Source organism: Lacerta agilis, chromosome 2 (genome assembly GCF_009819535.1).
Source record: "Lacerta agilis isolate rLacAgi1 chromosome 2, rLacAgi1.pri, whole genome shotgun sequence".
NCBI classification, from domain to species: domain Eukaryota; kingdom Metazoa; phylum Chordata; class Lepidosauria; order Squamata; family Lacertidae; genus Lacerta; species Lacerta agilis.
In genome coordinates this window covers 11,399,727-11,543,295 of record NC_046313.1, presented here as the reverse complement: position 1 = coordinate 11,543,295, position 143,569 = coordinate 11,399,727, and the positions used below count along the sequence as shown (strand labels likewise).

At 47.4% G+C, this 143,569-nt stretch overlaps 1 protein-coding gene across 2 annotated transcripts; it reads left to right on the top strand.

Moving 5' to 3' along the window:
* The first annotated feature begins 76,343 nt into the window (after positions 1-76,343).
* Positions 76,344-143,330, top strand: RARG (retinoic acid receptor gamma). 2 transcript variants are annotated; one of them, XM_033138590.1, is made up of 8 exons: positions 76,344-76,660; positions 129,422-129,570; positions 131,810-131,951; positions 136,055-136,215; positions 139,219-139,395; positions 140,239-140,443; positions 141,087-141,245; positions 143,080-143,330. In XM_033138590.1, exons 1-8 carry the CDS (start codon positions 76,486-76,488, stop codon positions 143,274-143,276), a joined length of 1,365 nt encoding a protein of 454 aa, XP_032994481.1. In that variant the 5' UTR covers positions 76,344-76,485; the 3' UTR covers positions 143,277-143,330. The 2 variants fall into 2 exon arrangements, with proteins under 2 accessions (XP_032994481.1, XP_032994482.1); XM_033138591.1 differs by lacking the exon at positions 76,344-76,660 and adding an exon at positions 102,331-102,730.
* Positions 143,331-143,569: the final 239 nt, after the last annotated feature.

Here is a 143,569-nt window from a genome sequence, read left to right as displayed (position 1 = left end):
ATGTTTCCAGACCTCTCCTTGACTGCGGCCGCAGTGCCATTTCTTCCCCTCTTATCTCTCTCTCTTTGTGTCCCTGGAACTATGATCGTATCCAATCAGGGATCACGTTGTGAACATGAGGATGCCAGAATACTGCATAGCCAATCCGATTTGTTGATATCCGCAAATCCTCTTGGCTAATGTGCCAGGACCATTTCTTCCCTCTTTCTTCTTGTTCCTGGGACGCCATCCAATCAGGGATCACGTTGCTGTGAATATAATCGTTAAAAAAAACTACACTACATTTGTTAATTAGCTGACCATTGTTTCTGTTGTCACCTGCACTGCCTTGTTCATTGGCGCTGTAAATATTTCTGTTAATTGCCACTTGTATCTTAGCACGTTATTTGCCTCTGAGCTCACCCTTCTACTTTCCCCCCATTGCATATAAGCGATTAACTAATTCCAGATTGCACCTCAAGCATCTGATGAAGTGTAATGTGGTCCATGAAAGCTTATGCCAGCTTTTAAGGTGCTGCAAGACTCTTCGTTGTTTAGCTTCATTAATGTTGCAGCAGCTGGTGTTTCTGGGGCGTAAGAAGAGCCTGGTCTGCCGGATCATGCCAATGGCCCATCTAATCCAGCATTTTGCTTCCACAGTGGGCAACCTCAAGGAAGCTCGCAAGCGGAACTAGGTGACAACAGTTCTCTCCCACTGTTACACCTCTAAAGGCACAGAAGTATGGGCAACCATCAGGGACAACCCATCCTGTTTCGCCGCCTGAGGCAAAACAAGAAGCTGCCCCCCCCCGCAAAGCCTCTCTTACCTGGGTCATGTGACGGTGCCCACAATGCAGCGACAATGACGGCAAGTTCCCACGAGATCTCAGGAGGGTTCAGTGAGATCTTGCCGGAAGCCACTGCTGCTGACGCCACTGCTTCTTTACCAGCAGTGGAGGCAGCAAGGTGGGCAGGGCACCCATGGGAGGTGACGTCTCATGGGTGGCATGGGCATCAATTCTATGGGGCTGAGGACAACCAAGTTTGCGGGGATGGGGCCTCCCTGTGGTGGTGGAGGACCTTGTCAGGTCTTGCAGCCCTCCTCGCGAAGCGCATGGCATCACACGAGTGATGTCACATGCAAGCGACAAGCCCCCCCCCCACATGTCACTTGGAACTCGGAGCCTCTGATAGGTAGGCTGACCCTGGCTATCACATGATCTTATCGGGTGTGCCAAGTTGCAAGCGGGGAGGCATACCCTATACATTGAAGCTCCTCTATTTAGCGGGAGACTTGGTAACCTCCCTCCCTCATTTTGTCTCTTCCCTTCCATGCCATCTGTGTGGTGCAGGAGTACATACTAAAACAGATAACTGAGGGACTAGATGATAAGTTGTGTGCCATCTTTTCCTCCCAACTTCTCCTGCACACTCTTGCTTCCCCCCTTCGAAATTCATTACCCACCCCAACGGTTCTAAAATACAGCAATATTTCAGAGACAGCGCTAGCAAAGGATGCATCTTGACTGTCAATATTTTGAAGGAAGGATTCGAGTGCGTAGTGGGAGATTTTAATTTGCATAATTAAAGTGGTTTGAAAGTGCTCTCTGCCATTTAAACCACATTCCTCTCCCCCAATGAATCCTGGGAACTGTTTGTGTGAAGGCTTCTGGGAATTGTAGTCCTGTAATGGTAAACTACAGTTCCCAGTATTCTTACGGGGTGGGTGGGATGTGCTTTAAATGCATGGAGATGAATACATGGGGTGGAGGTGTACAGGGTTGCCCTAGTGCAAAATAATAATAATAATAATAATAATAATAATAATAATAATAATAATAATATCCACTTTTAAGAAGGAACACACTTTTGCAGTAAGGAAAGTGACAGGGAAATGCATTGAAAGGTGTGGATGAATAGATGACTAATGGGAAGATGCATAAACACCCTGCAAATCAATCAGGGTGAGTGGTCATTGTCAGTGCCATATAACCTCCATGCAAGCCAAACAGAATGAATGCTCAATAAAGACTGGGTCCAATCGAAAGATTTTTCCAAGCAAATTAGGATGAATGCTGCATAAACAGATCATCCGGAGGAGCTCAAAGTGGAGTCAGACATCAGGCATGAGAGTGAAACACGCCAGCCCCCCCCCCCATGGGGACAGGAGAGTTGCAGAATATTTTGGCGCTTGCTGCCAGGCAATGAAATAATCTGTCCTCATCAGGAAACTATGTCCTTTTACAAATGTGTCTGCCTCTGCCCACCCAGCTACTTGCCATTTAGCAGTGGAGAAGGGACTGCTGCTGTGAACAAGGCCTTCCACATAGGATCATTCCACCACCCCCCCTTTCAGAAGCAGTGGCAGCAGCTTCCCTCTGAGAGCTAGCCTCACGTTAGCTCAGATCCTGCAGCGATCACATCACATATGTGTACAGTAATGGAAAAGGGAGCCTTACTGCTGCAGCGAGGCTGAGTAAAAAGCCTATTTGATGCTTTTTGTTTTTTAAAAAAAGAATCTGCACTCCCAACACTGGAAGGACGGGATGTGATATGGGCCTTTGGTGAAAAACACAAACGTATCAGGAAGACAATTTTCTGAAAGCGCAGAGCAGCACTGTAGGAAAGAGGAGGAGAGTGCTCTCGTGCTTGGGTCCTGCGTGTGGTTTCTCCCACAGGCAACTGGTTTGCCATTGTGAGAAGAAGAAGAAGAAGAAGAAGAAGAAGAAGAAGAAGAAGAAGAAGAGTTTGGATTTGATATCCCGCTTTTCACTACCCGAAGGAGTCTCAAAGCGGCTAACATTCTCCTTTCCCTTCCTCCCCCACAACAAACACTCTGTGAGGTGAGTGGGGCTGAGGGACTTCAGAGAAGTGTGACTAGCCCAAGGTCACCCAGCAGCTGCATGTGGAGGAGAGGAGACGCGAACCCGGTTCACCAGATGACGAGTCTACCGCTCTTAACCACTACACCACACTGGCTGGAATAGAAACACCATTGACTTGATCCAACAGACTCTTCTAATGTTCTTACTATATTGAAGAAGTGCCGGTATTCACCCTGGAATAGACAGCTTCCAGCTAAGCACAAAAAGAGAAAACGTGATATGTGTGACGGATTTTTTAAAAAATGGTTTTAACGAACAGAACATGGCCAAACCTGAAAAATCAGCTCCTTGTCTCGTTTATTCCTAGAGGGGTGTAAAACTATAGAAAGGCCACTGGTGCTCTTACCAGTGCATGCTGGGGAGGTGATAGGTTCAACCTCTTACAAAAGAAAAGCAGATGGGTGCCCTTGTATGGCTGGGATGAGGAAGAAGCCCATGAGGAAGATGGTGTGTATGGGCAATTCTGCAGAACTACAGATAAACCTCTGGGTGTTGTAATTCAGGTTTCTTCTTCCTAATAATTTCTCCTTTTTTTGGTGCATTGGAGCAAATAGGAGCCCCCCTGGGTTGTGAAGAAATGTGTGGGCAATGTCTGGTGAAACATCTCAGAATCTAGATCAAATCTCTGAAGGTTTCCAACTGTCAAAAGAAAAGTTTAGCCTTTCAGTGGCCTGTCATCTGCAGCTTTTTGCTCCATGGCAGAAGAATAAGGCGGCAATCCTAAATGCCCCGTTGAAGTTACTGGGACTTACCGATACTTCTGAGTAGACATGCATCGGATTTCAATGTAAATCATGCGAAAGAGCAGCCATGTTCAGATTTCTTTACCTGCAATATATACAGGCCGCAGAATGTAGCTGTTCTTGTCGCAGAATTTGGCTTACTGGGTTGCATTGTTTGGTGTGTGTTTTTCAGTCCACATCAGAGGTAACCCCTAAACCACACTTCACCCCCACCAAAGGCAAATCTGTCACAAAGGTCTCCACTCATAAAACTATCTAGCTGCTCAGAAGGAATTAAGTTTATTGTCCCATGACACTCATTTGGAAATCATTCCAGAACTTTGTTCCATTGGTTAGAACCCCACTTCTCATTTTCAGTCTGAATTTATTCAGAGCCCATGTTTAACGTGTATCGATGCAGAACGGTAAACCAGAACTTGACGGTTTCATGCGGGACCTGTCACAAGATCATTTAATGCGAGATATCCCTTTATATGCTGCTGCTTAACCATCCTTTTGTCATCAGTTATTTGATGCAGGTGGCGCTGTGGTCTAAACCACAGAGCCTAGGGCTTGCCGATCGGAAGGTTGGTGGTTCGAATCCCTACAACGGAGTGAGCTCCCGTTGCTCGGTCCCTGCTCCTGCCCACCTAGCAGTTCGAAAGCATGTCAAAGTGCAAGTATATAAATAGGTACCACTCCGGAGGGAAGGTAAACTGTGTTTCTGAAGCGGCTTAGTCATGCTGGCCACATGACCCGGAAGCTGTACGCCGGCTCCCTCAGCCAGTAAAGCGAGATGAGCACCGCAACCCCAGAGTCGTCCGCGGCTGGACCTAATGGTCAGGGGTCCCTTTACCTTTACCTATTTGAATTTTGGGGAAAGGGTTTTCTCTCTCTCCTTTTGTGTATTGTTTACAAAAATAATGGGATGGGACAGTTTAAGCATTATTTAGGACTGACAAAACACTTTACATAATCGGTGACGGGGTCGGGAAGGACATGGTAGTCCTTGCAGTCCTATGGTAAGCCTTTAATAAGACTCGTGCTACAATTGCACTATATACTTAAAGCACCATGATACCACTTCAAACAGTCATGGCGTCCCGCAAAGAATCCTGGGAGCTATGGTTTGTTAAAGCTGCTGAGAGTTGTTAGGAGGCAGAGTCACAATTCCCAGAGTGGTGAAACAATCAGCCCCTCTTTGCAGGGAACTCTGGGAATTGTAGCTCTGGGAGGGGAAGTGACCCATTCGCCCTAATGGACCCCCCCCCCCGGGAGAGGGTTTCCCCAGTGCATTAAAAAATAGCAAGGGGTCAGAATGGCCACTTTCTTCCCTCAGCCCTTCCTCTGCCCGCCATGCCCATCAGGATTGCATACATTTCCTTCTCTCAAGCAACCAGGGATCCTCAGCAGCAAAGGGCAGTGACCAGGGTCCTGCTGGTGTATTGAAGGGGGTCTGATGCCTACCTACTCTGCTGCAATGTTCAGTGGCAAGCGCAACTCTTCCCTATCTCTGTGCTGCCAGAGTAATCTTGCAGTGGGACTGGAGGGAGACTCTTCTGAACCCAGCCCCCCTCCCACAGTCGATTAGTTGCCAAGAGCAATAAAGGGTTCTCCCCCATCTTCTGCTACCATGTGGGTAAAGGTAAAGGGACCCCTGATCATTAGGCCCAGTCGCGGACGACTCTGGGGTTGTGGCGCTCATCCCGCTTTAGTGGCTGAGGAAGCCGGCATACAGCTTCCAGGTCATGTGGCCATCATGACTAAGCCGCTTCTGGCGAACCAGAGCAGCGCACGGAAACGCCGTTTACCTTCCCGCCGGAGCGGTACCTATTTATCTACTTGCACTTTGACCTGCTTTCAAACTGCTATGTTGGCAGGAGCAGGGACTGAGCAACGGAAGCTCACCCCATCGCGGGGATTCGAACTGCCAACCTTCTGATCGGAAAGCCCTAGGCTCTGTGGTTTAGACCACAGTGCCACCCGCGTCCCTTCACCATGTGGGTAGAGAAGGGCAAATTTCTCTCAGTTTCTCCACCTTCCAACCTTAAGTTTGGTTCTCCACATTTCCACATCAGTTTCTGGTGATGATGATGATGATGGTGATTTTAAAACCTGAACATTCATTTTAGTGCAAATTTCTAATAATGTCCACATTTTGCAGGCCATTTTGCCTAATATACATATTTTAGCAGAGGAATCCTCCAAGGTTTAATGTCATTTTGCATGTTCATTTCACTAACATATGGAGTTCCATGCACATTTTGCCTTACCCATGTGCTTTTGTTGGTGCACAGTACACAGCTGGAGAACTGCAATGCAAAATTCAGAGACGTGCAAGTTTCTAACGACGGCTGCCTGCTTGTTCGCATATTGTTTCGAACAGTGTGAATTAGGCACGTTTGCCTTTAAGTGCAAACTGAATCAAAATTTTCTCCCCCATCCCTCCTTGTGGATCCCCCTCCCCCCTCCCCATGCCCCCACCCCGGTTTCCATCCACCGGAATCAGCCAGCTGCCATGCACAGCACAGATCAGTCTCTTGACGTGCTGGATCGATGGGGCTCATTTGGCCTTGCCACTTACGCCCTTAATCTCCCAGTCATTTTTGTGGCCCTTCCCTGAACTCCTTCCAGTATTTCCTCATTTTTCTTGAAAAGTAGCTGGAATGCCTGGCTCATTTCACCTATCGCATTTGTATCCCCAACCTTCGTCCCGGGGAGCTAAGTAAGAGCCATGGCTTAATCTTGCAACAGCAGCCCTTGCGGTGCTGGCGAGGAGGAGAGGGAGAGTTGCTTGCCATACGCGCGAAGTTTGGATTCCCACATTCAAGCCCAACCCTCTGGTGTTTGGGGTGGGGGTAGGATGCACAGGGCAGACTTTCTCTTTGTTCCGCTGCCATTACACTCTCGGTCTATCAAGTCTGCATAGGATTGTGAGAAACTGCTTTGTACCAAGTTAGACCTTTGGTTCCTCTTGCTCAGCACTGTCTCCATGTTGGCAGGCAGTGGCCTTCCAGGGTTTTAGACCAGGGGTAGGCAACCTAAGGCCCGGGGGCCTGATGCGGCCCAATTGTCTTCTCAATCTGGCCTGTGGACGATCTGGGAATCAGCATGTTTTTAAATGAGTAGAATGTTTCCTTTTATTTAAAACGCATCTCTGGGTTATTTGTGGGGCCTGCCTGGTGTTTTTTCATGAGTAGAATGTGTGCTTTTATTTAAAATGCATCTCTGGGTTATTTGTGGGGCCTGCCTGGTGTTTTTACATGAGTAGAATGTGTCCTTTTATTTAAAACGCATCTCTGGGTTATTTGTGGGGCCTGCCTGGTGTTTTTTCATGAGTAGAATGTGTCCTTTTATTTAAAACGCATCTCTGGGTTATTTGTGGGGCCTGCCTGGTGTTTTTACATGAGTAGAATGTGTGCTTTTATTTAAAATGCATCTCTGGGTCATTTGTGGGGCATAGGAATTCGTTCATTCCCGCCCCCCCAAAAAATATAGTCCGGCTCACCACATGGTCTGAGGGACGGTGGACCGGCCCATGGCTGAAAAAGGTTGCTGACCCCTGTTTTAGATGGAGAGTCTTTCCCTAGCCCCACCTGGAGATGCTGGTAATTGAACTTGAGGCTTCCTGCATGGAAAGGAGGTGGTCTGACACTCAGCTATGGCAGTTTCTTGTCAAACAGCTGTTTGCAGGCTGGGAAGTGCACTGTTCACATGGCACGAGGATAATTCTCCCTTGCACCCCATCACAATTACAGTGGTGCCCCGCTAGACGAATGCCTCGCTAGACGAAAAACTCGCTAGATGTAGGCATTCGTCTAGCGCAGGCATAGGCAACCTTCGGCTCTCCAGATGTTTTGGACTACAATTCCCATCATCCCTGACCACTGGTCCTGTTAGCTAGGGATCATGGGAGTTGTAGGCCAAAACATCTGGAGAGCCGAAGGTTGCCTATGCCTGGTCTAGCGGAAGGCTGCCTCGCTAGACGAAAAATTCTGTGGGGCTGCCTCACAAGACGAAAACTTTTCGTCTTTTTTTTTCGTTTAGCGAAAGCGCGGCTGTCATTGCCGCTTTGCTAGACGAAAAACCCGCTAGACGAAAATTTTCGCAGGACAAATTATTTTCGTCTAGCGGGGCACCACTGTATACTCCCCACCCAGTGTAAGAAACTGAGATATGAAAGCTAGGAGCTAAATGGCACCTTAAACCTAGGTTATGGGCGCAACAACGGAATGTCTAGTTGCGCTTTTTAAATACAAAGAATACAAAGCTGAAAATGAATGAACTACAGCTAAAATATTATGTTCATTTTTCACATGGTCTAGCCCTTCCCCTGGCTCCCCCCCCCCAAAAAAAATATTCTTAAGTGGGTCGGGTCTCTTCTCCAGGGAGAGTAGCTAGAAGTGGGAAAGCAGAAAAAGGACCTCCTTTCCTTCCACTCTGCAGTTTTAATATGAAATCATCTTAGGCGCAGTACTGCTCCCAGAGCTCAGAAACTGCTCACGCTCATGAAATTCCCTGTCGCAAAATGCGCCTAGCACAATGGGAGTTTCAAACACTGTCCCCAACCCAAGGCAGGACATTCTGTTAGTATGCAGTGGGGTAGATTTGGTAGCAAGGGGACACCCGGGGAAGCGCTGAAGACCCACAAGGGTTGCATGTAGGGTGTGGATTGGCCACGTGTGTTCGAGGCACTGTACTGCTCATGGACTGCAAGAAGATCAAACCTATCCATTCTTAAAGAAATCAGCCCTGAGTGCTCACTAGAAGGACAGATCTTGAAGTTGAGGCTCCAGTACTTTGGCCACCTCATGAGAAGAGAAGACTCCCTGGAAAAGACCCTGATGTTGGGAAAGATGGAGGGCACAAGGAGAAGGGGACGACAGAGGATGAGATGGTTGGACAGTGTTCTCGAAGCGACTAGCATGAGTTTGGGCAAACTGCGAGAGGCAGTGAAGGATAGGCATGCCTGGCGTGCTCTGGTCCATGGGGTCATGAAGAGTCGGATACGACTGAACAACTGAACAACAACAACTGCTCTGGCTCCCTCTGGAAACAGTTGGGGGGGCACGTTCTTTTTGTTGTGTGTTCTTGATTATATGTGTTGGTACATGCCCTCCAACATTCCTTAGATGAAAATAGGGACATTTCTCCCTCCCTCACAACTGACCCTCCTCAACCCCTCTCTTTTTGTCTCCACCTGCACCCCATAGAGCATTTCCAGTCAGAAGAAGGGTGAGTGCCACCACCTCTACACCAATGGGACACAACACACACACCCTCCACTGTCCTGAGAAAACCTCTTAATCCCGATTTGATTTGATTTTTAAGGTAGATATACAGGTGAAACTCGAAAAATTAGAATATCGTGGAAAGGTTCATTTCTTTCAGTAATTCAACTTAAAAGGTGAAACTAATATATAAGATAGACTCATGACATGCAAAGCGAGATATGTCAAGCCTTTATTTGTTATAATTGTGATGATTATGGCGTACAGCTGATAAGAACCCCAAATTCACAATTTCAACTTTGGGGTTTTCATCAGCTGTGCGCCATAATCATCACAATTATAACAAACAAAGGCTTGACATATCTCGCTTTGCATGTCATGAGTCTATCTCGTATATTAAACTCCAGTAGCTAATGAAAACAAATGCTTACATAAGTGGACTTTTCCACGATATTCTAATTTTTCGAGTTTCACCTGTACAAATAGAAAAGCACACACAAATAAATAAATTTTAGAAAGGGGCAAGATTAGTCACAGATGCACAAAGCATTTTTGAAATAATTAGCCCCCCCCCCCCGATTCTTTGCACTCTGCTTCGCTCCCCCTTTCTTCCCGCTCAGGGCAGCCCTGCCCTCTGCCTGCCCCAGTGAGCCAGTGCAAAAACGCAGGCCCTGGGTAGCCACAGCATCTTCTCCTCCTCCTCGCCTGCTCTCCAGAAGCCACTACAAGATGCCCAAGGGAGGGGGCCAGCAGCAGGAGCAGCATCCATGGAGAGGCCATGGAGAAGCAACGGGGTGCTCCCTCTCAGCTGCCACTGCTGCAATTGCCCAGGACAAGCACTGGCTCATCCTCCTCCCTGAGCTTGGCACTGACAGCGCTGCTATTTGGGGGGGGGGGAAATAGGGACATTTCGGAATCAAATCAGAAGCCAGGATGGCTTTCGTAATTCCGGCACTGCCCATGTAATCCCAATCCCAAAGAAGGGCAGTGCCAAAGAATGCTCCAACTACCGCACAATTGCGCTCATTTCACACGCTAGCAAGGTTATGCTTAAAATTCTACAAGGCAGGCTTAAGCAGTATGTGGACCGAGAACTCCCAGAAGTGCAAGCTGGATTTCGAACGGGCAGAGGAACCAGAGACCAAATTGCAAACATGCGCTGGATTATGGAGAAAGCTAGAGAGTTCCAGAAAAACATCTACTTCTGCTTCATTGATTACACAAAAGCATTTGACTGTGTCGACCACAGCAAACTATGGCAAGTTCTTAAAGAAAGGGAGTGCCAGATCAGCTCATTTGTCTCCTGAGAAATCTCTATGTGGGACAAGAAGCTACAGTTAGAACTGGATATGGAACAACTGATTGGTTCAGAATTGGGAAAGGAGTACGACAAGGCTGTATATTGTCTCCCTGCTTATTTAACTTATATGCAGAATTCATCATGCGAAAGGCTGGACTGGATGAATCCCAAGCCAGAATTAAGATTGCCGGAAGAAATATCAACAACCTCAGATATGATGATGACACAACCTTGATGGCAGAAAGTGAGGAGGAATTAAAGAACCTTTGAATGAGGGTGAAAGAGGAGAGCGCAAAATATGGTCTGAAGCTCAACATCAAAAAAACTAAGATCATGGCCACTGCTCCCATCACCTCCTAGCAAATAGAAGGGGAAGAAATGGAGGCAGTGAGAGATTTTACTTTCTTGGGCTCCATGATCACTGCAGATGGTGACAGCAGTCACGAAATTAGAAGACGCCTGCTTCTTGGGAGAAAAGCAATGACAAACCTAGACAGCATCTTAAAAAGCAGAGACATCACCTTGCCGACAAAAATCTGTATAGTTAAAGCTATGGTTTTCCCAGTAATAATGTATGGAAGTGAGAGCTGGACCATAAAGAAGACTGATCACTGAAGAACTGATGCTTTTGAATTATGGTGCTGGAGGAGACTCTTGAGAGTCCCATGGACTTCAAAAAGATCAAACTTATCCATCCTTAAAGAAATCAGCCCCGAGTGCTCACTGGAAGGACAGATCCTGAAGTTGAGGCTCCAGTACTTTGGCCACCTCATGAGAAGAGAAGACTCCGTAGAAAAGACCCTGATGTTGGGAAAGATGGAGGGCACAAGGAGAAGGGGACCACAGAGGATGAGATGGTTGGACAGTGTTCTCGAAGCTACTAACATGAGTTTGGCCAAACTGCGAGAGGCAGTGAAGGATAGGCGTGCCTGGCGTGCTCTGGTCCATGGGGTCATGAAGAGTCGGACACGACTGAACGACTGAACAACAACAACCATGTATAATTGGGTCACTTGGAGGGTATAGATGGTATCGGGGGCAGTTATGCGCAATCAAGCTTTCAGTGCTGTTTGTACCTGCAGATGTTTGGGGTGAGCGTACTGCTTCCTTTCCAATCCGTGCATGTTCTGTAACTTCCTGCTGGAATCCTGTTGCTTTTTACACCACAAATGTTTGGGGGGTTTTTTGGTTGTTGTTGTTGCAAAAGTTCCCCACCATATGGCAATAATGCGGTAACATTGGGTAAGCATCATAGGACGACAAATAATGTGGAATGCTGCAGTATAACCCCCCCCCCCCACACACAGTACTTTTATTGCACAAACGGCATGTTGCAGAATATGCCTCCGAAAGAACAACAGCATACAGACCCAGTCTGGACGAGAGTTTTGATCCCTACACCATGGTGGTGTAGTTAATAAAGTTCAGTGGGACAACCTGGGTCCAATCTCCACGCAATCCTTAATCTCACCATGTGATTTTCTGACGGCTGCATCTTAGCCTCGGCTATGTCATAGGATGGTTGTGAGGAAAACATGAGGCAAATTGCTGTATTGGACACACTGAGCTCCTTGGAAGGACCTCCTTCTGTAGCAGGGCTGGGCTGGGCAGCCTTAAGGTCTGTGGGCTGCCTCTGTTCCTTGAACGCTTTGTTCTGTGGCCTGAAAGTGCTTGTTAAAATCCCAGCATTCGTTTTAGTGCGGATAAAAAAAGGAACTTTCTTGCCCCTGATGGGAACCAAAGGAGATGAAAAACAACCTAAAGGGTTAGAAACGAAAAGGATAATATTATACAATTCTGCAGCGCAAATTTGGAATGTGGTGTTGGGTGCAGAATTTGGCATTCTAAATGCTCACATGATTAGAAAGCAATAGGTACCTCCACACTGGAGTTTAATGTGCATCAGGGGCTATTTGTGCCTCAGGTTTTTTGCTAGTATCCACATGATCTCCTCCACATCTAAATGGAAGTCTGTACTTTTCCTCCCAGTAAATTTGGACTTTCCACATTAGCAGATAATCCAATAAGGGGAAATAATATGACATAAAAGGGCTCCAATTCTGACTGTGGTTGCATTGAACTGTACCCTCCACCCGGGGTAGATGGACATTGTTGAGGTGTGCAACGACATGACATTCTTGCCACACATCCTGTTTCTATTTTTTCTTCATCATCTGTTTTCCAGCAGCAACCATGCCTAATTCCACCAACTCATGAAGGTAGCTGTTTTGGTTAAAATACAGAACAGCTGCACTGAAAAATATAGGGTAGTATTCAACAATATTTTCCTCAGAGTAGACCTACTGCAATTAAGGAACATGAGAATGGTCCCTTAATTTCTACGGGTTTACTCGTCACCTTGCCGACAAAGGTCCGTATAGTTAAAGCTATGGTTTTCCCAGTAGTAATGTATGGAAGTGAGAGCTGGACCATAAAGAAGACTGATCGCCGAAGAATTGATGCTTTTGAATTATGGTGCTGGAGGAGACTCTTGAGAGTCCCATGGACTGCAAGAAGATCAAACTTATCCATCCTCAAAGAAATCAGCCCCGAGTGCTCACTGGAAGGGCAGATCCTGAAGTTGAGGCTCCAATACTTTGGCCACCTCATGAGAAGAGAAGACTCCCTAGAAAAGACCCTGATGTTGGGAAAGATGGAGGGCACAAGGAGAAGGGGACGACAGAGGATGAGATGGTTGGACAGTGTTCTTGAAGCGACTGGCATGAGTTTGGCCAAACTGCGGGAGGCATTGAAAGATAGGCGTGCCTGGCGTGCTGTGGTCCATGGGGTCACGAAGAGTCGGACATGACTGAATGACTGAACAACAACACTTAGTTGAATAAAGTAAAGGACCCCTGGATGATTAAGTCCAAAGGCGACTATGGGGTTGTGGCATTCATTTCGCTTTCAGGCTGAGGGAGCCAGTGTTTGTCCGCAGACAGCTTTCCGGGTCATGACTAAACTGCTTCTGGCTCAAAGGAACACTGACAGAAACCAGAGTGCACGGAAGTGCTGTTTACCTTCCTGCTGCAGCAGTACCTATTTATCTACTTGCACTGGCATGCTTTTGAAGTGCTAGGTTGGCAGGAGCTGGGACAGAGCAATGGGAGTTCACCCCGTTGCGGGGATTCAAACCGCCGACCTTCCAATCGGCAAGCCCAAGAGGCCCAGTGGTTTAGACCACAGTGCCACCCTTGTCCCTACATGAATACACATAGGCAGAGATGCAATTTAGAGAGGTCAAGGGTGCCCAAGTCCTGCCTATCTAATTCTGTTCTGGGGTCCATGAATTAGAATTATATAGCCATGGGCATTGGAAGGATCACCTTCTGCCGGTCAGGAGAGCTTGGGGTGGGTAGTGTGTGGGATCAGACTTGGCCAGGAGCCTGGCAGGCCTCCTGCTGTCAGGCGGATGATTTACATCATGAATGCCCTTTTTGTTCCGGCGGCATTTCCCCTCGGGCGCGGCGCTGCGTCCTGGAGAAGAAGCCCATGTTGACGATAGCTTGTCCTGATGGGGCTCATGTGGACTCCCATTGTATAGCTGTCTCTTGCCCTTAACCCTTTGCTCAGAAGAAGAGATGTGGCCAATTAAGAAAAGGGGGGGGGGAGAGATGGAAGCAGGCCTTCTGTGCAGGGTATAAGCCAGGAACACATGCATACCCTGCCACCCACAGATTTGTCTTTCATAGTACGTAGCAGGCCTGTCACCAAAACACAGCAAGGGAATAGAACCAAGGGGACTCGCAGTTCACATACCATGCAGTCAAGGATCCCAAAACTGAGCCTCATCTTGCTAGAACAGGAATTGCCACAGATCAACCTGGAATCTACCAGGTGCCTTGTACACCTTGTGTGAGTCCAAATGCAGTTGGTTATTCCAAAGTCTGTGTGAAGAGGAAAAGCAAAGGAGGAAAACACCAAATATGCTGCAGAAATTTTGTTGTTGCTGCTGCATACCCTCCAACAATTATCTGACGAAAATAGGGACATCCTATTCAACAACCACCACAACAACAATTTTATTATTTCTACCTCGGCCAACTGACTGAGTGCTTCCAACATATATAAAAACATGGCTAAACATTAAACAAACAAACAAACAAATTTCCCTATACCGAGCTGCCTACAGATGTCTTCTAAAGGTTGTATAGTTACTTACCTTCTTGGCTTGGGGGGTCACATAACTCCATACCCTCCAACATTTCTCTGATTTAAATAGGGACGTCTTAAGGAAAAGCGGGACATTCTGGGACCAAATCAGAAACTGTGAAGGCTTCTGTAAATCTGGGACTGTCCCTGGAAAAGAGGAACACATGAAGGGTCTGTTGTTGTTATCAGTGCTATTTTTCTAGAAAAAGAGGTGCCAGAACTCACCATGAACGCCTCCCTCGTTTTCTTAGAATAATAATGGTGCTTACTTCAGAGGTGCTGGAACTGAGTTCGGGGGGGGGGGGGAGCCCTGATTGTTCTTGTTGTTGTTGTTAGGTTTACTGCATGTATTTTGAGATTCTTGCCCTTTATCAATGGGATTTATTTTTAGTAGTCCTTTCACAAGAAACAGATTATTTCCTTTGGGGGGGGTCTGCTATTTTTTGTCCTGCACAAATAAGTCATCTTTAATAATATATCTATATCTATATCTACTATACCAGTGGTTCTTATCCTTTTTGGAGTTCATGGACCTCTTGGAGAATCTGTTGAAAACTATGGACCCTGCCCCAGAAAAATGCACATACATACAACTTTTTGCAGGGCATTTATTTTATTGTACTGGGTGGAGGGGATGCACCCTGTTCATGTACTCCCTGAAGCTCATCCCCGGACTGCTGCCCCCCCCCCCGGAGTACATGGGCCACATGTTAACAACCCCTGTTCTATACACAGCATGCTTATATACCGGTAATATGTACACACACATGCCATGCACATACAGGCCAGGAGTTAGGTTGCAGTCTGCACATCCTCAGATGACTTTTCTGAACCACATCACACTTTCTAGGCCGAGTCCTTGACTGAAGTTAACCCCTGTTTCCCATCCTACAGATCCTGGTACCTTCCAGGTGTTTATTTACTTAACTTCTGTGTGATGTTACCAAGCGTCCATAGCATTATCTAGTTGCGATTCTTCCAATGCCCCGTAAGGCAGAGAGCCACTGGCCATGCTGGCTGGGGCTAATGGGAGTTGGAGGCCACTAGCATCTCGGAGGGCAACAGGTTCCCCAGCCCAGGCCTAGATGGAGAAGTGAAGTGAAATAATTCTCCAATCACACATAAGTTTAGAACGAAGGCAGGCCTTCTTGAAGCTACAGTTTGCCTGTAACAAGCAATCCCTCAACCACAATGGTTTCTTTTTGTGTGTGTGGTGGCGGCGATCAATAATTTCAAAGGTATCGGTGTGCTCAGGCAAGCTTGCCCGGAAGCCCAAACCCCAATTGCACGGGCTGTGTGGTTGCTCGTAGGTGAGGAAAATGCACTCTGTATGTACTCAAGAGATAACGTTCCGTTTGCATCTTTGATCTGGCTCGAGAAACAGATTCTGTCAATCTGCCTTGGCTCAAGTTATGTTGAAAGAAGACCCCCCCTCCTTCCCCTCCCCCCCCCAATTCTATTCCTCTCCCCCTTGAGGACTGGAGTACCCTTTGTCAGTGGGAAACCTGCCTGTGAAAATCGAGAAATAACAGAATAATTGAAGGATGGGGAAGAATAGAAGCTTGGCATACATATTATTCTACCAAGCGGAGCAGGGTGTGTAAGCGCACGGAACGAGGGGCTCTCTGTGTGCGTTCAGGGAAAATGTGTTTGGTTACACAGCATGCCGGGAGGCGTGTGCTGCAAATCTGACACAAAGGCCTGTGTGCGTACGCGGAGGAGAACAACTGTGTGTAAAAACGGCATATTTAAACAAGGTCTCGCTGTGCAAAACGCTTTGCCTGCCTTCAGCATGTTGGTGGTTGTGGGCACCCCTGTGGAGCAGGTCGCTATCATCACCCCCTCTTGCGGAGACAGGGAGTGTGGAGGTTGGCAGATGGGTCGGACGCTTGCCAATGGCTCCTCAGTGAGATCATGGCTGAACTGAGATATATGAAGCCAGGCCCGAGCTGGGTGTTTTCTTTAGTGCCATAACTAGTCATGTGTATGTGTTTGGCAGGTTACGTTTCTATGCTCCCTGCCCCTCTTGAAACCTGCAAGTTGAGAAGGATTGTGAACCTTCAGAGCATAACCTCTGACATTTCTCTGATGAAAATGGAGACATCCTAAGGAAATGCAGGACATTCTAGGATCAAGTCTGAAACCAGGACGGCTTCTGTAAATCTGGGGCTGTCCCTGGAAAATAGGGACACTTGGAGGGTCTGTTAGGGGTCCTGCTACTGAAATTTCCACTGCTCATTTTTTACTTGTTTAAAAAACAACTCCAGTCTGTTTCTGTCCATTGTTATGCACCCCTGCTTTTCTCCTTCCCCATCAGCTGATTTCAGCCCCTGAATGTGCTTCGCTGTGTTAGGCTGCATGAATAGGGCCAGTGGAAATGCCTAGCTTGCAGCCCTCAGTGAGCCTCTTGGCAAGAAAATGCAATTTAACATTATTTTTATAGTTGTCTGGGGTATTTTAAAAATAATAATATTCTTATTTCGTTAAATGTACACACCACTCGGTTGTTGTTTTTTGTTTTGTTTTTTTAAAAACCCCTCAAAGAAGGTAAAACAATAAAATTATCAATTAGAAGACATGAAAACAATAATTTAAGACTTTTGAAAAGTTAAAATAACGATAAACAGATTAAAACACACATCAATTTTAGAAATACCTGGGTAGGCTTGTCTTGTTGTAGGATAAATGATTACTATTTTGTGTTCAAGGCAAGTGATCTTACCACCCCACCCTAGTTGCTCTAGAAATCCGATCTTCCAACATGCATGTTTCTTCATTCTCTTTTCAGTTAAGCAAGATGGGTGTGGCCTAGGGAAAGGGGTATGGTCTGGGAAGGAGGCGTGGTTGGAGAAAGTACCGCAGACCAGATTTGAAGGTCTGGAGGGCCACATCTGCCCCCCCCCCAAGTCTGTGATTCTCCACTCCTGTGTTACAGATTCTTCCTCCTCCTCTTCTTCTTCTAACATTATATTGTGCCCCCCAAAGGGCATGGCACACATCACAAAGGTCAAAAGGACAGTTCCCTGCCCCAAGGAGCTTACAATCGAAAATCCACCCCACCCCAAGGGGGGAGACTACAGATGTTAAAGAGAGAATGATGAACACAGTGGCTAAACCGGGAAATATTATGTGTCTGAGTTGCCTACACCAAAGTGTGTTTATGTGGACTCAGCGGTTGCTACAAAGGTTGTGTGGTGGCAAAGGTAGTTTTTGAGGTGGAACTTAATAGAAGTGAAAGAAGTTTCATCCCACAGGCACTCTTGGAGGCAGCTGCAAACAGAGAGGAAGCGCAGAGTTGTCTGAAGAGGTAGGAGGCTTGCTGGCAACTGAGGGAAAGAAATGGTGCTAGAGGAGCAAAGGTTGACCCCAGAGGTTTTGGTGGGTTCAGTAGACCAAAAAGGTTACCTTGGGTCTGGATGGCCTGAGTTCAGGTTCTGCCTCTGCCGTGTACAGTCACTCTCTTTTACAAGGAGGGTTTGTGAGATCAGGAAGATCACCCGCTTATCTCCGGTGTCATCAAGAGCATTTGGTTTATGCAGAGTGTAAGCTTCTGAAATATCTCTCACCTCTTAGCTTCCTTTCTGGAGAGGTTTAGCATAGGAAACTTTAGTGCAGGTCTGTTGTGAAATTTACGGGAGCTGGGCCAGGAAATCCTAGGGACTGGTGCCTTTTTATATATGTGCACTTACTTATAATGTTTATATCCTGTCTGTCTTCCAAGGCGTGCACAGCAGCGAAGAAAATAGTTCTCTCCCTCATTTTATCCCCACGATCCTGTGAGGTAGGTTAGGCTAGGAAACAGAAGGGAGAGCTTCATGACTGAACAGGGATTTGAACCCGGGTCTCCCAGGCACTCTAAGCACCACACCACACCGACGGTCAGTATGGCTGTCTGCTTTTGGTTGAGGAAGCCTCCGTCCGAAAAAAAAAACATAAAGAGAGCTATTTGTGTGCGTTGGGCTTGTTTTGTGGGGTTGTGTTCGTATGCCTGGGCTTCCTGTGTGCAATTGTGTACCACGCATGTGCTTTGTGCATGTGTATGTGTGTTGTTGGGTGTGACTCTCTGAGCAAACTGCATGTACTGCTTGAGTGCTGTGCCTCCCCATCTTGAATGGATTAGGCATCAGTGACGCCAGCTGAGCCCAACCCGGCCCCACACTTCCCTTGGCTGGCTGGAGTGGGAGGGGGGGGGAGGAGAGGGAAGGAGGAGGGGAGGTGGAAATCAGGGGTGCAGTGCCTGAAGATTTTGCTGGCAGCCTTCCACTGTAAAAACATCAGCTGCTCCAGCCTCTCGCCTCGATGTCCCACACCAACCCATCCCCCCCTTTTTTCGCCAAAGAGCAGTGCCCAGTTCTGCAAAGGCAGGGCCTGGAGCTGGGTGAAGCAGTGCCGCCTCTCGCAGCCTTCTCTCTGTGGTTTCGCCACTTCTTTGAGTTTTCTGGAATTAAGAGCCAGCAAAAAGGCACAAACCTCCCCCCCGCCACACTCCCGAGAGAGTGTTGTGCAGATTGAAGGCAGCTTTCTTCGGAGTTGCCAATTTAACTGGTTTTAAGCAGGGTGTTCTATCTGATTATCCATTTACTGTATCTGGGTAGAGTCTTCTGGGTCATTCCCTGGAGACCCGAGGTGAACTCCCTGCCCGGTGCCACTGGGCCAGGAAGATGCTCCTGTACCTGGACCAGGAGAAGTAAAACGAGATGCTTTTAACAGCCACTGAAAGAGTTGTGTGCTCTCTGTTGTTGGCTCACCATGATAAATCAGAAGGCCAGCCCTCCCCCTTCCCACTCTTAAAAACTCTCAGTTGCATGAGAACTTTTTCTTCTTTCTTTTCCTGGAAAATCAAAATGCTTTCCTTCCCCCTTCTTGCAAGGAGGCATGATTCAAACGCTTTACTATTTGTCAAGAATACATTCTCCTCGACGTTGGCACTTTGCAGGACAGCGTAACAAACATGATGGGTCCCTGCCCTGAGGAGCTGCCAGCTGAAATGCTGGCAAACAGAGGAGGAGGAGAAGCAGAAGAAGAAGGGAAAAGAGGGACTCACGAGCAGCAGGGGATTAGTTCAGGGTCGCCCAACTGCAGTGCAAAGGATGAGCATATTGTTCAATGGTCAAGTGGGAGCCAGAGGATCTGTCGCCTGCCCGCACCTGTCCCTCCCTTTGCTTCTTTTGCTTGCCTCTCCTCCATCCTGCAATACTGCAAAAAATGCTCATTATTTCAGGCAGAAGAATGAGCAGGCGCAGACCCGGACTGGGGCAAGAATGCTCCTTCTCCGGTTTACGGTCTGGCAACCTGTTCTAAGCTCTGTTCTACATGTTACAGTGAACACATCTCTTTTCCTTCCTCCCCTCCCTAATCTCTGGCAATGCTCAAAGGCACAGAACATGATGTCATTTTCACTTGCCAGTTCCCTGCCCCCCCCCAATGGCAGCCAGAGAAGTGGGGTAGGGGAAGGGGAAATATTGACATCACGTCACACATCTTTAAGGGAGCTGGTGGGCTGGTTCTTTGAGGGAGCTGGTGGGCTGGTTCTTTGCAATGCGTGGCTTGGACCTCAGGCTTCACTTCCAGTTGACATGAAGCCTAAGGGGTGGAGCAGAGTGAGAGGGGCAAGGAGAACCCATGATAGCTGTTGTGTGGGGCAGAGAGGACCCCGGAGCTTACGAGTCCATCCCCCAGCTTTCTTCTCATGTACTGGTCAGTGGACATCAAAACTTTGCATATACCGGTACCTGGCACACTAGTTTTAATGCTGCTGTTTAATCCTGTGGGTGGCTGCAATGTAGATAATTCTTCCTATGTTTGTGTGTCCAATTTGACTTGACCAACTCCTGGTCCCTTATAGTCCTGTGAGTCTATGAAACGTACATTGAATTCATTCTTTCCTCTTTTTTTCCTGGGCGAGACATCACTCCATCTCTCCTTCCCTTCCTTCCCAGGATCAGGATCAGGAGACATACTTTGGGAGCCTAATCTCTGTGCTAAAGCAATAGGAACGTGTTGCAGGGAGATGGACTCTGCGGCATCCTGTTCGGTGACTAATTTTGACCTTGGAATCCTATGCAGGCTATTTTCTATAGGTGCAATCCATTTCTATAGGTGCAACACAGTTCTAAGACAACTTTGCATGGGCGTGCCGTTTCAGTGTGTGAGTGTTGGGCATGGACATGGGAGACCAGATTCATATCCCTGCTCAGCCATGAAAATTGTGGGTGACCTTAAGCAGCTCTCTATCAGTCAGCCCATTCTCCCCCAAAGGGGAGTTGTGAGACAAAATTTGGATGCTTCTCTGAGCAGCTTGTAGAAAGGCTGGGATAAAATAAATGTGGCATGTATGTCCAACAAAAAATGGTGCTTGCACATTTTTCAGGGTTTTCCTGGGGACTGAAGAGGTCTAGAAGCTTGCTGTTTTGTTTTTGAAACAATAGCCCAGATTTTGCTGAAGTTGGTGAGTTCTTTTTTTAGACATGATGCTTCGCGCTGAGCAGGGTGCCTGAGGCCCTGCAAATTGCCAGAGCTCCTGATTCAAAGTAAGTCCATGGTAAGGGGAAGAGGGATGGTACCTAATCATTGTCCTCTGTTCCAGATTGGGCTGGTGGCCAATTTAATTGCTGACATAACAACAGACTGGTTGCTGACATACAACAAGTCTAGGTCACCACATACACCCAGCACCATTGATGTGCACACATGGCAAGCAGACGCAAAAAAAGATGCAGGTTGTACCCAGTGACCCATAGCATTGCACAGAAGCGCACCCGGTACAACCTACTTGCAACAAGACCTGTACCTGCAGTGGCTGTGCAAAGAGAGTAATGCTCATGGACACATAATCTAGCACAGATATATTAACGCCAAGCCATTCACTGAACTGCAATGCATGGTATTGCGTGTGCCTGTATTGAAAAGGACCAAACGCTTCTGCATTTGTCTCCCTTCACCCTGCAAACAACTCCTTTGAAGACTTTCGTGTTGAACCTGCCTTGCATACTTGCAATTCTGCTTGGGTGGAGATGTTACGCTAGTACACTTCAGGCTGGCTTTAGAAGGCGAAAGGAATTGTGAAACATGGGGCTTCTCCACACATTTCCTCTGCTTTTTTCCCAGGCATGGTCTGCTCTTTAAAGCTCTGTGTCCAAGTATCCCCCCTTTTTTTTTGCTCTGGAGTTTCCCCCATAAAACCCTGCTCTTTAAAGTCGAATCAGAGCAAATGGCAAACCACAGAAAACCCTTTTGCGCCATTAGAGCGCCAAAGAGCAGGTTTTCATGGGGAAAGCACCGGGAGAGGGGTGGGAATGCTTGGACATGGAGTTTTAAAGTGCAGACCTATGCCTGGAGTGAGCGGAAGAAAGGTATGTGGGGATAAGCCCACAGTCCGGCTCTACTTCAACCCTTCACAGAGCTGGTGATAAGCAATCTGAGGCATAATGTAGCTCTTCTGGCAGCTGTAGATGGTTGGGAGATGGCCCAATGGAAAGTTCGTGGGTTGAGAAGGAGTGTCTCCCACAGAAATGAGGAAACCAGGAAGTTCTCCCTGCAGTCCAGCCTCTAGGCTTGGGAAGGGACCCGAAGTTCCGCAACATCAGATTACTTGAGCATCCCACAGAGAGAAGACAAGCTCTGTTGCCTGCTCAAACTAGAGCATATTTTTGTTTTCACAGTAAATTGGCCTGAACTTCACGGTTCTGTCACGGCCTGGGACTGAAACATTTCATGTGCCTGTTATGGTCATAGTTTGGTCTCTTTAATCCTGCTGTGTTGGGGTCATATGGGGACAAATAGGCAGGCAGGGTGGGCATGCTGGACTCCCACCTTGGAGACATTCAGCAGCAACCAGATCGGAACTTCACCCTGCCTCCCTTTCTTCTTGGACTGTTTTTTTTTTTATTCACCATGACATTCTGGGGTCCATTTTGAGATTCGAGAAGTGGCCGGCGGGTACAGTACCAGAAGTACACAGAAAATGTGGTTTGAATGGGCCTACATTGTGCTCAACCATATGCTGAAGTACTTGTGGGATTGCTCCAGTGGGACAATCTGTCCAAAGTTCTCCTGTTTGCAGAATGAGAGTAGCATGAGCAGGCTTGATAGGATGAAGACCAGGAACAATGTCATGGCCAGACTGGTAGCACAGCAACCAAGGCCAGCTGCTTTGCAAAGGGTCGAAGTCAGGCAGTCACTGAGAGCAACACAGGGATCAAAAAGGGGTGAACCAGTAGCCCAGCTAAGATCCAAGTGCTAGATCGGAATCATTGGGAAGTAAACAGGGGAGAGCTTAGGAAATCGAACAGCAATGCATAGAGAACAGACTGGTGTCAGGACGAGGAGGACAGGAGAGTCTTCTTGTTGGAACAGGCACTCTCTCTAGCTGATAAGCTATTTGGGGGTGGGGGAGAGGCAACCAGTTCAGCCAGGATTGCTCAAGCCCATCGGATCAGGTTGGAGGCTGCCTCCATTCTGACATCCAGCCATCAGCTGAAGGCAGCTGCGCTCTCTACTCTTCCCATGTCAGGGGTGGGGAGCCTCGGACCCTCAGGGGACAAACAGCTCCTTTTTTCTGGCCCTTCAGGACTCTTTCCAGGCCATACCACGTTCCCTTCTGCACCCTCCTTGAGTGCCTTTGCCCAGGTGGAATTTGTCATTGAATTCTGGTGATGCCTTTTGCTTGCTTGTGCGGAGGAGAGAGAGCAACATTTGTTGCTCTGCCCACTTTTGCTTCTGGTCCCGTCCACCACAGGCATGTACCCCTGGACAGTTGCCCAGAAGAGAATGTGGTCCTTAGGTTTAAATAGGTTCCACACCCCGGCCCTACATTGAACCTGGGGTTGAGCAACACTGAGTCCGAAAGTTCAAGTCCAGAGCCCCCTGTACCCCTAGCTCACACAGGGTTGTGGCTCATGCTTTGTGTTTTGGGTAATATAGGGTAGAAACAATTGCAAAGTACAGTGGTACCTCTGGTTACATACTTAATTCGTTCCGGAGCTCCGTTCTTAACCTGAAACTGTTCTTAACCTGAAGCACCACTTTAGCTAATGGGGCCTCCCGCTGCCGCTGCTCCGCCAGAGCACGATTTCTGTTCTTATCCTGAAGTGTTATTTCTGAGTTAGCGGAGTATGTAACCTGAAGCATATGTAACCCGAGGTACCACTGTAATTTTTAAAAACATAAGTAAGTAGCAGTAACACGCTTACTTTTCTTCTTCCAGGTTGATTTCTTAGGGTGTGTATGTACAGTAGAACCCCGGGTTACGCACGCGATCCATTCCGGGTCGCCGTGCGTAACTCAAACGCACATAAAAAAACCTGGAAGTCGCGCGATCTGAGCGCTTCTGTGCATGTGCGAAATGCACAGAAGCGTTCTGCGCATCTGGCGGTCGTGTGCGCTCACGCACGCTCTGGAAAACACTTCCGGGGGGCAGGAGTGTGTATCCCGAACATACGCAACACGGAGCGTACGCAACATGAGGTATGACTGTATTACCATTTACTCTGGCCCCATGGCTGGCTTTGAATCTGTGTACATGTGGTGTTACCCACAATGCAGAGCTATCCTGCTGTTTCTTGAGAAGTACTACTGTCAAACCAGCTTCCACTCGAGAGGAAAATTTCACCCACATTCACATCACAGTTAAGCTGAAGTGTGCACATTCGAGACGGCCATTCCATAGCTGTCAACACTCCCTGCTGTTCCCCACTGCTATAATAAGGGAATTTCCCACAAAAAGGGAAAGGTTGACAGCTCTGCATTGCACATGCTTGGACGATAGCACATGCGCAGCTGACAGCTTTGCAAATAGGAGTTTGATGGAAGGTTGCAGGGGTGAGAACACCAGACAGGTAAAGCACATTGGGTGAGGACATCCCTGTCCCCTCTTTGGTGTGCACAACAACTGGCAGATGTGGGAGGTGGAGGGGACAACCTCTACTTCACTGAGTTTTAAGCCACTAATATGCACATAGCCCATTTCTCTCCTTATGCATGTGAGGCCAAAAGAGTCACCAGTGCTTATGAGCTGCTGAGCATACAGGGCATTACTCCCCAACTGTAGTCTCTCATATCATATCCAGTCATGATTGGAAGCTGTGTTGTTCACAAAGAGAAGAGACTTGCATGCTCCCTTGCCAGGACCAATAGATGGCTACTCCTGCCCCAAAAGTTGGTGCGAGTTTAGCACAGAGGCAAAGGTGGTGAGGAGCGGTGGCTTTGTGGCGTTGGTGATTCCTGGCAAATTGCACCGTGCAAGTGGTGGATGACATAAATAATAGCCATCCCAGCAAACCATAATCTCAGGTTGCTTGGCCTTCAACTTGATGTACAGTTGATATGGCACAGTAGTTTCCAAACTTTCTACCTTGAGGGAAGGGCTTGAACAGCTTGTGAAAGGATAGCTCAGTTGGTTAGAGCATGGTGCTGATAACACCAAGGTTGCAGGTTCAATCCCCATATGGGACAGCTGCATATTCCTGCATTGCACTGGCAATGGATGGTCTTTAGGGTCTCTTCCAACTCTGTGATATCTATAATAATAATAATAAATTTTTATTTATACCCCGCACCTTCCCAGCCAAAAACCGGGCTCAGGGCGGCTAACACTAATTAAAATCACAGCAAAAAACATAAAAACAATCAATTTAAAATACAGATTAAAATACAAATTTAAAAATTCAAAATTAAAACTGCAGTCTCATTTCCAAATAGCCCACCAATAAAAGAATGAAGCATAACTATCAAACAGAAACCAACCCAAAGGCCAGGTGGAACAGCTCCGTCTTGCAGGCCCTGCGGAAAGATGCCAAATCCCGCAGGGCCCTGGTCTCTTGTGATAGACTGTTCCACCAAGTCGGTGCCAATACCGAGAAAGCCCTGGCCCTAGTTGAGGCCAACCTAGCATCTTTGTTGCTCGGGACCTCCAAAATATTATTATTTGAGGACCTTAAGGTCCTACACGGGACATACCAGGAGAGGCGATCTATGGTTCCAAGTTCCATTCCCCAGCACCTTCACCGAGATCTAGGAAAAACCCTGGTCTGGAATGTGGGAGAGTCCCCGCCATTGAGCTAAATAGGATGGGAGCCACGATCTGCAAGGCAGCTTCTTATATTCTAACCATTTCCACATTGGCTTGCAAGCTAAGGAAGAGGCTGCCAGGGATTGCGGAGTCTTCTAGGATACGTTCTACAGCACACACCCATTTTCATCCAGCTCACTGACTAGACCTCTTCCGACTTGCTGGGAATCACAGGCCGGAAAAGTGTTTTTGAGCTCAGGTTCTTCTTTGCAGGCTTTCCATGGACATCCAGATTGGCCACTGCCAGAGCAAGTTGCTTATGTTCTTATATCTTACCATCAACCCATGCAAACTGACATTGCATCATAAAGCAATCTTGCAGGGACAGACAGCACTGCTAGCTACAAGGACTCTGGGCACAGGTCCATGTGCATTTGCTAATTTATATGTATAGATGCCTCACCAGTACTGTTGTGGGCCCAGCTTCCCTGTAAGCAAGTCTTTTTGAAAAGGGAGGAGAAGGGGCAGGAGAACCTGGACCTGGGCTGCATACACACAGCACATCTGAGTCAGGAGGGGGGAATGAGAGAGAGAGAGAGAGAGAGAAGGTGATTCTCAACTCTTGGGAACCATAGTTTAAGGCGCTGGGAATGTTAGCTCTGTTGAGGATAAGATACAGTTGGGGATAAGCTCTTGGAGATAAACTACAGTTCCCAGGCTTATTTGGGGTGTGTGTGTGAAATGTGCTTTCAGTGTATGGTGTGTACACAGCCCTTGTGCAAAAGACCTGGGGCTCAGTTCCCCTGGATCACACTCAGACCCTTGACATTCCTCAGTACATGGGTAGGCAAGCTAAGGCCCGGGGGCCGGATCCGGCCCAATCGCCTTCTAAATCCGGCCCGCGGATGGTCCGGGAATCAGCGTGTTTTTACATGAGTAGAATGTGTCCTTTTATTTAAAATGCATCTCTGGGTTATTTGTGGGGCATAGGAATTCATTCATTCCCCCCCCCCTTCAGAGTATAGTCTGCCCCCCCCACAAGGTCTGAGGGATAGTGGACCGGCCCCCTGCTGAAAAAGTTTGCTGACCCCCGCCCCAGTAGATGCACATACAGGTTTGCAAGACAGACAGACAGAGAGATCACTAGCGGGCAGCAAGCAGTCATTTCTGATTTTCTCAGAGAAACTTCTGATAAACTTCCGAGGGACGTCATCTTTCCCTACCACACAGCTTAAAAACTGCACCTGGTAATGTTCGTGCCTTGGAGACTCTGAAGTGGCCCCAAACTCTCTCCGAAAAGCAGAGCACCAGCTTGTGGCAGCCGAAGTGCTAATCCAGAGTTGGTGGATTGGTCTCTCCTTCCTGCTTAAAAAAAAAAAAAAAAAAAGCACAAGGAAAACAAGTGTGTCTGGCTGTCTGTACCTCTGTAGGTGAGGTCCAGACTCAGGATGCATCCTTTCCTCCCTCTCTTGGTGAAGGAAAGCACTCCGCTCTGTGCCCCTGATGTCAAGTCCTTTTGACAAGCTGACAGACGCCTGGGCTCAGGGGGGAGCGGCAGCAGCAGCAGCAGCAGCAGCAAGAGGAGGAGAGAGAAAATATTTTCCGTGTCTTCGCCTGAAGTCATTCTGTGGTTTTTGAAAAAATGTGCTGTATATTTTCAGGGCTGTGTCACATGATCTGCTGGGGTTATGAATAGCCGAGTATAATGATTTCTTAGTGAACGTTAAAAAAAAAAAGAAAAGAGAGAGAGAGAGAGAGAGTGATTCTCAGCGAGAGGGAGGCTCACACTCGCTCAGGAACAGCAGGGAGAGAGACGGGACGTGGAGAGTTCCCCCGACTCCAGGTGTCTCTGCGTGTCGAGCCCACTCAGGCGACCAGGTGAGTGGGCAGCACGCGGGGCCTGGACAGAAGGCGTGAGAGGTCAGATGCCTAGTTGTGCATCTGGATTTACTTTACTCGCCACTGCGCCGGCTTTTTGTGTGTGTGTGTGTGTGGGGTGGGGTGGGGTGGGTGGGTAGACACGTATCTGCTGACTTTTTCTTTTTCACTTCCCGAGGCCTTGAAGTCTGCTGTTCGAAAAGAACTTTTCGCGTGGCGCTATGGGTGGGTGGGTGGGGGGATCGGGCTGTTGGAGCGCGCGCGCACGTGTGTACGGAGGGAGGGAGTGGAGAGGAGACCGGGTGTCTCTTGAGCGGACCGACCTTGGCGACTGCTCGGCGGCCCCACGTGCGAGGCAAGCGACTGCCGAGCGCCCGAATGGATTCGCGCGCGCGGAGTGGAGTGTGGCATTGGGGCAGTGCACGTGTGAGCGGGGCGGAGTGCGTGCAAGGACACCTCTGCGCGTGTGAGCTGGGTCCGCTTGGTGGCCTTCAGTGGTCGCTGTCATGTGATCCCGCTTAGGGCTTCGAGGGATGTCTTCTCCCAATGCTGGGGTTGTGCTTCTGACCTCTGATCGTGGGAAGGCGCCCTCAGCCACTGACACAGCTGTGCGGCAACTCAAGAGGGTGCAGGGTGGGCAAATCCCGGGCTGAGTTTTGCGCTCGCCGACGGAGAGGCGACGTTGCTCTTTTGAAGCTGCCTCCTTCTCTCCCCTGCTCCTTGAGCATCTCTGTTACTGCTCGAACCCACGTCGTCTGAAACTGGCAAGCATATGGAGCAGGGGGGGCAGGCGGAAGCGGGGGGCGCAGAGCCGCGTTGCCTTCGGCTGCCCACGGCGCTCCTGAGGGAGAGCTTGCTTCCCAGCAAGAACGGCAGGAGGTTCTTCTGAGGGAAGAAGGTTCCAGCTCTGTTTTGGCGGGGAAAGCGGGGCAGTGGGTGGAGCGGAAGGGCGATGGGTCTCCAGACGTCTGGGCCATCAGAGGAACACGGGGCTGATCGAAGGCTTGCTTCTGGAGACTCTTTGTGAAGTTCCGGGGTGCTTTGGATAATACGCCCCCTTCTTGCAACCCCTTCCCCCCAAAATAATAGCCACATGACTTACCAGTGCTCAGTTCTGTGGCCTTCCCAGGTAAGCAGTGCCGCCATCTTGGCACCCATTGCCGTTCAATTAATTCATTAATTAACCATTGCGGGGGGAGGGGGAGGGGGAGATGGTTCAGATCCCACAGTTGTCCCTTGACCAATTCCTGGTTTATGCCAAGAACAGGGAGAGAGGAAGGAAGCCTTCTTTCGACATCCATAAATCCATCCTGTAGCTGCCATGTCACAAAACGTCCTGTCCATTCATTTACCTTTTAATTCCCCAATTTTCCTCCCATACAGAGACCTCTCTTGACATCCACACATCCATCCATCTGTAGCCATTGCCCTAAACCCCAGTCTCTCCCTTGCTTTTGTTCTGTGTACAACTTGTTGTGTGTTCAACGAGCCCACCTCGTGTTGCCTGTTGGCTTGGACTTGACTGGTGATGGCAGTGACTAACATGTCTCTGTCACTGTTCTTGGTCTATTGAGTAGGCAATGACTCTTGTTACCTTGGTGAACTTCTCTAGGCACCAGCATAGCAATGGAGCTCATTCTAAGGCCCAGATGTGACCCTCAGTCAAGTACATGGTGACCTTATAGGATTCCAAAAATAGGCAGGTCAGGTTGTCTGTATGTGACCCCACACAGACCTTGGAATCTCTCCCTCCCTCCCTCCCTCTCTCTCTCTCTCTCCCTCTCTCTTGGTCTGTTCTTTTAGATTTACATATTAACTTATGTATGTGGCGCTTTTAGTGGGAAAATGGAACCCAGGTTTGGCAGTTTGGCTCTTTTAAGTGAGCACCCCCTAAAGGAAAATTTGGGGATTGCTCCATCACTCAACTTCATTTCCCATCCCATTTCTTCTTCCTCCCAAGCTTGCAATGCACCTGGGCATCTTCTGCTGTTTGGGGGGGGGGGGGAACTATTCTCCCCACTGTAAACATGGAGGAGGAAAGGCTGGCAGGTATGCAGCTAAATTGACGTATTGTTCAAGAAGAGCAAGGTTTAGATTCTCCAAATTGTGCAGATGGAAATATTGTATGGAAAGGAAAACTAATTCCCCTTCCCATCAGGTGTCTCCTTTGTCATAAAATGAGACTACCTTCTCCCTACTTATTAGCCTGGAGCAAAAATGGGCAAGAATTCACCTTGGCCTGGAGATGGGCTAGTAGTGTCTTCCAATCTCTAAAGAACTAGATTTGGGCTCACTTCCAAGGCCCAACAATGAGACATCTTAGCAATGATGGACTCTTCTTGAATTCCGACTGCGGTTGCTTTTGGTTCTGTGGAATGGAACACTTCCTTGACCTTAGTCATTAGCCAGAACGTTTGTCCAAAAATAAACCATTAAAGAGGTACAATTAAATTCAGGTTTGTAAATAGCTTCTTGACTGGTTGCCTGTGGTGAGTAGCAAACTGCGTCTAGGCGATCCATGCAGGGAAACATTACAGGTGTTGGGTTTTACTTGTTTTGTTTTACTTTGTGCTGTAAAGGACCCTGTGGCTGGGTGGGCTAGTAACTTCTGAGGATTTCATTTGCAAGGCTGATCTGACTGCAGATCTCGTTCTGTTCTTGATGTGCCTATTACTCTGTGGCCTACCATGGGAACAACTCACACAACAGGGCAATTTCTCCTACCTTTATGACATCACTTAGCTCAGGGCAGCATATTTGGTGCATTCCTGGCCATGTTATACTCACAGCAGCCTAGATTAGGCTGAGGGATACTGAAGGTAGTGAAATGAGCTTCATGGCTGAGTGCATCTTGGAACCCCGGTTTTCTATCTTGAGTCTTTCGCCTGATTTCGCCCCTTTCTAGTGTCTTCAGCTTGGCTGCAGGTGTGTCAGCACTGCTTTTCTTTTAAAGGGATTGATCACATGATGTGAAAACAGTGAGCAGGGGCTGCATATTGCCCCAACACACTTGTGTGTGGTTCTCATTAGAGTTTTATTTTATTTTATTTTAAAAGATATTTCTAGTCCTCATGACTATGCTGATGTTATCTCCCCCCCCCACTCCCGGCACTCCTTTTCCAAGCCTTATTTCTTTCCCCACTCCCCCTGCTCTAGTTCTGTCCCTCTGATTCAGGGGTGTGCAACCTGTGGCCCTCCAACCCTAGCCACCACTGGCCATGATCACGGAGTATGGGAATTGTAGTTCAGCAACATGTGGAAGGCCACCAGGTTCCCCACCATTCTGCTAAGGGTTGATAGCTACCATTTGCTTTCTTACGGTGGCTGTTGTTGTTGTTGTTTTGCCTGTGTTCCCGGAGACTCCTTTCCCTTGTCATCTGAATAATTTGGTGTGAGCGGAAGCTGCAATTTTGTTCAACCTGCTCTTTAGGTGTCCAGAGTTTTAGTGTCAACTCTGAGTCAAGACAGTGTTCCTTCCCTTTTCGTGTGTGTGTGTGTGTGTTCTGTGCTGTGATAAACAGCCAGAATTCAGTCCAGTAAAACTTATACAGAATGCAGAGGATTCTGGTAAATGTTGTAGAGCGAGGGTGGCTAACCTTGCCAATAGTCAGGGGTGGTGGGATTTAGAAGTCCACCAATGTTCAATGAGCCACAGGTTCCTCATCTGTTCTAGAGCATTGGAATTGAGACACACTGCTGGGTCTTGAGGTGATGTGAGATGAGGCACAAGCAGCATTGCCACCACAAAAATAAAATAAAATAAAATAAAATAAAATAAAATAAAATAAAATAAAGGAATGTGTCCCAAAATGCATGTTTGGGTCAAAAGTGGGTCCTGGGTTTGAAAGCACTGGAGACCAGCCCCCCCCACCCCCTGTTTGGGGTTTGTTTGTTTGTTTTTTGCCTTTTATTACAAAACAGAGAACACAGCACAAAGCAACACACACAAACACACACACTGCAACAGTAGCAGTTCCAAAGCAGCTTAAAAAAAACCTCGTCCACAATGTGAAAAAACCCTATTTTTGTTTTCTCATGTTTTGGTCAACACATTGTGGCTGAAGACCATGTTTGAAAACATGTACTGGAGCAGCGCCGGGGAACATGCAGCTCTCCAGATGTTGCTGGACTACAACTCCCATCATCTCTGACCGTTGGCCATGCTGGCTGGGGCTGATAGGAGTTGGAGTCCAACAACATCTGGAGGGCCGCAGGTTCTCCATTCCTGACCTAGAGTTCATACAGGGCATCATTCAGGTATCTTTGGCTTTGCTGTAGCCCCATATGAGCCACAGAACACAGTTCTGCCCCCTGCACATTCCAGGAGGAGATTGGTAATAGTGGGTGACCTGCCATTCAAGGACCCTTGTATGCCAACGCTGACCTTCTTGTTGAGAAATGTCTGGTGCACTTCCAAAGAACTGCGGGGTTTTCTGGAACACGTTTTGAAATCAACTCCTCTTGAAATAAGTGTCTAACAGCTGTAGCTTTGTCATGTGAACAAAGATGAGATGATGAAAAGAACGTGGAATGGAAATAGGGCTTCTTTAATTGTGACTCTTGGCTTGTAAAAGCCTGATGAGGCCCTCTGCACTAATAAAGTGCCCATACCCTGGCCAGAAGCCTTGATAGCAGGAGGTAGCAAGCCTTTCTTACCAGGGTGTGAACTCCGCTCCTTGGAAGGGTCTGTGAGCAGCAGGACTTCTTTTTTCTCTGCACGGGTCAGCAGAACGCCGGCTAGGGATTGCATTTCCAGAGGCTAGGTAAGGAATCAGGATTTCTGGATTTTGTCCAGCCTCCCCATGTGAGTCATGTGGGCCTCTTGTTTCTACACTTGCCCTATGGGGATAGCACTGACCTACTTCGCAAAGCTGGGTGTGATGCTTTGTCTTGGAGGTATGTTGAGATGTCTCTATTAAAGGCTATATAGAAGGGTAGCCGTGGGGTGGCTACCAGCTGGAGGCTGCCTGCATGCCATGCATTTAAAAGTACATGGTGTCCCCCCCCCCAAGAATCCTGGGAACCGTAGTTTGTACAGGGTGTTAGGAACTGTGGTAAACTGCAGTTCCCATGATGATTTGTGTTGGGGTGTGTGTGTTGCTTTAAATGGAGTGTATGTGTTCGTAGACCCAGGCTATGGCAAACCATGGCTCTCATGGGAAATAAATACCTTCTTCCAAAGGCTCATCACTTTTTAAAAAAATCTTATTGGGTACCATCACACTAGAATTGTGTGTATGCATTGTGTCAAAAAGCTTGCTGTGTATGCAAAGAATTGGACATCCCATAGATATAGATATAGATACTAGCTTTGATTCAGAATGAAAGATTTATACACCATTTGATTGTAATAAAAAGCCTTGAAGTGATATCTATATACGCACAAATTTCTAGCCCTTGAGGTTATAGAGTATGGAAATGTGTGAGCATCATCCAAGGAAGGTCCAAACTAGAGGAGCGGTGGTGGTCCAAAAGTAGGGCATTGTTGCTCCCTACAGTCCTCTGTCATTCCCTCCCATAATTTACTGTTCCCTCTCCTGGGCTTCTATTTGGACTATATGCAAAGTAAGCAATGCATGCAGATGTACTTAATTTGAATAATTCTGCTTGCTGAATTTGGATTTTCTTAGCTCAGGCAGCTCTGCCTATCCCTGTCCTTTCCTTGGACCCCTTTCCCTTGCTGCTCTTTTGGCTTAGCTTAAAAAAAAAAATATCTTAACAGCTTCTCATGCTGGCCTGAAAGGGGAGGAAAACAGCTAGTTAAAAAAAAGGCTGTTGGCCAAAATAAGGTTGATTGAGCTCTTCCCTTCCCAAGGTGCTGAATGGGGTAGCAAGCAGAATCCTTTCTCTTTTGATAGCATTCTAAGAGTGTTCACACCTTGGCTAGAGACTAATTAGGAAAGACTTAAGGACTCCCATTGGTGTGAGTCTGGTTTGAGAAACAACACACCAAACAAAGTACAGGACACGCATGTATTTTGGATAATGCTGTGTGAATTCAGGTTAAAAACCCACCACTGGAAATGCAGTTAAGTGCCCAGCAAACAGGAGTGTGGACACAGCCTAACTTAAGGTTCCCTCCTTTTTTCAGTAGAGGTGGCACATTAGAAGGATGAGTCTGGTTATTTGATCTGGTCTCTTAGATCCCCTTGCTCATAGATATCCAGTGTGACACCTGTTGGTGTGCATGTACCCACAGAAACCTTCCCTAGCACCCATAGTAGTCGCCCCTTGCTGAAATTAGGCTTGAAAGAGGCCTTCCACTGCCTTCAAGAGGAGGGAGGTCTTCCTGGAGCTTGCAGCTGTGGAGGGAAGGTTATCTCTTGCCTTCTGACTTGGACTTTGGAAAATAAAGATCAAAACCCTCCCCCCAATAACTTGAGAAAAAGCGGGGGGGGGACTTTTCCAAGCCTAATTCCTGGCGGAAGGGAGAGCATGTGCATCGTTGCTGCATGGTGCCCTCCACAGTTTCCCCTATCTGCAAATGAGTTGGCACCCCCTGCCCCACTGATTGAGAAGTTGGGGAGCCTAAAAGCAGTGAGATTCATGTGGATAGGAGCTTCCCAGAAGCATGACTTGCTTCCTAGAAAACAATGCAGCGAAGTGGTCTTTGCTGATCCACCCTGCCCCTTTTATGAACAAAAGCAGGGGCTGGTTGTGTCAGTAGGAAACTGGGGAGAATTTCATTGTCCTGGCACAAACGATTCACCATCCCTCTGTTGCTTCATAAATCCATTGTCTCTCTCACACCATTGACAAAGGAACCAAGGTCTAATGGAAGAAGCAGGAATGTGCTGTCCAAAGGTGCTGTCTGTGATTCTATAGGAATGCTTTGATGGTGTTTCCTGCTTGGCAGGGGGTTGGACTGGATGGCCCTTGTGGTCTCTTCCAACTCTATGATTCTATGGGTTAACATGTTCTTGCTATGCTCCCCAAGACTGTGGTGGGTTTGAGTTGACCACTAAGTGACGTACTCAATGTCTGCCTGCTTAGGTTTGAGTAATGGAAGTACCTGCCTTGCTAGGTTGGGATATAATCCTGAGATATGGAACCTGCTACCATGAATGTCACCCAGCTTGTGTTAGGGCATAGCAGAAGTTGGACCCTGAGACGCCCTGCTGAATGTTGAGAATAGTTCTGGTAAGCAGGGAAGTTATTAAATGGTGTGTTACACTACCCACAGTCCTTATCCCAGGGGTCGTTATTAAATCTGATCCACACCAACAATGCCTAGTCTTAACCTTGAAGGACAACTAGGCTGTGAGCTCATGAGCTGCAGGTCAGAAACAGAGAGAAAGGAAATGTTGGCTCAGCCCTTGAACACCCATCCGAAAAGATAAAAAAAAAACCATGTGGACCATAGCTGTCAACCTTCCTTTTTTGCATTGGGAAATGGCGCTGGAATAAGGGAATTTCCAGCAAAAAAAAGGGAAAGTTGACAGCTATGATGTGGACAATGGACTTTGGAAAATAAAGATGTGCTCCGTGTTGTGCTCATGGCCATAGCGCTGGAGTTCCCTGTTGCTTGCTTGCATGTGTGTATGTAGCATTCATGTGATGCAGCCCTAGGCTTAAGAAGCTGGAAGGGCACAGCTACCATGCACACACACAGTACAGCCCCTGTGTACATGAATCGTTTTGGCGGGACGTGGGGAGAAATGACCATAGTTTGTGTGGTACAGCCAAGGACATACTTTGGGTGGGTGGTGGGCAATGGCTTGGTGCAGAAAGAGGAAAAACTCTGTCATGTGGTATGTTGCAAGTTAGGACAAGCTGCAGATATTTGGGCTACTTTGTCAAGGGGAGGGTGGGATAAATGGAAAGCTCGAAAGAAAAAACAGGAAGCATGAGATCCAACACTTGTCAGGGAAGCGGACAGAGAAACAGAGCAGTTTTTAATCTCGGATTTAGGACCAGTGTCCATAATGCAGGCAGTTCTTTCTTTTTCAGTGAATGAGCTGGCCTCTTCTGTGTGTTTCATGAATGGGTCAAGCTTCTGTAAAGCAGTGAGACACACAGCACACCTTGAACAATATCCGAAGAGTGAACTGGTGCTGCTAGCTAGCTGCATCAACCTGGGACATGTGTCTTGTGGACAACTCAACATATACAAATCTGCCAGATGAAAAATCAAGTTGTGTTGCTTGTTGCGTGAACCTAATGTTCGTAAAAGTGCTTCCCGGTGCAGGAGTGTGCGAGGTGTTGTCAGCTATGCTGAATCTGCATACCTGATATCCTCAAGGAGCAGAGGAGGGCTGTGCTAACACCTATTCTGAATGCTGCTAATCCAAACAGACTAAGAAGATCAGCACAGGTGGCACAGTTCAAATAGGTGACTGTAGCATTAAACCCCTGTATTAAAAGCTATCTCTTCCTAGAGAGAGAGAGCTGCCTTTTGTACATAGCCTAAGGGCACTTCCACATGGGACTTGAGTATATTTATTGGACCGCAAGCTGCAGCTTGTGCTGATAGGGCTGTTAATTAAGGGCTGTGCAGTCCACATGGGGGACAGAGAAATTTGGATGCAACTCCCTTCTTTTTCCTGGTACCATGTTCCATTATAGTAGTTTAAAGCATGAAAAATTCTGAGGTGGGAAAATTTTTCATTCTAGGTCAGGCATAGGCAAATTCGGCCCTCCTGATATTTTGGGACTACAACTCCCATCACCCCTGGCCGCTGGTCCTGTTAGCCAGGGATGATGGGAGTTGTAGTTCCAAAACATCTGGAGGGCCGAGTTTGCCTATGCCTGTTCTAGGTGCACCCCGAAGCATCAAAGCAATCAGTGCTCTGAATCCTAACTTCTGCAGGTCATCTTTTTGACTTGTGTCAGTCCATTATTATCATAGGTTCCTGTTCTGCTGCCAGGTGCCTGCAGGGATGTTGTCCTAAGGAACTTGCAGACTACGTAGCCAAGAAGACCAGAAAAAGAAGCGGGGTGTGGGGTGGGGAAGCCAGATCTCAGGAGTCAATTGGCAGAAACCAACTTCTGATTTTGGGTTATACAGTATTTCTCTCCAGAGCTGAACCCTGAAAATGGAATGGTTCTCCAAGTTTAAAACAGCCGCTGGCTGCAAGGCAGTGTTGATTGGTTGGTGGTGCCCTATGATGTCAGCAAAAGACCTTGGAGCAGCTTTGCACCTGGGGGGGGGGGAGAATCTTTTTAAAATGTCATTGTGGGGAGAGAAGTTTGAACAGAAATGTATGAATCATCGTGCAACACTTTAAAAATAAATAAATAAACAAACAGTATGCTTGAAGCCACGCGGGTGGCGCCGTGGGTTAAACCACAGAGCCTAGGGCTTGCTGATCAGAAGGTCAGTGGTTCGAATCCCCACGACGGGGTGAGCTCCCGTTGCTCGGTCCCAGCTCCACCCCACCTAGCAGTTCGAAAGCACGTCAAAGTGCTAAAAAATTATTTTTAAAAAAGAAAAGAAAGCACGTCAAAGTGCAAGTAGACAAATAGTTACCGCTCCGGCGGGAAGGTAAACGGCGTTTCCGTATGCTGCTCTGGTTCGCCAGAAACGGCTTTGTCATGCTGGCCACATGACCCAGAAGATGTACACCGGCTCCCTCGGCCAGTAATGCGAGATGAGCGCCGCAACCCCAGAGTCGGACACGACTGGACCTAATGGTCAGGGTTCCCTTTACCCTTTACCATTATGCTTGAAGCATGAGTGGGGAAAGATGACTGGCTGAGCCGGCATTCAGTTTTCTGAATAGCACGTTAGTCATTTTGGTCACAAAGCCAATGAGGAAGCTGGCTTCACCCTGCACCTGAGCACTGTGTTGTGAGTTATATATACACATGTGTTATATCTGTCTTCATCCTCTCTGTGCTGGCTTTTTGTTGTTGCTGTGCCGCCCGAGTTACTCCTGCCGGTAAGTGTATGCTAGCAGTGGTCTGTGCTGGAATCATTGCAGTTGCTGTCGGTCGTGTGGATATCTGGCATGACAGGGATCGGGGTCTGTGCTACAAGTTTAGACAGCTTTGAAAGTGATGCAATCGTCATAGTCTGGCCCCAAAGAATTGCGGTTAGTGTCATTGTGTGAGGGTGTTAAGAAGTCTTTGCTTGAGATTCCTAGCGCTTTCTGCAAGAACTGCTGCTGTCGAGTCTCCTCGGCTGGGAGGCAGATTGGTCAAACGGGGATGGAAGTGGTTTAAAGCTATCTTGCAGACACGCCTCCAAAGCATCACGATCTCTGGTAGAAGCTTTTCTTAGAAAGGCTATTATTTTAGGCAGTTCTGCCGGTTCCTGTGTAAGGGAGTTTCTTCATGTGCACCCAGTGGCGGGCGGTCAAGAGGCATGGTTGTGGAGACAGTTCTTCACAGGCTCACCACCAGGGATGATAAGATGGCTGTGGCAGTTGCCCCCTGCTTACGTTGTTTGTGCCTCTGGTTATTGAAACGTTCCTGCTCGGTTGCATGAGTTGAGCACCGCAGTGTTATAGCCAGTGGGGGCAGAACAGTCATGTACATGAAGAAACCAAACATTGTGCCAAAGTGAGAGAATGCACAGTGTTTGAGAAGTTAGCTGTTGCCCTGAGATATGTACATATGTGTGTGTGTGTGTGTGTGTGAGGGCTGTGTGTGGGGGGGGGGGAGAGAGAGAGAGAGAGAGAGGATGTGCCCTGATTTGTACCTCTGGCAAGCATGCAGCATGTCTCAGTCTCCCCACCACCACCTAAATAAAGCGGTTTGGTTCTTTCCCTCCTCCATGTAGGCGATGGTTGTTCTAGAATCCAGCTGCGGCCCCACCTCTCTTCCCCTTGCGGCCCACACCCTTGCACAGTCTTGCCTGGTTTCCCACGCCAACTCTCACTCTTCTCTCCTTGGTGTCCTGGCCCTGACTCACCTCTCCACAACACCCCCAGGGCCCGTAAGCACAACACCTCTTGACAGGACGATGTGAATACTGCATTGTCAGTCTGTCCTAAAAGCAGCGGGGTGGGGTATGTGTGTGTGTCTGTGTGTGGGTGTTGGATTGGGTGTGGGCTTTGACATTTCTGGTTCGAATCCAGCCAAACAGGAGGTGGCGGTGGCAGGGAGTTTTGTGTGTTGGGTGGTTCCAAGGACAAGTGGGAGAGGGAGAGACGGGGGTGTTCCAAGATGGAGGGACTTGGAAAGTGGGCTGGCCAACGCGGAGTTCCCTCTGCCAGGATAAAAATTCGGGGAAGTGAGGGCAGGAGGCCGGTGGATGCAGCCAACCCCCTCTGAAGCGGTGCCATGCAAATCCTGACTTGGGGAATAATCAACAAAACAGCCTCGCCTCTCTTCAAGGCGTCGGGCACCCACCCTCCTGGCTGCTGAAGCCACCGGACTGGCACCTCCTGTTTCCGTGCCTGCTCTTGGACACATGCCTGAGGGAGGAGGAACAGCACTCACCCACCCATACCAGGTGAGCCAGTTCGTATCCCTGCTGGGCCTACCCGCCCTATGAAATCCCTTATTTGACCCCAGCGCAGGGGTGGAGCTTGCCACACCTGCGCACACCACAGCGTTCTGGGCTCGTGCCTGGTGTGAAAGGGAGCTGGTGTGGAAGCACAAGCTGAGCTTCTGTCTTTCCGGTGACTTTTGCCCTTGTGACATGTCTGTCTATCTATCTATCTATCTATCTATCTATCCTTTGAACAAGCGCTTGGTGTATCTGTCCTTATACAGCTAAAGGGTGACCTTCCCTAGTGCCATTCGTCATGATGTGGTTCCAGTTTGTAGGTGGGGGGGTCCTTGCAGAAGGGCTTTCCTTTTCACCCCAGTATCCACATGGTATAAGATAATGTGGACATGAAAAGGCAGCTAAGTAGGTGAGGACTCCAAGGAACGAAGCCCACAGGGATCCACACTATCCCCCTAACTGGGCAGGGGCTAGTTTGTGCAGTAGCAGCTGGCCACGGAGGGCAAAGGCCGAGAAGGACCCTCAGCAGAATTGGCACTAGGGTGGGGGCATGGGCAAACAGTGGAGGCAGGGGGAAGGCGCTTCCTGCCCTGCGCCGCAGCCCTGAGCTAGGGAACGCCAGTCTGTTTGTTTATTTGTTTCACTGCAACCCGCATAAACGTGGTCAAGTGCAAGTGAGATGTGATAAGTGTGGTGTGGTGTGTGTGCCTGCCTGTATAAGGGATTTAGACTAGGGGGAAGTCTAACTTTTAACTTTAAAAAGAGAAGACTCTCCCAAAGTCATGTCTGGCCCTCACTGCTCCTGACTGTTTAAGGGCCAGAATTCTGAATGCAGCAGCAGCAGCAGAGAAAGGACTTTTTCTGCGTCTCTTTCTGTGGCCGCTGTAGGGAGTTGAGGAAGAGGCAGGTGCTGAGCTAAGCAGCAGAGCACAGCAGCAAGATGAAGGGGTGCAAGAGCAGTTTTAATATGATCCCTTGGGCCTGTACTAGGACTCAGACCCCGATCACGTAGTGTGAAAGGGCCCCTGAACATGCGCAGAGTGCATCTTCCCAACTGCCAGGTTTCTTGAGACCAAAATGTGGGGTCAACGGGTGTGACACGAAGGTGGGCATGAACTCCAAGACCTCTTGCTTTGAGAAATCAAACCTTAACGTAGGTCTGGACATTGCCCGGTGCAAGAGTCTTGGCGGACATGAAAAAAGAGGAAAGGCTGAGCTAGCAATTTAAGCATGGGTGCTGGAAGGGAAGAGAGCTGCTGATGGCTTAACTAGCCACTGAATCTCTCGGGGTGGATGAGGAAGAAATGCCAGGCTGAAGAACTCCAGAATCTGATGCAGGGTAGGCTTGGGGCATTGTAAAGTTTTTGCCAACGTTGATGCCAGGATTTGCATGAGTAGCTCACGAGTGGCCCCCAAGTCCCTGAATGCTGCTGAATCCTATTGTGTTCCTATATTATTCCATGTGCCACAAGTCCAAGGCTTTATCTCCCAGCTTGTCACTCATCTATCCTGTTCGCCTTTCTTGCCTTCCTGTACAAAATGGGTTCATTGGAACTACGTGTGTGTGTGTGTGTGTGTGTGTGTGTGTGTGTGTGTTAAGCCAGATGCCTGTGCAGCGATTTCCCCTCCCCTCCCAATGCTAAGGGGATGAGGGGGTGCGAAGCGGGTGGGGTGTGTGTGGGGGGGGAATGCAAGGCTTGCTCAGACTTTCCTGCTCTGCCGTCTGCGAGACAGGCCTCAGCTTGCTAGCCATAAAAAAAGTGAGCTAATTCGGTCATGGAAAAAGGTTTGGGATTTTTTTTTCTGTCTCTCTCTTTTCTGGTGGAAATACCTTAAACATAAGTGTGATATTCAGGCAGTAAATGGGGGCTTTGTTCGCAAGCTGGAGCCAGGAGGCCAAGGGGAAGAAGTGCTGGAGCTAAATCCCCCCACCTCACTCCTCATCCCCCCCCTCTCAAATAAAGTATCTGAAATGGTAAAGTTTGATAATAAAGAGAGTGAGAGAGAGAGAGGGGGGCCTGGAAGGCTGCAGATGAAGGGGGCTGGGTGGGAACAACAAAGAAACATTTAAAACGAAAACAAAACAAAATCCAAAGTTTCTTCCTCCTCCTTGACTCCAAGGAGGCCCAGGGTTAGTTCTGGTCCTGTGGGCAAGTGCCCTATTTTACAGAGGAAGGTCCTTTATTCGAAGATGCCCTGTGGTCCAGCTCCTGTGTAAAGATCCGGAGAGCAAGGAGGGGCCTTTCAAGTGTCCCATCAGCAGTTAATTAGCACCTCTGCAGCAGACTGAGGAGGAGGTACACAGGTCACCACTATGAAATGCGCTATGAGATGCATTACTATTTCAATTATAGCCATGGCTATAATTTAATCTGCTCTGCACCAATACATATAAATTAACATACCTGCAAATTGGAGTCCTGTTGTTTCCTGAACACATTGCATTTCCTGTAAGTGGAAGCCCTATTGATGATGATGATCCATCTTTCATTTCCAGAAGACATACAGAGGCACTGTAGTTCTGGAACCTATTGCCCAACCCAAGGGCTTGCAGGAGAGAAAAGTCTGAACAATCACCCAACTTTGAGGTGGGGAGCTAGTATACGCCTTACCCTGGGCCTCACTATTTTCCAACTTCCCAGTTGAAAGAAAGGGCTGCTGTCCTTGTTGGGTTTTAAGACTATGGCAGTAGTTGTGTTGCTACTACCCGCGTTTAAGCATTTTTCCAAGGCAGCATTTCCCAGAGTTCCCTGGAAGCATGTGAGGGGTTCCTGAATGAGAAGATGAGTGAGGGTGAAGAAGCGTCCCTCTGACAACTTTGCTGCGGCTTCAAAGCAGAGCCTCCAGGGAGCTTTTGGCTAAGTTTTGAGAACAGCAGTGGGAAAACTCCAGCTTTGCAGATGAAGGCTAGGTGCAAAAGGGGGTTGCAAGGGCTGGCATTTAGCTGATAATCGGAGCTTGCAAAGCCCCATGCACAGTGCCATGAACAAAAACCAAGGCACCTGTGTCATGGGTGGGAGAGATAAACATGCGGCCTATGACCAGATCCCAGTCACCCAGTCCTCTTCTAAGAGGTCTCTCAGTTCAGGGTTGGTCTCCTGCAGGCCTCCTCAGTGCTCCTTTTGAATTTGATGTGTGCACCAGGATTCTTGACAGGAGTTTCCTTGGCAGATGTGGCTGCATGGCAAGCAAATCAAGGGGATTCCTAAAGAAAGAATGGAAACCGCCGCTCTTAAGAATAGTTCAAGTTCTTCACTCCTACATTTTTGATGCATGCGGAAGCGCACATGCGCTCATGAATGGCCAAAGGGGATGGATTGGAAAAAGGCACATGTTCTCTGTTTTACCCGAGCCTCCTTTTGTATGGTGGGCAAATTAACATCTTCATCCTGCAGGTAATGGGTCGGATCCATTGTAGCACTATGCACAAGGGTTTCTGCTTGCACAAAATTGGGTTCTCCTCTCTCCTGCCCCTCCTTCTGTTCTAGGGCTTCTCCCAACCCTCTGGAGCAGTTTTGTGGAGGGCATGGGGCACAGGCCGGCCGGGGCGGGGGGAGTCCAATTGCACAAACAGAAATCCTTCCGCTGATGGGACACGGTAGTTTAATATAGCCCAATATCTGCATATTCTTTCCTTTTCTTATTAATGTTTTTAATCCATTTTAAAACAGTTTTCACTAACTAAACAATACACCTTGTAAAGTATAAGGAAAGCAGGAAGGAATGAGGAGGTGTCGGCACAGGGTAAGATGAAAGAAATGTCTCCATTTTCTTCCATAACCATTCGTGACAGAGCAGGATGGGATTATATGAGTAGCCCAGTTAAACAAAATGTTCAAAATGATTAACTTTCTGGCTTTTAACTGGTTAATGTTGACAAAGGAAAATCTTGTCAATGGGTTCTTCAAATTGAAATAAAATGACATATTATCAAATCTCAGTGAAGATGCCCCTTTTGAAGACCTTGAAGGGTATATTTGTTTTTTTACTTTATAATTTTGTGGTGTTTACTTTGTAAACCACTTAATAGCATTTTTTTAACAGTAAGCAGTCTATAAATTGATGGATTAAGTTAAGTAATTAATAAAACAGAAAATGAACAAATGCGCCCCTTGTATTCTAGCTGCATTTGAGAGTTTAAAATATTCCTTGTTGCTGTAACACATCAAACTCGTGGCTAGAAGAGAAACAAGTTCAGGACTTATCAGCATTGGGGAATAAAAAGGTAAAGGGACCCCTGACCATTAGGTCCAATCGTGTCCGACTCTAGGGTTGCGGCACTCATCTCGCATTACTGGCCAAGGGAGCCAGTGTACATTTTCCGGGTCATGTGGCCAGCATGCCAAAGCTGCTTCTGGCGAACCAGAGCAGCGCACGGAAACCCCGTTTACCTTCCCACCGGAGCGGTACCTATTTATCTACTTGCACTTTGAAGTGCTTTTGAACTGCTAGGTGGGCAGGAGCTGGGACCGTGCAACGGGAGCTCACCCCGTGGCGGGGATTCGAACCGCTGACCTTCTGATCAGCAAGCCCTAGGCTCTGTGGTTTAACCCACAGCACCACCCGCGTCCCTTCATTGGGGAATACCAAGGTTTAAAAGGCATGCGCATTTTGAGTTCAGTGGAACACCAGTGGGCGTCAGCTGTTGTGATTATTATTTTGGTAGCCTTATTAGTTTCATCTGGACGGGAAAGGTAGCTACCAACTTGAGATATACAAACTATAAGAAAAAGCCACGTTCACATTTGTTGGTTTGTCAAATCAGATACAGTAGCGGGTAATTGGCCAGTGCGAAGTTGGGCATTTCGGGAGTGCCAAGGTTTTTATTTGTGGTCAGGCCTGTCGATTAACTGACACAGTGGTGATGCTAATGAACAGTAATCTGTCATTGTGTTCAGCGATTGTGATCTGCTATTGAGGCAGGCAATGTGGTGCCCTCCAGATATTGCTGGACTTCCAGTTCCCATTGGGCCCCAGAAAACATGGACAGTGGTCAGGTATGATTAGATTTGCTGTCCAATAACATCCACATTGGCTACGCTGCATTAGTTGGCTGTTGATCTGCTAACACTTGCAGCTCTTGGAACAAGTTCGCTTGTGTTGTATAAACCCAGAATGGTGCAGCATGGGTTGGTGCTGTACTGCCAAAATTCTGTAGATGTGGGGTAGCAGTTGCATCAGGAGTAGCATTGCTGGGCAGATGCCATCTGGGCACAGCCAGTGTTTGTTTGTTTGTTTGTTTGTTTGTTTGCTTGTTATATTTATATACCGCCCTTCTTCATAAGATCTCAGAGCTGTTCACAGAATAAAAATACAGGATAAAAACAAGTAAATAAGTGAAACAAAGCAGCAGAACAACCCCCCCCCTCATAAAAAGGTAAAGGTAGAGGACCCCTGACAGTTAAGTCTAGTCACGAACGACTCTGGGGTTGCGGCGCTCATCTCGCTTTACTGGCCGAGGGAGCCAACGTTTGTCTGCCATTGTTGTTTAGTCGTTTAGTCATGTCCGACTCTTCGTGACCCCATGGACCAGAGCACGCCAGGCACTCCTGTCTTCCACTGCCTCCCGCAGCTTGGTCAAACTCATGTTGGTAGCTTCGAGAACACTGTCCAACCATCTCGTCCTCTGTCATCCCCTTCTCCTTGTGGCCTCAATCTTTCCCAACATCAGGGTCTTTTCTAGGGAGTCTTCTCTTCTCATGAGGGGGCCAAAGTACTGGAGCCTCAGCTTCAGGATCTGTCCTTCCAGTGAGCACTCAGGGCTGATTTCCTGAAGAATGGATAGGTTTGATCTTCTTGCTATCCACCATAGACACATTTAAAAGGCTGTAGAATATTAAGCAGCCCAAGGCCTGGTTGGTTGAAGAGGAACATTTTCGCCTGGCACCTAAAAATATATAGTGAAGGCACCAGGCAAACTTCCCTGGGAAGAGCATTATACAAAGGGGGGGGCACTACAGAGAAGGCCTGTGTTGCCACTCTCCGGACCTCATGTGGAGGAGGCAAATGAAGAAGGGCCTCAGGTGATGAATGCAGAGTCAGAGATTTATATGGGGAGAGGTGGTCCTTCAGGTATTGCGGTCCTGAGCAGTTTAAGGCTGTATAGGTCAAAACTATCACTTTAAATTGGGCTTAGAAACTAATTGGCAGCCAGTGCAGTCAGGCCAGAATCAGTGTGATATGCTCAGTGAGCAACCTGGCCGCTGAATTTTAACCTGCTGAAGCTTCCGAACCATCTTCAGAGGCAGCCCTATGTATAACGTGTTGCAGTGATCCAAGCTAGAGGCTACCAGAGCATAGACAACTGAGCTTGGGCTGTCACTGTCCAGACAGGGGCATAACTAGGCCACTAGCCGAAGCTGATGGGAGGCAGTCCAAGCCACTGAGGCCACCTGAACCTTAAACGACAGCAGATCCCTGCTTCTCCACTGGGCCACACACACACAACTGTTGCAGCACACTGGGCAGAGTTGGGGCTTTGGAGAAAGCATGGAAAAAAAACGGGATAATGTGCACCTCACAACCCACTCTGACTTCTGGGCGACTTGCTTTGTATGAAGGAGAGGAAGAGGCAAAATGGTGTTGTACGCTGGGGCGGAACTACTGGTATGTTGCAGGGCAGGGTAGGTGTAGAGGAAACAGCTCTCATACAAACAGTGTTGTTTGTTCCCCGTCCTCAGATGCCCCCAGGGCATCTTGCAGACTTCAGCACATAAACTGGGCATTTTGATGTGGCATTCCAGGCGCCAGATATGAGTCAGGACGGTCTTCTACTGCACAAAGCCCTGGGCAGCTTCCAATATATCTCAGTCCCTACCACAGGGCTGGCTGGAGTTATTTTTGCTGCCCTAGGCAAAAAAAATTATTTCTCTGTCCCCCTCCTCTTGTTGCACAAAGTCGTGTGTGTTTGGAGGCATAAGTATGTTCTGTTATTTGTGGGGTTTTTTTCTGATTACAGTCCCTTTCCCTTCGTCCAGAAGCCAATGGGGGGCCAGTTGGGAAACCTGTGAAGTTGGGACAAGCCCTTTGCCCCAAACATCTGGTTGATGGAGGGGGGGGAGGTAACTGTATTCCTGAATCCATTTCCTTATAACCTCTTGAATTCTGCTGCCCCAGGAAGCTGCCTGCATTGCCCTAACGGCTATTGCCAGCCCTGCACCATCTCAACAGGTTAATTGGGTAAACTAAAACCACAGTTGGGCAAGTGTGTACATCACATAGCTGTTTCTGTAATACTACTAATTATCTGGGGTGAGGTTAGGGTGACCAGATTTAATCAGAGGTGGGGCTCCCTTGGATCTTCCGTACTCCTCTAGATGTGAGAATTCCGTCAGGTGCGCCTTGGGTTGGTGTGGGAAAAGCTGCATCAATGAAAATGAGTCTCTTTCCATAAAGGTGCACACGCCCCACCCACGCTTGCAACAGGTAACCTCGCAGTTGAGGATGTCATTCCATCCCACATATTTCATAGGCGGTGTTGGGAAAGTGCCTAGACCAAGCAGTTACCTAATTCAAAGCTCGCTTTTTGGAATCTGACTTCAAAATGAAAGTCTAGCCCGATTGGGAGGGATCTCGTGCTAGATCCAGATATCAGCTTCACCTAGTGATGCCGTCACTGAACAGAAAATTGGAAGGGAAGGGAAGAGGGACAGAGGCCGGTGTTGCCCATGGCACCCCTGGCCATCATTCAAGGCACCCCAGGGTGCCGCAGCACACTGGTTGAAAACCGGTGATTTCAGTCTGTAGTTGTACCTACCCTTAGTGAGTGAAAACAGGGCACAGTGTGAGGTGTGTTTGTCTCTCTGCGCTGCCTTTGCTGCTCTTGCGCTGGAGCTGCTGTGCCACCCACATCTACCCTGCTGGTATGATGGTTTGGACCGGCAGCAATCAGGGAGGACCGGCACGGTCTTTCTGGTGGTCTAAACAGAGCAACCAATAGCAAACAGCAATAAAAAGGGTGGTGGCTACCCACAAAAAACGATCTCTTGGAAGTGACTTACTTAAGGAACTCTTACTGAGACTTCCTTTGTTTTCTTGTGCTGTGTTTTACGCCACAAAGAGAAATTGGGGCGGTGGTGGCGGGGCTTCCCATCCTCCTGCTGTAGCATACAACTAGTTGAGCAGGAAGCATCCCAGCCAAAAGCGCGTACTTATGTGAGGGCTGGTGTAGAAGGTTAGAGCCAGGAAATCCCCAGTTCAAACATCACTTCGGCTATGAACATACTGGATGCGGCCTCAGCCAAGCATATCTTTCCCCCCTCCACACCATTTGCAAACCAGCAACGACACTACCTACCTACAGGGATTACAAAGGCCATGGAGAGCTTTTTTCTTCCTTGAATTTGTCTAAACCTCTTTTAAATCCATCGCTGCCTCCTGGGGGAGCTAATTCTGTATTTTTAAACTATATGCACAGTGTAAAGAAATGCTTCTTTTCCTCCGTCCTTGGCCTCCCACTGTTCACACCGCATTAGCTCTAGCTTTCCATGCTACTGCTTGCCCTTCCTCCTCTTAAAATCTGCTTAGGCATGCGCTACTGCAGAGCAACCCTATCAAAGCAGAGGAGAACTCACTTCCCAAGATGAACTGAAAAACTGAAACTGGAAAGGAACACCCACAAGCCAACAGCGTTTCGAAACTTCTTTGGGAGACGCAATGCAACAAGCAAGAACCCCCAAACATATCCTATAGATGTCTTTGACACTCATACAGTTCTAGTTACAGGTAGGTAGCTGTGTTGGTCTGCTGTAGTCAAAACAAAATAAATAAAAAATTCCTTCCAGTAGCACTTTAGAGACCAACTAAGTTTGTTATTGGTATGAGCTTTCGTGTGCATGCAGAAGTGTGCATGCACACAAAAGCTCATACCAATAACAAACTTAGTTGGTTTGATACGTTTTGTGGTTCTTGTTTGTTGTTGCATTGCCTCTCCCAAAGAAGTTTCAAAACACCGTTGGCTTGTGGATGTTCCTTTTCAGTTTCAGTGCTACTGGAAGGAATTTTTTTTGTCTTGTTACTCATACAGTTGCATTCCATGCAGCAATCACGATAGCAGTGAATGCAATATTCACTGAGAAAAGCACTCCTGTTTCCCCAGATTTATAATACTGAGCTTGCGAGAGCTTGAGAAGTGTGGCATCTCAGCAATAAAGCGTAACAGTAAGGGAAGATGTGTAGGTGCTGCACAGCAGCAGGCAGGAAACACGAACAGATTCATAGCACCAAAGAAACAACAGCCCTATGTTTGCACCCAGTTCATTTGTTCCATGGTTACAGTTCACACTGTTCACAGTACAATTCTGCCAGTGTTCCTGTAGTGCTGTGCATTGTCTGTTCCTTGGGTCTGCTGCACCATTTGGGTTATAGATGCCAGTGTATCTGAGTTGTACCATTAGATGTTTCAGGAATCTGCCAGGGATTCCTTAGCTTCCTTAGCTTTGCATTGCATTGCAGGGGGCTGGACTAGATGGTCCTTGGGTCCCCCTCCAACTCTACAATTCCACAATTTGTGAATTTGTTAATTACCCTGCTAGATGAACTTTGAAAAAGTCTACTTTCGCAATTGCTTCCAGCCAAATACCGTTCTGGAATGGTGTAATCATGCAACATGTTATTTTCTTCAGAGATCATCCCTGCCCTATCCCAAGGGCTTACGGCAGGTTACACTGTATACATATCTAATTTTATCTTGACAACAGTCCCTGGGTGTAGGTGAGCTTGGCAACAGTCCCTGGGTGTAGGGCACCCTGTGAACTTCATGGCTCAGTTGTGATTTAGGCTTGGAATTCCTCCAAACTTATACAACACTTTCTGCAAGCAATAAAACATAACAAAATTGCAATCAGGCAAGAAAGAGGGATGCAGGCGAAAAAGGGGGGGGGTTATATGAATGGCTCTCTCTGCTTCTGGGAGCCATCCTGGGTGTGATGTGTCTCATTGTGCTTATTTCACTTTAATGCAGCCATTCAGGATGTGTGTGTGTGTGTGAAATTGATTGGAGCAGTAGCACTGTGCAGGGAGTACTTAACCCATTCCCTGTGGGCTGCTTCCTCCAATAATCACTCCTCCCAGCTGCTTTTATCCATGGAGGGGAAAAAGACCTGTGGATCTTGGATCTTTTCCCCCCATGAGCGAGAAGTCTTCACATAATGATCTTGATTGGGGGGGGGGGATAATACAATGCACAGAAAGGGGTTAAGCAGTCCGCCCACTCCCCAATGCTGCTTCTATCAAATTTGCAGTATGGGACTATATTGAATTTGGGAGGTGGCTCGCTTACCTCTCATATGTGCAGAGTGGCACCGGTTACCCCATTTTAGGTGCCAGCTCTGCTGTTCCACTGAAAAAAATCAAGACCATGTGCAAGATACAGGTGGGTAGCCGTGTTGGTCTGCCATAGTCGAAACAAAATAGGAAATTCTTTCCAGTAGCACCTTAGAGACCAACTGAGTTTGTTCTTGGTATGAGCTTTCGTGTGCATGCACACTTCTTCAGATACACTGAAACACTGAAACAGTGTATCTGAAGAAGTGTGCATGCACACGAAAGCTCATACCAAGAACAAACTCAGTTGGTCTCTAAGGTGCTACTGGAAAGAATTTCCTATTTTGTTTCGACCATGTGCAAGATAGTCTTTTCTTACCTATGTGAGTGTCAATTATGCTCCCTTACTTTTAAATAAAAGTCTGCGGATATGAAGATATAATGCGATCTCAGGAGTGCCCGAGGGCAAATGCATTCTGACTAGATAGGGCAGCATTCGTTTGTTAAGGTAATTTCCCTACCCTTTTCTATGTATTATTATTTTTTTCCTAAGGGGAAAAACCTGGGGATCAGGGACAGAGTTGGAGGGAATGGGATGACTTGCCCTTCTCTGAAAGCTTAGGAAATGGTCTCCTCCTCCTCTATGAATTAGTCCATGGGTACGGGTAGGCAAACTAAGGCCCGGGGGCCGGATCCGTCCCAATCGCCTTCTAAATCTGGCCCACAGACAGTCCAGGAATCAGCGTGTTTTTACATTAATAGAATTGTGTCCTTTTATTTAAAATGCATCTCTGGGTTATTTGCGGGGCCTGCCTGGTGTTTTTACATGAGTAGAATGTGTGCTTTTGTTTAAAATGCATCTCTGGGTTATTTGTGGGGCATAGGAATTCGTTCATTCATCCCCCCCAAAAAAAATATAGTCCGGTCCCCCACAAGGTCTGAAGGACAGTGGACCGACCCCCTGCTGAAAAAGTTTGCTGACCCTGTCACTGTGTGGCCTGGACCAATTCACTTTACCTCAGCCTCAGTTCCATGTCTTTATGGGTCTAGAATAGTGTTGACCTACATCTCAGGGGATGTTTGAAAGGGAAACATGATAAAAAATGAAGGGTCACATTTGTGTCAGTCAGCATTGTATGCGGTGCACAAAGTAACTGGATATTTTTTGGCAGGATACTCATGCAGCTTTTGTTGTTGTTGTTGTTGTTGTTGTTGTTGTTGTTAGTTCATTTCTATACTGCTTCATATTTTTAATGGAGGGGAGAATTTCAAAGTGATTTACAACCTACATTAAAGCATCAGATAAAACAATCCAGAACAGAACATTACTGAAGAAAGTCAAATACAAAGTATGCATTCAAAGTAGCGTAATTAACAGGAAACTAAAATATTATCTTCAAGATTTCCAAAATAAAACATTACTACCGCAGAAAGCACATTTAACACAGCAAAGTTAACAACAGCAAAAAAAAAAAAATCTTAAAACATTTCAAAAGAAAACATCGCTCAAGGAAGTCGTGATATAAAAATGCACATTTAAAACAGCATAATTAGCAAGTTGAGCATAATTCTGAAGTTGAGGCTCCAGTACTTTGGCCACCTCATGAGAAGAGAAGACTCCCTAGAAAAGACCCTGATGCTGGGAAAGATGGAGGGCACAAGGAGAAGGGGACAACAGAGGATGAGATAGTTGGACAGTGTTCTCGAAGCTACTAACATGAGTTTGGCCAAACTGCGAGAGGCAGTGAAGGATAGGCGTGCCTGGCGTGCTCTGGTCCATGGGGTCACGAAGAGTCGGACAAGACTGAACGACAACAACAATTAGCAAGAGAATGAAATACTATAAGCATAGGACATATCTGCTGCTGTTGCTGCCAATCCTGCCCATGGTGGCTCAGTGGCTGTGAAAGGTCAGGCTCGATGACCTGGGTTTGCGCTAAGAGACAGCCAACATTGTCTTTGTGCAATTCTTGGTTCATCACAGTGTTCAGGTCTGTAAGAGAGCCCTGAGCTCTGGCTAAGATTTTGCAGTCTATGGACTGGGTATATATGCTCTCCTGTGGATTCACTCAAGTATAACTAGGTTCATGCCATTCAGACCTGTTGGAGCACTTTTGTAGCATAGCACAGTTAAAGGTATTTATTTTTTTAAAAGAAAACATAGGATCATTGAATTGCAGAGTTGGAAATGATTCCGAGGGCCATCGTCCAACCTCCTGCAATGCAGGAATCCCAACTAAGGCATCCATGACAGATGGCCATCCAACCTCTGCTTAAAAACCTCCAATGAAGGAGAGTTCACAACCTGCTGAGGGAGTCCGTTTCGAAGGCATTTATGCCTATAGGCATGGTAGAGGCACCTGGGAGTGTATGAGACAAGTTTCGAAGGCTAAACTTTGAGCACTATCGTGTTCAGCTGTAGCCTGCAGCTGGTAGTTAGTAGTGTTGCAATTAGTGGGTTTTCCACCCGGACCAATTTTTTGTGGCATTAGGGCATGTTGGCAGGGGTATTTTTCCAGGATACATCCTTGAAAAATTCTGGTGGACCAAATCCTAGCTAAGTGGGCATCTGCATAAAGAGGAACTATCATTTCCTAGAGTGTTCTTTGAATAGATAATGTGTGGCACTTGAGTGAATTTGCCAACTGGGAAGAGCCAGGTTTCCAAAATAAACTCCTAAGTTGAAGGGTAGAAGTTTCCCATCTTGAATACTGCACTTAAAAAAAAAAAAAAGCATGGTAAAACCATGGGTAGGCAAACTAAAGCCCGGGGGCAGGATCTGGCCCAATCGCCTTCTAAATCCAGCCCACAACGTGTTTTTACACAAGTAGAACGTGTGCTTTTATTTAAAATGCATCTCTGGGTTATTTGTGGGCATAGGAATCTGTTCATCCCCCCCCCAAAAAAAATATAGTCCGGCCCCCCACAAGGTCTGAGGGACAGTGGACTGGCCATCTGCTGAAAAAGTTTGCTGACCCCTGGTTAAACTCTGGCTGCTTTTACACCTGATGCCAAGACCACCTTACTATCTCTATCGTGACTTACCGTAATTTGAATATGGTTGATGAGCTGTGTAACCTGGGAAGCAGCCATTCTAAAACGTGAAAAGAGATGTCAAAGAGTTAAACAGCTAGGTATATAAATTTCCATAGATATCCAAAAGCAGCCCTGTTGTGGGAAGCTTTTAATGTTTTATTTCTATTTTGCTTTGTTTTGTTTTTATTTTTGTTGGAAGCCACCCAGAGTGACTGGGGCAACCCAGTCAGATGGGCGAGGAATAAGAGATTAATTATAATTATAATTATTAAAGTTGCCCCTAGAAATGTGACTAATTCTAAAGTCTTAAGTGGCATTTCCTGCACTAGAAAAAAGTGGGAGTGGTTCGGGGTTTTTTTAATCAACCTGCAAAGGTCTTAATGTGGATCACTGCTACTCTTGTCATATGATTTGAAAAATGCAACATTCAGCATAAGTACTGGTTTTGAAAGTGTTTTGTGTCCACAAAGATTTAGCTTTATTTTTTTATTTTTTATTTTAATTAAGGATTTTCTTGTTTTACAAAGGTATATGCAATGTCTCTCTCGTATTTTCCCATGCGGCATTTTTACACATCAGTTTCGTTTGTTGAGACATTAGGGAGAAAGGGGGGAGAGAGATGGGTGGGGTGGGGCGGGGTGGCGATGTTTCTTCTTTACTTAATAAATGTAGGGTTTGGTGTCAGCGTCGTTTGTCCAGGTACTCTGTTGTTAGGATTTTGCTTTATTTTTAGCAGAAGGAATGCACTTTTGTTTTTTTTATATATATAAGAATTTATTGGTTTTACAACAAACAACAAACAAATACAACACCCACATTAACCCAACACCAACTGAAAGTAAACAAATACACAAACACCAATAATTCTTCTTCTTATGCTGTAAAAAAAAAATTAAAAAAAATTCCTTGGTCGAATCTTGGTACAGACTTCCCCTGCCTTTTCGCCTTCGGTTCCAATCCCAATTATTACTTTAATAACATCTTATGCCATCATAATCTTAAAAAATCAAAAATCTAAAAGTTAAAATCTAAAGCTTCTTTCTAACAAATCTTGTTTCATAATAAACAATATTTTCCCATTCTTAACTTAACATAAATCAAATCATGTTATAGCTTCATGTTAATTCCACACAAGATTCTAGTTCTTATCCACTTACTTTCAACATAAATCGTAACAAGTATCTTCATTAACTATAACTGCTGTTAATGACAAAAATTTAAAATACCTCTTTTCTTTCTCTAAAACTTAAAGTCTTGACACACCAGTTTCAGGTTACCATAATACATCCCTTTTCCTTTATACCTTAATACTGTTCACCCTATCCCCCTTCTGTCCATTTTCTTTGGTCGTCCTGCTCCAGAGCTGCTCCTCGAAGTGTCCTTTTTCTTTGCATGTCCACAGATCCAGACTAAATCCACAGTAATCCTTGCATAGAACGTCAGGGTGCGCACCTTTTCTCCCAGCCTCTCCGGTTCATCATCACATTCTTCTTTTATTTCTAAACATAAACGTAAAGTTCTCACCTTCACTCCCAAGCTCTCACCTCGGGAGTTAGATATAACAATTTTCTCCGTCCTGGGTCTGCCACCCCCAAAGGACGATCCATTACTCCGGAGTCGCCATATCTTTTCATCCTGTTGTTCAATCAGTCCCTTCAGTTCAGTGCCAAGGTTCTCCTCCAATACAGCCATTTCCTGTACAGTCTCCTCTGTGGGGTATAACTTTTCTGACATATGACAGTTCAATATTTCCAATTTTCGGTTGAGCAGTTCCAGTCTCAGTAAAATAATCCTTTCTTCATGGGTCATTTCGCAGTTCGTAACCAAGTCAAAAACAAAGCCAAGCATGGCAGAAGCGGGCATAGGTGTCAAGTTGCAGTTTCGGTTCTCAGACTTCTCCATCTTAATACCAGTAACTTTCCATTCAGTCAAAGTCCTTCACGGCCATTTTCCCTGAATCCAGGGCGCAAGAACCAAAAATTTTAAAAAGAGATACTGTCCACCAGTTTGTTCCCCGAAGGGAAATCCAAAAGTCTCACTTATCAAATTTTAAATACTTTGTAGCCATCGCTGTGACAGCAGTCTCTTAAGCTAGTTATTTTCTATCCCCCGAGGGGAGAGAGGCAGGCTCCCTTTCCAAGTGTCTCCCAGGTCGTCATCAAAGCACAAAAACAAATCAAATCCAATACTCACGACACCGGGATTCTTTAGCTCGAACTTTGACAGGTAGAACATTAACGCTCATCGCGGGGGCAACCGCCGCTCCACGTCCCGGTTGGGGCATGTCCCCTGAAGCCCGGCTCCGTTTTCCCTTCACCCCCACTCCCCCTTTACAGGGGGAGCGAGGGAAGGGTACGGAGCCACAGTGGGCATAGCCGGGGAGCCCAGGGTGCGGGACGCTCTTCCCGCACCCCATCGGATCCCCGCTTTGCGGTAGCGGGGCTCCAACCCCCGGGACGGACTGGGTCGCCTCACAGCCGAGGCAACCCACGACCGCTCCGCAATGGCGTCGCCGCCGGAAGGAAGGAATGCACTTTTGAACTGTGTGAAAAGCTCATCAAACTGGTACTCTAGTCAAGAGGGGAACCAGCACAGAAAGAACCAGCAGTTACTAGGTTATTGTGGCTTCGATAGCTGAGATGTTGACCTAGACCTCAAATCTTTTCCAGGCTTTGGGAAGGGAGTTGGGTTTAGGATTTTCCAGCCAAAAAAAAGTTGGAGGTTGGACTGTGTTATAGTGCCAGATACTAAGTACAGTAGCGGGTGGTGGACTTTGGTAACATGGCTCCCTGAGCGAGCACAAAATTTGCCCCCCCCCGTATATTTCTTATTTTCACAATAATTCTTTCATTTTAAGATTATTATTTGGAGTCCATTGCAGGAGAACTGCCCGCACTGCCCAAATCCGGCGTTGACTGTAGGGCAATTTACATAGAACACCCTCAGCTGGGTTGGCGGATTTGCTTCTGCGACGTCTGCTGACGCAGCTCAGGCAGAAGAACGAAAGCAGCATTGTCTCGTTGTCCGTGTGACATTTTTTGCCAATCATTGAGAAGCACCTGGGGCGAGCATGCTGCAAGAGAGTTGTATCCGAATGGTTCCACAGCAAGAGGTGCGTTGCATTTCAGCCCTTGGACCTGAGCCAGAGGAGCACATCTATGAAAGTGCTCTTAGGCTTAAATGGAATTGTGCCTTTTCAAATACTTGTAATTATTCTGAGAATCTTCCGTTGCAATTCCCCCCTTACAATGAGGCATATGTACACCTGGGAAGGAGAGTAGGCAGTAGTGATCTAGATCTAGATCTTCCATGATCCCTAGCTAACAGGACCAGTGGTCAGGGATGATGGGAATTGTAGTCCAAAACATCTGGAGGGCCGGAGGTTGGGGATGCCTGATCTAGATGGACCAATAGCCTGACACAGTATAGGAGAGTTTCATTTGTTAAAAAGGATTTTTGTTCACCACTGTTTTTTTTGGGGGGGGGGTAGATCATGATTATTTCAATTTTGCAGCTTGAGATCTCAGACTGGGAGAAAACGGCCTGTCAGAAGCCACTGCAGCTGAGATACCATCTGAAGCAAGCTCTCCTATCGTCAGATGTTCACTGGGCTACATTGGCTCTCGGTTTCTGAAAAATGTGGATTATTGCAAATCCTCCAGTGGGGAATTTTTTTATTTCTTTCCCCTACTCCCTTCCACATCGACAACATTCTCGAATGGCACTAATGGTGGAAGTGAGCCTTTTCCAGTGTCTTGTGTGGAAATTTTATTTATTCCTTTTTTGCTTGAGCCTTGGGCTTTAAGTGAGCTCCCAGGGGAAACAAGAAGTGGCTTCTGGTGTCATCTAGGTTTCAGCATAGAATGTAGCATGTGAGTGAAATAAAGCCAATAAGATAATGGATGAGTACAGTATACTAATAACGGAGCAGGTGGGTTTTTTTTGGGGGGGGGTACTCCTTCATAGAGTGAGGAAATTACATCCTTTGAAGCGTAATCTTAGATGCTTCCCATAACATTCTCAATTGATTTAGAATTGTTTGCTGTGGAAAGCCATTGGATGGCCAGCTTGATACCGGTGCATCTGCTGTCATGAGAGTTGGAAAACATTTTAAATAAAAATAAAAAGAGCGTGTACCCTATATGACACCTGCATCATGATGTCTAACCCTTCTAACCCTTCTAACCCTTCCTTAAAATGGCCAGGTGCTCAAATGTCAAGAGGATCTGCCCCACCCTCTGACAGGTGCCATCCTTTTTTGACATACATCACCTTCCCTACCAGAGGCGCCACTTTACGAGGGCGATTTGGGGCACCAACGCCTCGTGCGTGACATCATGGCATCCTGTGCGTGATGCCAGGATGTTGGGAGGAGCTGGGTCAGAGCCAAACGCGGCGGTTGTGTGGCCTCAGTGGCCAGAGGTGGCAGCTCCTCTTGGCGCCGCCACCGGTGGGAGGCTTCTTCGACTCACCTTCTCTGCTGCAGCAGAAGGAGGAGCCGGCCACTGGAGCCGCACCATGGTTGCCTCCACACTTTGCCTCCGTGCTTTAGGAACAATGGGGGGGTTGTCCAGCCCCGACCCCCAAAATATAGGGGTGGCCAAAAGTCTCAGCCCCCTGGAGCTGGTGCCCGTGTTCCTGACCTACATGCTTCGTGATAACTCTCCCTAATCCTGGCTGCTGTGTTTTCTAATGCTGGTGCATATAATAATAATAATAATAATAATAATAATAATAATAATAATAATAATAATTTATTATTTGTACCCCGCCCATCTGGCTGAGTTTCCCCAGCCACTCTGGGCTGTTCCCAATCGAGTGTTAAAAACAATAGGGTTGTGTACATGGCAAATGAGTGGCTGTGCTTTTGATTTCATGATATGGCTATATATTTATTTAAACTTTGGGTTATTTTTACCAACTCATAGAACTTTGGTTTGGAGGTGGGGGTGTGATTCCCATGACTGCCTCAGTCGTTCACACCTATAGTGTGTGTGGGGGGGGGGAACCCCAACTTTTGCTGATTTGTAACTGCGGAAAGCTTCAATAAGATGGTTGTGAAGCTGCCAGTGGGGTGGGGCTTTCACCCTGACCTCAACTTTTGAAACTACAAATCCCCATTGAGGGAGATTTGCAGTAGCATGCCAGGGCTGAGCTCTCCATGTGCCACCAGCATGCGAGTGGGTGCGCGTACGACTGCTTTGCGGTTGCATTTCAGAAACTGCAAGGCAGAAAACACAACAGGAAAAAAAGCTTGAACAACCTGTTGCAATACATTCTTAAAAGTTAGATGGCCATAGCCTTTCCAATTCGGACATATTTCCAGCAGATGAACAAATTAATCCAACCCCTGGGATACTAGAAATAAAAGAATTTCTGGCTGTTCAGACTGAATAAGCTAACACCCACGGCCTTGCCATGGAGAATACTTGAAACCTTTACCTCTGCTTTTATTTATTTTTAAAACCTCCATCACATTTATTTAGCAAATGTCTCCTTCCTGAGATTCTCTCCATCATTTGCATTCTAAGAGCCTGGTGTGAAATCGAACTATGGAACTGACTTGTGCGGTGGCGGAAAGTTTTAAAACATTTTTAAGCTGATCTCTGTTTTATCAGTCACTTATTTTTGTGCATCTGTTTTTGTGCATATGCCACATGACACACACCCCACTGACATCCTTCTTATTGTGTGTCCATGGTGATTTGTGCTCATCTGCAACAACTGGGGCAGTTATATGCAATCTCACTTTCAGTACTGTTTGCACCTGCAGACGTTTCGAGGCAGACGTACAGTGGTACCTCCATTCCGGAGTCCCGTTCGCATCTTGAGCAGTCCGCAACCCGCAGCACCGCTTCTGCGCACGCACGGGTCGCGATTCGGCGCGTTTGCGCATGCGCGTGACGTCATTTGACGCGTCTGCGCATGCGCAACCCGCCGAACCCAGAAGTAATCTGTTCTGTTATTTCCGGGTTCAGTGCGTTCGTAACCTGTGCCGTTCGCAACCCGCAGCGAACACAACATGAGGTACGACTGTACTGCTTTGTTCCCAATCAGTGCGTGTCCCGTAACGTATTCCTGCCGCTGGAATCCTATAATTATTTTATGCCACAAATGTTTGGAAGGGCCCATAAGGACTTCACAGTTTTATAAACATCACTCCATATTTGGAAGTCCTTCCTTCCCTATAATCCTTGAGGTATGAGACTCTCTGTAGTTAGTGATGAAGGAAATACACTTTGCACCTGCTTAGGGGCATTCTCACGAGTTCATCCTTCTAGGGGCGGGGCCCTGCCAGTGAAATGTTACAGGTGGCTACTGGGGGAGAGCCCTTTTGGTAGCGGCCCCTCTTTTTTTTAAAATAAGAATTTATTGGATTTTCAAAATCAAAATAAACAAAATACAAATACACACATTACACAAACTACACAAAGACACACCAACAAAACAACACAATTAGTAATCCTTATCTCCTTTAAAATCCTAAGCTTGGGACTTCCTCACGTTCTCTCTTATGCGTTCATTTCTAATCTTCTTTAGTAACTTTGTAACATTGTAAAATCTAGTTTCTTACACCTAATCTTAGTCTTACAATTATAATCAAAATATCTTAAATCCTACAATTTATTCTTATCAAATGAAACATCAGGTTCCAAATCTTAACTTCTTACGTCCTGTCTTCACTTAACTTAGTAAAGCTGTTGCCATTGTTCCTTCTGATTCCAACTTCAAAAATATAAAAACCAACACATTTTAACAAAAACCTAGGTATTTCTTCCATTCTCATAATCCATTTCCCCCTCTGATGTCGGAGTACCGTGGTCAGCATTTGTAATGTCCTCTTAATTCCTATTACCTCCCCCCTCCTTGCCATCCTCCCCCTTCCCTTTCCCATCTCCCTCCAGACTCTCCCCCAACATTGTCCCAGTCCAGGTTCTTCTTCTTCCAAAATGTTGCATTTTCCTTCTTCTTCCAGAATGTTACATTTTCCTTGGTACTTAATTGCAATAGCATTGTCACTAAGTATCTTTTCCCCACTCTCCACTTCATGTTGCATCTTCCAGAATTTTGGTAGCGGCACCTCAGCTCTGTTATTCCCTCCTCAGAGAGACTCACTTGGTACCTACTTGTGGGCTATTTAAAATCCGGTTTAAATCTGGTTTTGAACTACGACTCCCTTAATCCCTGAACACTGGATAGGCTGAGGAGAGTTGTACCTGTAGTCAAAAACATCTGGAAGGTGCCAGGTTGGGAAAGGTGGATTTAAGAATTTAAATTCTATTTAAATCTGCTACTTCAATATTCTTCTTGGGAGAAAAGCAATGACAAACCTAGACAGCATCTTAAAAAGCAAAGACATCACCTTGCCGACAAAGGTCCGTATAGTTAAAGCTATGGTTTTCCCAGTAGTAATGTACGGAAGTGAGAGCTGGACCATAAAGAAGACTGATCGCCGAAGAATTGATGCTTTTGAATTATGGTGCTGGAGGAGACTCTTGAGAGTCCCATGGACAGCAAGAAGATCAAACCTATCCATTCTCAAAGAAATCAGCTCTGAGTGCTCACTAGAAGGACAGTTCCTGAAGTTGAGGCTCCAGTACTTTGGCCACCTCACAAGAAGAGAAGACTCCCTAGAAAAGACCCTGATGTTGGGAAAGATGGAGGGCACAAGGAGAAGGGGACGACAGAGGATGAGATGGTTGGACAGTGTTCTCGAAGCTACTAACATGAGTTTGGCCAGACTGCGAGAGGCAGTGAAGGATAGGCGTGCCTGGCGTGCTCTGGTCCATGGGATCACGAAGAGTCGGACACGACTGAACGACTGAACAACAACAACTTCAATATTATTCTATTGAAACTGTTAAGCTGCCCAAATAATGTTGCTGTCTAGTGCACATACACATGAGGTCAGTCAATTAAAAAACGTGCAGCTGTGCTAAGGCCTGGCATTCAAAGCAGCTCCTGGGGCTGCATGCATGCAAGCCCCTGGCAAAAATGCAAGCTTTGCCACCTAGTAAAGGAAGCATTCTAGCTCAGGGGTAAAACTCATGTAGGTAAAACTCATGTCCAGCTGCAGGCCCTGCTGTCTCTAGTTCAAAGGATTTCAAGTGGAAGCTTGAGAGAGGCCTGAGCCTGAGACCTTGAGAACTGCTGCCATTCAGGGCAGTCATTACTGAACTAGATGGGATCAGTTGCCCGAATCAGTAGAAGGCAGCTCTGTATTTTCATAACCTTGCTTCGTGTCTCAGTTGACACCTGGTTCATCTTAGCCTGGGCATGGAGCTCTGCAGCCTTTGCAAGCTGCTTTCTTGGCACAAACATTGCCCGGGGGGGTGGGGGTGGCGGCAGTCAAACCGCAGACACCTTTTGCCGTGCCCCCTTAGTGCCTGTAACAGACCTGAGAAGAAAATTGGGGATTGTGGGCTTCTAATTTCAAACCAGCCCCACCCTTCTCTCCTCCACCCAGTGTTGCATGTGGGATCATTAATGGGAGAGAGCGATGCCGGCGTGGAAAGGGTTAGTGGCTGGGTGCTGGCGGGCCCAGGAATGCGGTGCTGCCAGTCAAGGGAAGGGCCCTGCTCCCAGGTGCTCAGCCCAAGAACCTCTTTGGAGATTGTTTTGTTTTTATTGCTCAAGCTTGTAGGCTTGTTCCCATATGGGACGGGTCGGGGAGCCAGTTCCTGTGTTTCACTCTCTGTGGGTTCTGAACCAGCCACGCCTGCAGCGAGCTACTTCCAGAATTCAACTGGGAAGTTGAAAACAAGGGTGTGTATCTATATAGACACACACACACACACACAGTGTGTGTGTGCATATTCTCTCACAAAAACATACCAGTGCATGCCTGGATATTCATGGACCTCTTCTCCATGAAAAACCCTAGCTACACACAGTGCTGTAGGGAGCTTGCATTCACGTGGACCCATCACATTGTGTCACCTTGGTATGGATTACTCAAGGGTAAATGTTCACAGACTTCGCCCGAGCATCTCCTCAAATTGAGATCCACAAAGTGGATAGCTCAGTTGGTGGAGCATGAGACTCTTAATCTCAGAGCCATGGATTCAAGCAAAGGATTCCTGCATTACAGGGAGTTGGGCTAGATTACCCTTGTGATCCCTTCCAACTCTGCAGTTCTACGACTCTTTGAAGTCATGCATGCATTTGCCACAATTCACTTCTGCTGTTTTCTTCTAGCAATTCCTTGATGGCACCTTCTCCATACACCACCAGCAGTTACCATAAGATTGCTTCCTAGTTAGGAAGTGGCAGCCCTCTCTAGGGTACACCAAAACACCCTGGGGTGGGGTGTAGGAGTCCTGCTGCATCCATGCATGTAGGGACAAAGCAGCTTAAGCATTGGGTGTGTGCTCAAGGCTTAATGTTGAGCCAAAGCTTAGCTTGCAGTGTTGTTTCATGAGCCCTGGAATCAGAGGTGGAGCTAGCTGCTTTGGACCCAGAGCGGCGCACGTGCTGTGCACCCAGGGGCGGGGTTAACATCCCAGGGGGGCTCCACGAGCGGCGAGCAGCTCAGGGGGCGGCAGCGATGTCACCCCCCTCAGGGGCAGGCCCCAACCCCGACTTCCTCCGCCAGTGCCTGGAATAAGCCCAGTAAGGCAGGGGTTGTTAACGGAAGTGACAGTGAGAACAGGGCCAGAGCCAAGGGTGGGAGAACCTCCGCTCTGCAGGCTTATTTATTTCTCCCCATTTGGCCCTACCGTGCCATTTGGGTGTAGGGCCCAATGGCACCAGGTGTACTGCGGGACAGGTAAAGGCATGGCTGGGCCCAGGGCGAAGCACACCAGTCCATTCACCCACATGCAGTAGCACCCCCAGTAGCTACAAGTCAGCACATTGTTAAGCCAAGACAGAAACTTTCTCACCAGTATGTAGTCTCCATAGGAGCACTGGCAGGAGTGAGGCAGTTGCACAGTGAACAGGGCGAAGTAAAACTATGTAACACTGGAAAAGCACGAGACTGGCAGGGAGTCTTGAAGCTGAGATTATATATGCACTCAATGGCACTGCAAGCTGGTGAGCAACACATGCTGTTTCCTGCAAGTGTCACAAGCAGCCACATTCTTGGAAGCTTGACTTGTTAATCTGACGTCTTGTTTTGTTACATCCTACCACCTCCAGATGGGTATGGAGCAACTGTGAACTCTGTTTCGAAAGCCTTTCGCTTGTCTTCTGTCTGCTTTTGTCCTCTGGTGAAATCAGTGGCACTCCCAGAGGTGATGCCGATGAGATACCTCAAATGTGCTCATGGCCCTATAATTGACTTGTCTCCTTGGCAGCGACCTTGCCTTTAGCAGTAGATATGTGTCCTGTCTGGTGGGACTGAGTCTTAACTTTCATAGCCTTGTTGTTTATGTGGATAGCTCATTCCAGTAGTGCATTGCTAGCAATCACATCCTGTTGGTACTTAATATACTACTGTGGCAAGACACAAAGGTGCCTTATGACAAAACCTCCTCAACTGTCAAATGTCATCTACAGAAAACCCATGTTAAATAATCATGCAGCAGATAGATAAATAAAGACCACAGCTTTTGGATTGGAGCCAAGCTTAATGCTGTCACACTCCACAATTTATTTTGTCCGTGTATAGAATTCCTTAGTGTGTATTCTTTCCCTGTTTTGCTCTCCAGACACTAGTATCTGGAGGCAAATGCTTACACACACTGAAAAAGTGCATACCCCAAGTCCACATTCAGCAAAACGTACACCTACAGATTATACAATTCACACCCTAACTTTGTTCAGATATGCATAGTCCACACCCCAGTATGTTGATAGTTGCATGCAACGATTTGCAGCCAGAATTTTGTACTTCTGCATGCACCTTGAGAAATGGTGCATGGTATAAATTCTCTGTACCTCAGCAGTGCATGCAGCAGCACTACTCATGCATTCGGAGTGCTTTTCTCCATTCATTTTCTTCATTGAAATTTCATGTGCACACTTTCTCAGGGTGCAAAGTGGGGAAGAGGAATTAGCCACAGAGACTAGGGCTTGCCGATCAGAAGGTCGGCGGTTTGAATCCCCGTGACGGGATGAGCTCCTGTTGCTCGGTCCCAGCTCCTGCCCACCTAGCAGTTCGAAAGCATGTCAAAGTGCAAGTAGATAAATAGGTGCCTCTCCGGCGGGAAGGTAAACAGTGTTTTCATACGCTGCTTTGGTTCTCCAGAAGCGGCTTAGTCATGCTGGCCACATGACCCGGAAGCCGTCTGTGGACAAAAGCCGGCTCCCTCGGCCTATAGAGCAAGATGAGCACCGCAACCCCAGAGTCGTCCGCGACTGGACTTAACGGTCAGGGGTTCCTTGACCTTTACCTTTAAGAGTGCTTAAAGGTAAAGGGACCCCTGACCATTAGGTCCAGTCGTGTCCGACTCTGGGGTTGTGGCGCTCATCTCGCGTTACTGGCCAAGGGAGCCGGTGTACAGCTTCCGGGTCATGTGGCCAGCATGACAAAGCCTCTTCTGGCGAACCAGAGCAGCGCACGGAAATGCCGTTTACCTTCCCGCTGGAGTGGTACCTATTTATCTACTTGCACTTTGACGTGCTTTCGAACTGCTAGGTGGGCAGGAGCTGGGACCGAGCAATGGGAGCTCACCCCGTCGCTCGCGGGGATTCGAACCGCCGACCTTCTGATCAGCAAGCCCTAGGCTCTGTGGTTTAACCCATAGCGCCACCTGGTTCCCTTTAAGAGTGCTTACCATGTTCCTAAGCAGTAGTTTGCCATTTGGCAGTTAAATCCCAATAAAACTGAACATTTGTTGTGTGACCATTCTACTTTGTAATTGTGGATGTGCGGATGTGCCTTGTGGCTAATTAATTGTATCACTTGCTTGAAAAGCAAGCTTGTTAGCTACCCTAGGACCAGAAGGTGATTTGCTTAGAGGCAGGGTATTCCTGTGGATCAGAAACACTGCAGTGAATGAAGCAGGGAGCTTTGAGATGAGAGGCAACTGGCTTTTCTTTGGATGACTCAGACCTTCTTCCTCTGAATAATGAGGATAATAGAGGTCTGCTCCACTGGATTGTTATGTAGATAACAGGATGAAGACGGTAAATCACTTTCCTTCTTTTTTACTCATTGAAAATGCTTTATGAATAGGCATGTGTAAGCTTCGATAAGCTTTACCTTTCGCAGAGCCAGCTAGATAACCACATCATTTCAGCAACTACTTGAGTGATTTAGTGGATTTTCATGCTTTTTCATATTGCACTAGACTTTCTGGCTTTAATCACAGTTACGATCTTTTTACTGTGTTTTTTAATGTCATGAAAACATGCTTCAACATGCACTTGGCAACATATGCCCAAGATAGCGTGGTTCTACTTCACCCTGATATTTTCTCTTTTTTTCTCCTGAAAAAGAATACCCTCCAACAGTGCTTTTTTTCCTTTAAAAAAATGTTTGGGGTACTCTCATTTTCCTACTGATATTGAAATACTGCCCCTCAATGAGGCCAAACTTAGATTCACAAAATGTTTAGGGGTGTGCGTACCCCTGCACCCCCCCCCAAATCACTGCTCTCTAACATACAATGGATTGTGTGCATCAAAGATGCTGTCCTGTTGATAACTGTTGTTGTTTAGTCGTGTCCGACTCTTCATGACCCCATGGACCAGAGCACACCAGGCACTCCTGTCTTCTACTGCCTCCCACAGTTTGGTCAGACTTATGTTGACCACTTCGAGAACACTGTGCAACCATCTTGTCCTCTGTTGTCCCCTTCTCCTTGTGCCCTCCATCTTTCCCAACATCAGGGTCTTTTCCAGGGAGTCTTCTCTCCTTCATGGATCACTGCCTTGTCGTGGCGAAGGGGCTTGAATAACTCAGAGAAGCTATGAGCTATGCCATGCAGGGTCACCCAAGATGGACAGGTCATAGTGGAGAGTTTTGACTAAACGTGATCCACCTGGAGCAGGAACTTGCAAGCCACTCCAGTATCCCTGCCAAGAAAACCCCATGGACAAAGACAACAGGTTGTTGATAACTAGATTGCTTAAATCCCACTGGCTGTTTATTGAACTAAGTTTTACTCAGAGTAGACCTGATGAAATTAATGGGCCTTACTTAGCCATGTTCATTCATTTCAGTGGGTAAAACTAGATGAATACCATCCATTGAATTTAGTGGGATATAAGCAACCTAATTGTGTGCAGGAATGCAGCCCAAATTTGCAGCAAATCTAAAAGACACCACAGAGCTTGTACCTCTTTTGTGGGCAGGCACCAGCTTTCGTACTTTGGCTTATCAAGTTTTGTACCATTATATTCTGCTCTGGTCAGACCTCACCTGGAATACTGTGTCCAGTTCTGGGCACCACAGTTCAAGAGGGATGCTGACAAGCTGGAACGTGTCCAGAAGAGGGCAACCAAAATGGTCAAAGGCCTGGAAACAATGCCTTATGAGGAATGGCTTAGGGAGCTGGGTATGTTTAGCCTGGAGAAGAGAAGGTTAAGGGGTGATATGATAGCCATGTTCAAATATATAAAAGGATGTCATATAGAGGAGGGTGAAAGGTTGTTTTCTGCTGCTCCAGAGAAGCGGACACGGGGCAATGGATTCAAACTACAAGAAAGAAGATTCCACCTAAACATTAGGAAGAACTTCCTGACAGTGAGAGCTGTTCGGCAGTGGAATTTGCTACCAAGGAGTGTGGTGGAGTCTCCTTCTTTGGAGGTCTTTAAGCAGAGGCTTGACAGCCATCTGTCAGGAATGCTTTGATGGTGTTTCCTGCTTGGCAGGGGGTTGGACTGGATGGCCCTTGTGGTCTCTTCCAACTCTATGATTCTATGAAAACGAAGTGTCAGGGAACTGTCCCCGAAGCAGTGCAAGGTGGTGGAAGGGCTCTCCGGATGCTACAGAGAGCCCCAGTCCCACCTTGCCAGCAGCACCTCCTCTGGTAGCGAGAGGAGCGGCGAGACGTCCAGTGAGGAGGGGGAGAGTTCACAGGGGAAAGGGAGTAGAGGCTCTGGGGATGCAAGAGAGACCCAGCACTCCTCCAGTTCCGAGGGCATTACAGGGGGAACGCAATTTCCGTCGCCCCAAAGATGTCGTGGGGTGAAAAGAAAGGATGGAAGGCGTATACCGAAACTCTTTTGTTGGGGTCAGAACCGGAAGGGGCCATTCCCGGATTCTGACACCGCTTGATCCAGACATGAATTTTTGAGCTCTGCGCTGTACATAGTACTATAAAATCAATAAAGGAAACAGCGGAGTCCTGGCTGCTTACTCATGAGCAACTAACCGAGAACCTTACACAAAGTTAGGGGCAGCACCTATTTGCTTAGTTTGCTGAGAAATATAAACTTTTATTCTTAATTTAAATCCTGCCTTTCCTCCAATGAGTTCCAGGCAACATACATGGTTTTCTTGGTCCCCTCCTGCGTATTTTATTCTCACAACAACCCTGTCAGGTAGAAAAGGCTAAGAGAAATAGCAAGTGGCCAAAGATCACCCAGTGAGCTTTGCAGATGAGTGAGAATTTGAACCTGGGCTTCTGCAGCCCTAATTGAGCACTCTAACCACTGCACCTCACCATGACATCTAATTAGTCAACCTCCAGCTTCAGTTGATTGACGGGTGAGGGCTAATTTTAACTGGCAATGCTACAAGTTGAGAATACATGTGCTTGCTTTCTGAAGCTTGTGGTGTGTTAAAGAGGAAGGAAAAGATGGTCTCTTGTAGTTGCTTTCAGGCTTGACGACAAACCATGGTTTGCCCTAACATGAATAAGCGGTGGCTAGCCTCCTTCCCTTTCCCTTGCCTGCATTGAAAGAGAAGATTGGAAGTTTAATTTGCCATTTCATCCAAATACTAGGGTTGTGAAATCACAGCTCGACCCTGGCTTATAGGTCTCTACTGCAGTCAAACCATACTTTCCAAATGCCCTGTTTTAAGCGGGACAGTCATGGTTTCTTTGAAGGCGCCCTGGGCTCTGCCTTCGCCCATAGATGCCCAGATTTTGCACCACCTGCCAGAGGGGGCCAAGGAAGTAGCTCCTCCAGCAGCAGCGGCATTAGGAAGGAGTGCTTCCTGGGCTTTGGGAAGAAGGCGCAAGGCCCATGTCCCAATTTTTATCAGCAGAATGTTGGCACGTATGTTAAACACAGTGACAAACTATGGCTTTCCGTTTAGCAGAACCTGGAGCTTTGAAACCCTTACTTTATAATGTCCTTTTAAGCAGCCTGTTGCACTTGGCAATTGGTACTGGTTAGTGGCAGGGGAGTATAAAACGTTGAAACTTTTTTTTCAAAGCATGCATCTGGGTTCTGTGTGCATTCTAATGAGCATTTGCAGTGGTTGTTGTTGTTCAGTCGTTCAGTCGTGTCCGACTCTTCGTGACCCCATGGACCAGAGCACGCCAGGCACACCTATCCTTCACTGCCTCTCGCAGTTTGGCCAAACTCATGTTAGTAGCTTTGAGAACACTGTCCAACCATCTCATCCTCTGTCGTCCCCTTCTCCTTGTGCCCTCCATCTTTCCCAACATCAGGGTCTTTTCCAGAGAGTCTTCTCTTCTCATGAGGTGGCCAAAGTACTGGAGCCTCAACTTCAGGATCTGTCCTTCTAGTGAGCACTCAGGGCTGATTTCTTTGAGAATGGATAGGTTTGATCTTCTTGCAGTCCATGGGACTCTCAAGAGTCTCCTCCAGCACCATAATTCAAAAGCATCAATTCTTCGGCAATCAGCCTTCTTTATGGTCCAGCTCTCACTTCCGTACATAGTGGTAGAATCAGTACATTGCAGTGGTAGAATCAGGCAAAGTTGTTCTAGATTAGTTTGCATGGAGTTCAAGGGGGTTTGCGACTGGAAGGCTTGGATTTGAGTCTCTGGCTATCTGTGGGCTTCCTGGCAGGCATTTTGGCCCAGTCACACTGTGTCTCAGTTCTGTAAAACTGTGGTGAACTTTACATGACAGTCGCGCTTGATAGCTGATCTTCCATTTCTAGCATCCCAGCCAGTGATAACTTCTTGCTGCAAAGTTAGAAAAATAATGCTCCCAGGCACGACCTCTTTGTAACCTGGAGGCCCAGAAATCATATTAAAAACAGCTTCAGTTGTCCCAATATTATGATTTGGGGGTCCTGGCCCAACTTTTGCGGCTGGCAACGCTGTAGCTAAGCCTTTAATGGAAGCTAACAAACATCTCTGTGGTGTAGGCCAAATTCTTATTTTTCTTTCTTTCTAGTTTAGCTCTCCGTTTAGGTGCTTCGTGTTAAAAAACACACACACACGAGGCTTTTCAAAAGGCTGTTGCTATGTTCCTTCTTGAAATATGTTTGAAAAGTCTGTGTAAAAACGGGGGGGGGGGAGTCTTTCTGTCTTTTTGGTGGAGAAGGGAGCACAACTCAACAACAACTCGTTCCATTGTGGGCATTGAGGACTATGGAAAATGTACACCATGTCAGCTTAATTTCAGAGGATTTCAGTGCCTCTAACCATGAGCAATGACTCCCTTGATGCTCATGTTTGCATATTCCTTATAAACACCTTTTACCATAACCTTTGCCCGCTAAGTGCCAACTCAGCCTTTCGCACAATCCTGTCATTGTGTTGTCCCTTTTCTCCTCCGGACTTCTTTTTTTAAGTAAAGTGGAAAATACATGTAGCTTTTTCCACCTTGGAATAAGTTTTTCTTTTTTTTAAGCCAACAAACCCAACTGAATGGCTTCTGTCCAAATTCAAATCCAGTCCCCACCCCCACCCCACCCCATACCTCAATTCTACACGAAACCAATTTTTCCCTCCCCTCCCCTCCCACTGGCCCCGGACCACTCCAGACGCGCTTGCAGACAGCAAAGGAAAGTTTAGGGGCTTTTTCTTTCCCTCTCTCTCTCTCTCGCTCTCTCTTTGATGAGGAGGTTAAGGAATGTGGTGTGCTCCATGTTCCCTTAGTATTTGTGGCTGCCAGGGTGCTTGGGATAGGAGAGCAAATTGAAATTATGGGTTATTATAGCTAAGGAAGGGGCTCATTTCTGCATGAAAGGAACCCCACGTTCTCGAAACCATAAAGCGCCGCGATTAAAAAATTATGCGCGTTGGATGAACATGCAAAAGGGGCATTATTTTCCTAATGTATTCCAGTTATCAAATCTGGTGTAGTAGCATAAATCTTTTAGTAGGGCCAGTTGGGGTGTGTGTGTGTGTAAGTGAGTATGTGGGGAGTGGGAATGGAAAGAGAGAGAGAGAGAGAGAGAGAGAGGGAGGGCAGCGTTTGTAACTTTTTTTTTGGCAGGGATTTTGGATTGTGCAGGAGACAGGAGTATTGGTAGACATGTGTAGGCAAAGCAGAGACAGGAGGAGGGGAAGCAAACTGCTCCATTTTAATTTGGAACAGATTGCTGTGACTCCTTGCCACTTAACAGCGTCAGCTCAAGAGGGCTGCCTGGTCTAGTCGAAGGCGTGATTGGGCTTGGATCAGGAAAAGCTTTGGGTGCAAGTTCTCTGCTAAGCCGAGGTGGTAAAGAAAGCTTTTCACCTCCCTAACCTATGCCAATGGTGGGAGGCTGGAGTTCTGTTGGAGAAAGGACAGGAATACGTGTGTAATTTATTTATTTATATAATTTTTGAGAAGCCTGCTCTTTCTCTGAAGAGCTCAAGATGGCATCCATGGTCCCGCTCTCCTTTTAGAGAGCCAGTGTGGTGTAGTGGTTAAGAGCAGTGGACTCGTAATCTCGTGAACCGGGTTCACTTCCCTGCTCCTCCACATGCAGCTGCTGGGTGACCTTGGGCTAGTCACACTTCTCTGAATTCTCTCAGCCTCACTCACCTCACAGGGTGTTTGTTGTGGGGTAGGAAGGGAAAGGAGAATGTTAGCCACTTTGAGACTCCTTCGAGTAGTGGAAAAGCGGGATATCAAATCCAAACTCCTCCTCCTCCTCCTCCTCCTCCTCCTCCTCCTCCTCCTCCTCCTCCTCTTCTAGCTTCACAACAACCCTGCATATTTATTCTTTTTTCTATTACGTTTTATTGTAATTTATATTTGGTGGTAGCTGCCCTGAGCCCGGCCATGGCCGGGGAAGGCGGGGTATAAATAAAAATTTGTTGTTGTTGTTGGCTAGGATGAGAGAGCGACAGAGAGAGAAAGTGACCCAGCATAAAGGCTGCGTATGCATTTGAAACAGGGGCTCCATGGTCTTATTCCAATGCTCAAACTACGGTATATAAAATGCAAAGGGTGTGTGGCTCTTGGAAGGACCATAGGTTAATGGCGGAGATTCAGTCCCTGACATAGAACCTTTCTTGAAATCCAGGAGAGCTGCTGACAGTCACATGCCATTCTACCATGGCAGGGCCGGCCCTACCACTAGTCAGAATGAGACAACTGCCTCAGGCAGCTTTTGGGGGGGGGGGTCGTGAAAAGGCAACTCCCCCTTTTTAAAGTGGTTGCTGTATTTTTAATGCCAGGAATGGGGAGCGGCACTTGTGAGATTTTCTGCCTCAGGTGCCAAAATGAGGGAAGAGGGTTGCTGTTCCATCTCTACACCAGGGTTTCCCAAACTTGGGTCTCTAGCTGTTGTTGGACTCTAATTCACATCACAGCCAGATAGGCATAAGGGAACTCCTTCCAATTCTGGCTTTGTCTCTTCTTTGCCTACTTGCCCAGTGCACACCCAGCTCTCCGCCCACCCCTAGATCCTCCTTTCTCAACCCTGCGTCCCCAGATGTTAGACTACAACTCCCACCATTCCTAGCTAGCAGCACCAGTGGTCAGGGATGATGGAAACTGTAGTCCAGAAACTGCAGGAGACCCAAGTTTGGGAAGCCCCATTCTACACCATGGCTGGGGAACCTGTGGTCCTGCAAATGTTGTTACGCGTCAGCTCCATTCATCCCTAATCACTGACCATGCTGGGCAGGGGTGATGGGAATTAGAATCCAACAACATCTGGAAGTTCCTTATCCCTGATCCATGCAATTCTCACTCTCAGCTTCTGTTTTACAAAATTGCAATGGGTGCTGTTCTGCAGAAAAACTACACATCTTCAGTTTCTCCCCTTCCCCCCCCCCAAAAAAAAGACTCCTCTCAGCAGAGGGTCAGGCGCCCCATTGCTTTCTTTGCAACCTTGTTCAATTGTGGCTCGTCTTCGAGTGCCTATTTCCACATTCTGCCTTCTCCTCCTAGGATGTGGTTGATTATTTGGGGCTCCTGCAGAAACCTTGTGGGGGGAGAGCAGGAGGGAACCGGAAATTTGGTTCAGCTGAAGGAAGGACCAGAAAGGGGCAGGGTGGTGAGTGTGGGTTGGGGGAGGAATTTGGTACTCTACCAAAAATAAAGGCTAGACAGATGTGTTGGTGCAGGGTGTCATTTTGAGGTTAGTGTGAGATGAGTGCCAAAGTTCAGTCTTCTACCTTGCTGGGGCCAAAACCGTTAATGGCCTTGGTTTCCCTTTTGCTTAAAAGTGTATGCTCTTCACAGGCAGAGACTTGTGTGTGTGTGTGTGTGTGTTTGAGCAAGCAAGAGAGAGAGAGAGAGAGCACAGTGACATAGAAAACACAGCAATCTAACAAAAAAGTCTTTGAAACGAGATGGCTCCGGGCTGCTGTGAGCTATCATGTTAGTTGTTCCAAAGAATTTATTTTTATTCTTTTTTTTTTTAAAAAAAATAAATTTTAACAGTGCTGGTTGTTTCTTAGAAACGCGCCCCCCTCCCCACACCGCAGAAATATGGAGAGACATAAGCTCCTTTGCCCATGAGGGGTAGGAACAATTAAAGGAGCCTGGGAGAACATATGGGTTTCAGTGTCTCCATGTTGGATGCATCCCAGAGAAGAAGGAGCCCCATTAGAGTGACCTCTCAGTGACCCCCACACTCCCATCCTCTGATGGGGCAATCCAAGGTCCAGGATCCCTCTAATGGCGAGGGAATCGAATGCATGCCTGGAATTAAGTTGAACTCCGAATGGTGTTTTAGAGGGAGGCGGGAGCCTCGGCTGGGTTTTTATTGATGTTCCACCGTTTAAAAACATTCCCTTCTGTAACCAGCCCGCTCCCCACCCCTCCCCCGCCCCCGCCCCCCAAAAAGGCACCCCTTCTTCTTCCCCTCTTGAGGCAACCGTGCCCCAAGCTTGCTGGCAGGAGCCGGTGCTGTTTTCTTTCAGTGGGTTTCTTTCCCGGTTTCCGTGTGCTTGGACACCTCGGCCTGACGGCGCGTTTATTTTTGGAACACGAGCTTCAAGAGAGGCCCTCACATATGGAAAAGTTTACGGAAATGAAGCCTTTAAGTTAGCTGCTCGCTTGAAATCTCGTGGCTTTAGCTGCTCAGGGCACTTGGCAGAACCCACGGCAGTGGGGAAAAAGGGGGTGGGATGGGGAGGAAGGGAGGGGGGGCGAAGGCGGAGTGAGCCAAAGTCCTTGCTGTTTTAAAGGAGCCGAGCGCAAAGGGGTTGCCCCCCCACCCCCACCCCGTACCGGTGGGCAGATTTGGCTGGGGCAGACACCACAGAGGTGGTGCCTAGCATGGTTTTTCTTCTGTCTCCTTGCCACCGGCTGCCGGGGGGGGGGGGAGGCCACTGGCACTGCCAATGCGAGTGTGTGTGGCTAGGTAACCAACCAAAGGACGCTGCCTTGAGGATGCCAAAGGATGCCTGTATTGTGCGTGCCTGTGCCTCTCGGTTGTACGGTAGTGGGTCGCTGTTATTTTGCTCTCCCGCTTCCCCTTCTCTCCACGCACCCCACACATTGCTCCTTCTCGCCCTGCAGCTGGCGTTCTGTGGGGCAGCATCGCTGAGGCCGCCCGTGCCTTGCCTTGATGCATTAGCTGCCTCAAACTGGCCTCATACTGGGGTGGAACCACATCCCGGTGGGAGAAGAAAAATGAAAGAAAGGGGGTGGGGAGGGAGAGGCAAAAACCTACAGAGGGAGTAGGGGCAGCAGGCATGAAGCAGAGGCGAAAGTAAGAGTGTGCAGTGTGTGTGCGTGTGTGTGCGCACGCTCATTAAAGAAGCGAGGGTATAGGGAGCGGAGGTGAAGAGTGAGTGATGGGCTGGGGGGCTGGGGGTGGAATAGGGGGTAGCTCCGAGAGCCAGAGACACAGAGTCGGCAGGAAAAGGCGCTGCCTGGGCTGTTGTAAATTAGGCCTGTGGTGTTGGGTTCCATGTGGAAGATGTGAGCTCACATTCTACCCCCAGGGTGGTACAGCCCCAGCCAAGCGCTGGCAGCAAGAACATAAGCTCCATTTATCTGGGAACCTGAAATGACTCTTGATTTAAATCATATGGTAAAAAGTACCCAAAGAAGAAGGAGAAAAGAGAAGGGGGGGGGGAGAGAGAGAAACTTGCCTGCTTTTGGAGATGGTTCAAAAGGGAAAATACGCACACGCCCTCGTGCAGAGAAAAGCTTAAAGGGACAGTTTGCTAGACTGGCTGGAACATGTGTGTGTGTGTGTGTGTGTGTGTGTGTGTTTGTGTAAACTGAGGCTCAGCAGCAGCTCAGTTCCAAACCCTCCTCAATTGGATTTGGGGACTGGCGCTGGATCTGGCTTCGAAATTATGGAACTCAGCTTCAAATTGCCCTGGGAAGGAAGGACTTTGTAAGAGCGTAAGAAGCAGTGTCGTGTGGTGAAGTTTTTCATAGGGAAACAGACTGGGCCAGAGGCTTCAGCTTGCAAGGGCGATTGGGGGTGGGGGGGCATGAGCATCACTACTCCCCTCCCTAAGGGATTTCCAGTAACTCGTGCCTTCAGGGTAAAGACCTAATGCAGACATAAGACAAAGTATGTCAATCTGTTCTCTGAGGGGACCTACTTAGAGGGGTGGCTCTTAGCTGGCTTCCTACTGCTGTCGGGTGGGAAATCCCTCTCCTTCCCTTGGGGAAAGTGTCCCCTTTGTCCTTACATATTGTGTGTGGTGCTGACTCCTGAAAATGCCAAAGGCAAAAAAAAAATCTTAAATATATCATTTTTTACTCTAGTGATTTGAGGGCAATCTCAATATATAAACTGGGGTTTGTTTTTTGTTTTTTTGGCAATCAGCAGTTGAAGGCCTATAGGAGATGCCACCACTAGGAGCTGCCCAGCTGGTGTTGACAGGTGACATGGCCTTTTCCGTTGTGGTTCCCATGAGTGGAAGGCCGTCCCTGGTGAGGTGCATCAGCCCCCCCCCCCATTTATTGACACCCAGGAGAAATTTAAAAACATTCCTCTTAACCTGGACATTTGATGGCTGGAGGGCGATGCTCCTAGCAACTGTGACATCATCACTGCTGAGATAATGTTTGTAAATGTCTTTAAATAAATGTTTTATCATTGCTGTGTCTGCTGCCCTCCGCTCCTTCTGGAGGAAGGGCAGGATAGAAATCAAATCAAATCAAATAAATAAATAAATAGTTGCAGTTTGCCAGGTGTCTATGCTACAGCGAAGGATTGCACAGGAATAGCCTTCAGTGGCTGTACTGGAGACATAGCTAGATAGCTAGATAGATAAGCAAATAGACAAACAAACAAACAAATAGATGATATAAAGGTCTGGTTGCCAGACTGCACTTGTTTGCCTCCTGGGCTGCCAAATCACTGTAGTCCTCTAACCTCTGAAACCATGACTCTTTCTGGTCCTACCCTCCAGGACTCATTCCTGATAACTTAGTTCAATGCCAGGCCTGATTCCTTCCTGAAAATTGGAAGGTCATGGGTACCCTTGATTGTGTGGCAAGTGCATCTCATTTACCACCAAATAACCCCCCCCCCACACACACACCAATCCCACACATCTGGTATTTTGGGACAGGATTTCCAGCTTAAGATGACTGGTTTCTGGGCACGCTTCAGCATCAACAACTCTTATTTTGGAAATTTATCGCCACCCACACCACGTCCCTACTCCTTTTGCTAGTAGGTTTTTTATGCTTTTTACCTGCACTGTGCCTGTACCCTTAAAAACACTCTCACTTGCAGAAATTAAAAGAAATCAAGCTTTATCTCATATGGAACTAAAAGCTTTATCTGCTAATTTCGGTGTGTTCCAGGCTGTTGCTGCAGGCACAGGAGGATAAATAAAAGGTTGGCAATCTTATTCCCAGGTTCCCTCTAAACCTGTCCACTCAGTTTCCCCTTCCTCAGCTTCCTTCTTTTTCTCTATATGCATTGCTGTGGTCATTTTCCTGTAGTGGCCTCTTCACCTAATATGTGTGTTCCCCAATTTTGGGGGGTGCCGAGACTCATTTCAGAGCTTCAGTTGTCCCTGGAGGAGCTGCTCTCATCCTTACAGAAGAGAGAGCCCACATTTCATTTGCATGTACCCATTGAAGTCCATGACTCTGCCAACTTACAGCTTCTTTTAGACACTGAGTGTTCCTTCCCATCATTTCTTTCTTTATACTTTCCTCACTTTGGGAAATCTTAGCGCAAGGCCAAAATCACATGTGTGCATAGTTACTTTCTCCGCTTTGAGCAATGCCCACTTATTTGTCCACCTACCTAGCCCATTAATGTTTACTCTGACTGGCAGCAGCTCTTTAGAGGAGGGGGGGAATTAATGCCCCTGGGGTGTGTGTGGCAGCACTGTCAAATTTCATGTGCACCTTTGAAGTTCTCAGATGGGAGGCTGCCCAGGGCTGCACTGCAATGCTGTTGAAATTGTGAATCAGGTTGGTTGCAAGCTGACAGGTGGGAGGCTGCCCTGCACCTAAGGAGAGCTTTGCAGTTGAACAGTTGTCACGATCTGTGCTCTCAGAGGAGCTTCTCTTTTTACTTGTGTTTGGTCCTCAGTTCATCTCTGCCCTGTTTCCCCTTGGGTCAATGGAACATGAAAGGAGCGCCCCCTTCCCCCCAAAACCTTTGCTTTTAGAATCTCTGGCAGAATCCGTCTACATCACCAGGTACTTGATGTTTTTAACTGGAGGTGGCAAGTATTAAACCTGGAGTTTTATTTATTTATTGCATGCCATCCCTGAGGAGGAAGCACTCTCCAATTTGTCTACATGGTTGGGGAACAGTCTGATAGTGTATAACCCAGAACTTCCCCCCTCTCTTTTGCATTACCTGTCATACTGCCATTCCTTCCAATGTCACCTACCTCTGGTGAAAAACTGGCAATGTTGAGCAAAGATTTTGTTGAAATTATATGAAGTATTATATGTGCACCAATGTTGGAACACATACCTGCTCTTTTAAAAGATGGTGGAAACCCAACACCTAGTGAAGCTGGGAAAGGTATGACCAACGTTATTAGCTCCCCACCACCACACTTCAAGAGAACATGTATGTGCACACCAACCCTGGTGTACATGCAAAATTTTATTTTTTTTTGTCGAGGAAAGGAGGGTGCAATATTCGTTGGATGCGGGAGCCATCTCTCACCTGTACAAGAATGAGAGGTCGAAATATACAAGCTGTTTGTCTCTATGGGGAAATGGTGGGTGAAGAACTAAACGTTTAACTCAGCTAGAACATTATGGACATTAATGTGCTTCTGGTGTGCTTCTTCTCTCCCATGCAGGACAGCACAACAGGAAGAGAGAGAAGAGCAACAACACATTCGCTGGGAGGCTGAGAAAACCTGCACAGACCACCACCACCACCATGGAACCACCTTCCCAGAGCAGTGATGGCACAACCCAGATCTTCTAAGGGGAATCTTGACTCTCTCTCTCAAGCCAGCTTCTGGTGCGCCCTCAGCCATGGCAGGAAACAAGGAGAGGGGCTGCTCTGGCGGAACCCCCCTGGCTCATGTGAACGGCTTCCCGCCTGCGGTGTACCCTTTCCCTTTTCCCAACCCGCACTTCGAGGTGCTCACCAATGGAGGCTACTTCCGGAGTTACCCTAACGACCTGCCCAAGGAAATGGCATCACTGTGTGAGTTCCTTCGGCTGAAAGGGGTGGTGCTGGAGGTGGGCGCTTGGGGCTTTGTTGCCAGGGTGGTATGGATGCCAGGCTGACCTGGCCACGTAGAGATGCGGCTGCTGAGTGTTGATTTCTGTTCTGGGCCCTGGAAAGATTTTCCCTGACACTCTTCCAGCCAAACGTAGAACAGTCCTTTAGGTCTTCGGATTCACTGGCTGAAAGTTCATAAGCAGCACTGTCTTGGTATAGAGTCCCTGGTAGGAATCTCACTGGCAACCAGTCGATAAAAGAGTTTTGGGCCCCAGCCTAGATTCAAACCCCTTCTTCACAATGAGCTGCCTGCAGGGATGGGAGGAAAAGGTCTCAGTCCAGAGCTGAAAACCCCGTGTGCAAAAGTGAGGAGGTTATTGTTTTGTTTTGTACTTGTTCTTGTTTTTATTATTTATTTTGTGTGTGTGTTTTTTATCTTGTACTTTTATGCTGTGAACCTCCCTGAGATCTATGGATGAAGGGGCAGTATACAAATTTTAATAAGCATAAGTATAAGGGAAGCTATTGTAAGGCTGAAGGAGACAACGCCTGTAGTTGCATTACACCCTCAGGGTTTTACAGAAGTGTCTTTACAATAACTGAACCTGGTGGCAAAGGATTTGTGTGGGTGGACTCTTGTCTTGGGCTACTTCTCCTGCATAATACTGTATTTAGGGTTAGGTGCTGTATAGATTAGCAGAACTCACAGGGTGGTTCTTCTTCACAGGTTCTGCACAAGAGATAGGCATCCTTAGCCTAATTTTAAAAAGTATTCTGCAAGGAAGCAGTTCAAAGAGTGATCTTGACAAAGAGTGATCTGTCTTCCCCCTGGTTGCCAACAGGTAAAAGAGAGAAAAAGGGGGTGGCAGAATGAGAAAAGGGGGTGATCTTTCTCTTGCCTTGCTTTCTTCTGGCTTTGTCCCTGACTAGGCCAGGCAGCCCATGCCCCCCCCCGGACAGATTACCCCCAAAGGAATGCAGCCCTCAAGAGAAAAAAGTTTGCCCACTTTGCGTCTGTACTCGAAAGGGCAATTCATATGAGTTGACATTGGGACAGGTATTTCCGCAGGGCAAATCAGTGCTTGGTGAGTGATCTGGCATACGTTGAGATGGTGATCGGCCTCACCTTAAAAAAATGTGGCTTGAGCAAGGTGGTGAGCCCATGATCTAAATCTGAACATGTTGGCTAAGCTGTTGAGTAGCTCTTTGAATTGTTCCTGAAAGCTAACTGGCACAGGTATTATGTGGTCATGGCTGCCCACGCTGATAGAAGGAGCGTTGCATCGTTTTTTAAACTAGCTGGACAATCTTCGAGGGCAGTCACATGCAAAGCATATTGCAGTACATTAGTCCAGAATTTACCAAACGCTGATGAGTTGCCAAGTTCCTGGTAAACTATCAGGAAGCACAATTTAAATATGATCAGGTCTTGCTTCCAGCATGGAAGCTCTGTCAATATAGGTGTGCGTGGCAATACTGTGGTATCAAAATGGCAAAGCCTCCTCACAGTCCATTACAGCCTGGTAAGAAAATCGTATCAGCCAAAATATATGCAATTCTTATATGCCTTTTGGTGCTGAGTGCAGCTAGCTAAGAACCAAGCCTTGTGTCTTGCCTGAATAGGGGCTGTCTGTCATTTGACATGCCTATCACACACCATCACTGGGCACCCAAAGTTAGACTGGATTTTAGGCATATGTAAAGTCAAAGACTCTGAGCTCAGAATTATCACTAGATTGGAGGGTGGTGATACCAAACCCTGAACTTGGAACACATAGCAATTCACACAGCCATTTTTAAAATGGAACTACTGCCACACAGTGGCTTCCACAAGGCCATATTTTTTTGGTTATGTCGAAACAGAAAGCCACCCTCCCATGCTGTTTTGCCATGGTGTCGGAAAAACAAGCAGTTTCCAGGACGCAGTGATTTTACGAGTCCGTGTGTGTGTGTGTGTGTGTGTGTGGAAAAGCATTCCGCCTCGTGGATATTTGGGGAGGGAGAGAATTCACAGTGGGTGGAGCGACTTGGCCCACACAGCAATCTTGGCTTGGAGCTTGTCTTTTCAGGAAGCTATTTTGGGACGGATCCCACCCTGGGGAGGGCATCTGGCCTCCACTTTGTAGGGGACCTTGCATCACCCTTGAGGAGTTGCTTTCCCCTGTTCTCACTGGAGGGGGATCCAGGGGAAAACCTTAACCGTGGAGGTGCTCGGAGAAACCCTTTTCTTTGTGTGTGCGTGCATGTCTTTCGTGTACACTGCGCCTTAATTTCACTGGGGCTTTTTTTTTTTAACTGGGGTGTTAGGGGTGTTGTGCCTAGGGCTTGCTGGGTGTGGGTCTTAACTGGCTCCTGCCGGGTTCTGTGCTTCTGCTCTCCATACTTTGGGGCATGTTCCGACCGCTCTGCCCTTTCCCGCCCCAGGGTGTGCCCGGGCTTCGTGCCAGACCTCCGGGCTCGGCTCGGCTCCTCCCCGCCTGCCAATGCAGGGATTGGAGCCCTACATGCTTTCTCGTGTGCGGGTTCCAGCACGCCAAAGCAGCGTCCCCACGCTGCAGGGCTGTCAGTCATTCGTGCCTCCAGCTCACTGAATGCCTCTGTGCTTCAGAGCTGTGCATATGTAAGCCTGCCTGTGCCTTTGTCTGAGCAGCACTACTTTGGAGGAAGGGATGTGCCCAGGAAGCATGGTGCCCTTTTCCTGGACTCTTCCATTTTGACCTGAAGCCCTTCCATTTTGACCTAGGCAGCCCCAGGTTCTGCTCTTTGGGTTACTTGGCGTCTTCTGTTGCTTTAGCTCTGCCAACCGCAGCCTCCAAGCTCCTATTTACAACTTTCCTGCATGTTGTTTGTCCACCAGGGGGCACCCTCTGCATTCACGTGACTTGCGTCACATTCTAATTCAATTGGGGTGCCCGGGTGTCTTCTGAAAATTGTGTTTTATTATCGGAGTGTTTTGCGGCGCCCGAGGCATACCTTGGCTTTGTTTTTCAAATCTGCTCTTAGCTGGAATGCAAAAACCTAAACCGAATGCAGTGTGCATTTTAATTTCTCTTCCAAATTCTCCCCTGCATTAACATCGTTCACATATCACATGCACACACATGTCACAGCCAGGGGTCAAATGTGCTGTTCATTGTCACCCTGACACTGAATTCTTTCTCTCATCCTTTTAATTTCTAACCTGCCTTTCTGAAATCTAAGGCAGGGAAACGTACACAAAGCAATCAAATAAATTAAAAAGTGCCTCTTAGCAACCTGAAACCAGCAGGAAGGTCAACGTTAGCATAGCTCTTCAGAAAAGGTGGTGCATTCCTTTTTTCAAGCCTATAGATTGTTTTAGTATTTAGCAGCACCCTTTGTGGAGGGAGGGGACTTGGGTGGTGCTGTGGTCTAAACCACTGAGCCTAGGGCTTGCCGATCAGAAGGTTGGCAGTTCGAATCCCCGTGACAGGGTGAGCTCCCGTTGTTCGGTCCCTGCTCCTGCCCACCTAGCAGTTCGAAAGCACGTCAAAGTGCAAGTAGATAAATAGGTACCACTCCGGCGGGAAGGTGAATGGTGTTTCCGTGCGCTGCTCTGGTTCGCCAGAAGCAGCTTAGTCATGCTGGCCACATGACCCGGAAGCTGTCTGCAGACAAACGCTGGCTCCCTTGGCCAGTAAAGCGAGATGAGTGCGCAACCCCAGAGTCGTCTGCACCTTTACCTTTTGTGGAGGGAGTGCCACAGTTGTGCTAACAATTAGAAGGCACTGCATCTTCAACTTGTCAGCTTAACTTCAGAATGAGATTGCACAAAGCTGGCAGGGTCTCTCTTGCCAATCTATAAAGGTAGGGAATAACATATGGGAAGAAGGTGTTCCTTTAACACTGGCAAGGCCCAGAGACTTTAAGGGTTAAAGCTAGCATCTTGAATCGGGCTCAAGGCAAATGAGAAATGAATGGAGATCTTTCACTGCTTTGGAGTACTGTTCCCCTTGCAGCTAGCCCCAGATAATCAAGGCTGCATTCTGTGCCAATCCTAGGTCCTGGATCACCTTCGGGAGAAACTCCCAAAACAGACCAATACAGTGGCCCGAAAAATATAGGTTGTCAGGAAGAACTGAACTCTGGTAGAGTAAGCTTCCTTCCCTACTCCAAATCCCCAGGGTGATGATCCACTACAGTTGGGGGGTGGCAATTAGTAACCATGGTTCAAGGTCACTTTCACTCATTTGATACCTGCTGGAGAAGTCCTCAAGTAACAAAACTGTTGGTTCCCAATGAAGGTGGCAGACTCCTTCAGGCAAGTCTTTGCAAATACCTGTTTGCATAAAAGCAGTGAAATACTCATCATTACAATAGATATGTGGTGGTGGCGGCAGCCGCAGCAGCAGCAGCAGCAGCAGCGGAGTAGAGGGTTTGTATTATAAGGACACACCTTACATTTGTGTTTGCTTTCTATGTGGTGAGGTTCAGAAAGCACCTGCATATAGGATTGTTTTTGTGCTTTCTTGGATGTGGATTCATGAGGGTGAGGGACTCCGAATCTCTCTCTCTTTCCCTGTGCCATAGTGAAACAGTGTATATATATACTGTATCTGGAAGATCCAGAGCAGAGTCCAGACAGACCTCAGGAAAGTTCAAAGGAGCTTGTAGTCTATAGCAGGAGTGCTGGAATGTATGGCAATCCAACTGTTGCTAGATTCCAGTTCCCATGATCAGCCCCACCCGGCAAGGACAGCGGACAAGGAGGGTAGGAACAACATCTGGAAGCCCAAAGTTTCCCCACCCCTTGCTGAAAGTGAGAAAAAGGATAATGGGGTTGTGAGAGTGGATAACACAGACAGCTCATGTTTTACAAGGATGCCAGGAAGAAGGCAGAACCCTTAAATGTCATTGCCTCTTCGGTCAGGGAAGTTCATGAATGAGTAACCGTGATGGTTCCTCTTCCTCCTAATCAAGGAAGATCCATTCAGGATACAGGAACGCATTCCTGACTAACCATCAGAGCAGTTCGGCTGGGAAGGTTTCCCTTGAACCTGTTCTTGAAAAGCTCTGACAGGTTTTAGGCCGAGGTCTTAGGGTGGGGTCATTTAAACGTTTGGTTTGGGTTCTGCCAAAGCTATATACAGTGCACAGTGCTTTTGTGCTGTGCTATAGCCGTCTCCCTCTAGCGGATGCCTGTGAAACAACTTTGTTGCTTCTGCACTATCCGGAAGCTGATGTGATTCTGTCTGATGCAGTATCTCTCAGGTGACCCGAAGCAAAGGAGGATGGGGCCTTTGTAACTTCAGCAGCGGTATAAAAACAAACAAACATGGAGGCAGAGGAGCGGTGTTTCTCAAGCCTCGTGTCAGGCTGCACCTGCCGAAAACCCTTCTCCTGCGTACCTTTTAAGAGTCCCTGTTCATCTTTTACATCCAGGCACCCTAAGTGTATTGAGCCAAAGCAAGCATATTTGTGCAGCCTGCACAAAGTGCTAGTCTGTTTGCACCTGGCTCCTGAGAATCTTTGCATATAAAAATGTAATGGAACATTAAACATTAAAAAAAAACAACTTCCCAGCACAGTGCTGCCTTCAGGTGTCTTCTAAAGGTTGTATAGTTACTTATCTCCTTGGCTCACGGGTCGCATAACTTCGTACCCGCCAACATTTCTCTGATGAAAGCAGGGGTGTCCTGCCATACCCTCCAACATTTCTCTGATGAGGGACGGACCTAAGGAAAAGCAGGACATATCAAATCAGAAACTGGGATGGCTTCTGTAAATCGGGGACTTTCCCTGGAAAACAGAGGCACTTAGAGGGTCTGGGAATTGATCTGAAATGCGACTCTGCTTCCACCCTCAGGGCTCATCCTAGTGCCTCTGAGCATATGGAAAGTGCCTCCCCACTGTCACTGACTAATCACAGCCAGGCTTCGCATATCTGGAACAGGAAGGAAATGCTCCAGGGCGAGAGAGATTAAGGCCTTCCAGGCAAGTTTGAGCCCCAGTAAATCGGCTGCTAGGACTGAAGCAGTGCACTGCATCCCTGACTTCTCATCTAGCAGCCGTCTGAGGCCCAGGACCGTGCTGGCTCCTCAAGCTGTTAAGCCCTTTTAGTGGCAGGGCCCCCGTTACGAGCGTTGAGGCCTGCTTTGGCCTGCGCTGCCTGAAATGAATTGGGACTCCCTCCTGGCCAGCTGAATGAGCTGGCAGGGCGGCTGGAAATAATTATTTCATCTGGAAAGAGAGTGAGAGCAAGCAAGGCCCAGGCAGAAGGGAGCAGTGTCAGCTCCCTCCCATCTCTCTCTCTCTCTCTCTCTCTCTCTCTCTCTCTCTCTCTCTCTCTCTCTCTCACACACACACACACACACACACACCTCTCTCACTCTTGGGTGGCTCCCCCCCCCCAAAGTCTGGAGATCCTGTCCCGTAACATCTTTGCTCCTCCCACGCTGCAGCCAGAAGTAGGGGAAGAGTCCTGGATTATAGGTCAGTTGAGATCAAAACGAGAACGGGAAGACTCCTGCTTTCTTACTTTCCTGGACACAACGCACATCCTTTGCCATTTTTCTCCCTGCTGCGGGAGCCCATACCTCCTACCCATTCGGGCCTGTTTTCCTCAAACCAAAGGATCTAGAGTTGCGGAGCCTAGCTCTCTCAACCCGCCTGCTCTTCAGGGTTTGCACAGATGTTCTGTTTGTCTGTTTTCTTTGGAGCAGTGGGTGCAACATTCTCCTTATAGCCATACAACATGTTAGCTTTGGTTCACAGCCTCTCTTTCATTACAAAGCACCCTAAGGAGGGAGCTCTTTGCAATGGAGCAGCAGGTATGTGTTTTTTTGGGGGGGGAGAGAAATGGGTGTTTTTCACCCTTCCCAAGTTCCCCCTAGACCTGTGTTTGCAAGGTGAACATGGTTCTAGAACACTGGTGGGCTAAAAGCAGGAGAGGGGATGACAAGTGTCAGGAGAAAAGTGACTGGCTGGGGAAAGGTTAGATACTACTCCCCACGCCCCTTCCCTTCTACAAAGCATCTCTTCCCAAGAGTGCTTCGCAATGAGGAAGGGACTGTTGGGCTAATGATGTGCTGTGCTACTTGGCCATTAGTATTATGCTGGTGTTTGTGTCTAGTTCTACAGTTGAAGCCAGAAATCCCTATAAATGGAGGAATGATGGAGACACCCGTTCACTTCCTTATAAATAAGAGAGGGTAAGGAATAGGTGTCTGTTGCAGTGCAGAAGTGGAATGGACACATTTAAATGATAAGCAAATTGTAAAGAAAGACGTTTTTGCAAGTGGCAGAAAATTTGTGCAAGGGAAGTCTAATTTCATGCTTAGTCTGGTTAATAAAGGTCTGTACTAGAGCTCATCTGGTAATGAAGGAACATGCTTGCTCTGGAAAGAACGGACACAAATTAAAAGCAAACAGGGTCACGGGGTGAGGACATGCATGTCTTGCCATTAATGATGACACAGGCACTAGCCAGTAGCTGCTTTCATCAGCCATCTGGCACACAGCAATCTCAGTGGCAGTGAAGGGGCTAGCTGTGTGAGGAAGAAGCCTCACATTTAATCAGCAGCCGTTTAATCAAATTTCCTTCTAAAATGCTAGAAGAATGAGACCTCGCCACAACAGAAGCATCACTCAGAGGGAAGATACCCTTATCTCTTGCAACAAAACAGTTCCAAATGTGGTACTGTTTCTCCAAAGGAAAAGCCTTTACAAAGTCTTATTAAGCTGTTTGTGCTGGGCTTCTTAGTACTGGATGATGCCAGCCGTGGTCTGTGTTGAACCTGCCTAGGTTCAAGTTCCAGGAAAGCAAATGCAACATACACCAACATCTGTTAAGGCAAGTGGTCAGTGGGGCATGGTGTCATCAATATGCTGATGACACCATAGTTCTCTTTCTCCAAAACATCTGAATCAGGAGAAGCAGTCTTGGTTCTAAACCAGCGCCTGAATGCAGTAGTTGGCAGGATGAGGGCCAACAAAGTGATATTTCATCCTGGTAAGATAGAGACTTTGTAGGTGACCAGTTCCCAGGTCCAGGAGTTGGGGAGTTCACTGGTTCTGAATGGGCTCTTCCTGCACTGCAGACAGTGCCTAAGTAATGTTCGGTGCAGTACTTCCTTCCCCTGCTGTTGGGCAAACTTCACTGTGTTCCTTCCCCATTTTGTTATCCCCAGTCTCCTGAGAGGATCAGACAACCTTGTAGCAGCTGTCCATTGGAACGGGGCTTGACTCTCCTGGCTGGGAGACGCTCATGGGGGAGGCCAAGTTTACAGCAGCTTCTGAGAGTGCTGCTTGCCCCTTATCTCCATCCCTGTTTAATATTGTTCCTCCTCCTCCGCACAAGGCAGCTACTGGTGCTAAAGAGATGGGGGAGCTGGCCAACTGTACTGCTCTCCCCCACAGGGCAGCATCCTTCAGTGGACAAGCAGGAAACAAGAGGGAAGACAGGACTCTCCAGGGCGGCTCTGTGTGAAAAAGTTCTTTATTGTGTACCTAGTTTTGCTTAGGCTAATGCTCAATACCTTTGCATTCATCCCTCCTAGCTTTCCCATTATGCTGGTTTGGCTTGCAGTATCATGAACCTCACAGCTGCCAAAAGCTGAGCAGGTACAAGACAAAACGAGGGACTTTTCCCTGGGTGGCTGGCTTGTAGGAGAAAAAGAAAAAGGACAGTTGTTGCTAATTTCTTGTGCAGGAGCCAGATGTTTTCTCCCAAGGAAACCTCTCTGGGGTTTTGTGGGGTGGGGTAGAGAGTATGCATTTCCCCAGTAGTGTGGTTTGTGGCAAATGCTGGTCCTACTCAGAGTAGACCCATTGAAATTCATAGACATGACTCACTTGGCTCCATTCATTTGGGTGGATCTGCTCTGCATAGAATTGGCACGGGATACTACTACCCAGTGGGCCAAGTCAAAACAAAATCGAAAATTCTTTCTAGTAGCACCTTAGAGACCAACTGAGTTTGTTCCTGGTATGAGCTTTCGTGTGCATGCACACTTCTTCTTCTTCTGAAGAAGTGTGCATGCACACGAAAGCTCATACCAGGAACAAACTCAGTTGGTCTCTAAGGTGCTACTAGAAAGAATTTTCGATTTTGTTTTGACTATGGCAGACCAACACGGCTACCCACCTGCAGTGGGCCAAGGTTAGGGGCTTGTTGTGGAACAGTGTCCTTTTCAGAGGGGCTGTTGTTGTTGTTCAGTCGTTCAGTCGTGTCCGACTCTTCGTGACCCCATGGACCAGAGCACGCCAGGTACGCCTATCCTTCACTGCCTCTCACAGTTTGGCCAAACTCATGTTAGTAGCTTCGAGAACACTGTCCAACCATCTCATCCTCTGTCGCCCCCTTCTCCTTGTGCCCTCCATCTTTCCCAACATCAGGGTCTTTTCTAGGGAGTCTTCTCTTCTCATGAGGTGGCCAAAGTACTGGAGCCTCAACTTCAGGATCTGTCCTTCTAGTGAGCACTCAGGCCTGATTTCTTTAAGAATGGATAGGTTTGATCTTCTTGCAGTCCATGGGACTCTCAAAAGTCTCCTCCAGCACCATAATTCAAAAGCATCAATTCTTCGGCGATCAACCTTCTTTATGGTCCAGCTCTCACTTCCGTACATTACTACTGGAAACTGATCCTGCATTTTGGCAGGAAGCCGGGTGGGCGAACGGGCTCTAGAAAGCAAATTAGCTGTCACCCCGTCCCCCTGCTCTGTTCTTCCCCCTCATATTCTCAATCTTGGATTCTGAATGTTTCAGTGTGTTTATGGCATCAATTTGGCTGGAATGCAGAAAGGTGCCTGAGGCTGTTCCCGTCTCCTCTGATGGCGAGAGAGAGAGAGAGAGAGAGAGAGAGAGAGAGAGAGAGAGAGAGAGAGAGAGAGAGAATCTGGCAATATGCTTCCCCCCCTCCTGCCCCTCCACCCCCCCTCCTTCCTCTCCTTCATTTTGCACCCTCAGATTGTGTGATGATGAGCAGGGTTCGGAGCATCCCAGAAAGAGAAAACCCTGCCCTCTCAACACAGGAACCCAATGAGATCCACTTTTTTTAAAATACAGTTGGGAGAACCTGTGGCCCTCCCAAAGTGGTTGGACTCTAACTCCCATCAGCCCCAGCCAGCATGGCCAATGGTAAAAGATGATGGGAGTTGTAGTCTGCCAACATCTGGAGGGCCAGAGCTTCCCCCCCATCCCTGTTTTATTTCCCTCCACACCTTTAGTCATTCACTGGGTGCAGGAAGCCTGCCGGAAAACCATACCCTACTTTTTCTGTGGAAGATGCGTAGCTGTAGGGAATAATTAATAAAGAGCCGACGTTCGGCACATGCATCGAGGCCCTTCATTTTAGCTGCATCGAAAGAGTGGCTTCCAGCTAGTTCATGATGTGGGTTTAGGACCCAATGACAGCTTTCGAAAGTGGTGTGGTGAGCATTCACTCCTTCCTGAATTGAACAGGTTGGGTCAGTCGGAGGCTGGCAAGGTAATGGTTTGACCAAAGGACTCCCTTGGTTCATTCCAGTTTCTGTATATGATTTGACAATGTTGAAGACTGCATCTTGTTCTGTTGTGGCAACAGGTCAAGAAATAATAACTGGGAAGAGTGCGTAAGCAAAATGCCCTGTTCTCCTCCTCCTCCTGCTTCTCCTGCTGACTAGATGAGACCGTGCTTCCCAGTCTATCAGGTGGCACTGAGTCTCAACAGATGTCTCGGTTTCCAAAATTAATACCTGTATGTGAACCAGGTACATAAACCTAGCTTGAGGCAACCAGGCTCTCTTGGGTGGAAACCAACCTGGAGGACAGGTAGATAAGATGCCAGGAGGTATACCTGCTTGTAAAACAGGAATGGCCTTGTCTGGAAGAAAATAATTCAAAGGATGAGACTGATTTTCTTCAGCAGGAGATGCCAGCGTACAAAATGCCTTTGTGTTGTTAGGACTGCAAGCTTTTGATCACTTTAATCAACTCCTGTTGATGTCAGCAAGGCTTAATTCATCTGTGGTTTCAGAAGAACACTGCTTCCAACCATGTAAGCAGAGCATACCCACCACTTTCTCTATGCCATGACTTCTACTTTCTATGACTTCTGTCATGTCACCTCTTATTCGTCTTTTACTCCAGCAAAGTTGCTGCAACAGCTGCTTCCAGGTCACAGCTGTAGCATGCTTTGGTTCATGAGAACAGTCGGTAGAGCCTGAGACTCTGAATCTCAGGGTCGTGGGTTCGAGCCCCACGTTGGGCAGAGGTTTCCTGCATTGCAAGGGGGTTGGACTAGATGACCCTCAGGGTCCCTCCCAATTTTTGATTCTATAAACTAAAAAGCCCCAAATGCTGCGACCTTTCCTCATAGGGGAGCTGCTCTATCCCCCTGATCACGAATACAGAAATGAGTCTGCATGTGGTTATATGTGATGGTGAAAAAGTTTGTCTGGGAAGCAGATTAATAGAGCCAAACAGTGTGGCACGACATGGGAGACATACAGGTGAAACTCGAAAAATTAGAATATCGTGGAAAGGTTTATTTCTTTCAGTAATTCAACTTAAAAGGTGAAACTAATACATGAGATAGACTCATGACATGCAAAGCGAGATATGTCAAGCCTTTATTTGTTTTAATTGTGATGATTATGGCGTACAGCTGATGAGAACCCCAAATTAACAATTTCAACTTTGGGGTTTTCATCAGCTGTACGCCATAATCATCACAATTATAACAAACAAAGGCTTGACATATCTCGCTTTGCATGTCATGAGTCTATCTCATATATTAAACTCCAGTAGCTAATGAAAACAATTGCTTACATAAGTGGACTTTTCCACGATATTCTAATTTTTCGAGTTTCACCTGTATGTATGGGGTCTTCTGCTGTTTAAAAAAAAATGCTTATATCAGCTGTCTGAAGGGCAATTTGAACTGACACCATGGTTCTGGAAGAGAAGGTTTAAGACTTCATAAACACATCCACACCATTTTCCCAATTAAAATTAATTGGCACCAATGGGAGTGTTCTTCCAAAAGCAAACAACAGGCACAGGACAGGGACCATAATCGTGTGTGGGAGGGTGAAGGGTTAACAGCCTTCTTACCCTCCATCAGGGTCCCAGTTTGGATCAGGGCCTCTGCACCTGCTCTGTACTCTTAATAGCATGTGGCTGGGTCACATCAAAAGCCCACGTAGCCAAGCATCCTGTTCTTACAGCTGCCAACGAGAAGCTTGTAAGCAGAACAGCACTCTCATCTCTTGTGATTCCCAGTAAGCAGTATTCAGAGAGTTATTGTCTCTGACAGAGGAGCCAGAACATAGTGATCATAGTGATCTAATCCTCCTTTTACACCAGTGTGGTGTAGTGGTTAAGAGCGGTAGTCTCGTAATCTGGGGAACCGGGTTCGCGTCTCCGCTCCTCCACATGCAGCTGCTGGGTGACCTTGGGCTAGTCACACTTCTCTGAAGTCTCTCAGCCCCATTCACCTCACAGAGTGTTTGTTGTGGGGGAGGAAGGGAAAGGAGAATGTTAGCCGCTTTGAGACTCCTTCGGGTAGTGATAAAGCGGGATATCAAATCCAAACTCTTCTTCTTCTTCCTTTAAAGCCATTCACACAGACAACTGTAAATTCTTGCACACACACTTTTTTTTAGTTTTCTGGTTTTGTGCAAATCTGAGAGACCAAAAGAAATGCTGTGTGTGGATGTGTGTGGGTGTTGTTATGAGAAATGAAAGTATTAATTTAAGGAAGTAGTGAGCATGGCAAGGGGAGTAGCAGAAAGTAGGTTGACCCACCCATTCTGAAACACTCTTTGATCCTGAGTGGAGTGGTCTGCAGCCCATTTCTCCTAATCAGGTTGTCCCTGTGTTGCATAAACCCAAATTTGCAGGGGGGGGGGGAACATCAAGGTTGGCGTTCATAGAATCATAGAATTGTAGAGTTGGAAGGGGGGTCCAAGGGTCATCTAGTGTTGTTTGAGGGTAATGCCATGTGGACTATGCAAATTAGATGTGAACACAAACAACAAGATGTAAACAAGCCCTGAGTGGTATGCCAGGTTGGGTTGGAAAAGGTAAGGAGTGGGTGGTTGACTGGAAACAGTCCAATGATGCAAACATTGTGTGTTTTTGTGAGGAGCTTTTGGGCACCAGTTTGCCCAAGTTTTCTGAATGCTGCTGTCCAGTGTAAATAATTGGGCCACCCCTAGTCCTGGTTTTGCCTGTGCGCTTTCCTCCATCAGGCACAGAGAGGAAAGCCAGAGAATAGCTCCTTAAAGCTGGCAAGTGTGTCGACTGCCACCAGGTGCCCTCCAGGGTGTGATGCCAGTGACTTTGCCATGCCCAGCCCCGCAGCCCCCAGCCAATGGAGGAAGCTGTCAACATTGCTGCAACAGGAAACAGTCGTCAACCTCTCCTCTGGTGGGAACTGAAGACTTTGTGCCCAGGATCAGTTCCCACAACTGGAACTTCCTGGCGTCACTTAACGGGGTTCGCGCAATCTTTTTGTTAGAAAAAAATGTGCCGGATCTAGGGGTTGGACTGAAAGATCAGAAGATCTTCTTCCAGTCTTCTCTCCCTCTCTGCACCAGCCCCTCGCACCAACCCGAAGCATAATTTATCCCTAGGCAAGGAAGAGAGGCAAATACAGGTTCAATGATTTTACATTAACAGCCTGAGCCTAAGAAAAATTAGTTGCATTTTAAGGCTGCTGATTTCAGTGGGATTAGGTGTGCTTAACTCTGCAACGTGTGGGACTGTAAATGAGCAAACAGTTTGTGGGGAATCAGCTGCTTTCGTGGGTCAGATGGGATGACTCAGCAAATAAATTTTGAAATACCAACTTCAAAAAAAATTGTAGTTTCTCTGGAACCCTGAAATTATACTTCCATTCTCTCTCTCTCTCTCTCTCTCTCTCTCTCTCACACACACACACACACACACACACACACTTACTTTTTTGGAAGGAAGGAAGGAAGGAAGGCAGGCAGGCAGGCAGTACTGTGCCAGCCAGAGGGATTCTTCTGGCTGTCAAACATCAGTAGTTAGGTACAAATTCAGTGCACACAAATCTGTCCTGCCTTGGCACTAGGAACCTTCAGGGGTGGGTTGAAGCCTGCTGTGATCAGCCTCAAACTGAATAAATAGACAGAAGGAAACCAGCAACTGGATAACTGGAAAGAGAACTAATGAAGGGCAGCTATAGAAAGACAGTAACTCCAATTTACATATAGTGCCATGTTTGAACTGAGTCATCTCCAGTAAAAGCAGAAGTGAGGAACCTGTGGCCCTCTGGATATTCCTGGACCACAACTCCCATCATCCCCGATCACTGGCAATGCTGGCTGAGACTGATGACAGCTGGAATCCAACAACACTTGGAGTGACAGGTTAGCTACCTCTGAGTTAAAGGATCTCAGTTAATAGGGTCACTTGGAGGCCAGGAAGGACCTCTTTGCCCAAGGACAGGGAAAGCCACTACCTGAGTGGACAACACTAGACCCAATGGACCACTGACTTGACTCTGTTTAAGACAGCTCTTGCATGTTCACTTCTAATGAAACAGGCTATTGCTGCAATAACCAAACTAATTTATCAGATGCCCCCACACTTTTCACTGCTGCAGACATAACACAGGTATTTTCCTAGATGCTAGTGGTGTAATCTCAGGTTCCTGGGTCATTGGGACAAGATTGCCATTAAGCTCCTTGGTGGTTCATGCATCCGTATGTGTTGAAGCACTGAAAGTTTTGAGATGAAGTCACTGCTCGTATTTACAATCAACCTCTCCTTCCCATCCACCACTTTCTGTATAGCTGATAGTAATTGACTTTTCTGTTCTGGCTGACGGATGGCTCTTGTGCAGTTGGAAAGTTTGCACACACCTCCACATTCATGGAAAAGATGTTGCTTCTTTTTCTGTTCTGTGATGCAGAGTTGGAGCAGTGCGCCCCTCTCATTATGGGCTTCTGTTGGGTGCTGGGCAAGAGGCCATGGGTGTAGCCAGGGGGGAAGGGGGGGGGGCTAAATCAAATATAAAACACTTAACTAAAAGTAAAAATTGTAGAAAGATTTTGACAGTTTTTTCTGAGCACTTGGGGTCAAAAGAAAGTATTTTAAGCAACTGTTGTTGAGACATTTTGTTCAGACTCTGCTAGACCAGTGGTGGCCAAACTTGGCCCTCCAGCTGTTTTTGGACTACATCTACCATCATCCCTAGCTAACAGGACAAGTGGTCAGGGATGATGGGAATTGCAGTCCCAAAACAGCTGGAGGGCCAAGTTTGGCCACCGCTGTGCTTGACAGAGAGGATAGTGACAGGTGGGTGCCCTCCCCCTACCCCAACATAAATTCTGGCTAGACCCATGCAAGAGATTGAACATGGCAAGACCAAGCAATGCCAAGGAAGATATGGTCTCCTGGATGGGCTTGGACGGGCGGGCAACAGGGCCAATGTCCATGAAAAACAAGCAAGGACGCTGCAAGGTTGATGAGGACCGTGTATGTTGGGAACAAGAGGAAAATGCTTCCCCCTCTGACACGCTCTTCTCTGCCCTCCTCATGTTAGCAGCAGGGCTGCCTGGCTGTGTGGGGACAATGGGGGAGAGCAAGTGAGGGAATGTCTGCGCACATGCTGCTCCTGCGCAGCACAGTCACAGAGCCAGAGCCCGTGCAGAGCTGCTTCTGGTTTGAATTAGCAGGCAGGCGGGTCAGGCTAATTGGGACCTTTCAGATCCCGCCAGTGCAAGCTAGAGGGATGCAGGAAAGAATCCCTTGTGGCCAGAGTCCCAGTCAGGCAAAGGAAAGCCACAAGGCGGGCGGGGGAGGGGGGAGGGAAGGGGGAGCAGCTGCAGGGTAGAGTCATGTATCTGTACAGTCTTGGGGAGTTTTCGGGAAGAGCAGCAAGGGAGGGACAAGAAGCAGCCCCCACCTATATAAGGCAGAAGCTATCTGTGTTTGCGTTCAGAAAGTGATTACCGTAGTACCAGTTAGCATCCTTTAACCATAAGCTATCACCATAAGGGTGGCTGTGCACGGTAGGTTTTTTAAAATCTAGTATAGGCACTGGAAGCACAGGATCAGAAAAGGACTGGATTATTTAATCTGGGATTTTTTTTATAAAAAAAAACAAGCACTTGTGAATGCTGACTTGCAGCCTTGGTGAAGGGAGGGAGAGGGAGGGGGAATTGAACTGTAGGGCTGCTTGAAAAGAGAGGAGACTGTGGTTTAGGGGGATGGATTTATCACAAGCCTACAGTAGAAGTTAGTTACAGAAATCCTATGGGGTAAGAAACAAGGACTTTCTCTCTCTCTCCCTGCCCCCCAAGCCTCCACTCGATCTGTGCCTGGCAGGGTAAGGGGCTAGACCACTGTTTTATGGGTGGGGTGGGGGCATTGACCCATCCTTTGGCAAATCCAAGGGATTCTTTCACTGGCTTGTGGCACCCTGTGGTTTGCAAGTTAAATCTGCCTTCCCATTCTGCCAGAACTTTTGCTTTGAGGTTATTGTGGGGTTGGTTGCATTGATTCCACCTCCCAACCCTCCGAGCTCTGGAAATCTTCTGTTTGTTGCCACCCCCACAAACTGGCACAGATGATCAACGAGGTGGGTGGCAGTGGTGGTGGGATGGGACCGGGGGGGGGGGGAATCTGCTTGTGGAAGAATTCTCTGGCCACTTAATACATTGAAGCACATGCAGATTAGAAGCTGTTTGCTGATTCGGCGAAGTTTTAAAACAAAACAGTTAAACAAAACAAAACAAAAATCCTGTTTTTCGGTTAGGGTTAAAAAGCAGCATCAAAAATACCGGTTCAGAAGTGACCAGTTGCCAGCCTAGTGATGGGGAGATGGGGGTCTGTGGGGCTAGGGTGGTTGCTGTTTGCAAGGCTTTTTTCTTTTCTTTTCTGGAAACTGTGGGGCACCGGGAGGCTGTGGAAAAACTGAGCAGAAGGAAGGAGAGGGAGCAAGGGCCTGGTTTGGCTGCTGTGCTGCAGGCAGCGGAGGGAAGGACTGCCATGGAGCTGGGTCATGCGGAGGTTACTGCACCCAAAGGGGGTTCTTGCAGAGTTCATGCCGCTGGCTCGCTTGACGCTCGCTCGGCCTTCGCGCTGGAAGGAAAGGGAGAGGCTTCAGGGGGTGGGGGAATGGAGAAGAGCGGGGTGGAACAGCCCGGCCTGGCCTGGCCAGCTACTGGCAAGGAGCCTAGCCCAACCAGTGGAGAGGGAGCCGGGCCTAGCTCGCGAGGGGGAAGCCCAGTTTAACCAGCAAGAAAAGCTAATGTTGGTTTGCCCCCAGCAGGTGAGGGGGACAGGAATTAAGTTTGGCTCAGCTGCTGGTGGGGCGTAGGGGCAGTGGGGGACGACGACGAGAGATGGGGATAGCTGAGCCAGGGCTGAAGGGACGGGGGGCAAAAAGTAGGCCATGTCCAACTCAGCTAGCAAGCGTGTTTGTGTTGGCTCGCTGAGTGGAAGCTGGGGACAGGGCAGGGAGGAGGGTTTTTTTTAAAAGCGTATTTTGTGCAGTGTGAGTGTATGTGCGAAAGAGAGAGGGAGAGAAAAAGACATCCCATCCATTGGGGAGAAGCCAGGCACCACTGTGTCATTGGTGGAGCATCTCAGCCATTGTTAGAGTGAAGCAGGTAAAAAATACAATGAGAAATGAGAGTGTAACAAACAAAAATAAAATGAGCATACAGAGGGGAAGAGGAAACCGGGAGACTACTGCAACTAGCTGCATACAACAACTATCGCATTAAGAAGAAAAAGGCATACCCTCCAACATTTCTCCGGTGAAAATAGGGACACCTAACAACAACAACAGCAACAACAACAATTTTATTATTTCTGCCCTGCCCACCTGACTGGGGTGCCCCAGCCACTCTAGGTGGCTTCCAACATACCGGTATATGAAAACCTAAACTTTAAAAGGGACGTGGGTGGCACTGTGGGTTAAACCACAGAGCCTAGGGCTTGCTGATCAGAAGGTCGGCGGTTCGAATCCCCGCGACGGGGTGAGCTCCCGTTGCTCGGTCCCAGCTCCTGCCCACCTTGCAGTTCGAAAGCACATCAAAGTGCAAGTAGATAAATAGGTACTGCTCGCTCCAGAGGGAAGGTTAACGGCGTTTCCGTGCACTGCTCTGGTTCGCCAGAAGTGGCTTTGTCATGCTCGCCACATGACCCGGAAGCTGTACGCCGGCTCCCTCGGCCAATAAAGCAAGATGAGCGCCACAACCCCAGAGTTGGACACAACTGGACCTAATGGTCAGGGTTCCCTTTACCTTTACCTTCTAAGGAAAAGCAGTACATTCCAGGATCAAATCAGAAACCGCAACAGCTTCTGTAAATCCGGGACTTTCCCTGGAAAATAGGGACACTTGGGGTGGGTGGGGGTCTGAAAAGTTGAGTCAATATGGTTCTCAATAAAGCTTCTTCACATATTTATCTGTAGAGCAGGGGATTTAGTGGGCTGTGCAGTCAAGCTAACATAGGAGAAACTCTTAACACCATGTCTAACAAAAGTGCTCTGTTTTAGATGAGCCAGTAAGGACTCTCCATTTGCGTGTCAGGTGTTCCGACAGTGCAGTGTCCCATTCTTTTGCTAGCCGTTCCTCTCGGGAAGGAGGTGAGACGGATTTCCATAGGGAAGCCACTGACATTCTGGCTGTGCAGGCTGGCTATAATCAGAGCATGTTATGAGCCATGGTCTCTGGCACTGCCATGAACGCAGCTGCTGGATAAAAAGCGGATTCTGCTCCGGGGGGTGTGGGGTGGGGAGTTCCACATAAGTCCTAATGACTGACTAAGACAGAAGACACCCATGTTCCTGTTCCTTGAAAGAAAGAAAAAATAGAGTGGGGAGTGGGGACTTGCTCTGCCCTGAGGGAAGCATTCTCTTGTGGGCAGCCTTCCACATGCCAGTGGTGGGCAAACCCACAAATGTAAATTTTTCATTTGTACAGTGAGCTAGTTCCTGCACGTTCTCAAATGCCCCTCTCTATCCTCCATCCAGGCAAGGAAGTAGTTTCATCAGAGCAAAAACACCCCAAAGAGGGTGAAAAGCAAAGCCAATGAAGGGTGTGGCCAATGAGGGGGCCTGGGGAGGAGAAGAAGAGTTTGGATTTGATATCCCGCTTTATCACTACCCGAAGGAGTCTCAAAGTGGCTAACATTCTCCTTTCCCTTCCTCCCCCACAACAAACACTGTGAGGTGAGTGGGGCTGAGAGACTTCAGAGAAGTGTGACTAGCCCAAGGTCACCCAGCAGCTGCATGTGGAAGAGTGGAGGCGCGAACCCGGTTCACCAGATTACGAGTCTACCGCTCTTAACCACTACACCACACTGGCTCACTGGAGAGTTCTGGGGGGGGTGTGTCAGATAGAGAGGGCTGAGGGGCTGCCTTTGGTCCCGAGGGCTGAAGTCCCCCACACCTAGTCTAGACCCAGTTTCGGAGATGAGCTGCCTTGCCAAACACAAATGGTATGGCTCACTACTTGTGCAAAATCATAGCTCAGTCAGTACAGCATGAGACTCTTAATCTCAAGGTAGTGGGTTCGAGCCCCACATTGGGCAAAAGATTCCTGCATTGCATTGGGTTGGATTTAGATGACCCTCATGGTCCCTTCCAACTCGTATGATTAATATTCTATTAAAAGGCTTCATGGTTGGATTGGGTAGAGGACACTCAACAGACGGCTCCTTCCAAAGAGGAAACTCGAGCGGCAGAAATGACAAGGAGGCATGTAGCATCTTAAAGATGAACATGTCCTATTATGGCATAAGCTTTTGTGGAGCAGAGTCAACAGGAGGAGCTTTGCGGGACCCTTTTCTTGAGCTGTTGTTACTCTGCTTTGAGGGCACTGGGAACAGGATCAGTTTCCCCACCCAACAAAATGTAATAGTTGGCTTAGGCCTGCCGACTCTGACCCGGTCCAACTGGTAGCCAGTCTGTCCATCAATGACATGGGATTACAGTGGTTTCTCAGAATAATGCATTCCTCATCCCTGTCACTGATTTGGCAGAACCTAGATTTTGGCTGGGAGAGCAATTTGCCTGCAAATCACATGGTCAGGGATGCATCCTATGATGGCCACAGTTATGGTTTGGGCGTTGAGGGATGTTGGTGAGATGAAGGTATGCAGCTTGGGAGTGTGTGTGTGAGAGAGAGAATTTAAGCCAACACTCGTGAGAGAGGCACGTTCTGAAAAGGTGTTGGTTTCTTATGCTTGTTTATATGATAAACCTATCAACATCTATGTGAGACAGAGAGTAGAAGACTCTCAGAATATATTTAAAACTGAATTTAGTTTTTACTCCTGCTTTTTGGCCAGTGCTATTTGGTCAGTGGCCCATCTTGTCCAGCATCTTGTTCTCAAAGTGGCTGAACATTTGCCTGTGGGAAACCCGCACGCAGGATTTGAGCACAAGAGCCCTCTCCCCTCCTGTGGTTTCCAGCAACTGGTATTCAGAAGTGTTGCTGCCCCCATCTGTGCAGGCGGGGCAGAGCCATCGGAGCTAGCAGTCATTGATAACATGAATTTGTCTAATCCTTTTTTAAAGCCATCTAAGTTGGTGGCCATCACTGCTTCCTGTGGGAGCATTTGCAACTTGCCCGGACCCTATTTTAGCAAAACTGAAAGCTGTTCAAACGAGGGGCTTGTCCACGCTTGCCTCTCCTCCACATTTTCTAGGCCTGGTCTGTGCTTTAAAGGCCCATGTCCAAACACTCTTTAAAGCTGAATCGGAGCAAACAGCAATCCGCAGAAAACCCGGATTGCCATTTGTTGCACTTTAGCTTTAAAAAACAGGTTTTTGTGGGGAAAGCTCCAGAGTTCCAGATTATTATTTTTTAAGCTCTTGGACATGGTGGGGGGTGCCAATACAGCTCCTTGCCAAGGGTGCAAGGGTCCCTAGGTATGCCTCTGGCCCTAGTATAAAAATAGTATTCGGTTGATTTGTTTCATTTTGCCTGGAGAAAGGCTTTTATAGTCAGGTACTGCCATGCCAATGGAAGCCTTTTCCCTAAACCTAATTACCATGTACGATTTGGAGGGGAGGGGTCACATTGTTTGGGGAGTAGAATGTTAACCCTTGCCTCCCTATCTGTGACCCGCCCCCCCCCAATTCTCTCCTTCTCCACACATGGCAATTTGGCTTTTTTTGGCAGGGGGAAGCTTCCATTGGCACCTATGGGAACTACCCCCACTCAAAAAATAACTTTATTGCTGTGGAGGGGGCAGAGTTAAGGAGGAGAGGCTGTAGCCTGGATCCAAAGGCACTGTGGGCTGGCTGTTCCTCATCCCTGCAATAAAATTTGGCTCAATAATATTCCTCTAACTTTAGAAAGACAGCAGGATATTTTGTCTGAAGCCAGACTTGCCGCCTATGACAAATAAGAGCTACCCCCAGGTAGCCAGTTTTGAACAGCTGTGCTTTTTAGCAGTAGTTTGATCTACAGGAATTAACAGGTGATAATGTTTATTTCCATGCTGTGAACGGGTTTTACCTGCTGATTTCTGCACATCCAGCTCCGGCATCCTTGACATAACCAAACTAGTAGCAGGCCAGCCTCCTGGACTGAGCAGATCTGGGCTGGGTTTTTACGTTGTGTTTAAAGCAGTTGTGCAATTGCTTTGCCCACCACGTGCCCAGCTAACCGCTCTACTCAGATTTACTGCACCACTACGAAGTTGCTGAATTCAAGGTTTGAAAGTGTGTGGGAGAGAGAGAAAAAGCGAGAGACCATACAACCGAGCACTGAAAGAGAAAGTTTGTACAGTGAAACCTACCTTCTCAAATGGCTCCATTGACAAACGTTTCGGCTCACGAACGCCGAAAACCCGGAAGAAAGTGTTCCTGTTTTCGAACCTTTTTCAGAAGCCAAACGTCCGACGCAGCTTCCGCTTGAGTGCAAGAAGCTCTTGCAACCAATCAGAATCCCCGCCTCGGTTGTCGAACATTTTTGGAAGCTGAATGGGCTTCTGCAACAGATTGCGTTCGACAACAAAGGTTTGACTTTGTTCTGCATCGTGAATATACAGGTGAAACTCAAAAAATTAGAATATCGTGGAAAAGTCCACTTATTTTAAGCAATTGTTTTCATTAGCTACTGGAGTTTAATAAATGAGATAGACTCATGACATGCAAAGCGAGATATGTCAAGCCTTTGTTTGTTATAATTGGCCCTCCAGCTGTTTTGGGACTGCAATTCCCATCATCCCTGACCACTTGTCCTGTTAGCTAGGGATGATGGTAGATGTAGTCCAAAAACAGCTGGAGGGCCAAGTTTGGCCACCACTGGTCTAGCAGAGTCTGAACAAAATGTCTCAACAACAGTTGCTTAAAATACTTTCTTTTGACCCCAAGTGCTCAGAAAAAACTGTCAAAATCTTTCTACAATTTTTACTTTTAGTTAAGTGTTTTATATTTGATTTAGCCCCCCCCCTTCCCCCCTGGCTACACCCATGGCCTCTTGCCCAGCACCCAACAGAAGCCCATAATGAGAGGGGCGCACTGCTCCAACTCTGCATCACAGAACAGAAAAAGAAGCAACATCTTTTCCATGAATGTGGAGGTGTGTGCAAACTTTCCAACTGCACAAGAGCCATCCGTCAGCCAGAACAGAAAAGTCAATTACTATCAGCTATACAGAAAGTGGTGGATGGGAAGGAGAGGTTGATTGTAAATACGAGCAGTGACTTCATCTCAAAACTTTCAGTGCTTCAACACATACGGATGCATGAACCACCAAGGAGCTTAATGGCAATCTTGTCCCAATGACCCAGGAACCTGAGATTACACCACTAGCATCTAGGAAAATACCTGTGTTATGTCTGCAGCAGTGAAAAGTGTGGGGGCATCTGATAAATTAGTTTGGTTATTGCAGCAATAGCCTGTTTCATTAGAAGTGAACATGCAAGAGCTGTCTTAAACAGAGTCAAGTCAGTGGTCCATTGGGTCTAGTGTTGTCCACTCAGGTAGTGGCTTTCCCTGTCCTTGGGCAAAGAGGTCCTTCCTGGCCTCCAAGTGACCCTATTAACTGAGATCCTTTAACTCAGAGGTAGCTAACCTGTCACTCCAAGTGTTGTTGGATTCCAGCTGTCATCAGTCTCAGCCAGCATTGCCAGTGATCGGGGATGATGGGAGTTGTGGTCCAGGAATATCCAGAGGGCCACAGGTTCCTCACTTCTGCTTTTACTGGAGATGACTCAGTTCAAACATGGCACTATATGTAAATTGGAGTTACTGTCTTTCTATAGCTGCCCTTCATTAGTTCTCTTTCCAGTTATCCAAACGTCCGACGCAGCTTCCGCTTGAGTGCAAGAAGCTCTTGCAACCAATCAGAATCCCCGCCTCGGTTGTCGAACATTTTTGGAAGCTGAATGGGCTTCTGCAACAGATTGCGTTCGACAACAAAGGTTTGACTTTGTTCTGCATCGTGAATATACAGGTGAAACTCAAAAAATTAGAATATCGTGGAAAAGTCCACTTATTTTAAGCAATTGTTTTCATTAGCTACTGGAGTTTAATAAATGAGATAGACTCATGACATGCAAAGCGAGATATGTCAAGCCTTTGTTTGTTATAATTGTGATGATTATGGTGTGCAGCTGATGAAAACCCCAAAGTTGAAATTGTGAATTTGGGGTTCTCATCAGCTGTACGCCATAATCATCACAATTATAACAAATAAAGGCTTGACATATCTCGCTTTGCATGTCATGAGTCTATCTCATATATTAGTTTCACCTTTTAAGTTGAATTACTGAAAGAAATGAACCTTTCCACGATATTCTAATTTTTCGAGTTTCACCTGTATATGCACAGGTCCCAGATATTTACTCTATGAACCCTCTAGTTTCCTTAATTAAATCCAGATTAACCACCATGTACTGATTTTGTACTCACTGATACAGATTAAAAATCATCGCTAAAAATAAATGGGCGTTTACATCATGCATCCTCCTATCACTCTGTGGCCATGTTTGGATGATCCTGCCTTCTTAGGCTATAGTATGCACGAGCCTTTTGCCTGCACATGTGGGCCACAGTTAAACCAAGAAGTCTCTAATTATTTGCAGTTTCCCATGTTGTCTGAACCGGAAAACTATGATTACTAGCTTCAGGATAAGCCAAGAAATTAAAACAGAGTTTAAAGTTAGTTTAACATCATGACTGGTTCCAAAATGGGTAACCAGCTTCATTGGTTTATAACATGGTAGCTTGTTTGCAGCTACTAACCATATTTTCCTAGTTCAGAGGAAATGGAAATCTATGGTTAATTACAGCCTTTCTGATTTAATTGCGGCTTGTGTGAAGGGTCTTCATGCCCATGCAGAAACGCTGTGCAAATCTTAGCTTATTAACCTGAGAAATGAACCAGCAGCTCTTTAACTATCCTGAATTGTACACACACAAAATGCATGCTAGGGTGGATTCCCAATATCTCACTCCTTGTCTTTGAATTCATTGGTACGAATTATCAATCATTGCTTGATGATGTAATTCCAAACCTGATGCCCATTCCACCCATATGTATATAGACACGAGGCAGAGCAGGTGAGGAACAGAACACCTGTGCTCATCATGGGAGACCCTTCTTTGGGTGCCCCCTCCACTAGAAGTCCAGAGGGTAGCTACATGAGAACGGGCCTTTTCTGTGGTGGAACGCTCTCCCTGGGAGGCTCGCCTGGTGCCATCATTGTATATCTCTCTTTGTCTTGTTGCAAGTCACTTTGGGTTGCCCTGGGCAAAGCGACTGACACATTTAATAAATAAAACAAACACTTCCCATTCTTTAACTTGACTATGGAGGAATTGATGTGATGGGGGAATCTGTGTAATAACTAATTAATATTAAGAGCGTAGTCAGGATTTATTTTAGGGGAGCAGGCTTTATGTAGTGGGGGGCCAGAACCAAGTTATCTGCAATTGGTCAGTTAGTTAAGTATTTTTATTTATTTTCTTGATGGGGGGAGAGATGCCCCCCAAGCACACCCCTGGGTATGCCCAGGAGACCTTGTGAGAACACATCTTGTGTTGACACCAGCTCACTTCAGTTGCATTAGCCGTTTCGTAATACACCTTTTGAGGACCTTGCCTTAAGTCTTGAAAAGTGGCGAAACGATAATGGAGGTGTGTCCCCCACACCCCAACCTCTCTTTTCAGTGTTGGCTTATATACCGGTAGGTGAAATGAAGATTTCAACCAGCAATACCAGGGGTGGTGAATATGGATGTGTAGTTTTGCAAGAGCAGTGATTCTGTGAACCACCCGCTTTAGGCAGAAGCTGCACATTTCTCAGGAGAACAGACTTCCCAGTAAATATGAATAATCGGCTTGCCCGTTTGCGAAACTTTGAGAGCTTTTGGCAGTTGTTCCTCCCCTTTCCCCCCGCCAATTCTTCCTGTCATCGCGAATGTGGCTTGGAAAAGAACGAAGAGGATAGTCCTGCATGGCTGTGACCCTTATTATTTCCTTGTTGCGTGCCTGCCGAATGCGTGTTTGCGCGCGTTTCCCAGGTCTTCCTCGGAGCGTTGTTGTGTCCGTGTGGCTGCTGCGTTTAGTCAGATTTTGTGTGTGTGTGCGCGTCGCCTCCCACATGGCCCACCCCTTTTCGGCTCCAAGCCACACCCATAAGCTTGGAAGTCCTTAGCCGCTTTCGCCCCCAATGTAATAGCCTTTTAAGCAAGGCAGCGAAACCGATCGCAGCGCCTGCACTTCCAAGCGACCAGCTTCGCTCGCGGCGTGCGCCTTGCGCGCGTGCAGTCGGGAAGCTTTGCATGTGGGGGCGCAGCCAAGCCAAGCCCCCTGCGCGTCTGCTGTGGGAGGCACGGAACATCTCCAGCTCTTCCAGGATCATCATAATCACAAGCGCACCACCACCACCACCATCCCCACCACCATTCCTTGTCTGTTCCGCCGCCCGCTTCCACGCCAAACGGATTGTTTTCGGAGGGGGAGATGTACGACTGCATGGAGGCGTTCGCCGTCACCCCGCGGCAACTCTACGATGTTACCAACCGGAGCCCGTGCATGCTGCGGAAGTCAAGCCCGTGTTTCGTGGGCTTGGATCCCTTCGGGTGGCCCCAGCCGGCCAGCTTGCAATGTAGGTGATCCGAGCGAGCTCGTGCTGATGTTTGGGGTTTTGTTTTGGTCTGGGGTGGCTCCTTTGGGAGCGTGGGTCCTTTGGGTGGGCGCATGTAAAATAATGAATTGGGTTCCGCGTCCAGCGAGTGTTGACATGGGTGGGGGCGGGGGGAAAGCTTTTTTTTGTTTTGTTAATAACCGCGCGTGGGCGTTGAGCGCGAGTGGATCCGGGTGGGCATCTTCCTAGAGGGCGCTGTTCGGCGTGCCGTCGGACCTGATTGGTTGCTTCGCGTTCCAATTTTCCAACTTTTTCTTTTCCTGCTTCGGAACTCTTGCGCCGCAAAAGAGGCGTGGGGAGGGGGGGAGAGCAAAGAGCGGGTCGGGATCCGAAATTTTATGGGTCTCCCCCCTTCCTCTGCAAAAAGAGGGGGGCTGCGTGACTTAAGCTCTGGAACATTTGTAACCCCCCTCCTTCTGTAATCTGGGCAGCGATCTACTGTGTCTCGGTTACATGGAAACTGGGGATACCTCTCGTTCGTGGCTCTTTTGTCTTGATGTGGAAACGCGCATTATGAACACCAGATGAGGGGAAAACTTTGAAGTTTCTTGGCGACCTGGGTGTGGATGGAGGGGATGTGGTGTAAATCAGAAACGGCAGAAAGGAAGGAAGACTTTCTTTAGGGAGACGATGCCTAGTATGGAAGGCGGGCGCGCGGGGGGGGGGGCGCGTTCATCCTTCACAAAGCCTGGCAGCAGGGGTTTAATTTTTTTACTTTTGTTATCTTTCCTCGATTTAAAGAAAAGAGGGGGGGGGGATTTGGCTGTAGTCTACCACGCCGTGCGAATAGATCGAGAACTGAGAATCCTTTAGTTAGGCAATGTTGCTTCCTTATTTTCGTACGCACACTAAACTGTAGACACTATTGGAATCTGGAAATCTGGAAGTAGAAGCGGAGGCTTGTGGGGGGGGGGGTGTTTGCGAGATCTGTCAAACACCCAAGGGTGTCTCCCAGCGGGTCCTGCGTTCCCTTTTCTCTTTGAGCAGCTGCCAAATCGCTTCACTCCCTCCCTTCCTTCCCCGCTTTTTGGCACCCACCACCAGTGTTTACAACATGCAGAAGAACAATCCTTTGATTTTTACACACACACACACACACACACGGGTGGTGTGGTGCAAAGGCATCTCCCCATCACCTTTGGGGGCACCTGGGGAGGATGCAGGGTTAAGCTCCGCTCCCCTTTCTCCCGCCCTCCCCCCCTCCTTACCCGATGGGAGCTCGCTTTCAAAGCGGTTTCATTTGGAACGGCCCCACCCCAGCCTGGCTGCCAAAGCTCTCTCAAGAAATGTGGCACTTTAACTCTTTCGCCGGCGCCTGGAAATCAAAACGCGTCGCTTCCTGCCTAGGTCTATAATTGAACTGTGGGAGGATTCCTTCTCCCACCCTGAGCGCTTGCATAAGGTTGCAGGAGGCACAAGGAGAATCAGCACCCTTCTTTGTGTGAGGACTGTAGAACACTGTGGAAATAAGAAATTATTATTACTGTGCTGTTTAATAACAATAAAAAAACCCTCAACAATAGCCATTCCAAGGGAACAGAGGGAGGATTCTGAAGCTGAATTCGAGTCAGGGCTCAGTCAGGGACCTGATTTTAAGATCAAGGTTCAGCTCCTCAGAAACAAGTTACCGGTAAATGATAAAGGGAGAAGTTTCCCTGGGCAAGGCCAGAGTGCCTTTCCATCACCGTGCAGTGTGCCATCTAGAATTTGGGATTCTGGATCTAGGCTATGGTTTCAAGATAGGCTTGACAAATACACTGGCAGCACTCTCTTTACAGATAAATTGCTGTGGCTTCCCACCTGGTTTAGGCCAGTTTATAACAGTGCACAGTGCCTCGTTTCCCACTGCTGCTGCTGCTTCAGTAAGTGCTTAGTACCCATGGAGTGCCAAGAACTTTTGGGGGCTCGAACTGATCTGGTCTCTCCCTCCCTCTTTCCCGAGGGCTAAGAAGTGTACTTTTAGGAGGGCAGGAAGGGTCAGGAGCTGACAAAGGAAAAAGTGAGGATGAGACCTGGTGGAAATGCAGGAAAAGTAAGGATGGGCCACCCTAAGACTCATCCTAATATCCAGCACTCTAAGATTCATCCTAATATCCAGCAGAAGCCCAGAAGACAGGGAAAGGCTTTGCTGATGTTTGACTTTTCGAGTGGCACCATGCAATCTTTTATTATTTGGGTACAGGGGATGCAGGGGAAGAGACCATTTGCTGGTGTATGCTGGTGTTAATGAGCACTTTCCTCCTTATTGCGGAAGTAGCTGCAAAACTCAGAGAGGGTTGAGGCATCCCCTCTGCACCAAGTTTTTAACTTTGCTTGATTTTTGTGATGACACACCTCTGTTTTATGGTTTATCTGCCTTGGCATCAGTGATCCTCCACCATCTGGCACCAAAAAAAGTGTCTATCCAGAAGAAAGGGGCAACCGCTTCCGTGAGTGTTGGAAGCAACAGTTGGGCTCTACATGCATACCAGGAGTGGGGAACCTGTGGTCCTTCAGGTGTTGCTGGAACATGACTCCCATCATCCCTTGACCCATTGGCTATGCTGACTGGCGCTCGTGAGAGTTGTAGTTCAGGAACATCTGGGGACCACAGGTTCCCCTGGCCTGATACATACAGTACATGTGACCATCCAGATGTTACTGGACTTCAGCACCTGTCAACTCCAGCCAGCATGGCCAGTGATCAAAAATTGTAGTCCAGCAACATTTGAACGGCCACAGGTTTTCCAACCCTGTTCTGCGTTGATTTTTTTATTTTATTTATTAGGTTTCTATAAAGCCCTTCATCATAAGATATCAGGGCGGTTCACCCTGATGTGCCGCAGATACCTAACAAAAGGTCTGTGTGTCAGACAAATTGGTAAAAAAATAAAATCGTGGACCAGTAACTTTGTTGAACTTTCTTGTAAGTCTTCCTCATGTCTTGGCACCTACAGTGATACGTGGCTACCCACAATGGTTGCTTTGAAAACTAGGCCTTGGTTGTGCAACCGTTATGAAAATATGACATAGAAGGACATGTGAGCTTCTGTATCTATGGAATGGCCTCTCCTGAGTGAATACACAGTCGCAGTGCCACAAATGATATGCCACCCAGCCTTAGCCAGCTTAACTCCCTATGAAATCTGAATCTCTAGATGACATAAAAGTTATGTAATACCGGTGAATGAAACTCTAGTCTGGCATTAGGGATAAAGGCCCTTGCAACAGCAGCAAATTGTGTTATTTTTCATACATATATAACTTTACTAGAGTTTCATAGCAAGTCTTGTTTCTCTCCATATTAGCACTTGAGTTGAATGGCAGGCTCAAAACCACTCATCAAACTTTGTGGCTGAGCAGAGGTTAGACTTGTCACATCTACCCATAGTCATGCCCTGGTTTTTTCTTTTCTTTCTGGCAAGCAGTGTTGGAGATAGATAATAATAAGGCTCATCCACCAAACTGATCTTGTGTGGGAGGTCTGGATCATGGGCCCACTGGCTATTGAATAAGACTAGCGACCCTGCTAGACACCATCTTCATTTTAGAGACCGTAAACATTGCTAGAAAAGTAGACACAGGACCTTGAATATTATTCTCCACAATTCTGGGCGCAAGCACAGACATTTCTAGTGGGTGAGGAATTCAGCAGCTTGAGAATCTCTGCTTTCATTGCAAAAAGAAAGAGGCAAGCCAAGACTTTAGTAGTCCTGGATGCAAACGCTCATAAGAAGCTTAGAGTTATTTAGGTTTTAGGTTAAGTGTGATGTGCGTGTGGGAATGTGGCAGGATAAGTGCATGCGCAGCGTACAGTATTTGAGTGTTATAGGCAAGATTGCAAGTGTGTGATGGGAACAATGTTTGTTTACATAAGCATGTGATGCCTTGAAAGTGCATTGGTATTGCCTGTGTGCGTACAATTATGCAAGTGCAGTGACCATGATGGGCATCATGTTGGCGGGAGAGGCATGTGGCTATGATCAGTCCGGGATATGTGAGCACTCTGTGGGGTGTGTGTATATTATGGTGTGGAAGAGGTATGGGACAAGCTCTCTGCCATCAGGAATGCTGCTGCTGAGACAAATGGCTTGTATAGTGTCCCAGCTGCAAACAGTTTACGGCTGGTTATAAATGCCTTGTTTGAAGCTCCGGCAAGGCGAGGGCAGGAATTTCCTCAATTTCAGCAATTTAGGCTTTTAAAGCCCTCCAACAACCCCTACTCCTCGAGCAGGATTAAGCAGGGAGGGGGGGAGGAAGGGCAGGAACAGCAGGGACCCTGAGTTGGCCAGTGTAGATGGGCCACTGGCTTTGTGCAGGGGTTGGTGGCCTTCCTGGCTGATGAAACAAAAGAGGAGTGGTGGTGAGGTGGTTAGTGGTGGTGGTGGGGAATGTCTCCCAGACTTGTAGAGCTAAAAGTGCTCTGCAGCTGCCGATGGCATCTGTAAGAGGCCGCTCCAGATTCTGTCCCGTTCCTTCGCTTGCTTCCTCGCTGGCTGCTTAGCGGCTGCCGGTGAATTGATTTATAAGAGATTCATCAGCAGATAAAAGGACCCAGGACTGCTCAGAGCAACACTCAGGATTGCAAACTTGGCACGCTCTGTTTTTTTGTTTTTAAATGAACCGTAAGGAGGGCCCCTGCTTTGGAATAAACCATGCTTACTTTGGCTTGGCTTGGCCTTATTCACCTGCATGCCATGAAAGCTGCTGTAGGAAAGGACATGATCCACCCAGGCAGTCCATTAGCGTAAATGTGTGTGTGTCTGTATACACAAAAAGCACCTCTCCTTTTCTGAATCCCACCCAGGATAGGCATGCCTGTGTGAAGGCTGCCCTACCCTATGGACGAGTGCCCTGCGGGAGGAGAGTTTTGGACGAGGCTGCTGTTTTTTCTTAACTCAGATTCTCTGGCATAGCCCTTCTTCAACCTGGTGCCGTGCTGGTTGTGGTCTGATTTGAGTTGTTGTCCAAAACATCTGGAGGGCACCAGGTTGAGCAGATGTGGGCATGCATGCTTTGCTGTGCCCCATATTGCTGTCTGTCCCTCTCACTATAAACTTCATTGCTAGGCCTCATGTGTAGGAGCAGCTATCAGTGGTGTTAACATAACTGCATCAGCTATATTTCTAATTCTTTAGCCGCCGTGCATGCAATAATAATTTCCAGAATAATAAATTTTGAGATCCCCCCCACCAATTTCATGTTTAATAATATTTAGCCTGTGCCATTATAACAATATATGTCATACAGTAATCTAAAGCATTTTTTTTCTTTTTAAAGAAATTTGATTTCAATATATAAGTAAAATTCCAGAGCTTTAAAGGCTTAAACTCTGGTCACTTCTCTTTGGGTTTTTTTTTTTAAAGGAATCTTCTAGCAGCATATGGAAAACCTAAAAGAGAGTGTGTGTGGAAGCTGTGACCCTCCAGATGTGATTGGAGTCCCATCACTCATCCAGACCAGACAACACAGCCAATAGTCAGTAATGATTGGACTTAGAAGCTGAACCACACCTGGAGGGACACAGGTTCCCTTACCCATTACCCAGAGCCTGGTTTAAAAGTCACCTGGTGTGGGTACAAGGAAATATTGGGTCTAGTGATTGGAGATTCGCCACATTGTGCTATCCACAGAGCCCCTGAGTTTCCTTCCTTCCTTCCTTCCTTCCTTCCTTCCTTCCTTCCTCTTTCTCTCCCCTTCTCTCTTTCTCTTTCTCTTTCTCTTTCTCTTCTCTTTGCTTTTTTTGTTTCATTTTCAAATTTTAGCTTTCATAGTTAGCTTAAAAGGTCTAAACATGTGCAGTTCCAAAGCGTCAAAAGAAACCCAGCTGAAAAGCTCGGAGGAGTTCCAGCTTGTTTCAAGACAAATGCCTCTTAACAGGGTTGGGGGTGGGGAAGCTAAACTCCTTTGCAGAACCTGAACTTGAGCTCTGCTCAGCTCCCCATTCCTCACTTGTTCAGCCCGTTCCTCTCATTCTTCCAGGCATCACAAGAAAAAACCAGCATTTATTATGCATTTACATTTTATTATGCAGTATACGAATATACAGGTGCCACTTTTAATCTGTGGTGTGACTTAAGCTGCTTTGTCCTACCCAGTAATACTATGAGGAACATCCTGATGGCCTTGTCTGATAGAATCTGAGCAATCCGTTTTTGGTTTTTGTATTGTATAAGCCAGTTGCACTTTTGTACAGTTTTCATTCCCATTTTTATATACACGAGTTGGATGAGGGAGGGAGATACAAGTCAGGCTTTTATTTATACTGTCATGCATTTATTTATTTTTTTGCACCATGTATTCTGAGTAAATAATTGAAACCTCTGTTGTGCAGAGATCTTCCTTTCTGTCCGAAAAGAGAGGCAGGGGAAGGGAGCGCAGATTATGAATCCATGATCCTGGATCTGCATGCATCAGTCTAGTAGTGGAGATTAAGAGGGGGAATCTGGCCCTAGTGAGTGATATGCCTCCTTGGGGGTAGATGGTAGTCCTGTGAATGCTCTGCCAATAGATTCAGAAGCCGTCTCCTGTTTCAATTTTCAAGCATCCACTGAAAACCACCAAACATATGCAGGCAGTTAAGAAAATACCTGCCTGTAATGGTTGTTGTTGTTGTTTAGTTGTTTAGTCATGTCCGACTCTTCGTGACCCCATGGACCAGAGCACACCAGGCACTCCTATCTTGGCCAAACTCATGTTAGTAGCTTCGAGAACACTGTCCAACCATTTCATCCTTTGTCGTCCCCTTCTTGTGCCCTCCATCTTTCCCAACATTAGGGTCTTTTCCAGGGAGTCTTCTCTTCTCATGAGGTGGCCAAAGTATTGGAGCCTCAGCTTCAGGATCTGTCCTTCCAGTGAGCACTCAGGGCTGATTTCCTTCAGAATGGATAGGTTTGATCTTCTTGCAGTCCATGGGACTCTCAAGAGTCTCCTCCAGCACCATAATTCAAAAGCATCAATTCTTTGGCGATCCTGTAATGGTTAGTTGATCTCTAATTTTAAGTTTTCAATTTTTTAAAAAATTATCTCTCTATATTTGTTGCAAACTGCTTTTTTTTAAAAGAAAGAAAGAAAGAAAGAAATACTGGTATTCAAATATTTTAAATAAATAAATAGATTCACCCCTATTTCACAGAGGACAAGGCTACCACTATTCTACTAGCCACAGTAGCTAGGCATTTCCTCTGAATATCAGTACAGGTAGCTGACAAACAACAGTGAGCAATGACTTTTGCTTGGGGCTTCCTTCTTGTTGGCTTCCCATAATAAGCCTCTGGTTACCCACTGTGGGAACAGAATGCTGGACAAGACAGGCCTCTTGCCTGATCCATCAGGACTCTTGTGAGGTTAATCATCGAACATTTCCTACCATTGCTCCTGACCTGTGCCTTGTTTCTGAGGGCACTCAAAGGCTGTGTCTAGTTGGCTGTCTCACTGTGCCCCCCCCTGCCTGTTGTAGTATGGGGAGGGGTTGGCACACCTTGCTGAGCTAGGAGGAAACAACCTGGGTTAGACAAAACAAAATAGGAAATAGGAAATTCTTTCCAGACCAACTGAGTTTGTTCTTGGTATGAGCTTTCGTGTGCATGCACACGAAAGCTCATACCAAGAACAAACTCAGTTGGTCTCTAAGGTGCTACTGGAAAGAATTTCCTATTTCCTATTTTGTTTCGACTATGGCAGACCAACACGGCTACCCACCTGTAACTGGGTTAGACAAGAGAGCGTATTGTGCATTTAGAACAGTGGTCAGCAAACTTTTTCAGCAGGGGGCCGGTCCACTGTCCCTCAGACCTTGTGGAGGGCCGGACTATATTTTTGGGGGGGAAATGAACCAATTCCTATGCCCCACAAATAACCCAGAGATGCATTTTAAATAAAAACACACATTCTACTTATGTAAAAACACCAGGCAGGCCCCACAAATAACCCAGAGATGCATTTTAAATAAAAGGGCACATTCTACTCATGTAAAAACTTGCTGATTCCGGACTGCCAGTGGGCCGGATTTAGAAGGTGATTGGGCCAGATGCGGCCCCCGGGCCTTAGTTTGCCTACCCACGATTTAGAAAATAAACCCAAACACATGTCAAAAGCGTTGCTTCAACTAGTACTGTAAAGCCACAACAGATTTGCAAAACTCCATGAATGCTTTGCAAGTGAAGCACGCAAGTGTCTTATGTGAATGCCAGGAAGTAGGGCACAATGGTTACATTATGGAGTGCAGAAGAGTGGTTTTGTTTACGTTGCACAGGAGGGCAGCCTGATGGGGGCAGTCACAGCTTCTTCCTTCACATTGCTGCTTCTGTCCCCTGCAGATGCAGAGGCTCAGATATCTCCTATCCCCTTTGAATCTGGCTTGTCAGGTTCTGTATCTCTGCACACATCTCCCCTCTTTCACCATTTAGGCATCTGTTGGTAGCTGAGCCCTGCTGTGGATATTGGATGGTTTGTAAACACACACGGAGACAGGCAGTCCTCTTTTTCTTCCCCCCTCTTCCCCCCTTTGTGTGGCTCCAGGCAGTTATTTGGGTGTGTACAGAAGCTATTTAGAGAAGAATAAGTTAGGGCTAAAATGTGATGCTCTCCAGGAAATGACAGGCCTGATAACAGCTTGGCCTGACAAGAGCCTTGAAGGAGCCTTATGTTAAGTTTGCCAGTGGTTTCTGATGCTTACAGAATACAAACAGGGTATCACCTCTCTCTCCCGACCCTCCCCAGCTAGGGCTGAAGGCACAGAACCTGGAACCTGGTTGGCAGAGTCATGGAAGAAGGCTCCTAGAAAGACATGGATGAAGGGGACTTTGGGGAAGATCCAGTGCCTTGGGGGGTCTGAAGGCTCAGAGGAAGAGCAGTAAGCCACTGACAGAGATTAGCACAAGAGTCATCACCTGGAGACCTTTGTGTACCTGGAAGGGTGTGTGTGTGTGTGACCTAGAACTCCTGGGTTCTATTTTCCGCTGTAGGAATACAACCAGGATCTTGCTGGGTTACTCCCAAGTGTGGGATGGGCTGCTGTAAACTATAGCCAATTGCTATAGGAGGCCTGCATTCTTCCTAGCTCTGATATTTTACTGGGTCGGAATGCTGAGCAGTCCTCACCTCTGTTGTTAAGTGATAGGGGACCCTATAATATTATTTTGTTTCGCTCTTTTCTTCTCTCATTGACCCTAAAGCATACTGTCGGCACACGAGCTTGAAGAACTTCCTCTTTGATTTTTGAGCTTGCTGTCAAGAACACAGTAGCATCACACACCAAAGGCCCTGCGGTCTCTTTCCACAGTGGACAGCCAGATGATGATAGGAGCACAATAGCTTCCCTCCCCCTTTCCTTTCCCATTCCCAAAAAAGGAATGGGATTGCTTCAAAAACTACCTGATAAAATATGGTTCCAAAAATAATACTTGGTTGTGCTTAGATTAATTTCACAGATATGCAGGAAAACTGAGATTAATAAATGAATACAGAACACTTACTACTTAAGGAAAGTATTGGAACCGCAAAGAGATAGTGGAAATCAACAAACATAGAAGGGATTCAAAAAAAAATTCCAGAATGGAAAGAAAGAAAGAAAGAAAGAAAGAAAAAAAGAAAGAAAGAAAGAAAAGGAGTACAAATGTAATTTCTTTCTGGGAACTTGGCGTATAGTATAAACAAATCACTGTTTGTATCCTTTGAAAAATTTGGTGTACTTGGTGTAATTTCTTTTTTCGCTTTTTAATTTTTTTGTTTTGTTTTTGTTTTGTCTTTTACCCCCTCTTTAATATTTTACTTTCCCCCCTTTTCTCTTTTTGTATGTGACGTCCCTGGGTTTCATTTCCCTGTTTCAAAAATGCCAACTTGGGTGAGCTGTACATTAATTATCAGATGTAACACATTTGGAGAATTCCAGGTGAAAGGAATTCTTTGTAGCATAGTTTATTACACTTTGAACTTGACCAGGTAGCAAATTGGCAACCAGGGCAGATCTCTGAGCACAGTTGTTAGATGCTGACAAGGCCTAACTCCCGTCAGCAGTCGTGTGGCAGCGTTCTGCACGACTAACTGCAGCTTCCGGATCGGGTGCGAGGGAAGCCCCACATAAAGCACATTGCGGTAATGCAGCCTTGCTCGTCCCCCTCTTGCCGAGAGAGTAACATGTAAATAGCTTTGGATTGCATTATTCCTTTCCACCCCAGCGCCATATTTGCATCAGGTCGCTGCTTCCAACATGGGAAAATCCGTGTGCTGTGGGCATCATGCATGATGTGACATTTGTACATGGTACTGGTGCCATATGGGGAGGCAGCCGTGTGGGGAGAGCAGCAGCTGGGTTGCAAACGTAAGGGGTGAAACTGGCCCTTAAATCTCCACGGTGCCTTAAGTCCTTTTTGTCTTTTAGCTGCTTTAGACCTGAAGTTTGTCTGATTGCTGTCTTTAGTATTTTTTTTTATTAGCTGCACACCTGTTGACAACTGTTTTAGTTGGATTTCTTTATTATTGTGTGCACTGCCTTGTGAGCCTGTGTGGAAAGCCCCCCCCCCTTTAATCCTGCAAATAAATAAATAGAGTGGTGTGCTTGCTTTTTTGGGATTTTCCTCCTGGCGGCAAATCTTGCTAAACTGGTGTCCAGAGAACTTCACATGTTTGTCTGTAACCAAGACCCCTTCCTCTGCAAACTGTGGCCATCAGTGAGCTGATAAAAGAAGAACACACACACACACACCAACACCACAGACACACACCCCACACACACCCTGGGAAGAAAGGAAGAGGAGAACTTGCATTTTGTGATGAATCCCAGCAGGAGACACTCTGTTGAAGCCTCTACCCAGCAAGAACTATTTGGAGTGGAAGCTTTCAGTTTCACTCTGACTTGGAATGAATGAATGAATTAAGTTGTGCAGAAAGCAGCTGTGATGAAACAGTCCTTTTAAAAAGTTACTGATACAAAATAGTATAAATCTTTAATTTGATCCAAGACACGGTAACTTATAGGGTTGGATGGACTGAGAGAAGAGTCGGACTCCTGCTGATGGAAGATACCTTCAGTTCATCTTCCAGGAGCCTCCTTCTCCCAGCCCCTGTGCCATAGCTCACCCTGTTCAGCAGGGTCCCTGGACCCTGAGGAGAGTTGCTTTGGGAAGCTCCAGGGTGGGAGGCGGAGGTTGCTGTTGGGAGGAGGGGGCAGAAAATACAAATTCCACCCACCCCCTTTTCAGACTTTTCTCTGTATTTTCAGCTTTCACAATGGGAAGAGTTGAGAAGGATTTAGATCTTTCACATGGCACGTGTGTGTGTGTGTGTGTTCGTTCTACTTTACCTTATTAGCTGCTTGTCAAATTTTAATAATGATAGTGCTACATTGCTGGGGACAGACAACAGGAGTTGGCTGTTTTGTCTTCATCCTCTGCTTGCTAGCTTCCTAGAAAGATCTGTGTGGGGATGGTTTTTACACTGATAAATTCTGGATTCTAGAATCCAGATAATTGGCGCACAGCAGAGCCTGCACTGCAGGTTGTTTGGTGCAAAAGTTTAATCCAGACTTGATTCTCTGTAGGAGAGGAGTTGTAGCTCAGCTTTAGGACACATGCCTTGCATGTAGAACAGAGGCAGGCAGTGTTGTTGAAGCACAGTTCCAGGCCATTGGAGGCTGGTGTGAGTTAAGAGTCATCAAATTGTAAAGTTGGAAGGGACCCTGAGGATCATTCTAGTCCAAACCCGCTGCAATGCACGAATATGTAGCTGTTGCATATGGGGATTGAACCTGCAACCTTGGCATTACCAGCACCACACTCTAACCAACTGAGCTATCCAGTCTGACAACATTCGAAAAGTCTCAGAGTTAAAAACTTGGCCTCTCCATTCAAAAGGATCAGGTAGCAGGTGGTGGGGAAGACCTCCTAGAGTTTGTTAAGGGTGCTGGGAATTGTATCTCTGTGTGAGGGGGAAACTGATTCCCAGGATGTACCGGTACTTTAAATGTATGGTGTGGATATAGACAGTCTCCTCTAGTATATGGTAACTTTCTCTTTCTAATCCCTCAGCTTCAGGGCAGATGGTCCAACTCACGTTTTCATGCCCAGTCCATATTTCAGTACAAGAATATGCATGTGATTGCATCAGAGAACAGATAAACCATTGTTTGTTTGTTTTTTTTAAAAAAATTAAGACCTATTAAAACACATGTGGAGAGACAGATCTACTTTGCATCTGCATGTTTTGTTTTATTTTATTTTGTTGTTGCAAGCACTGCATGTTTGAAATTGTAATCTGGATTCCTTGCCTATTAAATGCGATTTTTATTACTGACATCAAAGGGTTGTGAAGATGAATGGAGCGTGGAACTGGCCCACATATTAATAAAGAACGAGGTGGCAGAATTCTGGACTGTGCCACTTAAGACTGCCAGTTCCTGCCAAAGGGATGGTAATACTTTTTAACATCCCCCCCCAAAAGAAATCCCCCTCATAGGGCTATGCTAAATGTTTTTTCCCCCGATGTGCCAGTTGACTGCATGCTTGGAGGTTGTGTGTGTGTGTGTTTCTGTGTTTTAAATGAGCTTCCCCTGCAGTGATACGACCCAAAATTCTACCACCTGATTATGAAGGGCCAAGGAATGATTCTAGCTTTGGGAGGCATTTTATGCAATCAGCTGGCTATGGAAGTATTTGAAATCGTGATTAATATACTGCCTCTTGAGTTCCTGCTGGGCTGCGTATTAGGATTTCCTGCTCTCATTTGTTCCCCAGAGGACAAGGACTGGACACAGACATCCACTCCCGGGGGGCCGGCCACCATATTTCATGCCGCTTGTTCTGTCTCTGTGAAGGTGCATTGGCCTTCTGCCCTCTGGGAATGTGTTTGGGTTTGTTCCCTCTGTTGGAGCATCAGATTGCTGTCAGCACGGGGGCGATTTATGGCCAGGCCGGCTCTTCTCCCCTGTTCATGGAGGCGGGAGAGCCCTGTCCTGCTGTGGAATTTATTTCCTGCCCTCTACTCCCACCTGTTGCAGAACACACTCTTTATCTCGCTTAATGATGCGACAGCTTGGCTTCCGGCAGCCGGCGGCCATGCAGGGAGCTCTGGGTGGCCTTGGCTGCGGTCCCTTTGCCACCCTGGGCTCCTTCCATACTTCACGCTGTGTGACTCCGGGCAAGCAAGGCAGGAGCTGTCAAATGCAGTTGGGGAATCCAGGGAAACAAGCCTGTACTCTGGCTCTGAAACATCCTCTGCAAAACTGCATAGGGAAGGGACTTCTTTTGTTCCTTCCCAGACTGATGGTGTGGGGGGCAGTGGGAGGCCGTTTTCCAAAGCTTGCTTCTCTGGTCCACATTATCGAGAAGCAAACTTCTGGGGTTCCTTGAATGCTTCTCTAGAGCTTCATTCATGACAAGATTGGCGACAGCAGGCAAGCTTCCATGAAAGCCAAGTTTGCTCACAGTCTTCTCCTGCAAGAGGCAGCCACATGCCTTATACCACATCAGAACAGTTTGTCCTTCTAACCCAGCAATCATCTATCTCCTTTGCCTAGCAGCGGGTCCCTGGGTTCTAGGTTATGTAGGTGCAAAACAGGGCAGGGCTCTCTTGCACCTTTAGTAACTGTGCAGACAATTAGGGTACTGTAATGTACTGTACACCAGGTTCAGAAGCTGCAGCATTGCAAAATGTCCAGCTGAGTGTCACCTGGTGGGCCTTCTCAATTATAGCACCTGTCCTCTGAATGTGGGGTGAAAACAATAATAAACTTCCAGTGCATTAAAAAAGCACATATAACCAAGTTTCCTGGACTCTGCCACTTGAATTTTTATTTTTATTTTGTTTTCTGTGCTGCTCTGTTTTTATTTGTGATAAACAGTTGTGTTTTTATCTTCTTTTCATCCAGTTTTTAAGGAAAATGTAACTGATTTTTTTTGCATTTTCCTTATTGTGTTTTTTATTGTAAGTCACTTAGAAATTTTTATTATATTAATTAGTATATTTAATAAATGAATAAGTGGAGACAGCCTATCAAGTTAAATTGATAAACTTTATTTTGAATACTATTTTAGTTTAAACCCCCCACCCCACTTTGAACATGTGTGCCTGAGGAAGAGGTCTCTGAAACCCAGCAGCTTGCTTTGACTGTTAGTTGCTTTGGAACAGAATCACTTCACTTTACTTTATGGTTGCCAAGTCATTTATTGACCCCTTCAATAGGAGATGGATTTGCAGACTTTAGCATGAGTTAATATTTATCTCTGCAAAGTAGAAGTTTCTATCTTTTGGTTTAGTTTAAGGTATATTAGCAGGGGCCAGCAAACGGTTGGCAAACGTATTTCACTTACGTATTCACGTATTTCACTATTGCTACAATAACTGTCTTCAAATAATCCTGTACCTTTCCCCCCCCTGTTGGTTATAACATTGCATTCTTTCTGTACTTGAGACTTCTCTGTCTTTCCAGTCTGCCTGGTGAAGAGTCCTGCGAAGCACAAATGCTTTGCATGCTACTGGATTTACCGTAATCTAATGAAATATACTCACCACCACATTGTATCTTCCTGATATAAGAAAGAATGCTCTGATGTAGTTCATGGAATTCCAGGAGCTTGGCCTTGCAAAAACTTATAGATTCTGAGCTTTGCAATTAAAAGCTGTGGTGGCACATCTCTACATTACTGTGTGTATTTGTCTCTTTGTGTTACCTGGCATTCTTTCTCTTATCCATCTCCCTTAATTCTCACCAGCTTTTCAGACACATCCCTCTGTGTTTATGGGCTGTTTTCAGGTAAATAAAGGCTTTCCAGTGAGATCTAATCACCTGGCAGGGCCCCCTTTTGTCTGCCTCTATCTCCTGGCCCTAGGGAGCCAGTCATGCACTGTTGGAGCCAAGGGAACAGCCTCCAAAGGCCTATTGTCTTATCTGAAAGAAGAGGATAATGCAGAGAGTTAAAATTCATGAGCTTCTAATTGTCCCTTCTTCTCTGATGCTGATGAAGACTCCACTGGAGAAGTTTGCAGGGACAGGGAAGGAGGCTCTGGCGGAATGGATAAACAGGAATTGGCGAACTTTAAATGTTTCCCTCTCTTCTCATGGTTAAAAAGGTTTCCCCCCCCCTAGTGGTGGTAATGGTGGGTGGTAGTCAAATTTATAACAAGACCAGGAGAGGAGCCATAGCAGGAAGCTACTCTAGCTTGCAGTGCTTCCAACATCTCTTTAATGCATGATCACTCTCACAAGAACCCTGTGAGTATGGCCAGTTGCTTCCATTTTACAAACGGAGAACATTTGCTGTCGAGAATGTGCCAGGCTAGGGTCTGGATTGGAATGGAATCTGAGGATGAAGGTGTAGGGCCCTGGTGTTTGTGTCTTGAACCTCTGGTGCTTTGCCATTGATGCACCATCATTTCATCTATGGCCAGTCCAGCAGACTTTGCTCCATGCATTGAAGCTGCCATCTAGTATTAAGTAGCAGCTTGTCCGAAAAGCTGGTCAGCTGATCCTCAAGGGCCAACAAGCTCTATAAAGCTCCAGCCTTAGAGATGCTCCTCAGTCTGAGACTCATGCTGCTCTTCTGAGGCTGCTGAATTCTACTCCTTTTTTTCTGGCTGCTGTTGAGGATCATGTTGCATACCTGACTTTGACCTTGCATCTGTTTCTGGCCTTTTTACCCTACCCTCTCTGTCCACTTCAGATCTTGACCCCTGTCTGATTCTGACCATGCCTCTGCCTAAAGCAGACATCTTTATTCCTCTTGACTGATGGATGTTGAAGGTGTGAATCTGCTCTTTGCCTTTTATTCATGCAGTGTAGGAATAACTTAAGAAAAGCCTGCTAAACCTGGAAAGTAGCCCATCTAGGAGAAGGAAAACTCTGGTCCTAAACCTCCACTGCCTTGCATGACATCTTTGGGAGAAGAAAAGACTTTAGGAGGATTATTTTGTGCAAATCCAGAGTGGAGTTCCTAATATAGTTGAATGGCTCCTTGTATGCCTCCTTTCCACAACTCTTGCAGCCCAACTGGTGCCAAACATATTGCTCTGCTTTGGACCACATCAATGAGGTTCCTTAGGTGCTGCTAACAGTGGTTTGACTTCACCCCTGGAGGTGCACTCCATTGTCTCTTGAAACAAACAGATGCCAACAACACCAAAAGAGCCCCTGAGCCCCCAGGAAGCAGTGTAAGTTTCATGCTTCCAGGAGTGACTCATAGGCTCTGGCAGAAGCCATGGACAGAAACCAGGCCCTGGTGCTGGAATAAAGAACTCACAGATCCCTTCCCATGTGTGTCAGGATCACCTACTGTTCCCAGTGAGCCTTGCTTAATGGTATGGGCCATTTCTCTCCTTTGGAAAGTGAACATTCCCTACTGACCCTGTCCAGGGTGAGAAAGGGCAGAGTAGTTAAAACCCTCGGTTCTGAAAGGAGTTACTTGCACCATACATCTTTCAGACCATCTTCAGACCCCTCAATCTGTTTGGTGGGACTTCTTGCTTTCGACTCACCAGTTTTAAATCTGTACCTTGTTGCCTTGGATGGGGAACCCATGACCTTCCGGATTGTGTTAGACTCCAGCTCCCATCAGCCCCAGTCCCCCAGCCACCATTGGTGATGGTCAGGTATGATGGGAGATGTAGTCTAGCAACACCTGGAGGGCCACAAGTTCCCCAGCCCTGTAGCTCAGCAGCAAGCTGATGCTATCATGAGATTTGCCTTCCCAAAGGCAGGGAATGAGTCTGTGGGTCATGAACCCAGCATTGTCAGACCCAAGTACAATCCACAATTGTACTTCAGCTCTTACCCAAGAGATCCCTTAAGAGGCATCGCTTAGAAACAGTTGCCTAGCGAACATCCTTACCTAAGCAGTCCCTGAATCACTGAAAAGCAGAAACAAACAGTGGTTCCTAAGACAATACCTGTGGGGACCAGTGAATAAAATGTTGACACCTGTCTCTCTGCCTCCGTTCTCCGTTGACAGAACAAGAACAAGAGCGACCTGCTTCTCAAGGTTACTGCAAGAGTGGAAATTAAAGCACATGCATAAAGCTGAAACAAAGATGTTGCCGTGGAAGAAGAATTGTGCAGGCCTTTCAAAGCAGCCTTCTTCCATCTTAGGCCCGCAGATGACGACAATGGGAGCATAACTCCCATCATCCCTTCCCATTGGCCAAGCTGGCTGGGGACGATGGGAGTTGTAGTCCAATAACACCTGGGGACCCAGGGCTGAATAATTAGGTTTAAAGGACCTGAATGATGTGGGCACCTTAGCAGCAACCAGTTTTTAATAGGCCATATTTCGCATAAGGCCTGGGCATTGGTTCCTCTCACGGATGTGCTCTAGCACGAGCCAACCAAAATGCAAGCAAAAGGCTCGTTCTGTACCAGCTCTAAGTACAAAAACCAACAAAGGGCTGTGCTGGGGTTCGCCTTGTATGTCCATTTGCCTGTGGCTTGGTTTGCAGGCAGCAGAAAGCCACAGAGGTTTGTAAAATAAGGGAGAGGGCTCTGCAAAACCCCTATGGTGCGTTGTTGGTCGCACAGTGAATAGGGAGGCCTTTAAGAGCTTCCATGTTGGACAGAGAAGCTGTGGTGTGTAATAAGGAGAGTGGGGAGGAGGGGGGCATATGGGAAACTGAGGGGTCTAGGCTGAGCTCCCAGCTTGCCAGTTGCCCTAAAGCCCTGTCTCTATTAAGGGGCTCAGTCCTGGAAATCTCATCACAGTGACAACCTGCAGCCTGCACTCCTGCTATGTGAAGGACTTAAGTGGCTTTGAAATGGATACTCTATTTAGCCATTTCCCTGCGGGGAAATGGAAGGTGCCACGTTGAATAACGAAGCCTGTTAATACTGGTGCCCCTGGGATGCTAAGAACAGAGACACTGACTCTCCCTCCCAGCTGTGTCTTAAGAGTAGTAGCTTCACATTCTATGCAACAACCTTGTTTTTGCCGCTGGCGTTACTCTGGTATTTCCTACAGTGTACCCACAAAGCATTAACAAACAGTTATGCGCCTTCAAAAAAAAAACATGTTTGCACACTGAATTCTGGCTCCTCTGTCTGGGTACACAGGTGCTTCAGGACATGGGAGCAGCACTCCATGTCAAACAATTGCTGGGCAAAATGCAGGCCTGCTCATAATTAAGTTTAATGCTGAACTTCCACTTGGAAAATACAAACCCGTTTGTGAAAGGGAAACTTCTGGGTTCTGACACGATTCTATGATTCTATGAAAAGCAGAATTCCCATGTTGGAGAAAGACACTGCTGCGGGCGGGTTTTTGCATAAGTCCCTGCCCACATGAAAATTATGTGGCCGGAGTCATCTCCTGCAGCTTTTACCAACTCAGAAGCACACATATATGAATTGTGCACAAGTCATTGCAGTCTATATATATTTGGTCTTGAACATGGGTCAACCTTTCTCACTGTTGACAGCTTTGGAGAGAGGAAGGTCCCTTCTAATACCACTGTGGGTGGATCTAAACACAGGCGGTGGGGGAGGGGGAAGAACGCTATAAATAAGTCAGAAATTAGATCATTTTAACAAAAGAAAACATATCTATGGAAAATTGTGCTTTAAAATTTCCTGCTCTCTTGCGCCATCTGGTGTTGCATGTTTATTACACATTCAAATAGCTGTTTCTTTACTAATACAGCTGAGTCCTGAGTTTAGTCATTTGGGGTAGACATTGACCAAAGCAGCCTGACACTTTTACGTGTCTACAAATGTATACTATAAAAATATGTGTATCATTCCAAGCGGCATCCACACACCATCTCCATGCTGGCTTATACTCTACTAGTAGTCTACTACAGAGGAAGCTTGTTATCTTATCAGCTTGAAGGAGGATGAAACTTGTAGATACCTCATTTAACTGGGAGCTGTGGGGTTCAATCAGCTACTGACCCTGTTGATCAGCTGTTAGGCATTAACAGCAAACAGCTGGTTGATGCAATCAGCTGTCACCACCGAAAAGGTGATCTGTGCAAGTGCTGACAAAACACCAAGGCAGGGAACCTCCAATTTAGGGACTAGATCTGGCATGTTGCTTAATTTCATATGGGCCTCACATGCCTCTTTTTCCTTTTCCTTTTACTTGTGTATATGGGTGGCACTGTGGGTTAAACCACAGAGCCTAGGACTTGCTGATCAGAAGGTTGGCAATTCGAATCCCCGCGATGGGGTGAGCTCCTGCCAACCTAGCAGTTTGAAAGCACGTCAAAGTGCAAGTAGATAAATAGGGACCGCTCCTGCGGGAAGGTAAACGGCGTTTCCGTGCGCTGCTCTGGTTTCGCCAGAAGCGGCTTAGTCATGATGGCCACATGACCCGGAAAAACTTTCTGCGGACAAACGTCAGCTCCTTCAGCCAGTAATGCGAGATGAGCACCGCAACCCCAGAGTTGTTTGCGACTGGACTTAACTGCCAGGGGTCCTTTACCTTTAAACAAAACATTAATTAACACCGAATTTCCAATTTGTGTGGCCTACTTTGTTCCTGAACACTTTTGAAAGTGTGGATATGGCTGGGCATCAGCTGGCCTGATCTGCGTCTTCCAAACTGTCCTTAGGCACAGGAGCTACTTGATACTGGGCAACTTCTTGGCTGATGGGGGGTGGAGATGCTGAGTCCGAGTCTGCGGTCAGCACCTCCAAAGCTCTCCTCGGGTGCTTTTTGTTTGTGTGTGGCTCTTGCTGATCTTTTTTCCTTTGGGTCAGTAGCCCCTGACTGAAAAAGAAGTTTTGCATCCCTGTACCAAGGCTGTCGTCATACCCCACCTTTGGAATTGTTGAACTCCCAGCTCCCATCATCCTCAGCCAGCTTAGCCAGTGGTCAGGGATGATGGGAATTGTAGTGCAAGAACATCTGGGACTCAAGGCTGGACTGAAGGGTGTAAATCTACTTGGGAATTAAAGAGTTCGGGTAGGCCGTGTGAACAAACATGTTTCAGACTCCTTGATAACCGGCATCACATTTTTGGGGGTAGCCTAGACTGCGACCTCAGAAAAACTGCTATCAGTTAGGAAGACCCGGTAGGAAGCTGTCGCCTTTTTCTAGCAAATCAGACCATGCAAATCAGAATCCAATGCCAACACCTTTCCAGAGTTTCAAGCAGTGGCCTTTCCAAGCCTCCCTGAAGGTGCTGGGAATTGCGCCTAGTCCCTTTTGCATGTGCTCCTGCCGCCACAGAACTGTTGCCCTCCAGTTGGAGACAGTAGACCTGGGGTAGTCAACATGGTGTGCTCCAGATGTTGATGGACTACAACTCCCATCCTGCCCTGCCCACATGGCTAGTGGTGGTGGGGGGTGATGGGAATTCTAGTCCAACAGCATATGGAGGATACCATGTTTGGCTACCCCTGCAGGAGTACTGGATGAGATATGTCAGTAGTCCAAAATGAGTAGGAATGATTTTTTGGGGAAATGAATGAAACCTTAAATCTAGCTTCCATTGGAGAAGTTTTGTCAAGAGCACTGAAGCCCACCACACGGCATACGTTGTTCAGCTGCTCTTCTAGCTTCTGAGATTTGTCTAGGCCTTACCCGTGTGCACTTTCGAGCATACCGTATATACCCGAGTATAAGCCGACCCGAATATAAACCGAGGCACCTAAGTTTCCTACAAAAACCTGGGAAAGCTTATTGACTCAAGTATAAGCCAGTTCACCTTTGCCGCTGTGGAGGAGGAGGAGGAACAAGTAGCCCGAAAGCAGCCCTTTGGGCTGCTCCTTCCTCTTCCTCCTTTGCCAAGTTTGCATTTATGTGAGCAGTTCAGGCATGGAACAAGCTTCCTGGGGAGAGTAAAGAACCGCCGTTCTTGTACACTTCTTAAGGAATGGTTGACTGGGGTGAGCAGGCGGCGGTGGTGGCACGAGCGGAGAGAAAGGGCTTCTTTCTTGCCACCCCCACTGCCTGCCTCGCTCGAGTATAAGCCGAGGGTAGTTTTTTCAGCACAAAAAAATGTGCTGAAAAACTAGGCTTATACTCAAGTATATAAGTATCTTCACAATCTTAAGGGCTAGAAATCTGCTGTTTGAAAAGAAAGTCCATGCTGAGATTCTTCACAATTGTGTGGTGTCCAGCACCAAATTATTTGAAGGTTTTCCCCCTGAATATCTGCCTGTGAAGAATCTTGTTTTCAGCAGAGGATACAGAGCATATGCCAGGCACCCCCAAATTCATCCCTCCAGATGTTTTTGGACTACAACTCCCATCATACCTAGCCAACAGGACCAGTGGTCAGGGATGATGGGAATTGTAGTCCCAAAACACCTGGAGGGCCGAGTTTGAGGATGCCTGGCATAGGCTAACAGTATGAGGTTTGTTGCTTAGCTCTGGGCTGCTGTACATTAGCTTGTTTGTTGTGGAGTCATTTAGAAGGCAGAGTGAGAGAGAAACACACAAATGAGCCGTTATTGTTGTGGGAAATGAATATTCCTTGGAGGGTTATTTGTTGGGGTGGGAAGGCTGGGTTTGTTTATTGCAGGGTCACTCATAAGAACTGAGCTCAAGAGACATGATGGCTGCATGGAGTTTGTATATGCTGCTTATCTATTGTGGTTAGAGTGGCCTGCGAAGTGCTGTTTTCCTTTTGCAAACAGAGTTTGTGACTCGGGAGATATTGCTGATAGCAGGAAGGTGAAGGGGGTGGTGAGGGAGGAGGAATCTTATATCCCTTCACTCCTGTGGTCTCTATTGTATTGTAGGCCAGGGAATTCTCTGCACAAGAACCCAAATTCTCTGAACAACCCATCCCTGTTTCCATCCCTGAGATCAACTTGTCAGCTGCTAAGTTGTCGTTTTGGGGGGCGGGGGGGGATCATTTTGCTCCAATCTTAGGCTGCGTACAATGGAAAGCACATTTCCCCCTCCCACTAAAAATCCCCAAAACTGGGAATTATTAGTTACCCCACACAGAGCTACCATTCCAAGCACCCTTAAGAAACTACAGTTCCCAAGATTCTTTGGGTGAGGAGACATGCTTTGGATGTGCTTTAAAATGTGTGTTCTGAAATAAGTCACCTTCTGCCTGGTCCTGGGAATGAATGAATGAACAAACTAACACATCAGGGATATCAATTGAAGGACTGGAACTGCTGGGTGATGCCCAAGAAGCAGCTCATAGTGAAAAGAAGAAAAATGGAGCTGGCTTCCTAATCCGGACTGTAAGTTAAACACCAGTGGAATGATCATAATTGTGAAACACTTTTTTAGTTAAAAAAAACTGTGAATATAACCCACAAGCAGGGCTACCGTATAATACAAGTTGTTTTATTATGGTTAATGGCCAGGGTTACAATATAGACTGCCATATTAGACATGGGTGGCGCTGTGGTCTAAACCACAGAGCCTAGGGCTTGCCGATTGGAAGGTCGGCGGTTCAAATCCCCGCGATAGGGTGAGCACCCGTTGCTTGGTCCCTGCTCCTGCCAACCTAGCAGTTCGAAAGCATGTCAAAGTACAAGTAAATAAATAGGTACCGCTCTGGTGGGAAGGTAAACAGCGTTTCTGTGTGCTGCTCTGTTTCGCCAGAAGCGGCTTAGTCATGCTGGCCACATGACCTGGAAGCTGTACGCCGGCTCCCTTGGCCACTAAAGCGAGATGAGCGCTGCAACCCCAGAGTCATTCGCGACTGGACCTAATGGTCAAGGGTCCCTTTACCTTTACCTTTACCTTTGTTGCTGTTGTTTAGTCGTTTAGTCGTGTCCGACTCTTAATGACCCCATGGACCAGAGCACGCCAGGCACTCCTGTCTTCTACTGCCTCCCACAGTTTGGTCAGACTCATGTTGGTAGCTTCGAGAACACTGTCCAACCATCTCGTCATCTGTCGTCCCCTTCTCCTTGTGTCCTCCATCTTTCCCAACATCAGGGTCTTTTCCAGGGAGTCTACTCCTCTCACGAGGTGGCCAAAGTATTGGAGCCTCAGCTTCAGGATCTGTCCTTCCAGTGAGCACTCAGGCCTGATTTCCTTAAGAATGGATAGGTTTGAACTTCTTGCTGTTTCTTGCAGTTTGATCTTCTTTACCTTTACCTTATAGACTTGAGTCCACATTCACCTTGGAATGAGAATGTCACCATTTGAGCAGATCCAAGAAACTATACATGATTTAAAGCACATCCAACACACATTCAAAGCACATGACTTCCTCCAAAGAATCCTGTAGGTATGGGTGTTTGGGATTGTAGCTATGGGAAAGGAAAACTACAGTTCCCAGGATTCTCTGGGGAAGTCGTGTGCTTTGAATGTGCATTGGATATGCTTTAAATGAATGTTGCGAATCTTCTGTTGGCTTCACCACCCTAAATATGGAAGCACCCCCAATTTCCGGGGGGTGGGATGGGACGACCACGCTAAATACAGACCTTTTGCAGGAGGGGAAAGTGGACTAAAAGTCTCCCCCCCCCACTGTATTTCCTCCCCAGCTTTTCTAACCTATGTCTCCTTTGGGCAGGGTCATTCCTCTCTTCCCACCCCCAGGGGAAGGGATTAGGTTACACAGCTCTGGTAACAATTCCAACCTGTTTGGCCTGGAATGTGGCATTTAGGGTCTTGTCACAGGAAATTCCGTCTGTGTTGAAAGCTAGAATTGCAAACAGTTTCATGCCTTGCCGGGGTTGGGGGGCGGTGGAAAATGCTGTTTGAACCGAAGGAACTCTGTCCAGGCGTTATGGGTCATGGTGAGGGCAAGAGGCTGGGAGTTTAGGACTAAATCTTTTTAATGTTTCCTCCTTCCCATGCAACTTCACTGTAAGTAATGCACAGTTACGCCATTTGCCTGCTCAGTCTATGGCTGACTCCCCCCTACCCATCCCAACTGTCCTGTCTCCAGTCACTTACTCCCATGTATATTATAAGGAATATATCTCAGCATATATGATCCTCAGTATGATCCTCCTCAGCCATGAGGTGCCATTCGGCAAGCAATTTTCTATCTCCCTCTAGTCTCCCCAGCTGCAAAATAAAATGGGAACAACAGGAGGCGTTCGAAATTAGCCAGGCGCATTTTGCAGCTGCGACCAAGTGCCAGCACCTGACATCTCCCATCATCTGGAGGTGCATGCCTGGGGAATCATTGGATCTGGACTGTTTCCACACACTAATACCACACCCTGTAGAATTCTATCAGTTATATTTTATCTGCAGAATCAGAATGGATTTCAGGAACCATTTTTCCCCCCTGTACAGCCTCAGCAGGAGCAGTGAACAATTTAAATAATTGTTGCCGCTTGTCTTCACTTACCCCATCCCACTTCCCTGCTCACAGTTGTGAAGAACATTCCTATGTTGAATGGTCTGTGTCACCGTTAAGAAAAAGAGATAGGATTAGGCCAATATCTATGTGGACTGTCCCTGGATCAAGTGACTTTTCTTCTTTAAGGTCTCAAGAGTTCTTAACCTAGCTCAAGGTAGTCTTCTGAACTACCTGATGACCAATCACAGACAGTGCATCCCTTGAAAAATGAGACTTTAGAGCCGTCTTGCCCCCAAATGGCAACTACACATTCTGTTTTGGCAACTGTAACCTTGGTATAAGGAGCCATTTGGTGCCTAGCGTATATACTTGAGTTTCTAACACTGCATGATTTCAGAAGGCTGGTCATCAACAGTGGGGTGGCATGGTGGGGGTGGCAGCAGTGCTTACCTGACTGATGCTTAGTGGGAAGGACAGGTCTGGGAGGTCAGCGTGGTGGAAACAAATGCCAGCAGAGCCAATCTGGCACTCCTCCTCCTGGTGCGTTTACACTGCACCACACTGTCCACTGCTGGGAGTCAGTTTAATGTGTTACAGTGTTTTGGGGGGCATTTGTGTGCCACCTTAAAGACTAACAGATTGATTGCAGCATATTGTGAACAACTAGTCCCATTCATTATGGATGAAAACGTTTATTCGTAGCATAATCTTTCATGATTGATGCACGACTAGATGAATGATTTATTCATTTATTGGTATCTGATGATAAAATGGGCTCTCTGTTCATGAACACTTATGCCCCAATCAATCTGTTGTCTTTTAGGTGCCAGAAAGCATTTTGGGGGGTGTAAGAGAGATTTTTAATGCAAGTTGAAATGCAGCCAAAGTTCGTAAATTACTTTATAGATTCAGAATCTCGGATGTGTTATTTGTAATGCCTGTCCCTCTGATGGCTCCACGATGCTAAGATATCCCTCAAACTTTCTGGACTCGGTTCTGCCTTCTGAAGTTCCTTTAGCCCAGTGTTTTTCAACCACTGTTCCGTGGCACACTAGTGTGCCGCGAGATGTTGCCTGGTGTGCCATGGGAAAAATTGAAAAATTACTTTATATATAGTCAATATAGGCACAGAGTTAATTTTTTTAACATTTTCTAATGGTGGTGTGCCTCGTGATATTTTTCACGAAACAAGTGTGCCTTTGCCCAAAAAAGGTTGAAAAACACTGCTTTAGCCTCAGCTCTCCCCAAGTCAGTACATACCAACCAAGGTTGAGATTATGGGGCAAAGTGGATGCAGTCCCTGCCCCCCCTGCCTAACACTCTCCTTTCCCAGTGTGAATCAGGTGAGCACCCTTTGCCCATAGAGAAAAAGAGCTCCACCTGCTGCAGGATCCCGTTATTCCTGGGAACGTCACCCTGGCCCAGAAATCCTGTGCCCTCCAACAGAGGGACCTGCTTCGCAGTTTGAGAGCAGCTGCTTTCAAGTGATAGCCAGCTGTGCACGAAATTCGCATGTGGTTTTGTGTTGTCTGCTGAGAGGAACAAAAACGGGAAAGGGGAGGTGTGCGGCCCTAACAGCTTCTTGCTTAGAATTTGATGGTTAATTATTTTATTTTATTTTATTTTATTTTATTTTATTTTATATTATATTATATTAAATTTGTATACTGTACTGCCCTTCACCCGTAGATCTGAGGACGGTTCACAACATAAAAATTACAATATGAAAACACAAAATACTGTGCAGAATTAAAATACAGTACGAACAAAAACAAACCAGTAACACACACACCCCTCTCCACAACGCATTTAAAAGGGCATCGGGTGCCAAATCAGCCGAAGGCCTGGTTGATGAGGAACGTTTTCACTTGGCACCTGAAAGTGTATAATGAAGGTGCCAGGTGAACCTCCCTGGCGAAGAGCATTCCACAAACGGGGAGCCACTGCAGCAAAGGCCCTGTTCTCGTGTTGCCACCCTCCAGACTTCTCTTGGAGGGGGCACAGGAAGAAGGGCCCCAGAGGATGATCTCAGGGTCCAGGTAGGTTCATATGGAGAGAGGGGTACCCTCGAAGGGAGAGTGTTCCCCATAATGTTGTGGGGTGTTTTTTTTTTAATCCTCAGAGAGTTGGCTTCAGGGGCACCCCTGCAAGAGAGTCCCATCAGAGGCTCCTTGGGACCTATGTATAGCTTGCTGGTAAAGCTAAAAAGGCTTTTTAGTTCACGTAGTGCCCCAAAGGAAGGAAAACCCAGTGCCCTGGGCTGTGCAACCATGGAATGGAAACATTTCCTTGGTTTGGATGCTGCCTGGACTCTTTATGTCAGTTTTGTAGCAAAACAAACAAACAACCCCACACACTTTCCACACAATAATTTTGAGTAGTCGAAGCTTCCTTAAGATAAAAATTTTAAAAAATGAAATGAAATGAAAGGCTGACATTTTTTAATATGTTTTAACCAAAACTTGGGTGTGTAGCGTCCCAGATTTCTGCCTGACCCTCCCCTATTTCCTTCTGCAGCGGTGGAGACACAGAGCACAAGTTCGGAAGAGATGGTGCCTAGCTCCCCTTCTCCGCCCCCACCCCCACGTGTCTACAAACCTTGCTTCGTCTGCAATGACAAATCATCCGGCTATCATTACGGGGTCAGCTCCTGCGAAGGCTGCAAGGTGAGTGGAGGGAGATTCCCCACCCCACCCCACAAGGCACTGATGCATGCCTCAGCTAACCCGCTGCACTGGGGGGGCTCCTTGCAACGCAGCTCGCCAGAATCGTGAGTTCAAGCAGGCACCAGGCTCGCAACTGTTCAGACCAGGAGGGTGGGGTTGGCTGCTTCACCCAGGCCTCCTTTCCTCGTCCAAAGGAATGTTGCAGCAGGGAATTTGAAGCTGCATGCCAACACCCAAAAAAAACAGATTATGCAAGCAAGATGAAATGTGCAAAACAAGCACATGCATGCTGACTTGCATCCTCTTGTGTCCCGGTTGTTGAATTTGGGGGTTTCTGATTGCAGAAAATTCTGCACCTACTTCCAAGATCATCAGGTTAACATCCGTCAGGTTGTGGCTGAATCCCTACATATGGAGCGTGTGTTTTCCACCTTGGGAACCTTTGAGGGTTGGTTGCTGGAACTGAGAGCTATAGTTAAAAGTTTCTTTCCAGTAGCACCTTAGAGACCAACTGAGTTTGTTCTTGGTATGAGCTTTCGTGTGCATGCACACGAAAGCTCATACCAAGAACAAACTCAGTTGGTCTCTTAAGGTGCTACTGGAAAGAATTTTCTATTTTGTTTTGACTATGGCAGACCAACACGGCTACTCACCTGTAACTTAAAAGTTTCTGCTTGACTCATTTGGCCTGTGAGGCTATGTCCCCCAAACCATGCCCACCTGCTCCGCAACTTGGACAGCTGGGCTTTTACTATGCACCTATCATTCACCTGCCAGCAGATGATTGACGGGTGGTGGTCTCCCCTATCAAAGCTGGCCTGCAGGCAGAGTGGGAGATAAAGATCTAGGGCCCCTGGCTGAAAGAGTTCCCCACCCCTGCCCTTTAACTCCATACTGAGGGAGCCGAGAGATAGTGACTTGCCTAAGATGATGTTTGGACTCAGAACTTCCTGGTTCACATGCTTCCCAGCCCCTTACAAAATGCCAGCTCTTTAAGAGGCAACTTCTGTGAAAGTATCGCAAGTGGCAGGGCAGTGGAAGACCCTCTCGCCTGAGATTTTGGGAAAGCTGTCGCTGCTACTGCCAGTCAGGGAAGACTTTCCTGGGCTAGAACGGAAGGTCTGATTCACTACAAATCAGCTGCTTATGATACACCAAACATTTAGAAGTCAGAGGTGGGCCAAGGAACAAGGGGGCCTCGCATCTTTTTCTGAGTGCCCCAAGTGTTTCCCTGTGTGGGGTAGTGAGTTCAGTGGAAGGAGGCTCAAATTACAGGATATCGGTAGGATATTACGTAAATCATTTATTTATTTATTTATTTATTTATTATTAATTCAATTTATATACCACTCAAAAGATCCCAGGGTGGTGTACAATTGTTAAAAACACATTACAGAACACCAGTGATAAAAATACAATGAAAACACACAATAAAAAGCACAACGACAGACAGCCTAATAATAAAACAGTCCTCTTCTCCACGCTTTCACAGCCCATAGATTATTTAATAGCCATAGGCCTGGGTAAAGAGGAATGCTTTTGCCTGGTGCCTAAAGACATGTAATGATGGCGCCAGGCGAGCCTCTCTGGGGAGAGCATTCCACAATCGGAGCCACCACAAAAAAGGCCCATTCTCTTGTTGCCTCCTAAGGGTGACCTTTTTTTTGGAGATGATCTGGAGTGTAAGGAATGGAAGGAACTGAATGGGAATTGAATTGATTTGGAGCAGGATAAATTGGGAAATTAACCGGGGGGTAAATGAATCGAAGAGGTACTGTTTTGGGGTATCTGACTTGGGCTGGAAATTAAGCGAAAAACTTAAACCTGGGGGTGATCTGGATGGAAAATAATTGGTTTGCCTTCTGTGCCATTTAAAGTCTAAACTGGCACGTGCATATTTGCAAATTGTGTGTACATTTGTGTCTATGTCTATGGACCCATGCCCTAAAAGTCACTAGCCACTCCCCTGATCTGAAGATTTAAAACTCATACTGTCATAGCCAGGTCTGAAGATTCACCCTGGTAAGCGACGACATCTGAGACAGCCTCTGAGCTGCAAAAATGGTCCTACCTGAAGCAGCGAGTTTTGGAGAAGGTGGCAGTGGATATCCTGTGCTACAATTGGCACTGGGAAAGGAGGCTTGGAGAGAGGCATGCTTGGAACTACCTAGGTGCCTTCCTTCCACATCACCCACCTGGTCACCTGTTCCTCTTTCTCTCTGTGTGTGTGACCTTTTAGGGCTTCTTTCGCCGAAGCATCCAGAAAAACATGGTCTACACCTGCCACCGGGACAAGAACTGTCAGATCAACAAGGTCACCCGCAACCGCTGCCAGTATTGCCGCCTGCAAAAGTGCTTTGAGGTTGGCATGTCCAAAGAAGGTGAGCTCTGTTCTAAGCCGGGGGGGGGGGGGCAGTGTGTGAGGGATGCTATAGCAAATGAGATTACAGTAGGTAAAACAAGACGGAAAGCAAAGGGAGGTTCCCCCTGCTCGTTTGGCAGATACGTAACACACTTTGAAACTGTCAGTCTGTGTGTGCAAGGACCATGTCTGCCTTACTGTTTTATGTACCGCAGCTGCCTGCTTGTAGGCAGAAGTAGTCATTCGAGTATTTTGTTTTTTGTTGGCAACAGCCATTGACAGGTTCTCTTTGTCCCCCGTCCCCCCCCCCGCAATGGATTTGGACACGGACCATGTCATGTTTAGATGATGAGTACACAGGAACATTTCCCCCTGCATCCTCACATCTGTGTGCATGCACATGTTTGCATGCGTCCCAAATGGAACCTCGCTATTTTAAGGAGTGGCCTGCGCATAGGTCCCTCCTGCCGGCCTCTGTCACTTTGCTTGCCGCACATCAAATGTAGAATTTTGTAATACCAAGGCCTGTGTTGCCAGGATACAATCGCAGAGACATCTAAGAGGAGGCACACAACCCAGGCCGGCGCTTCGGAAGGGATCTTTGGCTCCTGCAGCCTGAAAACTCCTGCAAAGCCATCTGCTTTCCGTATCTGGTTTCGCCGCTGTGTTTCCTTCCACGGTGGTGCTTTTCAATGCATTCCACCCTCCCAAGGAAAAGCATTTGGGGAACATTTACCTTGGAACTGAAAAGGCAAAAAACGTGGGTTTTTCAGGAAAGCTGCATGAGCGGGAGACTGTAGTTTGCAGCTATTCCCGCCCTGCTCCTTGAGGCGGGAGAAGCTGCACACACAGAGCCTTGCCGATAGTCTGTTCTGATGAAACGTTTTCCATGTGTATTCCTTGGAGGGGAAATAATTCCGAGAGCACTCCCACGGAGGAACAAACAAACAAACAAAACTCCCAGCGGAGGGAGGTACTTTGGTCAGTGTCCCCGCTTGGGGAGTGGGGAGTTTGCTGTCCCTTTCAAGAGCGCTGTCAGCTGCCCGGCCCTTTCAAGAGACAAGAGAGCCTCTCAGCGGCTGTTGCTTTTACTCCCAACTGCTTAGGCATGTCTTCGCGCTGGCCTGGGCCAGGGCTCACATTAATCACCGTCTCTTTAAGAGCCCCTAATTAGGAATGTCTATGTCTCAAAACCTGGCAATTTATTTCCGAGGGCCTGTCACTTTAAAGGGAGAGAGGGCGGTCGGTGGAGAGGACTGGGCAAGGGGCGTGGGGCATGGCTGGCTGGCTGGGGAGTGGGGGGAAGGAATGTTATCCCGATGGGTTGTCACTACGGAGACAGGAAACGGATGGCCTAAGGGATTTGGGCCAGCGCTGCCCCTCCTCCCTTTCCCTCCCGTATCCCATGTAGACTCGAATGGGATTTAGTGCTAAGCAAGGGGGGGGGGCGTTGCAGGAAAAACCAAGGAATTGGGGGGTTGAGGTGCTCACCCTCACAGCTAGACTTCTGCTAAACCTATATACTTTTGCCTCTTGAAAGCAAAGGCATAAGCTTGTGCTTGTGTTGGGGAGAGTAGGTGGGGGGTGGGGGTGGGTGGGGGGAATACCCTGAGGCAGTAGGTTAGGTTCTCAGTTTGCATGTGTGTTGTGTCCCCCCCACCCCAGCTGCAAAGAGGTCTTATGGCTTGGCTGGCAGTAGCCCCCCCACCCCACCCCCTTCAGCATTGTGCTGACTGTGGCTAAAAGTGTATATCCTGCCAATTGGCGTATCCTGTTCCCAGATCCCTGGCGCTTTATCCTGGGGTGAACAGGAAGGGCAGCCTGGGAAGGCTCAGGCCAGCGAGAGTGCACACGCAAACCCAGGACTCTTGGCAAAGGGAGGGGTGCCGGCAGAGCCTGGGGAAGTGAGGGCGGGGGGGGGGGGTTACTGGTGCTTCTGCTGCTGTTGCTGCTGCTGGCATCCCTATGTTGGAGAACGAGGGAAGAGTATAAAATTTCTCCCCACCTGAACTCACACACATGCCAGCCCAAGATAAACTCCTGAGAAATCATTGCAGGCATCTCCAGATTTCTTGCCCAGGGGGCACTGGGTCTGCGTCTCTCTGGGTTTTCTTTTTTTGGACACATCTGGAGCTTGTTGCTCAAGCAATGCAGCTTCACTCTCCGTTGTGGGATGTGTAAGGGAGAAGGCCAGGAAGCTGGCTAAATGCAGAATGAGGTTGGCGGGGCATTGCCCCATTTGCCCTAAAGGACCGGCCTTCACTGAGAGTGAGGGACTGTGAGTGCAATCATAGAATTGGAAGGGACACCAAGAGTCATCTAGTCCAACCCCCTGCAATGCAGGAGTCTCAGCTAAAGCACCCCGGACAGATGGCCATCCAATCTCTGCATAAAACTCCCCAAGGAAGGAGAGCCCACCACTTCCCGAGGGAGAACAGCTCTTACTGTCAGAAAGTTTTTTTCCTGATGTTTAGTCGGACTCTCCTTTCTTGTAACTTGAATCCTTTGGTCCCGGTGCTACCCTCCAGAGCTTGCTCCAACTTCCACAATCTTACGATGTGCCATTACTCAGAAGTAAATATTCAATGGAACTTATTTCCAGGAAAGGTTTCAGCCAATGGACTCTTCAACCACTTTTGATAATGAATGGAGGGTAAGCAATCTTAAGGGTCTGGAATAACTTCCAACCCTTATTCCATCAGTGACACGTTAAAAATCGCCGCAGCACGAGACTGTCCTTAAAAATAAACAAATGAATTATTATTTAACCAATCTGGTTTGGTGTACAAAAGGGAGATTAAAATTTACAGAGCTAATAAAACCACACGTGAGTGCTCCTGTAGGGAAGTGCCTGCAGAACCCAATAAGTTAATCCCGTGCTGCTTCGGTGGAATTTGGGACTTTTACAAGACGGTTGTGGGGTGGGTGAAATCAGTTTATACCCCAAGGTAATTTCCATCCATTCCCAGGATACACTAGAGCAGGGTTTCCCAAACTTGGGTCTCTAGCTGGTTTTGTACTACCAACTCCCATCATCTCTCGCTGGCAGGACCAATGGTCAGGGACGGTGGAAATTGTAGTCCTCAAACAGCCGGAGCCCCAAGTTTGGGAATCCCTGCTCTATAGAGGTAGGCTGCACTCAATTCCTAGGAAAATAGGAAGCTACCTTATACTGGTCTATCTAGCTCAGCACTGTCTACACTGACTGGCAGCAGCAGTTCAGGATTTTAGACAGGGGTCTCTCCCAGCCCTAACTGGAGATTTGAACCTGGGACCGTCTGCATGAAAAGCAGATTCAGGTAGGTAGCCGTGTTGGTCTGACACAGTCGAAATATATTTAAAAATTAAAAAAAAATGTCCAGTAGAACCTTAGAGACCAACTAAGTTTGTTCTGGGTATAAGCTTTCGTGTGCATGCACACTTCTTCAGATACACCTGGTTGTTGTTGTTGTTGTTAAAGATTTCTTACACACCCTTCCCTCTAATGGACAGTCCCAACAATATACATAAGGTATGTCCAGAGTGGCTCAGTCGGTAGAACATGAGGCTGTTAATCTCAGGGTCATGGATTCAAGTCCTGCGTTGGGCAAAAGATTCCTGAGCTTGGGCTCAGTGGTCAGCCATTGACACCCCTTGACCTACCAACCTCAGAGGCTGGCAACTATCCATGCAACTGTTTTCAGTGGATGCCGGTAGCCCAGTTTCTGCTGCCATGTTTCTTTAGGGTACTGCAACAACATAGCACCTGAGGCTAGAGGATGCCAGGAGTTGGGGATGAGCTGAGAGGGCTGGCAAGAGGCCTCGGTTCCACCCATAGGCTGTGTTGTAGAAGATCTCTAGGTGAAGCTGTCTCCCCGGGGCAGATGCGTCTTGGAGGATAGCCAGCACCCCTGCCCCCACAGTGCCGTCTGTGAACAGTTTTGCCAGGAAATTCCACCAACCCACCGCACACGTTGCCTCGGCCTAACCGCCACGGCTCTCTCTCTTCTCTGCGGATGGAAATGGAGGGATTTTTATTTTATTTTTTTGATGGGGTCAGATCATAAGAACATGGGAGGTTCCCCACACCAAATTCCATCCCTGTTCCCTCCTCACCTTCCTTCCCTCATCTCTCTCTTTCAGCCGTGAGGAACGACCGCAACAAGAAGAAAAAAGACGTGAAGGAGGAGGTCGTGGTGGACAGCTACGAAATGACACCCGAGCTGGAAGAACTCATCCAGAAGGTCAGCAAAGCTCACCAGGAAACCTTCCCTTCCCTCTGCCAGCTGGGCAAATATACAACGGTAAGGGCCGCAGCGTGTTTCTCCTCCCTTCTTTTGCTCATACGTGTAGAGAACAACAAACTGTGACAGGAACACTGGGCACATCTCATCCTAGCCCAGTCCATGCCTGCAGGCCTCAAGTGTGGACCTGAACACCTTGTCCCTGAAAATAGTATACCTGGGTAGTTTAAATGGTTCGCCCTTCAGAGTGGAATTTCTTATTTGAATTGTGTGCATTGTACATTGAGGGCATGTATATCGGTAACCCTCGCCAACAATGATAAATAGTATTCAGCTAAGCCATACTCTTAAAAGGCCCATTGAAATCAATGTTACCTTAGCCAGGTAAGTAAAAGGTAAAGGACCCCTGGACAGTTAAGTCCAGTCAAATGGCGACTATGGGGTTGCGGTGCTCATCTCGCTTTTCAGGCCAAGAGAGCCGGTTTTTGTCCGCAGACAGCTTTCCGGGTCATGTGGACAGCATGACTAAACCGTTTCTGGCGCAACGGAACACCGTGATGGAAGCCAGAGAGCACAGAAACGACATTTAGCTTCCCTTCACAGCAGTACCTATTTATCTACTTGCGCTGATGTGAGCCACATTGGGTTCTGCACTGGTGGAAAGGTGGGGTGTTAATTCATTAATTTGTATTAAATTTAGCGGGTCTCCTCTAAGTATTATTTAATTGCATATGAAGTCTTCTGCGTTGTTCTGAGTTCATATTGAGTTCTCCCTGGGTTATTCTTTCCTGTTTTAAGGGGATACTCCGCTCACCCCCAGCTATATATTTGTAAAGGTAAGGGTAAAGGGAACCCTGGCAATTAAGTCCAGTCGCGAACGACTCTGGGGTTGCAGCGCTCATCTCGCTTCACAGGCCGAGGGAGCTGGCTTTTGTCCGCTTCCACAGACAGTTTTTCTGGGTCATGTGGCCAGCATGACTAAGCCGCTTCTGGTGAAACCAGAGCAGTGCACGGAAATGCCATTTACCTTCCTGCTAGAGCAGTACCTATTTTTCTACTTGCACTTTGACGTCCTTTCGAACTACTAGGTTGGCAGGAGCTGGGACCGAACAATGGGAGCTCATCCCGCCGTGGGGATTCAAACTGCCGACCTTTTGATCGGCACACCCAAGCGGCACAGTGGTTTAACCCACAGCGCCACCCGCGCCCCATATATATTTGTATATATATGATATTAACCTTTTTTTTTTTTTTACTAGTACATCTAGTCAGTAACTTCCCTGTTCCAATAGTCTATTGGTCATCAGCTGGTGGGTTGGGACCACGGATGAGTTCCATAGGCTGACCTAAGCTGGGTCACAGCAGCTACTCTTCCACTGTACAAATTATGTGGTATAACTTTTTTTTAAAGTGGGTCCCCAAATACATATTTGGGCTAAGGATGGCACATTGGTCTGGAAAGGTTGTCCTGGTACATTGGTCTTCCACTGTTAAGCTGATATACACAGCTGGTCATGCTTTCACCTTAAGTCCACCACATCACTGGTGCTGCCACCATTCGCGTTTTGTTGTTGTTATGATGGTTTTGGGTTAAAGAAGAAGAAGAAAACTGCAGAAGAGAGGGGAAATGGCAGTTGAGAGAGGAGACAATGGTAGGAAGAGAGAACAGACAGACCAACATATATGGCAGGAACGACATTAAGGTGGTTCCGTATTTCAAGGTGGGAGCTAAAGGTGGTTGCAGGTTTCAAAAGGTCCTAGTGTGATAAACTAACATGTGCCATTAAGATAAGATGGGGAATATGCAGGAGAAATGATTTGAGGAGATATGGAAGGTGTTTGTAGAATTTGTACTGTTAAAACGGAAAGGGGTCAAACCAACACAAGAGGGTGTTGAAATTTTGGGAGGTTGGATAGTTACAATGGCTAGAGACAATGGTCTCAGTGGTGGGGTGTATATTTTTATTCTTATCTATTTATGATTATTACTTTGTCAAAATAGATAGATAGATAGATAGATAGATAGATAGATGCCATGACAGCATGTAAGGAAGATAAAAAAATAAACCGGCGCAAGCCCACTTTGGCTGAGCTAGAGACCTGCTGATATAAGTCTTGCATCCAGCTCAGCTGGGGCTCAGTCCATAGAACTTAAAAGCAGCAATATGAGAGATTTACGCACACATAAAAAGTCCTAGTTCACTTCCAGCACCACCTTCTCCTTCTAGGTAGTGGTGGGCAGAAAGTAGATTGTAATCTCTAGATGATTTGCAAGAATTTCTTACTTAGGTTGCCACAGCAATAACTAAAAAACCTTTCGCTCCCAAATTAAGTTGCTTCGGGGTGGGGAGGGAACTGGGGGTGCAGAAGGACCTGTGAACTTGATTTGGATTGTTGTTGTTGTTCAGTCGTTCAGTCGTGTCCGCCTCTTCGTGACCCCATGAACCAGAGCACGCCAGGCACGCCTATCCTTCACTGCCTCTCGCAGTTTGGCCAAACTCATGTTAGTAGCTTCGAGAACACTGTCCAACCATCTCATCCTCTGTCGTCCCCTTCTCCTTGTGCCCTCCCATCTTTCCCAACATCAGGGTCTTTTCTAGGGAGTCTTCTCATGAGGTGGCCAAAGTACTGGAGCCTCAACTTCAGGATCTGTCCCTCTAGTGAGCACTCAGGGCTGATTTCTTTGAGAATGGATAGGTTTGATCTTCTTGCAGTCCATGGGATACTGGCTACTAATTGATTTGGATACTGGCTACTAATTCCTGGGCTGAGATGTACTCTGAGATGCCATGTTCCTATAGCTGAAGTGTATGCCTACCACTCTTTCCAAGCCACTATATCAGCTCAAGCTGGTGGACCTCAGGGGTCCTTAAGTAAATCAACAAAAAATTAGATTCCCCAAATGCCTGACATCTGCTTACCTTTGCCGTAAGGGATGCTGACTGGTGGGGGACACTCCTAAACTGCCCTCCTGCATCTGCATGAACACAAACAGAAGATGCGATGTGGGGAGAAGAAGGCAGCATTATCGATCCCTGACCTTTCTCTTCCTTTCTCTTCCAGAACTCTAGCGCAGACCACAGAGTACAGCTGGACCTGGGGCTGTGGGACAAGTTCAGTGAGCTGGCCACCAAGTGCATTATCAAGATTGTGGAGTTTGCCAAACGCCTGCCAGGCTTCACCACCCTCAGCATCGCCGACCAAATCACCCTGCTCAAGGCGGCCTGCCTAGACATCTTGGTGAGGGGCTATAGCAGGCAACGAGAGCTGATTGGGGAAGGGAGGGGTGTGTGTGGCCTTTGCCAGGGGGGCTGCACATAATGCGGGGTGTAAACGGTGACAACGGAGAGAAAGAAAAAGCTTCGCCACCCCTTTCTGCAGGGTTGTCTGAAATGGTGCAAAATTAAGCATGTGCTCAGACGGTTCTGCTTCTGCTAATTGTAGAGAAGAGCAAGGAGTAAGCCCCTTCTTGTGTGCTGGGAATTCTGCTCAGCTCCATCTCTGGCTGCCGCGGTTTCCCTGGTCATCTTCCAACCACTTCTGAGCCTGTCGTTGTAGGGGTTAAAGGCCAAGAAACTTACTTGAGAGGCTGAGATTCTCAGGGCACGGAACTCTGCACCTAACACACAGAATTGCAACCTTCTTTGCAGACCTAGGGCTCGTGAACACTTCTGCTTATCCCGTGCCTAGAAAGCATGGATCCAAGCAGTTTCCCCCCCATTCTCAGGAAAGTCCCACTCCTAAATACTAAATCAGAGCAAACGTCAATCCAGAGAAAACCCAAAATTGCCATTTGCTCCAATTGAGCACTAAAGATCGTTTCCCCCTGGGCGAAAGCAGTGGGACAAGGGGGAGAATGGATAACCTCTAGTGAGAACCTCTCCCTTATTAATCATAGACTTGTAGAGTTGGGAGGGATCCCCAAGGGTCATCTGGTCCAAACCCCTGCAATTTGAAACCATACCAGACCCTGCTTAGCTTTGCAAATGTGCTGGCAGTTTTATTGCTGCCCCACTGAGAGGACATTCTAGATGTGACATTCTTCCTGACCATCTTCTCTGTGCTCTTCTCCACCTTCTGCAGATGCTCCGTATTTGCACCCGCTACACCCCAGAGCAGGACACCATGACCTTCTCGGATGGGCTGACCCTGAACCGCACCCAGATGCACAATGCAGGATTTGGGCCCCTCACGGACCTGGTCTTTGCCTTTGCTGGGCAGCTGCTGCCTCTTGAGATGGACGACACAGAGACAGGACTGCTCAGCGCCATCTGCCTCATCTGCGGAGGTAATGGCCGTGCTGCAGCCTCCGCAGGCATTGTTATTAGCCTTGTCTTTAAGGGCTGGCAAAGGGAGCCCGTTGACCTTTTTGAGGTCTGGTTCTTGCCGATAGTTCTACTTTGCAAGCAACCAGTACCAAATTTTGTAAGATTTCTGAAACACTGCAGGGAAAGGATAGGAAATGACATCTGCATCAGCAGAAAGCCTAGAATAGCATCATCAAGTATACAGCTGTGTTTCCAAACTTGGGTCTCCAGCTGTTTTTGGAACTACAACTCCCATCATCCCTAGCTAGCAAGACCAGTGGTCAGGGAAGATGGGAACTGTAGTCCAAAAACAACTGGAGACCCAGGTTTGTGAAACACTGGTCTACAACTAGAAAAGGCCAAAATCTTCTATTAGAACAACCACACCGGTAATTTGTATACACATTTGTATAATTCTAAGTGGTTGCATGCTTGGCATCACGGCCCAGTTTAATGTGCTGAACATGCCTGTTTCTGAACCTCACATGGCTGTCTTTCCAACCTCCGCAATGCAGTAACCTCTTCCTGATGGATTGACATTGCATTTCTGCCCCACCTTTCAATAAGTAACTCGAAAGACAAAATCAACAAAACAAACAGCACTGCCTGTCTCTTCGTCCCCAGATCGAATGGACCTGGAAGAGCCGGAGAAAGTGGACAAGCTACAAGAGCCACTGCTGGAAGCCCTGAAGATCTACGCTCGCCGACGTCGACCCAACAAGCCTTACATGTTCCCCCGCATGCTGATGAAGATCACTGACCTGCGGGGGATCAGCACCAAAGGTGAGCACAAGCCCATCATCAACACAGTGCCACATAGGCAAGGAGGTAGGATTTTTGCGAGCAATTGCATCCTGGATGCGAATGTGTGGTGGCTGGTGCCCCTTGGAATTGGTGGGGCAGAAGTACGCAAGGCAGCCACCAGTAGGTGGAGCCAGAGCCAACTCATTCTAGTTTTGTCTCCATTCCCTTCCCTACCGTCAGGCTGCCTGGATAGCTCAGTTGGTTAGAGCATGGTGCTGATAATGCCGAGGTTGCAGGTTCGATCCTTGTGAGCGACAGCTGCATATTCCTGCAGTGCAGGGGGTTGGATTGGGTGATCCTTGGGGTCCCTTCCAACTCTACAATTCTATGATTCTAGATTCAAGAGGAAAGTTCAAAGCCAGATGCACTTGTTGGACTGATTGTAAGTCAGAGGGCAGCTGGTGAAGGGCAGACTTAGCATCTTCATCCTTGCTACAGATAGCTACACATTTTCCTGTGCTGATCTCGGGCATCTCAAAACATGATTATTGAGAACCAACAAATCGTGGCGCATTCGTTGTCACCCCTGCCATTTTCTGTTTCCAGGCATTGTGTAGGAACCGTTGTTCTCTTGTGTCTCCTCCCCATTTTGCCCATAGCATGCTCAGTGTTGGATGGGAGCTTATGGGATCTTGGTTCCCGTTGGTTCCTCCCCAGCAAAATCGCAGCATTGAAAGGGGGGGGGGGAACCTTCGTTATCTCCTCAATGGCAAACCTTTGGTTCCTCCACATCCCAGCACCTACCTCTTCCAGGGGCAACGAGAAATCTGGGGTGTGCATCTACAGATTTTGCCCACAGCTGGCCAGTTGCCTTATCAGTGTGCGAGAACATGCTAATTCCTTCCATGCGTTTGCAGTAGCGCCAGAGAAAAGCATGTAGCAGTAGTGCCCTGCAGTGCAGCTATTCTCGCCATCTCTGCTGCCAGGGAAACTCCGCCCGGGTCTCATGGCTGCCTTTCCTCCTGTGGGAATGTTGAGGATAGTAGGAGAGGATATATTGATTAAATATTATCCTTCCTCACCCACGCGAGTGAGCTAGTAGCAGAACACAGTCCCCTGTACATAGCAGGAAGCTAGTTGATAGATTCGTTAGAACCATTTGAGTCTGGCTTGTACAGATTGGATTATTCCTGGTAAATCCCCGTTAGTTCCCTCTTAAAAACAAGGACACAACAGTCTTCTTTTAGAAAGTACTGAAAGTTGAACGGAATCCATTCCAGAAGTCCGTTCAACTTCCAAAGCGTTTGACTTCCAAATTGCGGCTTCAGATTGACTGCAGGAAGCCGCAGAAGCCCCGTCAGATGTTTGGCTTCCAAAAGAACGTTTGAAAACCGGGACAGTCACTTCCAGGTTTCAATCATTCGGGAGCCAAAATGTTTGAGAACTAGGCTGTTCGAAAACCAAGGTACAACTGTAATGATAAGGTTTACTTACATTCAGTTCACAGTATGACCTTGAAGACAGGCTTTAGCTTTTAGTTACAGTTACAGAGAAAGGTGTGAGTTCATCCTTTGTGAGGGATGAGCCCATGTGCTGCTGGCTGAGAGCCAGCACACAGCAAAAGGCATCAAGAGGGGATAAGGTGAAAAGGGCAAAATGGCTGCATGACCAGCCGCTTTATAGGGTGTGCCAGGGTCACACCCATCTACCTGGTCACATGCAGGGGGAGGATGCTCCAGACCAGGTGTGAAAGGAAGTCCTCCTGGCTGGAGCAACTGTGTGTCCACTCTGGTCAAACAGGAAATGTTGTATTTGACTGCTTTTGTGATGTTACATCCCACACCTCCCTTCTTCCCCCTTCTCCCCCAAACAGGGGCCGAACGAGCCATCACCCTTAAAATGGAGATTCCTGGTCCCATGCCACCGCTCATCCGAGAGATGCTGGAAAACCCCGAGATGTTTGAAGACGAGTTGTCGCAGCCCCCGCCACTGGCAGAACCCCCCAGCTCCGAGGAGAGCCCTGCAGATGCCAAGAGCCAGGAGGAGGAGGAAGAGGAGGAGGCCCCCTAGCATCTCAAAGAGAGCCAGGATCTAGGCTAGGAAAGGCCGGGAGAAGGAAAAAAAGAAAACCCTTTTCACATCTATCTCCTCCGTCCTTCCCACTGCCCATTTCCTCCAGGACTCTTTGCCTTAATACTCGGGCCTTTCCTGCAGGCCGCCAGAGTTGGGTGTCACGGCAACACTCCAGACCAACTAGGGAGGCTCCACATTCCTGCCTCTTCGGCTGCGTTTGGTGACTTCTCGGGCAGTGTTGGATGCCTCTTGCCTTAAACCTTTCCCCCTGCGGGGCCTTTGGATGTATA

Excerpts from the sequence above, each read along its gene's own strand:
- RARG (XM_033138590.1), top strand. The coding sequence starts at position 76,486 with ATGGCAGGAAACAAGGAGAGGGGCTGCTCTGGCGGAACCCCCCTGGCT. Across the intron at positions 131,952-136,054 it reads GGTTGGCATGTCCAAAGAAG|CCGTGAGGAACGACCGCAAC; the intron begins GTGAGCTCTGTT and ends TCTCTCTTTCAG. Across the intron at positions 136,216-139,218 it reads AGCTGGGCAAATATACAACG|AACTCTAGCGCAGACCACAG; the intron begins GTAAGGGCCGCA and ends TTTCTCTTCCAG.